At 42.4% G+C, this 101,473-nt stretch overlaps 1 protein-coding gene across 1 annotated transcript; it reads left to right on the top strand.

Moving 5' to 3' along the window:
* Window positions 1-5,433: 5,433 nt before the first annotated feature.
* Window positions 5,434-101,140, top strand: LOC127029048 (protein Hook homolog 3-like; the record flags this gene model as incomplete). Its single annotated transcript, XM_050914710.1, has 20 exons — window positions 5,434-5,490; window positions 15,002-15,087; window positions 26,083-26,155; window positions 40,444-40,494; window positions 42,497-42,629; window positions 48,725-48,792; window positions 53,431-53,493; window positions 54,507-54,590; window positions 55,830-55,993; window positions 70,745-70,885; window positions 71,885-72,086; window positions 74,362-74,472; window positions 87,406-87,493; window positions 88,142-88,211; window positions 90,510-90,650; window positions 92,206-92,293; window positions 97,253-97,258; window positions 98,000-98,034; window positions 98,911-98,993; window positions 101,040-101,140. Coding segments are annotated over exons 1-20 (1,845 nt in total), but the record flags the coding sequence as incomplete, so codon positions are not given.
* Window positions 101,141-101,473: the final 333 nt, after the last annotated feature.

Here is a 101,473-nt window from a genome sequence, read left to right as displayed (position 1 = left end):
ACTTGGAGGGGGAGGAGGAAGACCAGATGTCCCGATCCCAGTGCTCTGGCCTTTTGGTGAGCCAGCTCCACCACTGCACTCTTTGCATTTTCCTGCACTATATCCTGATCTTGCTGGGCAGTTCTCAGAACTTCTCTTGACAACCCATTACTATGTTCTAACACACTTGCTTTGTTTTCCAAATCATACTTCGCTTTGTCCAGTTTCCATACTTTTTCCACTAAAAGCCAGTATGCAAAGGTACAACCCTTCATTCAAGCAGCGTGTTTCTCCCTTCTCCCCTTATATGTGCTCAACCCTTTCTGTAATTGATCTCCCAATACCCTAGGATTCTCTGCCCTCACTTTCCCATAATCCCTGCAATAGGAGCATGCATTCAGGTCAAACATGCTAAGGGGACCCATTCTTTCTCCCATCTGGGGACTGGGGGTTTGTGGTGGGTTGACCCTGGCTGGATGCCAGGATATTCCATACCATATGAAGTCGTGCTCAGCAATAAAAGCTAAGAGAAAGGAAGAGGAAGGGGGGGCATTCGCTATTTACGTTTGTCTTCCAGAGCAACCGCTATGCATACTGAAGCCCTGCTTCCCGGGAAGTGGCTGGACATGGCCTGCTGATGGGAAGTAGAGAATAAAATCTTTTGTTTTCCTTTGCTTTTGCTTTATTAAACTGTCCTTATCTCAACCCATGAGCCTTTTGTTATATTTTCTCTCCCCTGTCCAGCTGAGGAGGGGGAGTGATAGAGAGGCTTTGGTGGGCACCTGGCATCCAGCCAGGGTCAACCCACCACACCCTCCATCAACAGGATGGGGAAAAAAATGCAATGAAAAGCTCGTGGGTTGAGATAAGGACAGGGAGATTACTTACCAATTGCCATCATGGACAAAACAGACTCAACTTGGGGAAATTAATTTAATTTATTGCCAATTAATAAGAGTAGGATAGTGAGAAATAAGAACAAATCTAAAAACACCTTCCCCCCACTCCTCCCTTCTTCCCAGGCTCAACTTCACTCCCAACTATTCTATCTCCTTCCCCCAAGCGGTGCAGGGGGATGGGGAATGGAGGTCATAATGCTTCATCTCTGCTGCTACTTCCTCCTCGTGCTCTTCCCCTGCTCCAGCGTGGGGTCCCTCCCATGGGATACAGTCCTCAACGAACTTCTCCAACATGGGTCCTTCCCACAGTCTGCAGTTCTTCAAGAACTGCTCCAGCATGGGTCCTTTCCACAGGGTACAGTTCTTCAGGAACAGACTGCTTCAGCGTGGGTCCCCCATAGGGTCACAGGTCCTACCAGGAGCCTGCTCCGGCATGGGCTCTCCACGGGGTCACAGCTTCCTTCGGGCACATCCACCTGTTCCAGTGTGGGGTCCTCCATGGGCTGCAGGGTGGATATCTGCTCCACTGTGGTCTTCCATGGGTTGCAGAGGGACAACCTGCGTCACTATGGTCTTCACCACAGACTGCAGGTGAATCTCTGCTCTGGCGCCTGGAGCACCTCCTCCTCCTTCTTTTTCACTCACTTTGGTGTCTGCATGGTTGCTTCTCTCACATTTTCTCACTCCTCTTTCCCAGCTGCTGCGCAGTGTTTTTTACCCTTTCTTAAATATGTTATCACAGAGGTGCCACCAGCGTTGCTGATTGGCTCAGCTTTGGCCAGCGGTGGGTCTGTCTTGGAGCCGGCTGGAACTGGCGCTGTTGGAAATGGGGGCAGCTTCTGGTGTCTTCTCACTGAAGCCACCCCTGCAGCCCACCTTGCTACCAAAACCTTGCCACATAAATCCAATACAGATATACACAGAAATATATATGCATATTTCATATTTATACACACTAAATATTGAGACTACAGATTAATCACCACTTGGGGGAAAAGGGGGGGTCAAAGCAAGTGTAATTGTCTGAATTTTATTAGAGAGCTTGCTGCAGAGGACTGCCCATTATTTTCACACAACAGTAATTCCTTAGATCATAGCCCAGTCATTTAAGGCCTTTTAAATCAGTCAGATGATACCTTAATCTGGGGATTTTAAACATATATCTTACCTGAGCATGAGAGCCTTATCAATTTGATGTGTTTTAAGTGCAGTCTGTTTATATGGAGTGTAATAAATCCATTTTATCAGGAGTATTAGCTAGTACAGACCCCCTCATTGCAGTTAGGCTGAGAGCATACTTTTGAGAAACCCAATTTATATCACTTACTTACACAGAAAAAACCCCCACCAATATTTGCATTTCAGTTACGCTTAGAGCAATAAGCAGCCATTTGGATAAATAGGAGCCATGTCATACGTTTTATCTGCCTGTTCTATACATTTTATATCCTTCAGCTGGAAAAATGGGCAAAGCTTTGAAGGAAGAACACGCACCCACAAACACCAGCTTTGGGGAAGATACAGACACTCCAGCCTCCCCCCAGCAGCTGGCACCAGGCACATGGGCTTCTGACAGGTGTTGCACAGGCAAGGGCAGGACTCAGGATGACCTAGCCCATCAAGAAGGAACTACCTTTGGGGTGCTCTCGAAGGGTAGAATTCCTGGGTATGTCACGGCTCGAGTCACTGCACTGCGTAGGTTGACCAAAGTCCCACCGTGACAGGCTGCAGCCTGGCAGTTCACACACACCCCTCCCCAGTTCTGTTGAGCAAGCTGACACCGCAGACTCACACAAACAGAGATAAGAAGTGAAAAATGCAAGTCTGTACAAGCTCAAGGATGACAATAGGTGATAACAACGAACAGAATAGTCAAAAAAGGGAAGGACCTTGAATATTCATTTGTAATTGGAACATGAGCTGAGCAGGAGCTCATCATCTAGAGTACTAGATTCACTCATCATCTAGAGTACTAGATTCACGCCTGATTGGTTTGAAAGGGCCGAGCATGGGGTGTAAGAAAGGAATAAAGAAAAAAGCTACATACTCTCTGTGTGGACTCGGACTCACTGTCAGCTGGCCTGCAGACTGACAACTCACCCATCAGCAGGGATGCCCCTGATGCCAACTGCCAGGGAAGATGCAATTTGACCCAGCGCAGTTCCCATTCCAGGGGAAACTAATACCAGAGGGGTGGCTCATAGGACATGGGCGAGAGTGATAATTCATGCACCCGTGTTATTTGAAATAAGGCCTTAAAGCACTGATCAATTGTAAATATCTATCTAGCTGCAGTAGAGAAGAACTAAATAAACTTTTTACTTTTTTTTACTTTTTCACTTGGCATACATTTCTTCTGAGTGATTGCATGGTTAGTCCTGGAATCAGAAAGAAATCTCGGACGCTCCTCTGTTGGGGCATCACAGCTTGTGACCCATGGCCCCACTCCAGCTGCTGGTGCCAAGACCCTCACTTGCTTCACTCACCCTGGCCCCCCAGGAGCTGCACCTGGGACACACACTGGTCTCGTTCCAGTGGCTGGAGTCGAGACCCTCACCTGCTCCAGTTGCCAGCACCATCACCCCCAGTCTGAATTCAATTGCTGGCCCTGAATGCACTTGCGCCAGTCCTCTCCCTCCAGTAGCTGGCATCCCAGACACACACTCCTAAGATCCAAGGACACACATACCTAAGACCCATGGCCCCTCAAATTACTGATGCTGAGACCCCCATCCACTCCAGTTGCTGGCCCTAAGACTCCCACTCACTCCAGCTGCTGACACCACAGGCCGTGGGGTGCCTACACCCCCGGTCTGACTCCAGTTGCTGGCACCAAATCCACTCACGCCCATCTCACCAGTAACTGACACTTAGTCCTTGCAGCATACATACACATGGGGTAGACAGAGAGATAGCTAAGAAAGGACTTAATAAGAAAATAGTACAGATTGCGGTGATCAGGCACAGGGCTCGTCAGACAAGTGCACTGACCAGCCATGGTTTACATGTGACTGGCCCTTTTATATCCCCTCCTCTCTATTTCCCCCCTTTGTTCCTCCCCTACCCCCTTCCCCTAAAAATTCCTTAATAAGTTTTGCATAGTCCCACAGGACCCCCTCAAATATCCCATCAGTCAGTGATTGAAGACTTCTTTTGGTCTTTGGCATTGTCTCTGTTATCCCTTGTCTATCAGGTTTGTGTTTCTGTGTGATCTTTATCGCTTCCCCCTTTACTTATTATCTGCTTTTGCATTGAAAAGGTCCTTGTTTGGATAACCTTAATAAAACAGATGCTCTCATGTTCCACATACCCTTACACACCCCCCCATTTTGAAAAGCAAACATGATCTAATGGTGGATAAGCAGGATCTTACTAAGAGAAAGTTAATGTCCTTTTTCAGATGAGAAAAAAAAAATCTCCTTTTAAAAGCTACTCCTTCCACGTGTCAAACTATATTACTTACTAGTAAGTGAATTTTTTTGGGTGCAGTATCCTCACAAAACCACATTATTGAAGTTGGAGATTACTGGAAGTTAGGTTATACCTCCTAACCCTATGAGCAACCTGTCAGAGACCCACTAAATCAGTTCCTACTTATGCATTCAGACTGTAGGACTACAGCAATGGAGAGATATAAGGCAAGTGAAGTCAACCTGTGGAGGACTTCTTCAGAGGACTTCTAGCCCTCTTAAGGAACTTACTTTTTAATCAACAAAAATTGCCATTGCAAACTCTATAAAAGAAAAAGTAACCATAGCATCATCTTTGCTAAGGCATGTGCTCCAATATCAGTTAAATATCACTAGTGACCTCCTAAGGTCTCTTATGCAGAATATATGCATGCAATAAGATAAGCTTCTCAGCTGAAATGCGCATACAGACACAAGCAGCGCACCTTTCGCACTTGTCAACACAAGGGTACCCAGGCCATCCTGGCACAGTGTGGCGAGTGCTCTGTGTGATCCACCTTTAGGGGCCTCCCTGAGGAGCCTAGACCCCTTTCATTTCCCCGCAGAGCTGAAGTCCACCAGCACTCAGACTGCCTGGGGACAGGATGTTGGTGCTCCGGGACACCAATCCCACAAGGGCCACCTCAGAGCAATGCGAGTGCCCCCAGAGTAGCAGGGCTTGCCCGGAACGGCAGACAAATCTACCCCCGAAACCGGAAAAAAAAAGAAACGGCGCATGCCCAAGGAAAGGATTTCCCAGTAAACGAAGAAAAAGACAGATTCACCCTCCGAACGAACGAGCGGACAATACCACATCCCGAGCCACCAACTCCCCTTTCCCTAAGTACCAAAAGGAGAGCGATAAGTAACCCTCTCTCTGTGGAGTACTGCAATAACTGAATTACTAGTTTTAGCCCCGCCCTCGTTAGCGTGACGTAGTAGCAGTGACGGAGGCGGAACCATCGGGCAGATTTTGGTAGGTCATAGTGACGTATCTGCACTGCAGTCTGGCTTGAGACGGGGTGAAAAGGCGACGAGTACCACTTTGGCTACTGATCTAGCCTATAACAGTTACCTTGGTGGCTGCAGGATCACTGTGCTCCACTATGTTCAACGTGGAAAGCCTACAACGGGCCGAGCTTGGGGAGAGCCTCCTTACATGGGTGAGTGCCTGGGCCCAGTAGGCCGCCTCGCCTGGAGCAAGGTAGTCTGGCGCGGTCCGTTGCGGTGCGCGTCTGTCCGTCCTCTCCGGTCTTCCTCTCCGCGGCTCTACGGGTGGCTCCGGGGTCTCTGTTCGTCACCGCAGTCCCTGCGTCCCAGGACACACCCTCGCTCTCGGATGGGTTTGAGTCCTTCTGGGGTCGGCGGAGCCCCGGTGGACCTGCCCCGCCTGACCAAAGCCCCGGGGCGGGATGGGGAGTCGTAACCTCCGTACGTAGAGGTCTCCATAGCCTTAACTCTGCTTCTGCCGGGAAAAACAAAGGAGCTTGCTCCCCGCGCGCGCCTGCACAGGAGTAAGCAGGTTTCAGTGCGTCGGAGAGTCTGGTGTGTGTTTCCTTCCTGGACTTGGTGGGTGGCCTGGTTTCGGCTGGGATAGAGTTAATTTTCTTCTTAGTAGCTGGTACAGTGCTGGCTGGGGTCAAACCACGATAGTGGGCAAGTTGTTATCCATTGCTTTGATTGTGTGTCCCTGGCCTCTCATGTCTTGTGCCTGTCCTGTTCGTGGCTGTGAAGTTCTTGTGCTGTGTTTCCTAACCGTTGTCTGCATTCGACCTGGATTGCATGCATCAGTAGTTTCATGGTGTGCTTTTACTCACAGAACAGCCAGAACTTACCAGACATTGAACCTGCGTTTGCAGCTACTCTGCATTTTGAGACATGGAACATACCTGTGTAACTGTAACATAATTGTGAAACTGCCATTTCATTAGTAGTTGACTTGCTGGTTTAGGTGTCTAGAATCATTGGCTTCCCAAACACACATTAAGAAAATTGCCAAGTAAATACCTACTATATGAAATTGTGGAACATTTCTGTTTATTCTCAACAATAACTCATTTGGCTTTTAGAAACTTAGCCTGTAAAAGGTGGGAGCTGGAGTAAGCTGTGAAGTTCATGAAAATTATTGGGGGTATGAAAACGATGATTTAGGTTTCTCTGTGAAAATCGAAGTGGATAAGGAAGGGACATCCAATATCTATTAAAAGGGAGTGGGTAGCTTGGAATGTACACAAGACTGAATTTTATGGGAAGAGATGTTTATATTATGTCCTAGCTGCACCAGGATCTCTCTTTCCTTTGCATTCCTGCTAATTCTTGTGTCTTAACCAAGGTTGTTATTTGTCCTCCCTTTTTGCTCTCTATGATTTTTTTCCCTCTCCTCCCCCGCAGATGTTGGAGAAGACATGAGAGTACTGCTGAGCTTCATGAGGAAGCATATGTATGTATGAACCCTGGGAAAGAAAAGCCAAGTGAGAGGCTTGTTTTAAGACTGGTACAAGGAAGGAAGGTTTACAAGGGGGTGATAGAAAGAGACCTGTTGCTATGTGTTGCTAGCATCCATGTGCTCCTGCTTTAGTTGTTTTAGGTATGCTTCCCCCCCCCAGTCCCAAATTGCTTCTTGGCTCTTTAACTTTTCAAATAACCTACAAATTAACTGTTGCTGTGCTTCCCATCATCTGCATGCAACCAATATCCTTGTGAGCTATTGTAATTATTTATTTTTCTCTTGTATCGTAGTGGTCTGTTAAGAGTGATCTGATCTGTTGATCCTACTTCTTATCCAATTTTAGATTTGATTAAAATATCTTTGTATTGTTAGAGTAAAGCTGCTATATGAAAGTCTGTGTCAATAATTCTTAAAGAGATTTTAGGACTAGAAATAGTCTGACAGTTATTTAAAATATGCTGTTCAAATTTGGTTTTAAACTAATTTAAATAAAATTTCAGAAATGCTAAAAAATATTTCATAACATTAAAGTATTTGCTAACTAGCTAGAGGACTAACAAAATGCATAGTTAGAGGCAAAGGCTTCTTTGGGGGAGAGGAGGCTTCTCTGTACAGCTAAATATTATATGAAACAATGCTCTATATGTATTCTAAAGGACTGTTGTCATGCTCAACTTCTGTGTGTGCTCAGGTCCAGTAGAAGTTGGGATAGTGCTGATAAAAAATGAAGTAAAATAAAATAACAGTTCTTGTTTGTGGAGGGGATGAGGACCAATATATCTAGATGACATCTGCTTGTGAACTGTTAGGAAAAAAAAAAAATTTTTTTTTTTTTTCCTTGCATGGCACTGAAAAGTATTGGAACCAACTAGTGATTGTCCCTGCCATGTTTCAAATTTGAAGATGAGGCAATCAGTTTGTTCAGTGATAAACTTTATTGTTACTTTTGAACTTTTTTTACAAATCTGAACCATTAAAAAAAATCAACTTGGGACAAGGAACAGGAAAGAATGGGAAAGTTTGAAATGTTAATTCTGCTCTATGGCATTGTCCATCTGTAGGAATTATGTACTTGGACATGTGATCATTCTTAAGCAATAGTAAGTATTTACACTCCTTGATCATGAAATTGCATCTGTGCAGATGGATCCTTGTCCATCTCTGTAGGAGTGGTCCATAGAGATGGACCAAGCAGTATCCCTGAAGTCTAGCATCCCATAGACCATTTATTTAAATATTCCAACTAATCTATGCCCTTTACATTTTTTTCCCCATTCTTTGCATGCTGACTTAGCTGCTTCTGGTTTTGGTTAGCAGAAATATTGGTAAATAATTCTTAAATGGCATTAGAATTAGTCAACACAGTTGTGTTTCTTAGGTGAATGTGTGGGGTTTTTTTGCTATTTTAGCCATTTCAATATTTTTGTGTGAATGTGGCTTTGAAAATGGCTCAGTTCAATTAAAAAAAAAAAAAAAAAAAAGGTGATTCAGAATTAGCTTTTGTTCTGGCCCTACCTGGATTTAAAAACTGTTTTGACTGAGCTGGTTTTACACTTGATTGGCTGGGATGCATCTCCCCTTAAATTGCAAGACATGAAACTTGCAAAAGAGACCTTGAGGTTTTTTTACTCTCAAGTGAAATGGGTAATACAAATAAATAAATAAAACTTTTCTTTGTCTGACTCTTCCCTCAAGTCCCATAATGATTCTTGGGAAATTGCTCATTTAGATGGCAAAAGAGCTGTTATAACTTAGAAAAGACAGGTCACCTGAGATCTATTGTGCTGGAAAAATTGTTTGTTCTTAAGAACTGGTTTAACCTCCTGGATTGCTTGTAAAAGCAATTCAAGTCCATAGTGAAGTACTTCAACTGGTTTGTCAATGTTTTGAGGAGATAAGGTCTGAGAGGTCTGAGAAGCTGTTCAACCTAAACTGTGTTGCTGGCATTGATGTAGGTGACCTGAAATTGCTCCTCTCTGACAACCTGTGCTTTTGATGGATGAGAATATCCCTCAAGTCTCATATATTGCATGCCTGAGATTACTATATTTGATATCTTTAAACCAGAGCAAGCCACTTTACCTATAAATGTTTTGGTTTTATTTTTTAATACTCCCCTCACTGTTTTGGGTTATGTTAAAGTTTATTATTTGGGTTCTGTTATAGTCTCAACCATTCTATGATTCTATTAACATCTTCATTAATAATCTGGATGATGGGGCAGAGTGTACCCTCAGCAAGTTTGCTGATGACACAAAACTGGGAGGAGTGGCTGATACTCCAGAGGGTCATGCTGTCATCTAGAGGGACCTTGACAGGCTGGAGAAATGGGCTGACATGAGCCTCATGAAGTTCAACAAGGGGAAGTACAAGGTCCTGCCCCTGGGGAGGAACAACCCCAGGCACCAGTACACGCTGGGGGCCGACCAGCTGGAAAGCAGCTTGGCAGAAAAGGACCTGGGGGTCCTGGTGGACACCAAGTTGAACATGAGCCAGCAATGTGCCCTTGCCACAAAGAGGGCAAACAGTATCCTGGGCTGCATTAGGAGGAGTGTTGCCAGCAGGTCGAGGGAGGTGATCCTTCCCCTCTACTCAGCACTGGTGAGGCCACACCTGGAGTATTGTGTCCAGTTGCAGGCTCCCCAGTACAAGAGAGACATGGACATACTGGAGACAGTCCAACGAAGGGCCACAAAGGTGATTAAGGGACTGGAGCATCTCTCTTATGAGGAAAGGCTGAGAGAGCTGGGACTGTTTAGGCTAGAGAAGAGAAGGCTCAGGGGGGGATCTCATCAATGTATATAAATACCTGAAGGGAGGGTGCAAAAAGAACAGAGCCAGGCTCTTTTCAGTGGTGCCCAGTGACAGGACAAGAGGCAATGGGCACAAACAGAAACACAGGAGGTTCCGTCTTAGAATCAGGAAACACTTTTTTACTGTGAGGATGACAGAGCACTGGAAGGGGTTGCCCAGTGGGGTTGTGGAGTCTCCCTCCTTGGAGATATTCAAAAGCCATCTGGACATGGTCCTGGGCAGCTGACCCTAGGTGGCCCTGCTTGAGCAAGGGAGTTGGACAAGATGACCTCCAGAAGTCCCTTCCAACCTCAACCATTCTATGATTCTATTATGGCATTGCTCAATTTCATTTATCTCTTGGATTTAGAGCATTGTTGTATATGTTCCTGAATAATTTTTTTTCAGGGTTTTAAACACCTGAGAGAGCTTTTTCAGCAGATTGCCATGATGGTTCTTGAGGCAGCCAGGGTAGCAGCAACTGGAGTGAAACTGAGCAAGGGACTGGAGCCCAACTACTAACATCAGAATTGATTGTTCTAAGCCTTAGCAGTGTTTGCAGCCCACTGTCATTGCAGAATTAGTATCCTACCAAACAAAATTTCCCAAAAACCTCTTCTGAGACTACTCAGTATAGGTACCCAAACAGTATTGCAACCAAAGCAGTCTAGAACAGTGTGGCTGTGGAGTAAACCTGCTGTGTTTTTAAAATTCTTTCAGCATATCTAATAGAGGTACACAGCATCTTTTCTGTTTCTGTTTAAAACTTATGACTGATCAAGGTACAGACAATGACGTTCTTTGCTGTGGGTGCTGCATCAGGAGTGTTTTGAACTCAATTATATCTTCTGGCCATGTCTGAAGACCTTGGAGAGTTTTCATACATGCATGTGGCAGTTGCACTGTAATATGCCCACATCTGAAATAAGGATGTCTGCAGGCTTTTCAATGTGTTGTTTTTAGCATGTGTTGTTTTTTAGTATTTTTATCAAACATAGAGCTAAGGTCTAATACTGGGGAAGGTTGCTCAGCACTTGCTATTTAACCAGCAGGATTCTTCAAAGAGGTCAATGCTGGCTGGTCTTCTGTAGCAGATTGCAATGGAGATGTCAGCAACTGTCCCTCCCCTGTCATGGTAACTGTTGTATGTTGCCTCCATTGAGTTGTACCTTACCTACTTTCCTTTTCTTCTTGTCTTGAAGGCCAAATAAAAATACTTTCTGCAGGTAGAGGAATTTAGATGCTTATTTCCTTGGTAGAGGTGTTAAAACTCTCTATGAAGTGGACATTTTGTAAATACTGTTCAAGGCCTCTCTTTTGGCTACTTCCATTTTGAAAGTATTTCTAGCTCTTTACATAGTATCAATCCTTACTACTCTATTTGACTTTCTCCCTTTTGGCTGAAAAACTTCCTCAGTGTGGTATTTGTGTCTTCTATGCAGTACCCATTCAAAATTAGAAGGATCTGCCTGTATTCATATGAGATCTAGAGGCCATCTGAGCAACTCCTGACAGAGACTTTGATCCTTCAAGGTTACTTGTGAATTTTTTTTGTAAGGTCCCTTTGTGAAGTAAGTCAAAGTAGCTGGAATTCACTAGTTAAGCTATGTTTTTCCTTTCCTCTTCAGTTATTTCCTTACTTTTTATGCTATAGTACTTTTGGTCTTTGTGTGTCTCCTGTGTAGCCTATACTTTAAGCGCCTGTTTTGGTTTCTTGTGAATGACAGGATTGCAGGAGACTAGCTAAGCCTCTTTGTTCTAGTCATTGATCACCAACCACAAAGTTGTAGGCTTTCATTTTTTCTTCTGAGGGTGATATCATATCTGCACCAAGGAGCTCATGGATATTATTTGTGCCATCTAACTAAGCTTCTGACTAGTACTGTATATTCTTTGTGGAGGTCTCATTGACTGTTGGGAGCTAAGACTGGGAACTGAATTTAGATATCTAAGTTGGACAGCAAGTGTGTATTCATACTGTTTATGTTTCTGGTGTATTAGAAGATCTGGGAAATTAAAGTCTGTATTTTGCATATTTCAGAGTTGCAGAGCATTTAATGGGGCATAGCCCTCTGTTCTAGGGTTACATAAGATAAAGCTTTGAGGGAGATTGCCACAGGCAAGAAGGTATTCTTAGCTTTATTATGGGGAAAAGTGTGAGAGAGAAGGAGCAGCAGAGAGAAACTGTTATGTACTGTGCTGCTTGGGAGGGGAGGAGGAGTCTGGAGTGAAGAAGTAAAGCTGGGCATGAGAAAGGGGGGAGGAAAGGTGGTGGTTTAATGTTTGTCTTTGTTTCTCATGACCTGAATCTATTTTAATTGGCATTAAATTAAATTAAGTTAATTTTCCCCAATTTGAGTCTGTTTTGCCTGTGACCCTAATTGGTAAGCAATCTCCTTGTCTTAACCCACGAGCTTTCTCATCCTAGTTTCTCCCTGTGTCCTGCTGAGGAGGGGGAGTGAGTGAGTGGCTGGGTGGGCATTTGGCCCTTAGCCAAGGTTAACCCACCACAATACCTTTGGGGGAAGAGTTCTTTATTCCATCTGTCAATAAAGATGGTGCTTTTCATCTAAGCTATACCTGCAAGAAGGTGGAGTTCTAGGCTTCAAATGACTTCTTTATTCTGCAGGGGCACAACTGTTATCTGTGTTCATCTATGCTTTTTAACATAATGTTTGAAATGTGTTTAAATCTGAACTAATAGTCTTCTAAGCTTTCTTCTCCAAACCCTATCCAAGAAGTTAAAGGACTTTGTTTTGCCTTATGCTGTCAGATAAAAACTATACACCTTTGCATGTCAAACATTGTTTAAATAGGGGTTAAATGGGGTGTACTTTTCTGGTGCTGTTCAGTTTTCCAGTAATCTGGCAGTCTTCATCTGTGATAACAATGGTTTTCTTCATGGGTTTGAATGCTATTCTGCCACATAAACCAATGTCTGCTTTTAGAGAATAGTTGCATTATTTTTGATAGATTGAACTTTGTGGATTGTTGCAGGGAAAAACTTTTCAACTCACATGATTTAAATCAAATGAGGATCAAAGTGTTTTATTGATTTATTAACAATACATGATTAAACAGCAATGATTGAACTATACATTCAGAATTCATATCAATAATACAACAGATAAACCACAATACTAAACACCTACAAAAAGTTAATAAATACCTACATATTTCTAAATATGCTTCTGTTGCTACTCCTAAACTAATCACACACGCACACACAGAGTTAACACACCCCCCCCCCCAAGGCAGTGTAGGGTAACAAGCACACCTCCCCTTCTGGTAGTGTGAGTTACCCTACTTGCACACCCCTCGTGGAACATGCAGGTGCTGCAGCTTTAGGTGTGCCCATGCTGCTCTCTACAATCTGCTAATGCACATGCCAGTGAGAAAGCCCCCCAAGAGGTCACCTTTGCACTCCTGAGGGGTGGACCCCTACTTGGTGCACCCTGTACTGCCAGCCCAGTAGCTGGATGCAGGCTACTCATGAGGGAGGAGGCTGCTTTGCTAGGCCTAGGTGGAGGTTGCGATGCCAGCAGGGCCACTTCTGGCAGCATCAAACCCAGTTTCTCTGTTGCCATTTCTTTTTCCACATTTGCAAAATTTTACTTTACTTTTACTTCTTTTCTACTTTTTTAAGCTGACTGACCCCCCTGCTTCCTGCCAAGTCTCTTTTGTAATTCCCTGGTTACTGTTTAATCCAGCTGATGGTCATCATCCTCTTCATTGTTATCAGTTTGGGGCAAATGCCCTCTCAGACAGTTGTGGGTGTCCCATTCACACCCACTGTTACACTCACATCCCTATCTTATCAGTGGTTGTTATAAGGCACCACAGGAAGAGGCCTTACAGACTGCCCCACAGTGGTATTATTCTTTGGGTTATGTTGTTATCTAGATTTCCTCAAGAGCCTTGTAGAAGACTAACACTGGTTGTGGGGTTTTTTTGAGAATGTGTTTATACGATTATATTATTTGACATATATAATATATTATTTTGACACTGGGCAAGTAGAGATATAGGGTTTTAGAATTTGATGCTCCAAAGGGTAAACTAGTGGTTCACCTCTTGTAAACTCTGTTCTCAATATTTTGTTCTATGATATGTTTCTGGTTTTAAAAGACAGTTTTTTTCTGTGGTATTTCTGAAATTCATTGCTGCTTGGTGAGATGTGTATGTATGTGTCCTAAAAAACCTGAATGTGCATAAACAAAGTTGTAGTATATTTGCAATTGACAATATTGCCAATGATCTTTTTTAAAGAGAATAAGAAAAGGAATTTGGACAAATTATTTCAAAGTATGATTAAGTAGATGAAAGCTCAGAAAGAAGTGTTGATTTAGGCTCAGGCTATTCAAAAATTGCCTATTGTATACTGTATTTTCATTTTATCATCACAATTGCTCTATTGTTTTTTTGTTATATAAATACCCTGAAGCCATGCTGACTACTCTTGATGACTTTTATGTCTTTAATGTGCCTGGAAATGGTTTCCAGGATTAGCTGCTCCATCACCTTCCCAGGGATGGAGGTGCGGCTGACCAGCCTGTAGTTTCCTGGGTCCTCCTTCCTGCCCTTCTTGAAGATAGGAGGGACATTTGCTTTCCTCCAGTCCTCAGGCACCTCTCCCAGTCACCATGATCAATCAAAGATTTTTGAGAGTGGCCTTGCAATGATATCTGCCAGCTCCCTCAGCCCTCGTGGGTGCATTCCATCAGGCCCCAGGTCATCATATATATATGATCCTTGACATTCCCTTTCCATGCTTCTGAATTAGCAGTGCTTGCATCTTGTATCTTAACCTTCATCTGCAGACCAGAAACTCTTCTGTATACAGCCCTTAATGTCTGTTAATGTAATAACTGAGTGCTTCAAAATATTTGGAAAACTAGCAGCATAAAGACCCGCTAGTACTCAAAGGATTATGCTCTTTTCCATCTCATATTATAGAGGAGTTAGGTTTGGAGTACGTCTCTCTGGAACATGTAGGAGCTCTGAGTGATCAGTGTTGTGTTGTTTTGGTTTGGGTTTTTTTTATTTTGTTTTGTTTTTAACCAGTTCTCTTATGTACATTACGTTGAGAAAGTGGGATTTTCAGAATGCTTAAATGGGAGAACACAAATCTCATTGACTTCCAACTTTTTTCAGTGTGTTAAAAAATGCTTTCAGAAATCCCTTTGTTAGAAATATGCTATAGCTGAGTGTAGTTGAGTTTGCAATGTTTTTGGTTGCAAAAATAAAGCTATTAAGCAATGTTTCCAGTTTGTTTTACTGATTGCCATTCAATCTAAAACTTTCTACCTCTCTACTCATACAATAAATGTGTACTTTTTTATTCTAAGTAACAACAGCAAATAAAATAAGCACCAAGAGGTTTTCAAAAGTAAAAGAAGAAAATAACTTCTTTTTTTCCCCTTCCTCTTCAGATCCAGACATTTAACATTGAAACACCATGCCAGACTGTGGAAGACTTAACGAATGGGGTTGTGATGGCTCAGGTGCTCCAAAAGATGTAAGAACAAATTTGTTTTGTGATTTTTGGTGCACAAGTTTATCACTAGTACATTTGTCTGAATTTGAGTATATTTTCTTATTTCAAATTTGGCCAGTGTTCAGTAAGTACTCAACTAAACTATGTTTAGCCAGTGCTTTTAATCTGGAATATGGGTACTACTTTTTTCTCCAACTTTCAGATAGTTATTTTAACAGCAGTTAATATAAGCCTAAAAAAAAAGTACTTGGACAAGGTGTTTATCTTGTGCTAATTTTATTGAAAAGTAAATTGGGTTAAAACTGAGCTTATATGTTCACAAAACTTAAATGTAATCTTAAACATTTGAAGCCAGTGCAAGGTAAGTTATTAGCTTGGGGCAGTGTTTGAAGTTATAGTACACTGTATCACATGTTAGAATTGCAGTAGATAGAAAAGATGAAGATGTTAAAATTGTCTGTATTACTGCTCACACTTTTGCTATCATTTTTATGAGTGTTAGAGGGGGGTGCAAATACTGAACAGGCATCAAAAATAACTCTGAAACTGGAGTTAGTCTTTCCAGGTCATGTCTTAGTTGTATTAGCAGGGCAGCATGGGGAATCTGGATCAAACAATAAAACTTCTGTGAGAAGGGAGCAAGGCAAAAAGCAGGATCACAGCCCTGGACTTCAGGAGAGCAGATTTTGACCTCTTCAGGGATCTGCTTGGAAGAATCTCATGGAATAAGACCCTGGAGAGAAGAGGGGTCTAGGAGAGCTCATTGATTTTTTTTTTTTTTTTTTTTTTTTTTTTTTCAAGAATCACCTCCTCCAAGCTCAAGAATGGTCCATCCCAACGAGCAGGGAATCAAGGAAAGGTGGCAGGAGGTCTGCATGGATGAACAAGGAGCTCCTGACTAAACTCAAGCATAAGAAGTGGTAGCAGGGAAAGGAGACCTAGGAGGAATACAGAGTCACTGTTTGAGTGTTCAGGGATGGGGTTATTAGGAAAGCCAAAGCCCACCCGGAGTTGAATCTGGCAAGGCACGTGAAGGGTAACAAGAAAGGATTCTACAAGTATGTGAACAGCAAAAGGGAGTCTAGGGAAAACATGGGCCCACTGCTGAATGGGGTAGGGGACTTGATGACAAATGGCATGGAAAAGGCCAAGGTACTCAATGCCGCCTTCACCTCAGTCTTTCCTGGCAAGACCATCCTTCAGGAATCATGGCTACTGAAACCAGAGGGAAAGTCTGGAGCAAAGAAGACTTGTCCTTAGTGGAGGAGGATTAGGTTAGAGAATATTTAAACAAGTTGAACGCACACAAGTCCATGGGACCTGATGGGATGCACCCATGAGTGCTAATGGAGCTGACCAATGTCATTGCGAGGCCACTCTCAATTGGTCTTTGAAAGGTCGTGGTGATTGGGAGAAGTTCCTGAGGACTGGAAGAAAGCAAATGTCACCCCTGCCTTCAAGAAGGGAGACCCAGGGAACTACAGGCCAATCAGCCTCACCTCGATCCCTGGGAAGGTGCTGGAGCAGCTAATCCTGGAAACCATTTCTGAACACAGACAAGGAGTGAAGAAGAGGGAGCCAGACTCTTCTCGGTGATGCTCACTGACAGGAGAGGAGGCAATGGGCACAAATTGAAATACAGAAATTGGAATACAGGAAATTCCATTTAAAGATTAGAAAATACCTTTTTACTGTGAGGGTGATTTGAACATTGGAACTGGTTGCCTAGAGAGCTTCCCTTGTAGCTGCCCCTGCTTTGAGCATGATTTTGAGGGGCCTCTTCCAATCTTAACTATTCTATGATTCTATAAGCTGAATGGCTTTGTTTTGATAATGTAATTTTAGTGGTATTCAAGGACATTACATTCTTAGATTAAAGGAAAGGGAAAATCACTATTATGCTGGATAATAATACATTTTGATTAAAACCAGCATGCCAGTATATAGTCTAGGATGTTTCTGTATTCTATCTGAATTTGAGAATGAAATGTTTTGAAATGCTTATGTTCAAGTGTATTAGCTGTCTAACCTTGACACTGTGCACAGTGTTTTGGCTTCTGGGGGACTATAGATAAGCACAGTAGTTAATATATTGTAGTTAATATAGTAGTTAATAAGTAGTTAATATATATCTAGAACTACCTGTTTTCAGAGAGGTTTTTTTAACCTTTCATTAGAAGAAGTTTCAGGTAAGAGAGAAACATATCTGTTGTGGGAAACCCAAATAAGTCCAATAGCTTAGTAGTGGAAAAAAGATGGTTTTTTTAATGGAAGTTCTGAAGAAACAGTTATTTTACTGAAAGAACAAATACAGTCATCTGGAGATTTCTCACATAACTTCTCCTGTGAAGAAAGTGAAGCATCAATTAATTATAAAAATAATAAATGCTGTCCTCTGTATACTTTGTTTTAAGGGAATCTTTGCAATTGCAAATAATGTCAGCAGTCCTGGCTGCTTTAGAGTAAGTGAAAAATCTTGTAAGTATTTTGTGTTGACATAAAAGAAGACAAAAGATAGAAATGGTAGTTATAATCCAACATTTAAAATAGCATATTCTTAAGTTTTCTGAAATGTGAATATCAGTGTTACAAGTCTAATAAGAAATTGGATGCTGTTTCTTTCTTCAAGATTGTAAAATTCTTCTTCTCTTACCTGCTAAAGTAGAAGAGAAGTTTATCACATAGATGGTAAGCAAGCTTAGTAAATTCTGTAAGAAGTCAAGTTTTTTATCAAAATTGTCTGTAAATTCTTTGTTGGAACACTTGGTAGAGAAAAACATGATTGTGGCATATTGAGTTTGGATGTTCATCAGTCATCAACTTGTGCAGTTTTCCTCATAGAGTGCAATTCCCATTTACTTTGTGGCATGTCAGCAATTGATAAGTGTCATTGTTCTTTTGTTAGCTTTTTTAAACTGACTAGTTCAAGGACTGGTCAGAATTGGGATCTAAAAAAAAAATACTATGCCTTGATTGTATACCAAAATAAAGCTTGACTAACAGACCTCAATAATCTTACTGATAGTATTTTTAACTTTTAACCTATTACTGGTGACTTGGGATGCTGTGCCCCCCCCCCCCCCCCCCAAGTAAGCAAGGAAATCTACTCTGAGATACTGTTTTCAACTGTGATTTCAAGTGATTTCTTAAAAACAAAAGTATGTACCATGTGAATATTGTGTTTCTGTAGCAGCACTTGAATTTTATTTTTCCCTTAGCAATTGTCACATTGATACTGAATGTTAGCTTGACTTTGTCAGTGTATCCAGAGAAGTTTAAGTAAAGATCAGCTAAGCAATTGCAAGTCTTCTGCTGTCTCATGCAATAATTTGAGCCTAACAAAATTACTCTTTGGCAATCTTAACTCATGTCAGCTCTAATTCAGATTTACCACTTTGCATGCTTGTGTAATGAAGATATTGATTCTCATACATGGATTTAACAATAACCTGGACTGTATTTCTATTGAGAAAAGCTTTGGAGCAAAGGAATCGCAGCAACAAGTTGATCTTAGAATTCTAAAACAATTACAAGGTATGCATGATTTCTAAGGAAAAATATGATTGCTTCTCTTTTTGTAGTAGTAGTGGATACCTCCAGTGGATCCTTGATGGGTATCAAGGGTAGCAAACACAATAGACAGCTGTGTCTCTGAATGTGAAAGGTGGGCACATAGATGTGGTCACTATGTTTGGTCTAAATAGTTGGTTTAAAAAACTGATAGGGAGCCAATAGACAAAGCCATTGTAGAGAATACAAAGAGAAAGCATTCATTGCTGTTAACAATTTGAAAAACAAATTTGAAACTAGTCAAGTTCTCCATTTTGCTACTTCAATTCAAACAGGTACTACAGAAAGGATACTTATTTAAGTAAGGTGGGAATGTTCAGACAAATAAAAGGAGTTAGAATAGAACAGAGGAGTCAGTCTTTTCTTCTGTATCAGCAGCACTGGTTCCCTCCCTGTCCCAAGAAGGAGCACTAAGTAGAAGAAAGTTGACACATAAGTAGAAATGCATAACAGCAAGGCAGGTGGGTGCTAGAAGTTATTCAGAAGTCATGCATTAAAGTTTAATAGTGAAGAATAAATTAGGCCTAAAAGCAATAGATTACTATAAATAAGGGAATGGAGCCTGGATCATAGGCATGTAGTCTGTGACTTACAGGTGTCATCTTCAATGAAGAACTGAGAGTTTTTTCACCTCACTCTTCCAACCCTTCAGCAAGTGCATCTTAAAGACAAATTTAGAATGGACACTGGAGTCAAAATCCACTTAAAAATTGTTTCTCTTATTCCATTGAGAAAGGCAAACTGCTACTTCTGTAAATGATGTTTCCTGAAGTTTTGGGGGAGAGGGGGTGTTTGTCACTCAGTACAGCTGCCTCCAGTTTAAGGTCCTCCACCAATGTGTGTTCATTGAGGCTGATAACATTAATTGCATTGGGGAGGGGAAGAGATTTCTGATGACTTTTCAGTGCATCAGGAATTCCATCATAATTGTACTGGGTCTGGCTGGGATGGAGTTAACTTTCTTCACAGCAGCCCATATGGTGCTGTGCTTTGGATTTGTGACTAAAACAGTGTTGATAACACACCAATGTTTTGGCTATTGCTGAACTGTGTTTGCACAGTGTCAAGGCTTTCCTTTTTTCCCACTCTGCCCCAGCCCAGCGAGTAGGCTGGGGGTGGGCAAAAGGTGGGGAGGGGACACAGCTGGGACAGCTGACCTGAATTGACCAAAGAGATATTCCATGCCATATAACATTATGCTCAGCAATAAAAAAATGGGGGTTTGGTCTTTCCAAAGTAGCTGTTGCTCAGAAACTGGCTGGGCATCGGTCTGTTTGTGGGAGGTGTGGTCCGAACAGTAATGGAGTCTTACAACACGTTATAAAACAAAGCTTTATTGAGGCAGTAAGAAAGAGGAGCAATGACATGCCCATATGGCGACTCACCCAATCACTGATAGCAAACACAGGATCATAAGCAATGCCATGGCTCCAGTGGATTGCCAGGGACACTTGCTGTCCAGGTCATCTGGCAGCAACAGCCAATTGTGCAAATGCCTTTTGAATGCAGGTAAGAGTCACGCCGCCCCTTGGCTCCACCAATGGCAGTGTGATTTGAGAGAATCATACCTTCCATGGAATGTGGGCAGCATCCTGCCTACACTGACGATGTTGGTCAAGGGGCAGGGGGTCAGCAGTCTGTCTATGCTGCCAATATTGGTCAAGGGGCAGGGTGTCAGGACGTGGCAGGTGACTCCTTTTGCATTGTTATTTCTTTTCTTTTTTTTTCTTATCCCCTCTTTCCTTCTCCTATTATACTGTCATTATCTTGACCCATGAGTTTTCTCATTTTTGTTCTTCCTTTACTCTCCCCTGTCCTGCTGGGAGAGGGGGGAGTGAGCAAGTGGCTGTGTGGGTGCTTGGCTAGCTGGGGTCAGCCTACTACAATAATAAATCCATTTTTATAAAAGTCAGTGTCCTGGTTTCGGCTGGGACAGAGTTAATTTTCTTTTTAGTAGCTGGTACAGTGCTGTGTTTTGGATTTAGTGTGAGAATGATGTTGATAACACTCCGATGTTTTAGTTGTTGCTAAGTAGCACTTATCTTCAGCCAAGGACTTTCCAGTTTCCCATGCTCTGCCAGCAAGCAGGTGTGCAAGAAGCTGGGAGGCAGCAGAGCCGGGGCAGCTGACTTGAACTAGCCAAAGGGGTATTCCATACCATGGAACGTCATGCCCAGTATATAAACAGGGGGGAGTTGGCCGAGCGGCGCGGATCGCGGCTCGGGAACTAACTGGGCATCGGTCAACGAGTGGTGAGCAATTGCATTGTGCACCACTTGCTTTGTATAGTTTAATTCTTTTAGTATTGATATTGTCATATTATTATTATTATCATTATCATTGTTTTTCATTCCTTTCTGTCCTATTAAACTGTCTTTATCTCAACTCACGAGTTTTTTTTCCTGATTCTCTCCCCCATCCCAGGGGTGGGGGGGCAGTGAGTGAGCGGCTGCGTGGTGCTTAGCTGCTGGCTGGGGTTAAACCACGACAGTCAGAAAAGCAGATTAATCTCTCCAGTGAGAATTCCAAAAAAGGGATGAGTTTAGTTATTAACAAACATGAATCAGGCAAAGCATTGGATAGAAGTCTGAGGATGTTGGGCTTGATAATTTCTTGCACTGATCCAGTGATCTGGGCATATTTCTGTAGAACACAGCTAGTATTACAAGAAAATTGTCAGTTGAGAAGTCTAAGCTTCCTATTCTTTCCATTTCTTTACTTCCACCATCATGGAAAGGGTCTACTAGGTGCTTATCAAGGCAGGTTATTGTAGAAACAAAGACAAAACTAGGACAGTAGTTTATGGTGAGGGGCAGTTTCAGAGGGATTCTTAGTTCAGAGAAAGAACCATAAGATTTGTTGGCAATGAAAGAAGTGGAAGAAAATCACTTGCTCGTCAGATGATAGAACAGCCATCCCTTGTGTTAACTGGCTAGGAAGGATCAGGAGCTCCTTTGATCTTGAAAGTATGTTGGTTTTGCTATTTTTTTTTTTTTTTTCTAGGATAAGATGTTATCCCAAGTGTATGAGGACCATCTGTATGAAACCATGTAGCAGAACTTCTCTGTAATAAAGCTACTGAAAGAGACTGTAGAAAAGGGTACTTAGAGGGAGTTACTGACACCTTCAGAAGCTTTTCACCAATGTAGAACATGATAAAATATGGTATAAACATGATGCAAGCAAGCAAGAGCATTTTTACCTACAAATACAGATGTCACTAAATAAAAATCCTGAAGGACACTTTTTTCTTTTTATCTTAAAATCATCATCTTTGAAATTCAGGTTAAAGTACTGTCCTGGTTTCGGCTGGGATAGAGTTAATTTTCTTCTTAGTAGCTGGTACAGTGCTGTGTTTTGGATTTAGTGTGAGAATACTGTTGATAACATGCTGATGTTTTAGTTGTTGCTAAGTAGCACTTATCTTAAGCCAAGGACTTTTCAGTTTCCCATGCTCTGCCAGCAAGCAGGTGTACAAGAAGCTGGGAGGGGGCATAGCCAAGGTAGCTGACCTGAACTAGCCAAAGGGGTATTCCATACCATAGAACGTGATACTCAGTATATAAACAGGGGGGAGTTGGCCGGGAGGGGCGGATCACTGCTGGGGCATTGGTCAGCGGGTGGTGAGCAATTGCATTGTGCATCACTTGTCTTTTTCTTGGGTGTTATTTCTTTTTTTTGTTATATTCCTTTTCATTACAATTATTATTATTATTATTATGTTAGTATTATATTATATTTTACTTTAGTTATTAAACTGTTCTTATCTCAACCCATGAGTTTTACTTTTTTTTTTTCCTCCTCCCCACCCCACTGGGAGGGGGGAGGGGGAAGCAGCTGCGTGGTGCTTAGTTACTGGCTGGGGTTAAACCACGACAAGTACTAATGAATTGGATTCTCCAGTGCTAAGTTTATTTTATCTGAAAATATCAGCCTTCATTTTGGAGCTGAAATATTTTTTTATTCCTAATGATGTAGACTTCACTTGAACCTGCAAATGTGAAGGCTACCATTCCCTCTGATTAAAACAGGGAAGAAATGCAGTAAAATTAATATGCCTGTATACCATCAAAACTGTTGATTCTTCTAGGGAATGCAATAATTTAAAAGTAAAGAGTAAAGATTGGAGACAAAGCAAAATGCTTATGGATTGGATATGAGTGGGCTGTCTGGCTAAAAATGTGCAGCTTGTGATGTTTCTAGCAGATAGAAGTGCCATAGATTATTACCTGGATAAGTTATCTTTTTCTTCATGGTGTGGTGTTTTTTTTTTTCTTTACTGTAATATTATTCATCGGTGTCAGTATTTCTTACCCATCTATTGGTATCAGTGGAAAAGAATAATTCTCTGTTATACAGTAGAGTACTAACTTTTCTCCTTTCTTCCATCTCTGGAGACTGTTTAGTATCTAAATATCTTTGGGTACTTTCTTTATCAACTCTACTGGACTTGGTAGATATACAAGATGGCATATATTTTCATTTGTGTCATCTACTTATCTTGCCCCGCTCAATCAATGACTAAGTGTTATTCAGTCTAGCATAGCTTGTGTGTGTTAATATGTGCAGAATATAAAAGCAGGAGACTCATATCCCCAGTGGAGGGATATATTTTGGGGATTTGGGGAGATTGGTTGGGTAACTTCCCTTTTTTTTGCCACGCATTACACTCAGTCCCTCCCAATCCCTTCAGCAAAGCAACAGGCAGCACAGGAAGTTGGGGTCAGTGCATACTGGTTTGTTTTTGCTGCTCATTTCTTCTTACTTACTCATTTCCTTTGCTCCAGAGTGAGTATTCTACAGGCCACAGTCCCTTTTGGGGTGTCCCTGCTCTGGTGTGACTTATCCATGGGCTGCAGTCCTCTCAGAAGTACCTCCTTCGGCATGGAGCACCTCCTTCCAAGAGTGCATCTCCAGCCATGTCCTCAACAATGTCCCCTTCCATGTGTCTCCTCTGTTTCGTTTCTCCAAATGCGTCTCTTCGTGTTTCTCCTCACATGTCCCCTTATGTGTGTCCTCCTGTGTCTCCTCTCATGTGTCCTTTTTGTGCCTCCTCACATCTACATCTTTCCTTTTGTGTCTCCTTTAGTGCATCCTCACATGCCATCTCCTGCCTCTAGTAGCTACTGCTCTTTCTTAAATATGTTTGAGCAGAGGTGCCATGTGCTCCTCTGACTGGTTGAAGTTTTGGCACAAGGTAGGTTGTTCACATCCGTTTCAGAGCTGGCTGGAACTAGCTGTGATTGGCACAGGGCAGTTCATGGCTTCTTCCCACACAGAGCACCCCTGCAGTCCCCTGCTACCCAAACCCTACCAATTATGCCCAATACACCATTTTTTAATGCTTCTATGCTAAGTTTTTGATCGTTGATTTGGTCCCTTGGTTTGATTATAAAGAAAAAGCATTGTTGTTGATGTTAATTCTCATGATCTGAACTTTAGAACTTTTGAGAAGAGAACAGAAATTTTGACAGTTGCATTAGGAACAATACTGAGGTGACTTCCCAACAGTGGAAGAAAGTATGATTGTTTTAGACTTGCTTGGTGATTACCCTCTTACAGCTCTCAGAGATTTGCTGGCATCGTACTTTCTCTAGATATTTCTAGCTATTATTTAATCTGGTATTGAGGTGCTGTAAAGAGAATTGTTGTTGGCACTTTTCTGACTATTGTTATGTGTGAATTACTTTGAATGGATTGTTTATCAGCTGTTAGTCCTTCTATCCTTCATGAAGACCAGATGGGCCACTCGCATTTAACTTAATTGCATTTCAAAGAGCCTTCCAAAAATGAATGTCCAGAGAGCTAAATAAAAGTGTAGGCAATCCATGACTTCTGTCAAGAAGAAAGTGAAGGTAGACTGATGATCTCTGTATCAGTCATTGCTGCTGTAGCTAAGAAAAGCTTTTTAATCGCTGTTGAAATATAGGACTCCAAGGGTGAACTGAATTGGTGCTGAACCCTAAATTTTGCATTTTTTCCTCAACTGATGCTTTCCTTGTTGAATATTGCATATGCGGTGTTAGCCATCCAGTTCCTCCAAGTAAATGTCTCCTTGTGGGCATTTCTGTGTTGTTTTCCATCTTGCTTTTCAGACTAGTTTTTTTTACAATGAAAATATAAGGCCAAGAATTGACATAATCATGGCATTGCAGCCTTGAAGCAGCTGAAAATGTTTGTGACCTACCATGGCCTTTAAGGATGATAAGATGAGGCCGCTAAGAAAGTCCTCTTGGTCTTCTTTGCCAGTGAAGCACAGATAATTATGTCCACTTGGTGTCTCTCTGGAGAATACAGCAGTAAATTTAATAGTGTTTGGCAGCAACATGTAATAGTTTAAGTCCAGAAATTAGGATTACTTTTTGTGAAACTGAAGTCTGGAGATTGACTACTACATTGACTCTCAAGAGCCTTACCCTTTCAAAAAATGCCATTCTTTTTTTGGACTGTAGTGACTATTTTTCATCTGAAATATGAGTCTTTCCTTATGTTGGCATATTGCTTTAATACCACTTATTTTTAATGCCTTATCTCTCTTTAGTTCTGATCATAACATTGTCCTAAATCTGTGTTGTAGAATGGAAAATATGACTTCAGTGAGCATTAGGAAATGTTACCCTTTTAGATAATCTTGTCTCTGAATTGGGGGGCAAGAGGGAGGGAGTGTTAGTTGTCATGAATAAGTAGTTCACGGAAGATGTGCAAGAGAGGAAGGAGGTTTATAGAAATAGCAGCATGCTATACAAGCAATAGGTGTTCTCTTTTTCTGTGTCTATCTCGATTGCTTCATCAGAGTGCAGAAGATGGAAAATCCTTTAAAGAAAAGTAATGGCAAATCTTTTTGTGAAGAATTGCCATGAAGAAATATTTGGAAAAACTGTGATGTTTGATAGAAAGTATAACAGATAAGTATGTTCTCAGTAGCAAATACTTAATTCCAGTGCTGCTTTTAACATTTTTGAGTGTATGAAGGCAGAATATTTTGTTCACTCTCAAGCTTTCCTGTTTGAGTGTTACAGCCAGCATCTAGCAATGATAATTCTTGATGTGTGGAAAAAAACCCTTAATTTTACTAATGTTTTCAAGTGTTGCAAACATGGTAGTTTCCCCTGAGAGTTTAAGCCCCAGCATTAGCCGATAATCTGTAACATTAAGAAAGGAACACTTTCAACTTGGAGACATGGAAGAAATTTGCAAGATGCTTTCCAAGTGTTGCAGTTTCCTCAAAAGTATTAACTACCCATAGGATGCAGATAAAGCTGGCATATGAGCAGGGTGTAAATACTTAGATAAATGAATAATAGCAGGATTCTGAACTTTTGTATACTGACCATATCTATATAGGTAGTCACTTAAATCTGCCTAAAATAGATGTTGATTCACTAAGGTATCAGTACTTGAAATTTGTGTTCTTAACAAATGTTCTAACTTTTTATGTATTTTCAGAGATCCAACTTACTTTGATGAAAACTGGTTAAACAGAATCAAAACAGAAGTAGGAGATAATTGGAGGCTAAAGGTATTTGGTTTGTTTTGCTTGCCTGCAAATCTGTTTATCAGTTCTTAGTACAATATTGTTTGTGCTTAAATAGTGATGTATTTTTAAATTACCACTTTGCTTTATAATAGAGTATATTGAATGTAAGATGATTTTAGTTGTTTGTTACATTATTATTATTATCCTGTACTTTAATGAAGAAAAAACAAACAAAAGTTGAGTTTGTAAATAAGTTTCAATAACTTAAGATGAAAAATAAATCTTAAAATAAATTGTATGTTTAAATTAACAGTTGAGCAACTGAGAAGTGTGAATAAAGGGATTTACTCTTTTTATTGCAAAGTGTGAAAATAATTACTCTTTCAAAAAAAGTTTGTGAGAAATGACTGCATAAAAATAGCAAAGTAATAAGTAATTGTCCTGGTTTCGGCTGGGATAGAGTTAATTTTCTTCTTAGTAGCTGGTACAGTGTGTTTTGGATTTAGTGTGAGAATAATGTTGATAACACACTGATGCTTTAGTTGTTGCTAAGTAGTGCTTATCTTAAGCCAAGGACTTTTCAGTTTCCCATCCTCTGCCAGCAAGCAGGTGTGCAAGAAGCAGGGAGGGAGCATAGCCAGGACAGCTGACCTGAACTAGCCAAAGGGATATTCCATACCATAGAATGTGATACTCAGTATATAAACAGGGGGGAGTTGGCCGGGAGGGGCGGATCGCGGCTCTGGCATCAGTCAGCAGGTGGTGAGCAATTGCATTGTGCATCACTTGTCTTTTCTTGGGTTTTATTTCTCTCTCTTTTTGTTATATTCCTTTTCATTACAATTATTGTTATTATTATTTTATTATTGTTATTATTATATTTTATTTTACTTTAGTTATTAAACTGTTCTTATCTCAACCCATGAGTTTTACTTTTTTTTCCTGATCCTCCTTCCCATCCCACTGGGAGGGGGGAGGGTGAGCGGCTGCTGGTGCTTTGTTGCTGGCTGGGGTTAAATCATGACAGTAATTTATTTGCATAAAAAAGCAAAATGATGTTTCTTTTTACTTTGACAGCTCTGCAAAATTATTGAGCTGTAGAGGAGAAAGTGGTGCTCTTCTGTTTTGTGTGTAATCAGCATGTATGTTAACAACACTGTATTTGCTAGATCATTTCTGCCACCTGGTATGCTAGTAATTTTTCTTGATTCTTTCTTATGCAAACCTTCAAGGCAGTAGAAGTTTAATTCAGTGTAATTCGGTGGTGTAATTCAGGAGCATTTGGGCTTAAAACCTGAAAGAATACAGTTAGCCATTTATATGTCAGTGTAGCTTTAGGTAAAAAGTAAATTCAAATGTACACTGACCACATTTGATGGGAAAATCAGGATATATGTGACTTCCTAAAATGCCATTTCCAACCTAGTTTCCTGGGGAAACAATACTGGCATGGTTTGTCTGTCAGTTCATGTGTCCCATAAATTCACCTTGTTCTGGTGTGCAAAAGCCTTTCTGAACCTGTTTCAGCCATGTTTGGCAAAGGGCTTAGAATTCTGAGATGTTTTAGTTCTTACAGGCTTATGAACATCAGTGGCTTAATAGAGAAGATGCACAAATAAGTGCCTTATGATGAAAAGGTAGGGAGGACTGCTGTTGTACATGTTTTGGTTTGGCCAACAGACCTGTCAGTATTGTGTGCACTGCCTGGCCAGTCACATGTAACTCTGGACTTAACGTATAGCATGTACTGTCTCTTGACTAATGGGGTTTCCAGCAGAAGTGAGGGAAACTGATGAGGCAGTATGGGTGGGCTGAGGGACAAGGGACATTCCTCCCCAAACCAGCTCTGTTGGTTCTGCTGCTCATAGAGCAGTTTATTTCAAGTAACTGATAGCTTGTTGAGGCATATTCTTGTTGCTAGATGGAGTCACTCTCTATCCAACACCATATGGTGTAATAGTCAACCATTTGTATGAGTTGTCAGTATTACAAACCAAATAAAGGATCCAGCAATCCAGCCTAGAATGGAAAATGGGTGACAAGACAGAATGTGCAGGGGTGGTTGTCCCACTTCTCTGATACCTTCCCTTTGACCAGTAATCTTGGCACCATTGACACAACTATTTAGAAAAATACCCAATTGTAAACTTTGATTGAATGTTCTTGTGTATGGAGAATTACAGAAGAATACATGGATACATGGCTCACTCCTCCCCCGCCCCTGCCCCTCCTGCATCGTAAGTTATCTTTCTATTCAGTTAGTTAGTTACTTGTTTTACTTGCTGATAACTGCAAGGACACTGTCTTATTAAAAGTATTGTTCAGTTACTATACTGTATTGGGTTTACATGGCAAGGTTTTGGTAGCGGGGGGGGCTGTAGGGGTGGCTTCTGTGAGAAGACACCAGAAGCTGTCCCCGTGTCAGACAGAGCCAGTTCCGGATGGCTCCAAGATGGACCTGCCGCTGGCCAAAGCTGAGCCAATCAGCAATAATGGTAGCACCTCTGTGATAACATATTTAAGAAAGGGTAAAAAATGCTGTGCAGCAGCAGCTGAGGGAGAGGAATGAGAATATGTGAGAGAAACAACCCTGCAGATACCAAGGTCAGTGAAGAGGGAGGGGGAGGAAGTGCTCCAGGTGCCAGAGCAGAGATTTCCCCTGCAGCCCATGGAGGACCATGCCAGAGCAGATATCCACCCTGCAGCCCATGGAGGACCCCACACCAGAGCAGGTAGATGTGCCCTGAAGGAAAATGCAGCCTGTGGAGAGCCCATGCAGGAGCAGGCTCCTGGCAGGACCTGTGGCTCATGGAGAGGAGCCCACGCAGGAACAGGTTTTCTGGCAGGACCTGTGGCCCCGTAGGGGACCCATGCTGGAGCAGTCTGTTCCTGAAGGACTGCACCCTGTGGAACGGACCCATGCTGGAGCAGTTCTTGAAGAACTGCATCCTGTGGGAAGGACCCACGTTGGAGAAGTTCGTGGAGGACTGTCTCCCATGGGAGGGACCCCACGCTGGAGCAGGGGAAGAGTGTGAGGAGGAAGTAGCAGCAGAGATGAAATGTTATGACCTGACTGCAACCCCCATTCCCCATCCCCCTGTGCTGCTTGGGCAGAGGAGGAGGTAGAGAAGTCAGGAGTGAAGTTTGAGCATGGGAAGAAGGGAGGAGTGGGGGGAAGGTGTGTTTAGATTTGTTCTTATTTCTTTCTCATTATCCTACTCTGTTACAATTAACTGGCAATAAATTAAATTAATTTCCCTGAGTCGAGTCTGTTTTGCCTGTGACGGTAATTGGTGAGTGATCTCCCTGTCCTTATCTTGACCCATGAGCTTTTCCATTGTATTTTCTCCCCCTGTCCTATTGAGGAGAGGGAGTGATAGAGCAGCTTGGTGAGTACCTGGCAGCCAGCTAGTTTCAAATAAATCTGTACAGTCACAGGTCATTATAATCTTGGTTTCAGAGCAGACTTTGGCTTCAGAGATTTGAGTAATGGATAGGATCGGATAGAATAAGGGAATTGTTAAAACTCTAGGGACTGGCAGAGTAGAAAGCATCCAGCCAGTTAGTATACTGTATATTAAAACCGATGCATTCTATTTAAATATTGTGTTCTAATACAGATACAGTTTGCTTCCTGGAAGATAGAATTTCAGGGGCAAAACTTATGTAATCACTAAGCTTAGCAGTTCTTTTTTTTTCCCCATTTGGGAATGAAAACCCTACTTTTCATTACTGGCTTAAATATAATTTTATGTTGTGGCTAACAAAAAGAAATCTATGAACATGGAGAGAACCCTTTCCTGATTAAGAACTAAATACTTCCTATAATAACTTTTTAACTGTTTGCAAACCAATATTTCCTACTGACACATTTTGAAAACAAAACAAAACAGCCTTCACTGAAACTAGGAAATAGCTCCAAAAAGTAACTTAATTGTCTTGCTAAAATTACACAAGAATGAAATTCCTTAAACAAAAATAGTTCAGTGGTCAAGGGATGCTGATATGTTAGAACAGAAATTTTAAGCAATTAATGACTTGTGATTGACATTTGTGCCTATCTCTGCTTAATTTTATCATGCTATGTTAGAGAGCAGCAGAAGTGGGTGCTCTGCAAGGGCAGGTGAGCTTGGAACCAAGGGTGACAGCAGGGCGGGCAGGAGCAGTGGCCTCACCGACAGGGCACAGTCCCACAGCAAGGAGAGCAGGGCAGGTCTGGTGACAGCAGCCAGGTTCAGCCAATAGTTCAGTGATGGCCAGGCAAGTCCATAGTGACAAGGCAGGTCTGAGGTCAAGCCAGGAAGTCAAGTCAGAGGGTCAAGTCCGGATTAGTGAGGGACATGACTGGCCACAGTATATCTACAGCATAGCTCAGGCCCAAGGGCGAGGCATCTGCTGTACCTGAGCAAAGTGGGGAGGCCTCTGATGAGTCTTCTCCCAGCTCTTTCTCACTCGACTCTTTCCCAGCGGTCTGATCCCAGGTTGCATAGTTGCACCATATCGGAGCTGGCCTTGAACACAGGCAGCCAAACCCCTAGGAAGGGAAGGGAAGGGAGGAGAGGTTGCAGAGACTGTGTGCTGCTCCGGCGTGGGTCCTCCATGGGCTGCAGTAAATATCTGCTCTGGCACCATGGAGCACCTCCTCCTCCATTTCTGACATTCAGGTTCCCTCTGTTGCTTATCACTCTTTTTGTTCCCTCCTTCTCTCTCTACCTGGAGTTTTCTGCCCTTTCTTAAATATGTTTTCACAAAGGTGCCACCATCTTTGTTGAGTGACTCAGCTTTGGCCTGCAGTGGGTCTGTTGTGGAGCCAGCTGTGTCCAGCACAGGGCAGGCCCTGATGTCCTTTCACAGAGGCCACCCCTGCAGCTTCCCCTGCTACCAAAACCTTGCCACATACACCCAATACAGACACCCTGTCTGGGCCCCTCTCAGGGCTGTCCCAGGAGAATGTCAGCCCCGTGCTCCAAGCATGGTATCCATCAAGATAAGTCAATGCTGGAGCACCTTTCAGACTGGGGGGTGGGGGGTGGGGGTGCTGCCTAGGGTATAGGACACATGGGATGCAGAGGAAGACCATTTTGGGATTGCACAGGACTTATTATGGGATGTTTAGGGGAGGAACCAAAGGCAGGAAAAGGGAGGGTTTTAAGTGATTTGGGGAGGAACAAGTGTGGGGAAAAAAGAGGGCTAAGGGGATAAAAAGGGCTGGTCGCATGTAAACGAGTGACTGGTCAGTACACTTGTCTGGCCATGCCCTGTACCTGATCAGCACAGTCTGTCTTATCTTCTTATTAAATTCCTTTCTAACTCTCCCTGAGTGAGGGGCTCTCTAGTCTGTGCGCATGTGTGTGTGTAAGGGTGTCTGAGTGCCAGCAACTGGAGTCACTCCACAGGTTGGAGGGCTTGTGTGCCTTGGTACCAGCGACTGGAGAAAGCTGAGTGAAAAAAATCAAGTGCCAGCCACTGGAGTGGGACATGGGGCCAGAGCACCTGTGTGTCTGTAGTGCCAGCAACTGGACCGAATGCTTCCGGGGTGTGAGTGAGTGTATGATCACTAGCGAATATCAAGGCAGACTAGCCAGTGACTAGATGAAGTGACCTGGGAGTCAGGGAGGGGGTGTGTCTTTGAGGGTGAGCCCATGGTAGGAGCTGACTATCAGAGGGACCAGGGGAGCCCCAGCCAGCTGCCGGAGAGACCGTAGGGTCTGGGGGTCTCTAAGGGTAAAACCCACTTGTGTATGTGTGTGTCTGTATGGGTGAGACTATGGGGGGTTGGCTACTAGGGAACCAAGAGAGTTCCAGACAGCTCTGTGCACGTGTGTGCGCATGTGTGTGTGAGTGAGATGATCTCTACCAGTAACTTGAGTGGGGCTGCAGCCTCAGGGGCTCATATGTCCACGTGCCAGCAACTGGGGAGACTGGGATCCAGGGGCAGCTACTGGGCAGACTGAATATCTGAGCCCTGCTGCTGGAGGGATCCACATTATACATATGTACATACATTCCCACTAATGGACCTCCATCCTGCTCAGCCAGAGAGGGGAACAGCATGAGGCCATTGGTGCTCTTTGTATTTGTGTGAGTGCTGAGTGTGTCTGTGTATATACGTATATATGTGGTGTATATGTGTGCTTTGTGTGCGCATGCCTACTGGGAATACATCTTCAGCCTTGCTGCTGATTGGATCTGGGGGCATGGAGCTGGGGCAGCCTTGCATCTCTTGGGCTGTTGAATCTGGCCTGATATTCACCTAACATCAAGAAGATAATTAGTAACTAACATAGTTATTTCTGTTTCTGTGTCTTTAACTTCTGAGGCACTCTGTGTCCCAACATAAGTATAATCTGGAAATGTGTTCAGAGCTACCTCCTTTAAAAATATATCTTGGTTTCCAATTAAACTCAAGTGCCTGTACCCGTCAATGCCAAGCAAAGATACAGGCATGTTCTTAGGACTTCTTTTCATGGAAGACAGTTGTGTGTGTGATCAGGGTGGGGTGGGCCCCAAAGCTAATAGGTTGGTGTCTTTCTTGGCCCCCTATATTTTAAGTGGAGAGACAAAGATTCCTGCAGAATGCAGTTCAGAGCAGAAACCCTAATGTAGGCCATTGGAATTGTGGAGACAGATGACTTGGGACCGGTCAGGAGCCAGTTGGGAGCTTATGGGTCAGGGCAGAACAACATGGGTGATGTTGTGATGGGTGTCTGCTACAGACTGCCTAATCAGGAAGAAGAAATAGATGAGGCCTTCTTCAGACAACTGGAAGAAGCCTCATGTTCACAAGCCCTGGTCCTCATGGGGGACTTTAACCACCCTGATATCTGCTGGAAGGGCAACTCAGCAGGGCACAAGAAATCTAGGAGATTTCTAGAGTGCACTGATGACAACTTCCTGACACAGGTGATTGAGGAGCTAACAAGGAAAAGTGCTCTGCTGGACTTCATACTTACAAGCAATGTAGAACTGGTTAGGGTTGTAAAAGTTGGAGGTAGACTTCACTGCAGTGACCATGAGATGTTGGAGTGAACTCCTAAGAGGATCCTAAGAGGAGGGAGCAGAGTAAAAAGCAGGACCACAAACCTGGACTTCAGGACAGCAGACTTTGGCTTCTTCAGGTATTTACTTGGAAGAATACCATGGTATCTGGGTTGTACCCATGAGTGCTGAGGGAGCTGGTTGATATCATTGTGAGGACGCTCAATTGTCTTTGAAAGGTTGTGGTGACTGGGAGAGGTTCCTGAGGACTGGAAGAGAGCAAATATCACCCCTATCTTCAAGAAGGGCAAGAAAGAGGACCCAGGGAACTACAGGCCAGTCAGCCTCACATTGATCCCTGGGAAGGTGATGGAGCAGCTAATCCTGGAAACCATTTCCAGGCACATGAAGGACAAGACGATGATCGGGAGTAGTCAGCATGGATTTATGAAGGAGAAATCATGCCTGACCAGCCTGATAGCCTTCTACAGTGAGGTGACTAGCTTGGTGAACGAGGGGAGAACAGTAAGTGTTGTTTTCCTTGACTTTAGTAAAGCCTTTGACATTGTCTCCCTTAACATCCTCATAGAGAAGTTGACAAAGTACAGGTTAGATAAATGGACAGTGAGGTGGACTGAGAATTGACTGAATGACCAGGCCCAGAGGGTTGTGATCAGTGGCACAAAGTGCAGTTGGAGGCAAGTCACTAGACGTGTACCCCGGGGGTCGATACTGGGGCCAATAGTGTTTAACCTCCTCATTAATGATCTGAATGATGGGGCAGAGTGTACCCTCAGCAAGTTTGCTGGTGACACAAAACTGTGAGGAGTGGCTGATACTCCAGAGGGTCGTGCTGTCATCCAGAGGGACCTGGACAGGCTGGAGAAATGGGCTGACAGGAACCTCATGAAGTTCAACAAGGGGAAGGGCAAAGTCCTGCCCCTGGGGAGGAACAACCCCAGGCACCAGTACACGCTGGGGGCCACTCAGCTGGAAAGCAGCTTGGCAGAAAAGGACCTGGGGGTCCTGGTGGATACCAGGTTGAACATGAGCCAGCAATGTGCCCTTGCAGCAAAGGCGGCCAACAGCATCCTGGGCTGCATTAGGAGGAGTGTTGCCAGCAGGTCAAGGGAGGCGAATCTTCCTCTCAGAAGTGGTGAGGCTGCATCTGGATTATTGTGTCTAGTTTGGGGCTCCCCAATACAAGAAGGATATGGAGCTACTGGAGTGAGTCCAGCACAGGGCCACAAAGATGATGAAGGGACTAGAGCAATCTCTCCTATGAGGAAAGGCTGAGAGAGCTGCGACTGTTCAGCCTGGAGAAGAGAAGGCTTGGGGGGGGAACACGATTTATAAATGTATATAAATACCTGATGGGAGGGAGCGAAGAAGAGGGAGCCAGACTCTTCTCGTGATGCCCACTGACAGGACAGGAGGCAATGTGCACAAATTAAAACAGGGATAGAGAGGGAGAGAAAGGAAGTGAAAATTCTCCCCAGCGACCAGCCAGGAAGAGAAGTGGCAGAGGTCCACATGTGAACATCCTTTAGAGTGCAGCAGGGGGGTCACAGTTGCATTGTGGAGGAGGGGAGATGGGACAACAACCCCCAACCATTTCCCCCTAGTACAATTATATATTTCATTGATGCCCATTCAAGTTTCCCATTGGTGGTCTTTGTTTGACACTATTGGCATTGATTGGAATTATATTGGCATTGATTGGAATATGCTTAATTAGTTGCAGATTTTACACACTAATTGGGTACTAAGCCTTGTACACATCTGTTACTGGGTAATATTTATCAGATATTAAAATGACTGTTATTTGTTTATTATCTATCATGTTTGTTCTAATATGGAGTCACCAGTCTAGAAGCTACCAGGTGGATGTGGGGGAGGGAATGGCAAACTAAACAGAGCAGGAAACTAAAACTGCAAAGCAGTGCAGTGAGAAGATAGAGGAGAAACATGGCCCATTGCTTTCTGTGGTGCTTTCTGCAGCAGCCTGAGGCAAATTACAAACTGGAAGGTTTTTAATGAATCAAGTTTGAAATTGATATTCCAATCAGTACAGTATTCTTTGCAATGATATGAAAATCAATTTATATAATTCTTAAATTTGCTGTAGACTTTGATTATGACAGTGCATGATCACTGAGAGGTCGTGGGGCCTGGACCATTTGGCAGTCATCTAGGAAATTTTTGAAGTTCTTAGACCAAAAATGGTGTGATACCATGATCAGCAATAAAAACTGGGGTAGAGGAAGAAGGGGGTGGTTTTTTTTTTTTTGTTCAGCGACTGGCTGGGCATCGGTCTGCTTGTGGGAGGTGGTGAGTGATTGCCTTTGCACCACTTGGGGTTTTTTTTCCCTCTTTCCTTCACCTATTAAACTGTCTTTATCTTGACCCATGAGTTTTCTTGCTTTTGCTCTTCCTATACTCTCCACTGTCCCTTTGAGGCAGGGCAGGGGAGAGTGAGCGAGCAGCTGTGTGGGTGCTTAGCTGCTGCCCCGGGTCAACCCACAACAGTCACTTAACTTGTTTATTTAGAACAAGTCCAACCAACAGCCCATAGACTGAATCTACCTTGTGAAAGAAACACTTTCACCCTGTCTGCAATTTTTCTCTATGGGATGAGAAAAGATGGTTGAACAGAAAATCTTGTCTGAATGGCCAGATACTCTTCTTGCTAGCTTACAGTGGAGAGACCCAAACTCTGTTGTCATGGAGAAGATAGGAGAGCAGCAGTAGCTGTTCCTATGGGTGGGAGCTCCCTCCCACCAGCAACAGAGGCCTCCTGCAACCTTCACACTTCATTGGAAGCAGTGGCAGCAGCCCAGTTCTGTAGATCAGGAAGAAGCAGTCTTCCCAGCTCAACCATTGCTACTGTCCATCTTTCTGAAGTAAGCAAGGAGGCCAAGTTTAGCACCTCCAGACAGCCAGCATAGATGTATGTTAGTCTGAAACCCAGCTTCTGGAGCTGCTGAAGGTAAAGAGGCATTGAACTCTACATGGCTGTGCCTGGGTATTTACAGCATTTAGGATCCTGTTCTCTCCTATGCAAATCATTTGAATGTTCATGCAATAACCCCCTACTTTTGTAATACTGCCTCAAAGCATTACTCTCCTTCTCTGCTGCTAGAGAACAAAACTGAAAGGAACTACTCTTGTAGCAATGCACAGCAATGAAGCTGGAAGAGAAACAACTTGTTTCTGTTATTACTTACCTAGCAAGATATCCTTTAACTACTCTAAAAAGTTTCTCTAACCCATATGTAGCTTTCCAAATGTTGAAATAGTTGTACCAACATTTGCAGAGGAAAAAATGAGCTCCTAAAGAGCTTGCAGACTTCTGAGATGTGAGTGGCCCTTAATGACTTCAAGTTACAGTGATACCAGGCACTCTGGCAAGGCTAAACACAGACTGCATTATCTTAAACCATAGTGATTTTCAGTCCTGTCCCTTCTCTTTCTTTCTAATAGTGTATGGCTGTTGTAATGCCATTATGCAAATGCATTTTAAAATCTATTCTTCATTTTGACAATTTTAATGTTTTTTCCCCATACAATAATGATATAACCCATTGTTACAAATATTTTTGTCTGTTAAAGCACATAAGAAGTTGCAATTGTATGAATTATTTGCAGGAAGAGAAACCCAACTTGAGGATGAAGAGTTTCTTTGTTTCTCCTTTTGAAACAAGACAAACTTGAGAGAGGTCAAGTGAATCTTGTCTATAAGCATAAAGGGTGCTGTTGTATGGAAATCCAAAGGGAAGGAGAACAAACATGAATCTTAGAATTTTTCAAACATTGAAAACCAGATGGGAACAGTCATTTATGTGCACATTCTAAGGCTTAGGCAGAATAAAAAATATGAGTTAACTTACTTGATTTCAGGAGTAACAATTTCCACTGCTAGACTGTCTGAAGGTTCATGGCTTCCCAGGGGCATCAGTGCTGTGTCAGGAAAAGAAAGAGATATAAAGTTTACCAGGAAGAACAGTAACTTTCTTTTAAAGGACTGGGAATAAACTTTGTTCTACAAGTTGATAGATTTAGAGTAATGCTCTTGAGTAATTGGGAAATAATACAAATGTCAGGCCTCTAGCAAGAAGGAAAGACAAGCACAACACAATTTGGAGAACAATCACTGTTCCTATTTTCACCCATTCTGAAGAAGTGATTTTATGGTGGATGGTTTACTGATTGGTTTATATAAGAATTAAAAAGCTGTGCAACATAACACATGGAAATAAATTGCAGCATATGAACAATCATGTAGGCATCAGGAAATTGTTACATAATATTCTTTGGAGATGAGAGAGATGTTGAGCATGACTATTCAGAAATCAAATTCCTAGGGTAGGGAGAAACATTTTCTAAAACCACCATATTTAGAAAGAGACTAAACATGAAAAATTTCAGTCAAACTGAAAGTTTCATGAGTTCATAAGCATTTGAAAACAAAGTAATACCAAAAGTGGTTTTTGAGTTTAGCTGAATTTTAGGTTTATTATCTGCTAAATAAAGACATATTCAGTATTCTCCAGAAGACCTCTGTGCACTTTAGAAAAGACATACTTAATCTCCTTTTTTGACTCTTACCTGCAGTGGTGAGTTGACCCTTCTGTGCTTGTACGCATTGGAGTTCTTCAATAGTTTCTTTTAAAGAATCTCTTTCTGCTCTTAATCTCTGAATAATAGGAACAACAATAATATTAGTCTTGACACTACAAATCCATCCTTAACACTAAGCAGATTGCCACAAGGCATAGCATCAACACTTAAAAAAGAATTTATATGCAACTCAAGAGACGATTTTCGTGTCAAGGCATTTCAACTTATTTCAGAATAGAATAAAGACCAACTACTTCCTGGAAACAGCAATTCTTTAAGAATGTTTGTTGCTGCATGTTACACTTGTTGGGATAAAGATATCAGAATATAAGCTTACAAAATCACAGAATCACAGAATCACAGAATGGTTGAGGTTGGAAGGGACCTCTGGAGGTCATCTGGTCCAATGCCCCTGCTCAAGCAGGGCCACCTAGAGATGGTTGCCCAGGACCATGTCCAGACGGCTTTTTAACATCTCCAAGTATGGAGATTACACAGCCTCTCTGGGCAACCTGTTCCAGTGCTCAGTCACTCTCACAATAAAAAAGTGTTTCCTGATGTTCAGACATAACCTCCTTTGTTACCATCCTCTTTTGGGATGAATAGCCTGTTGCATTCTTGAACTTTTCTTTGGAGAGAAACTGAGTTTAGCTTTCAGCAGCTCTCATTTTGGCTATGCTGGAGTTCATAATTTGTCCTTGAATATCAGTATAGTGCTTCCTAATTTATTTTCTGCTGTGTGTTCTCATATCTTTTTGGGAAGTTAGATAACTTAAAGAGGCTGTCCAATGTCAAAAGTCTATTATATATATTAATATATCTTGTTTTAAAGAAAGTAAAAATTTGGGCATTCGGTTTCATTTCCCCTCCCTCCTCCCTCTGATATAGTTTTGCATTTCATGTCGCAACTTGTATGATGTTGTCAGTAGTACGCATCTTGTGAAGTGTAATCACCTGTGGTGTAAAACTTTGTCATAGGACAGTATGCTATTTAGGTCTGAGATAAGATGAATTGAACTGGGACATGATTACTGTCGTGGTTCAACCCCAGCCGGCAACTAAGCACCATGCAGCCGCTCGCTCACTCCCCCCACCCAGTGGGATGGGGGAGAGAATCGAAAAAAAAATACCTCGTGGGTTGAGATAAAGACAGTTTAATAGGACAGAAAGGAAGGAAAAATAATGATAATGATAATAATGATAATAATATGACAATAATAATACTAAAAGAATTAGACTATACAAAACAAGTGATGCACAATGCAATTGCTCACCACTCGTTGACCGATGCCCAGTTAGTTCCCGAGCAGCGATCCGCCCCTCCCAGCCAACTCCCCCCAGTTTATATACTGGGCATGATGTCATATGGCATGGAATAGCTCTTTGGCCAGTTTGGGTCAGCTGTCCTGGCTGTGTCCCCTCCCAGCTTCTTGTGCCCCTCCAGCCTTCTTGCTGGCTGGCCATGAGAAGCTGAAAAATCCTTGACTTAGGATAAACACTGCTTAGCAACAACTAAAACATCAGTGTGTTATCAACATTATTCTCACACTAAATCCAAAACACAGCACTTTACCAGCTACTAAGAAGAGAGTTAACTCCGTCCCAGCCGAAACCAGGACAATTACCCAGGAAAATTCAACTTTCTAACCATTCTCTCCATCCCTCTTCAGGAAGTCTTTACAGAAGTTATTTATTTAAACTTCCTGTCAAATGAGATAACACATTGCTTCCATTGTTTAAATTCTTTGCTAAATACTTTATGACACTAATAGGCTGAGAATCTGTAGAAGTTATTTTCAACCAGAAGATTTGTTTATTCTAAATATAATCTATGAGATCCATACGGTATCTTCATAATTTTTAATACGTGCTCTATTTGATACTTGTTCTAAATGAATTTTCAGCAGAAAGTGAGCTGAAACCCTTCAGTACTAGAGAAATCTGGCATAAATACAAGCCTCTTGCTTATATGGAATTTAACTTTGTCGTTGGTTGTGCAAGTGTTACAGTAGTTATCTTTGCATGGGATTGAAGATGCTGCCAAGAAATGTGGAATTTTGTCTTGATTATTGTAAGGAAGGCATTTAATTGTAAAGAAGTCATAGATTGGCAATGAAAAAATGTAGGAACCAGGAGAAATAATTAATGAGAACATGAAAAAATAAATTTCTGTAGCTTAGAGAGGAAGGAGTATGATTGAGCAGTGAAATATGAGCTTATTAGGGGTTTTGGCTTGGAGGTGTATGTTTCTAGAGAGTAAGAAGATTCACCAGGATATTTCAAGAAAAGCAGAGAGGAAAAGAAAATTTTATTTTTTAAATATAAAAACATCTGAAGATAAACAGGTACTCTAGAGAAGACTTCTTTTAGAAATTCATAGTGTCTGATCTAAAACCCATCCAAGACAATGTGGTGTGTAATTTTCAGGGGAGGTGGTGGTCTTTTCATAGACTTAATTGGGTTCCATTGTTTCATGTGGACTTGTGATAACATCTAGAAATTTGATCACAAGGGACCACTGCATAACTTACTTTATGCTAATTTAAACTGTTCAGACAGAAATTCTCATGGGAACTTAAACAGATGTATATTGCGTGATTCTTGATGGTGGGGTGTGGGAGGGTTTTTTTGTGTGATTGTCTACTCTTCGACCATATAGTATTTGTGTAACTTATCGTCTATTTAGGTGTTCCCTGCATTTTTAACATATTTCCTTCCTCTTCCTGTCATAGGCAAGCAACTTGAAGAAAATTTTAAAAGGAATACTGGATTATAACCATGAGGTAAGAGCAGTCTTAAGTAATCTACGTTCACTTTTCTTTTGTTATTCTCTTCAATGTACAATATAGTCTGCTGATTTATTAGGTCTGGACTTTTTCAGTGTTGGGCACTCAAGGAGTCTTGTAGCCTGTTCTCATGTGATAGCCCTCTCAAAATTGATTGCCCACATTACCATACAATCATGTATGTTGGAAGGTACCTGCAGAGGTCATGTAATCCAACCTTCTGCTCAAAGCAGGGCCAACAAGAGCTGGTTGCTCAGGGCCTTGTCCAGTTGAGGTTTGAATACCTCCAAGGATGGAGATCCCACAGCCTCTCTGGGCTGGAGTTCCAGCATTTAACCACCCTCATGGGGAAAAAGGTTTTTCCTTATATCAAATCAGAATTTCCTCTGTTGCAACTTGTGTCTGTTGCCTCTCGTCCTATCACTGTGCATCCTTGAGAAGAGGCTGGCTCCATCTTCTCTACACCCTCCCATTAGGTAGTTTTAGATAGCAATAAAAGTCTCACCTGAGCCTTCTCTTCTCAAGGCTGAACAAACCCAGATCTCTCAGCTTTTCCTTGTACATCACATGCTCCAGCCCCCCGATCATCTTGGTGGCCCCCACTGGACTCATTACAGTATGTCCATATCTGTCTTTTACTGAGGAGCCCAGAACTAGACACAGGACTCCAGGTGTGGTCTCACAAATGCTGAATAGAGGGGAAGAATCACTTCCCATGATGCTGTATATTTCTCTTGCTCACCCTCTACATCTCTCTCGCCTTCTCTCTTCCCCTCTCACCATCTCGCTCACTCACCTTCTCGCTTGCTCACCTCCTGTCTCTCGCCTTCTCTCTGACTTGCTCGCCTTCTCAATTGCTCTCATTCTGCCACTTGCACACTTGCTCATCCCCTCTCTCTCACCTTCTCTCTCCCACCTATCCACCTCCTCTCTCTCACTTCCACGTGCCCGCTCTCTCTCACCACATAATCTCCCCCCCCCACTTGTCTGCACACTCTCTCTAGCCCACCTTCTCTCTCTCTCTCTTGCCTGCCTTCTCTTCCTAGCTCTCCCTCCCCTTCTCTCTTCCTCACTCCCTTTCTCTCTCTTGCCTTCCCTCTTGCCTTGTCTTAGTCTCCTTCTCAACCCCTCTCACCTTTTTGCCCTCTCTTGCCTTCTCTCCCGCCTTGTCTTAGTCTCCTTCTCAACCCCTCTCACCTTTTTGCCCTCTCTTGCCTTCTCTCCCTCACCTTCTCTCTCGCTCAGTCTCTCTTGCCCTCACCACGTCTCTCACTCTCACAGTTTCTCTTCCCCCCCTGCCTTGTGCAGGTGCCTTCTCTCTCTCACCCTCTCATGCTTTCTTTCTCTTCATTCTTTTTGTATTTACATTTGCTCTCTTTAATTGCATGTTGTACCACTAGGTCAGGTCCTTTTCTCATGGATGAGAAATTAGTTGTTTTGGCTCTGGACATGCTAAGTATCCTTAGATTAGACCTACAAAACTGTTAGACCAAGTGTTTTACAAACTGAGATTTGTTATCCATTCATGCTAGATGTTTTTTATTGAAGCAAAACATTTAATTTCTGACTTTGCAATGGTATGATTTAGAAATTCAGACTTACTTTATTCCAGATGGAAAGCTTTTAGGCATTAGATTTTTTTAAATGAAAAAAAATTAATAAAAATAATTAATTCATCGAGTGCCATTGATCAGCTTTTTTAGGCCTACCTATGTTACCTTTCCTTATCTGGAAGAACAAATCTTGTTCTTGATAAGTTTGAAACTAATACTTTGTTATTAGTTGAGACAGCTTTCCAAAATGTCAGTTGTGTCAAGTGATACAGATAGTTTTATATTTTGAAATATGTATATGAGCTGGTGCAATTTTTTTAGTTTGTTTTAAAGATGGATTTGAAAACTATGCCAAATTAGAGTAAGTGCTTCCTATTGCCTCTGAATCATCTTTGTATTTTGTAATGTATGTGTATGTATATATAGTGATGTACATATGTATGCAGATTCTAGGGCAACAGATTAACGACTTCACTCTTCCTGATGTTAACCTGATTGGAGAGCACTCTGATGCTGCAGAGCTTGGGAGAATGCTTCAGCTTATTTTGGGATGTGCTGTGAATTGTGAACAGAAGCAAGGTATTAAATTTTGAAAGTACGTTTTGCTTCCAGGGCAGTTAATGAAAATCTAACTTGCTTTTTAAATCACTGAGGGAAAATGATAGGTTGCTATGAGAGACAAATTTACTTTTTCTAAATCATAACACTTTTTTACAGACAATAAGTGCTGTTATATTATGAGCTTTACTAAGTTTGCAGGCTGGAAATGTGGAATTGGTTTTGCTTTCAACATGCATATTTTTAGTTTGGGTTCCCTGAGCTGAAAAGGGACTTCACAAATGAAAAGTCTTGTCCCCAACCTTTAACTATTCATGTGTGAGGTAGCTCTGTGAAGTGAAGAATCAACAAATGTGATTTACACATCCTTCACTGTGACCCTTGGGTTCAGGAATGTATCCCAATATCTTACTGCATGTCAGAGAGCCTTTGTTGTCACCAGGTGCCATCTACTGACAACTGAGACACTAGGGTTTCTGAGACTTCTGCACAGGGTTAGCACTGGAGTATGGGAGATTGTGCCCTTCTGCACCAGTAGCTGGAGGCCAGGCAGAATATCCCAAGGACATCTAAAGTGTCACTAGAGGCCTATATTTAAGCTACTGAATCCCACCTCAGCAGTTATTGGAAAACACTTCTATCTCCTCTGGCTTCTGTGGTGCCAGTTTTTTATCTGACCTACACAAGTAAAATGGGGACCCATTCTGTTTCTCTCCATATATGGCAGAGGATTTGCTGGACGGTTAAAGCATTTCTTAAGGTGTTCCAGGGCCCTTGTTGCATCCTTGGGTGTGTGATGTCTTATTGTTATCCAGTTCCCTTAAATTATGTTTAACTCAAGTCAGATTAAGGTAAAAATGCAAACAGTTATTCATAACGCTTAAAATTACAGAATCACATAATGGTTGAGGTTGGAAGGGACCTCTGGAGGTCATCTGGTCCAATGCCCCTGCTCAAGCAGGGCCACCTAGAGACGGTTGCCCAGGATCATGTCCATATGGCTTTTTAACATCTCCAAGTATGGAGATTACACAACCTCTCTGGGCAACCTGTTCCAGTGCTCAGTCATCCTCACAGTAAAAAAGTGTTTCCTGATTCTCAGACGGAATCTCCTGTGTTTCAGTTTGTGCCCATTGCCTCTTGTCCTGTCACTGGGCACCACTGAAAAGAGCCTGGCTTCATCTTGTTTTCACCTTCCCTTCAGGTATTTATATACATTGATGAGATCCCCCCCTGAGCCTTCTCTTCTCTGGAATAAACAGTCCCAGCTCTCTCAGCCTTTCCTCATAGGAGAGATGCTCCAGTCCCTTAATCATCTTTGTGGCCCTTCATTGGACTCTCTCCAGCATGTCCATGTCTCTCTTGTACTGGGGAGCCCAGAACTGGACACAGGACTCCAGCTGTGGCCTCACCAGTGCTGAATAAAGAGGAAGGATCACCTCCCTCGACCTGCTAGCAACACTCCTCCTAATGCAGCCCAGGATACCATTTACTCTTTTTGCTGCCACCAGGTGCCCACCAAGCCACTCTATCACTCCCCTCCTCAGCGAGACAGGGGGGAGAAAATAAGATTAAAAACTCGTGGGATGAGATAAAGGCAGTTTAATAAGAAAAGCAAAGGCCGCGCATGGAAGCAAAGGAAACAAACAAACAAAAAATTATTCTCTACTTCCCATCAGCAGGCAATGTCCAGCCACTTCCTGGGAAGTAGGGCCTCAGTACGTGTAGTGGTTGCTTCGGAAGACAAACACCTTAATAACGAATGCCCCCTCCTCCCTTTCCCTTAGCTTTTATTGCCGAACATGATGTCATGTGGTATGGAATATCTCTTTGGTCAGTTTGGGTCAGCTGTCCTGGCTATGTCCCCTCCCAACCTCTTGCCCACCCCTAGCCTACTGGCCTTTGTGGGGGGAGTTTGGAGAGACAGCCTTGATGCTGTGGGAGCACTGCTCAGCAGTAGCCAAAACATTGGTGTGTTATCAACACTGTTCTAGCTACAAATACAAAGCACAGCACTATGAGGGCTGCTATGGGGAAAGTTAACTCCATCCCAGCCAGACCCAATACAGGCACATTGCTGGCTCATGTTCAACCTGGTGTCCACCAGGACCCCCAGGTCCTTTTTTGCCAAGCTGCTTTCCAGCTGGTCGGCCCCCAGCGTGTACTGGTGCCTGGGGTCGTTCCTCCCCAGGGGCAGGACTTTGCCCTTCCCCTTGTTGAACTTCATGAGGTTCCTGTCAGCCCATTTCTCCAGCCTGTCCAGGTCCCTCTGGATGACAGCACGACCCTCTGGAGTATCAGCCACTCCTCCCACTTTTTTGTCACCAGCAAACTTGCTGAGGGTACACTCTGCCCCATCATCCAGATCATCAATGAAGATGTTGAACAGGACTGGACCCAGTATTGACCCCTGGGGTACACTGCTGGTCACTGGTGTCCAACTGCACTTTGTGCCACTGATCACCACCCTCTGGGCCCAGCCATTCAGCCAGTTTTCAGTCCACCTCACTGTCTGCTCATCCAGCCCATACAGCTTCTCTAAGAGGATCTTATGGGAGACAGTGCCAAAGGCCTTCCTGAAGTCCAGGTAAACAATATCCACTGCTCTCCCCTCATCCACCAGGCCAGTCATGTCATCACAGAAGTTTATCAAGTTGGTCAAGCATGACTTCCCCTTGGTGAAGCCATGCTGACTAATCCTGATGATTTTCTTGTCCTTCATGTGCCTGGAAATGGTTTCCAGGATTAGCTGCTCCATCACCTTCACAGGGATGGAGGTGAGGTTGACCGGCCTGTAGTTCCCTGGGTCCTCCTTCTTGCCCTTCTTGAAGATAGGAGGGACATTTGCTTTCCTCCAGTCCTCAGGCGCTTCTCCTAGTCGCCATGATTGATCAAAGATTATCAAGAGTGGTCTCGTAATGACATCAGCCAGGTCCCTCAGCCCTCTTGGGTGCATCCCATCAGGGCCCATGGACTTATGTATGTCCAGTTTGCTTAAGTAGTCCCTGACCTGAGCCTCTTCCACCAAGCGTACGTCTTCCTTGCTCCGGATTTTCCCCCTGGTCTCTGGGAAATGGGATTCCTGACGTCCGATCTTGCTGTTAAGGACTGAGGGAAAGAAGGCATTCAGTATCTCCACCTTTCCCATGTCCTTTGTCGCTAGGTCCCCTGCCCCATTCAACAGTGGGCCCACATTTTCCCTAGCCTTCCTTTTGCCACTTAGGTTCTTCGAGAAGCCCTTCTTGTTGCCTTTGACATCCCTTGCCAGATTCAATTCCATTTGGACTTTGGCTTTCCTAACCTCATCCCTGGATGCTCAGACAATGTCTCTGTATTCCTCCCAAGGTGCCTGTCTCTGCTTCCACCTTCTGTATATTTTGGTTTTGTGTTTGAGTTTTGTCAGGAGCTCCTTGTTCTTCCATACAGGCCTCCTGGAATTTTTGCCTGACTTCCTGCTCGTTGGGATGGAGCTCTTTTGAGCTTTTAGGAAGCTTCCTAAATTCCTAAAGATTCCTTCAGTATCAACCAACTTTCTTGGCCCCTGTTTCCCTCCAGATCCCAGGATAATGCCATGGGACTCTACCAAGCAGATCCCTGAAGAGGCCAAAGTCTGCTCTCCTGAAGTCTAGTCTTGTGATCTTGTTTTTTACTCTCCTCTCAGTGTCCTGAACTCCACCATCTCATGGTCACTGCAGCTAAGGCTGCCTTTGACCTTCACATCCCCCATGAGTCCCTCCTTGTTTTTGAGTATGAGGCATAGCAGAGCACCTCTCCTCATTGTTTCCTCTATCATTGGAGTCAGGAAGTTGTCATCGATGCTCTCCAGGAACTGCCTGGGTTGTTTATGCCCTGTTGTGTTGTCCCTCCAGCAGATATCGGGGTGGCTGAAGTCCCCCATGAGCACCAGGGCCTGCAAACGTGAGGCTGCTCCTAGCTGTCTGTAGAAGGCCTCATCCACTCGTTCTTCCTGGTCAGGTGGCCTATAGCAGACACCCACTACAGTGTCACCCTTACCCACCTTCTCTATAATCCTTACCCAGAAGCTCTCAGGTGGCTCCTCATCCATCCCCAGGCAGAGCTCCAAGCTGTTGTGTTGTCCCTCCAGCAGATATCAGGATAAGTTGCAAGAGTCTTCATAAAAGATGTAGGTGGATAAGTGAAAGAAAAAGCTGTGCTTACTGTATTTACACTAAGGTTCTATCAAAGACTGTCTCTCCCTAATACACCTCACTTCTGTTTCCTTTCTGGCAAAATGACAGCTCGGTTTTCAAGACTGTTATCTTCCTCTTGTATTGTGTATCTTAGCTTTTAAGCTAATTTCCCTTTTCCAGTTTTCTCAGGGTTCTAAATTACTTTAATCTCTCATCCTGAAACTACTTTTATTCTTCCCCTAAGCAGGAGAAAGTCTGGCCATCCTCTTATTTAGAATACAAGTGTTTTCCCTTCTGTAAGTACATAAATAACTATTAATTTAAGCCACCTCTCTTCCACTTGACTGTTTAGTTAAGGTGTCTGAAGTTGTCAGAGTCAAATACTCTCTGACCAAGTTCTTTTAGATATTCCACATGAGAAGGGTTTAATGTTTAATATAAAATTTACTTATTTCAAGATATTTGATGTTACATGGGATTTTGATTTAGCAGAGTGATACAGCAATATACTGAAATCACAATACAAGCATAATATAGCAATTGCAACATACAGTTGAATCACAATACAAATGTGATTCCCATTACCGATCTCTCTATGCTCACTGTCACAACACTGGGTGTCCCCAGTTGCCTGCAAGGAATACATGTGTTGAAGTTAGCTCAAGCCCGTTGCTCTCCTCAAAGTTAATTTTATTAGTTGTCCAGTTTTTCTACTTTATGTTGGGCTGAGGCACATATACACTTCCCCCCATGCTAGTCTGGCTAGCTCAGGAAGCCATTACTCTCTACTAATTATCTCAGGGAAGGCTGTTTATACAACCTGATGACCCACTGGTACAGCCCTATAGCTAAAACAAAGGCTACCCTCCAGTCCCCCTTGTGTTGAGATAAGTTCAGCTTTCTTTACAATAATTGGCGATCATTCCTTACATTCTTCCCTGAGCTCAGCATTCTTGCAGTGTTAGGTTTATGGTTGAACTTGATGATCTTAAAGGTCTTTTCCAACCTAAATGATTCTATGATTCTATGATTCCTCTGATCCTTCTTTCACTGTGAGGGTGTGTTGGTCGGTCACAGAAGTGTAAATTTCTCATTCTTTATTTTGGTAGCTGCTTGGCTAGTGAGGAATGTATCTTTCCCTGAACTTTACATATTCTGTCAGTCCAAACATTAAAAACATACGAGATACAGACATCTAAACAGTCTAGTTATATGTAGTTTGATTATTTACTGTCATGCCTCTTCTAAATTACTTTGAGGTAGCTGATTCCCAACATCTTCCTCTTAGAAAAATCATAACAATGATATGCATAGCATTTGGGAAAAAAAAAAGGTCATGATACCTGGCTGGGATGCATATGATATTGGACAAGTCACAAACTCTGACTCAGTCTAAACATCAAAATTTGACATTCTAACCACTCAATCCTCTTACAGCATGCTTCCAATACAGGTCACATCTATATATAGAAAAGGAAGAGAAAATGTGGAGAGGATTTATTGTATTCTTAGTTCTGTGCTTTCTCAAGATCTCATATGGAAATTCTGTGAAATCAGGGTGCTGTAGAAAGGCAGGACAAGGAGTCAAAGTAATGGAAAAAGACAACCCATCCTTGGATCCTGTTCTTCTATTGCCTGAATAATTCAGGAACAAAGGGAGAAAAGCACTTGGAGAGTAGACAGTTCTTTTGGGAGGTAATGGGAAAGAAAAAAATGGCCATCATAGGCAAAAAAACCCCAAACATGTTGCAGTGTTCCAGTGAGCCTTGATTTATGTCTGAATAGACTTTTTTTTCTATAATGTGTTCTTGAGTTTGCTGGCCTGAAACTTGAAAGGTAATTACAAATTTCAGTTTCATCTGTAGCACCTGCTCAGCTTGTAGGAAAGATACAACTACTGATCTCATGTTCTGTGTGACTTTCTCAAACTTAAATAGTAACACACCTGAATGCTCTTATTTTCAGAGTACATACAGACCATAATGATGATGGAAGAATCAGTTCAACATGTTGTCATGACAGCTATTCAGGAGGTATGTTAGAGTGTCCATAGTGTGTAGAAATTAAGCCTTTCAATATTGCAAAAAACCATACTTTTTTCCACTGTGATGAAAAAGAGGCACAGAGTTTGCAATTTCAGAAGAAACATTTTCCTCTTTTGAGTTAGAAAAACAAATAAAGCAAGCCTTCTTCATGTCAAAGAACTTTGGTTGCATGCCCCACTTCTCTAGAAGTTTAAATCTTCTCAACTGTGGTGGGTTGACCTTGGCTAGCCTCCAGATGCCCACTAAGCCACTCTATCACTCCCCCTCCTCAATAGGACAGGGGGAGAAAATACAATGGAAAAGCTCATGGGTCAAGATAAGGACAGGGAGATCACTCACCAATTACTGTCATGGGCAAAACAGACTCAACTTGGGGAAATGAATTTAATTTATTATCAATCAAAATCAGAGTAGGATAATGAGAAATAAAACCAAATCTTAAAAACACCTTCCCCCCACCCCTCCCTTCTTCCTAGGCTCAACTTCACTCCCGACTTCTCTACCTCCTCCTCCCCCCCTGAGCAACACAGGGGGATGGGCAATAGGGGGTTGCAGTCAGGTCATAACATTTCATCTCTGCTGCTCCTTCCTCCTCACACTCTTCCCCTGCTCCAGCGTGGGGTCCTACCCACACGATACAGTCCTTCACGAACTTCTCCAACTTGGGTCCTTCCCACAGGATGCAGTTCTTCAAGAACTGCTCCAGCATGGGTTCTTTCCACGGGGTGCAGTCCTTCAGGAATGGACTGCTCCAGCGTGGGTCTCCTACGGGGTCACAAGTCCTGCCAGAAAACCTGTTCCTGCGTGGGCTCCTCTCCACAGACCGCAGTTCCTGCCAGGAGCCTGCTCCTGTGTGGGTTCTCCATCGGGTCACAGCTTCCTTCAGGGCACCTCCACCTGCTTCCGTGTGAGGTCCTCCATGGGCTGCAGGGTGAATATCTGCTCCACTGTGAACCTCCATGGGCTGCAGGGGGATAACCTGCCCCACCATGGTCTTCACCACAGGCTGCAGGGGAATCTCTGCTTTGGTGCCTGGAGCATCTCCTCCCCCTCCTCCTTCACTGACCTTTGTGTCTGCATAGTTGTTTCTCTCACATATTCTCACTCCTCTCCCTCAGCTGCTGCTGCGCATCATTTTTTACCCTTTCTTAAATGTGTTATCATCAAGGTGCTACCATCATTGCTGATTGGCTCAGCTTTGGCCAGCGTCGGGTCTGTCTTGGAGCTGGCTGGAACTGGCTCTGTCCGACATGGGGACAGCTTCTGGTGTCTTCTCACGGAAACCACCCCTACAGCCCCCCCGCTACCAAAACCTTGCCACGTAAACCCAATACATTGACTTAAAGAATGTTTTGATAATGGGCTCCCCTTCCTTTACCTTTCCTACTATGTAACTCCTGAAGTGTATTGTACTGCTTTTATATAAGTAACCAAATACTGTAGAATTTTTTCATAAAATCATAGAATCATAGAATATCTCAAGTTGGAAGGGACCCATAAGGATCATCAAGTCCAACTCCCTGCTCCTTGCAGGGCTACCTAAAACTAAATCATATGACTAAGAGCGTCATCCAGACACTCCTTGAACTCCGACAGGCTTGGTGCCATGACCGCTTCCCTGGGGAGCCTGTTCCAGTGACTGACCACCCTCTCAGTGAAGAACCTTTTCCTAATGTCCAGTCTGAACTTCCCCTGACGCAGCTTCATTCCATTTCCTCGTGTCCTATCACTGGTCACCAGAGAGAGGAGATCAGCACCTCCCCCTCCGCTGCCCCCCTTGAGGAAGTTGTAGACTGCCATGAGGTCACCCCTCAGCCTTCTCTTCTCCAAGCTGAACAAACCAAGTGACCTCAGCCGCTCCTCATAAGTCTTGCCCTCGAGACCTTTCACCATCTTGGTTGCCCTCTTCTGGACACACTCTAATAGTTTGATGTCCTTCTTATACTGAGGCACCCAAAACTGCACACAGTACTCAAGGTGGGGCCGCACCAGGGCAGCATAGAGTGGGACAATCACCTCCCTCGACCGGCTAGCTATGCTGTGCTTAATGCACCCCAGGATACGGTTGGCCCTTTTTGGCTGCCAGGGCACACTGCTGACTCATATTCAACTTACCATCAACCCAAACCCCCAGATGTCTTTCTGCGGGGCTGCTCTCCAGCCTCTTCTCCCCCAATTTGTATGTATAACCAGGATTACCCCATCCCAGGTGGAGAATCTTGCACTTGCTCTTGTTAAATTTCATACAGGTGGTGACTGCCCAGCTCTCTAGTCTATCCAGGTCTCTCTGTAAGGCCTCTCTACCCTTGAGGGAGCCCACAGCTCCTCCTAGTTTAGTATTGTCAGCAAACTTACTTAATGTACATTCAACTCCTGCATCCAGATCATTTATAAAAAACATTAAAGAACACTGGCCCTAAAATTGAGCCCTGGGGCACTCCACTGGTGACTGGCCACCAGCCTGATGTAACCCTATTTACTATAACTCTTTGAGCCCGACCCATCAGCCAATTGTTCACCCAACATATTATGGACTTGTCTAGCTGTATGCTGGACATTTTGTCCAGAAGGATACTGTGAGAGACAGTATCAAAAACTTTTAAAAATTTCTATCTAATAATTGGAAAAAAATATCTGAACAACTAAATGTTTTAACTGGACAAATGAAAAGAAATAGAGAAACATGCAGCAAAATATTCTTTTGTCAGTTATTAGCAAGATTAATAGACTATTTAAGGTATTCCTGATAATACACTGTAGCATGTTAAGAATTGCGCTGCAATGTATTTTGTAAAAATGTTGTTTTAAGGATAGTAATAGGAAACCTGATTTATTTTTAAGACTATGGTGATGGGAAAGACCATTCTTCTGCTGTGCTTAGCAGTTGTTAGCCTGGAGAGTTGCTGTATGCAGTAAAGGTTTTCTTGATCTTCTTTAACCGCTAAATTACACTAACAATGCAGATGGAAGCATAAAAGAAGAAAACTACAGAATAATGTTAGTGACCACTCTGTTGCTATGAGTAACTTCTCATGTGCTCAGTCAGGCTTCATGATGGAGATTTACTGCAGGAGAATAGTTAAAAGGAATAGTTTCCTGTACTTTCTGACAAGAAAGTGTGGCAAGTGTCCAGAAGAAAATAACAATGCTTCTGAATATGAGCAAGAAATGATGAATTCCATGTTGAACACTAGTGCAATTTCACTATTTCTGTTACATCTCTAGAAGATGTCACTAAAGAGATGTCACTTGAGCCTGAGGGCTCTGTTACCTGTTATCTCTTTGACTCATGCTGCATTCTAACAATCTTGAATCCTATTGGATGACTATGGAATCATTTCAAGGACTAAAATTGCAGATCGAGAGTTCTTAAAATTAAGATTTAAAAAAAATCCCCAAACTTCCTGCTAGATCAGCTTCTTTTTTCTATCTCTTTAAGTCAGTGCTGTCAGGAACAGGCAAGTGCCAGATTTCCTGCCTAAGTTTTGAGATATTTTACTATTTTACTTTTGTTTTGTGGTTTTTTTTTTTCAGGGAGCAAAAACATTTCTTTTTGAGTTATTTGCAACATATCTGTTATATATATATATTTAAAATTTCTTATGGTACTGCTTTCAACCTTAACTTCACCTTAACTGGTGTCAGGGTTACTTGGCTATCCATTCCAAGGAGACGATGTTTTGTAAATATTATGTCTACAGCTGCCCTTGGTGTGTTATCAGGGGAGCTACTAAAACTGACTAGCAGTCAGAGCTCAGCCTCTTTGAGCTATTGCTTGCTAGAACCTTCAAATCTTATGTCTTTGTCTCTTTTTTTGAGCCTGCCCTGACAATTTGTTTACTGGGGGTGGGGGGTTCTTTGGTCTTAAAATATTTGTAATATTTAAATTTATTTCTAGCCATTTATCTGTTGTAGTTGATCAGTGGGTGAGGTTCCTAAAAGAAAACTTTTTTTCCCCCAATAAGCATGTCAGTCAATCTGGGGCTTTCTAAGAAAGTAATGACTTGACAATCATTTTTTCCTCACTAAAACCATTACAAACCATTCTTCTAGTCAGATAGATTAGTCAGATTACAAAGAATTGAAATGCTTGTTTCAAAAATACTCATTCTAGAGTATAAATTTTTAATCTGCAAATTCCAGACAAATTGGGAGCAGTAAGCTTGGTCCTCTTTAATTTCTTTATAATTAGTTGAGATACAGATGTTTCAAAACCAAAAATAAGAATGTGGGCTCTCAAAATGGGAAAAGATGAAAACAAATGCCAGAGAACAATTTGAGACCTATCTTGCCTGCCACATAATAGCTGCCACCAGTCTAATGCTGCTTCAATACAGTGCTCTGCAAAGGATAGTGTAGCTTTCATGATAGATAATGAATGTGCTTTTTCAGAAGAGAGAATGAATATGTAAGGTAATGTTTTTCATATTTTAGATAAGTCCTGAATATGTCTTTCTGTAATTGTTTTTTAATGTACCTCATATAAAAATGAAGTAAAAAATGTTACTGTTGTCAGAAAAAAAAGCTTTCCTAAAGGTTAAGATGAACCTAATTTTTCATTGAAACTTACCTTTAATATGCAAATAAATCTTATGTTTTTTCTAATCCAATGTAATCTAATTGCAGTTGATGAGTAAAGAGTCTCCAGTCTGTTTTGGAAATGATGCTTCCATTGACCTTGAACGTCAGGTATCTGAGATGTTTCTTTTCCTTTAATCACAGGAAATCAGTGCCTAATCATTATGGTTTATTGTTAAGCAGTCTACCTTTTCTATTGTGGGAGAGTTTTGTGGAAAATTTGAATAATGGATACAAAATAAAACTTGACTGTTTTTTACAGTTATATGTGTAGAAGTACATAAATTCTGGTAGATGGAATTAATTTTTATGTCAGCTGTCCCTTGTAAACTTAAAAAATGAAAGATTATGATCCTGTCTGTGAAAAGTAGAAGGCCCATCTAAAATTTATTATGCATAATAAAATATATACATATGCATTAAGTATGTGCATATTTTATCAGACCAATTTTCTTGTAGGTATTTCTTTATTTCCCTGACTACATTCATACAGAAACTTGGAAGATATAAGTCTTTTAATTATTATATAGACCCTTAAAGAGATGTAACTAAATGTTTCCATACTGCTTATAAGATTCAGTGTCTTTTCAGATGGGTAGGTTTCTCCATCATAATGTTGATTGTTTCCCATGTTGTACAGTAAGAGTAGTTCCCAGTGACTAGACAGGTTTTACCTTAACTGTTTATTCCTTGTACTCTACCTCCCAATCTTTTGTGTATTTGAAAAGTAGATTAAAAACTGAAATAATGTATTCTTTGCATCCATAAAGAAAAGTGGTATTGATGCTTTTTTTTTCAGTGTACAGAGGCAATAGATTCTTCAGAGCTAAGCTGTTTGGTTTTGGGGGGGCCTCAGTTTACAGAATAAATGTGATAACTTCAATGTTTTGTTTCAAGACCAAATATCACCTTCAGCTATATTTACCTTTGTTAGACAAATTAAACAATGATTACAGTTGCTACTTTGTTTCATTGTAGAAGCAGAATTGCTTTTCTTTTTTCCCCAAACTTCAATATTACATAAATGTAAAAAAAGACTTTATAATCATATAATTCATGATTTTGCTATATCATTTATAGAGATATATGATTATGAAACTAAAAATGATTGTTGTTTATGATAGTTGAAGAAAACTACAGAAGAATTAAATGAAGCCCTAGCAACAAAAGAAGAAATTGCCCAGAGATGTCATGAGTTAGATATGCAGGTAGGTCATCTTCAAATCAAGAAAAAAGTATGTTAATTCTTGGACAGCTGAAGAAAGGGATTATTGTGGAAATCTACCTTTTATATTTAAAAATAAATTCCTCAATTACTGTATTTCTTTACCCATGTTAGCAGAGCAAAAAGTGCATGCCCACTTGTATTGATTCAATTATGCCAGCATTAAGGTGATTGGTACTGACAAAGCTTTTTTGCATTCAGGCAAGAAATGAGCTGCATTGCTCAACTCATGAGTTACAGAAATCCTAGGAGGAGTTTTGCTGGTATAATGATTTCAGTAAAAAGTTACAACCAAATCAAAGTTACTCTAGACTATCACCTATGCATAAACTAAGTTTTACTGTAAGCTGAGCATATCTGATCTGGAAGGCATCAACAGACTAAACCTGGAACCCAGAAGAGCCATTTAAATAAATTCCTATTTTGGTGTATAATTTGGCTTTTAGCCAAGCAGTAATGACCAGAATTAATGAAGCCTTGTGCCTTATTGATTTGTGTTTGATGGTTGGTTGATTTTGTTGTGTTGGATGCAAGTTCTGATCAAAAATTTCCTTTCTCTTGGGATATTTATATTCTTTCTTTTCCCCTCCTACCTGCATTTTGATTGTATAGCGTCTAATAATATGAGCTTATGCTTCAGATGTTCTTTGAGTCACAGCACTTTGGCTTCTCTGCCCCACTGCCTGTTTTCACAAAGCTGGCAGAAATTTAATCATCTTTGGGACCTCTGTTCCTTTTTCAAGTCCGTTTGCAATTGGCCATTGGATTAAAAAATTTCTTGGAGAGACATGGCCATGAGAGACTTGAATATTCTGTGTGATTGTATAAACATTGTTTCCTTTGGAAAAACATGTTAAAAAACCTTACTATGGGGTGCTAGTGTGTGTGTGGGGTGGTGGTGCTTGAAAAGTAGGCAGACTTTAATACAGTGACATAATCTTCTTTGATAACTAAGATATTTTTCTTTAGATATTTCTGAGAAATAAAGGTAAGAACGCTGTTTTCTTTATGGTAAATCCTGTCCCTAATGCTGTAGTACATTGGTTACATCACATATCAAATGAAAAAGTATTAAAGTTACAATGTGTTCCTGTGAAATACAGTTTTGTGAACTTCGATGTTTCCAGTTATGAGTTGTGTTAATGTTTTGCTGTGTGCGCCAAAAAATTGCTCTTTATAGCTGACAGCTCCATTATTCCAGTCTGTTCTTTTATTACAACAGGTTGCAGCACTTCAAGAGGAGAAGAGCATTTTACTTGCTGAGAACCAGATTCTGATGGAACGTTTGAATCAATCTGATTCTATAGAAGATCCCAACAGCCCTGCAGGTCGTAGGCACTTGCAGCTGCAGACCCAATTAGAGCACCTCCAAGAGGAAACATTCAGGTAAAAAAGCCACAAGTGGATAAACTGAAGTTGGCAGCCAGTATGACTTGTATGCTTTTGGTTCTACTGGCATTTATGCTAAATTATTATAATGGGTGGCATAATAACCATAGTAGTGAAGTTTCTGTTATGATCTACCTGTTTATAAGCTCAGACTTTGAAAAATGTGGATTTTTAAAAAAAAATACTGAAATGCTGCATCCACTCCCCTTCCCCTCCCCTGGAAGTTGTAGCAATTCCTAGCTGAAAGTTTGATATGGAGTGTACTACAGAAAGCATTTTTAATAGCAAAGTATTTCCTTTTATAAGTTTGAAAAGAAATTATTTGCTGTCTGAAAGATAAAACCAGTCCTTAATGTAAGGGTACGTGGAAGAAGAGTGTCTGTTCCTTTAAGGTTATCTGGTCAATGACCTTTTCACTGCAAAAAAGGGATAATAAGAAAAGGAGGAAACCATAAACAAGAACATACAGGGACACAAACCTAACCGAGAAATGATAAGGGAGGCAGTGACGAGAACCAAACCTGGTCAGTCACACCAAACAATAAGGATATGTGAGAGTGTGAGAATGCTTATTCTAGCAAAGTTATCTGATTGAGAAACTCCTAAATTGGGATGATAAGAAAAGGAGAAGACAAAAACCCAAACATACAGCAACACAGACCTGACAAAACAAACATGGAGACAATGACAAGAAGCAAAGCACGCCAGTCATACTAATTGATGGGCTATCAAGAAACTATAGGTGCCATTTCCAGGAAGACCAACCAGGACTTTGCAATTGATAAGACTGTAAACCAGGGGAGATCCTGGACACTGGACTGGGAGGGGTGAAGGAATCGATAGAACTATACAAATCGATGAAGGAATGTGCAGGGGGAAGGAACAAAGAGGGGTTTAGATAGAAAGGGGTATAAAATGGGGCTGGTCAGTATGCCCTGTGCCTGATCACTGCAGTCTGTTGTTCTTAGTAAATCTTTTCTTAACTATCTCTCTGTGTAATCTCACTCTCTATCCCATGTGTATGTGTGCTGCAAGGACTAACTGCCAGCTATTGGTGAGACTGGTGTGAGTGGCTTTGGGGCCAGCAACTGGAGTCAGACTGGGGCTGTAGGCACCCCACAGCCTGTGGTGTCAGCTACTGGAGCGAGTGAGGGTCCTAGAGTCAGTAGTTGGAGGGGCCATAGCTCTCTGGATCTAGGGAGGGTTCTACAGACTTTGTGCTTGGAGCATGAGCTACTGGGGGGACCAGCATGAGTGGATTTGGTGCCAGCTACTCAAGTCAGACTGAGGGTGTAGGTGCCCCCGGTCAATGGTGTCAGCAACTGGAGCAAGTGAGAGTCTCAGTGCCAGCTACTGTAGCGGGAGGGGATCTCATCTGTCAGCCACTGGGGTGGGAACAATGTGTGTCCCAAAAAACAGCTACTGGAAGGGACCAGCGCAATTGTGGGTATGTGTATGCACGTGTGTGAGGACTGCAAGGACTAGGTGCCAGCTACTGGGGAGACAAACATGGATGGATTTGCGGTCAGCTACTGGAGTCAGACCAGGGGTGTAGGTGCCCTGGGCCTGTGGTGCCAGCAACTGGACCAAGTGGGAGTCTCAGTGCCAGCTACTGGAGCAGGTGGGGGTCTCGGCCACCAGCCACTGGGTCTGGAACGATGTGTGTCCCAAAAACCAGCTACTGGGAGGGACCGGTGTGAGTGAGGCGAGTGAGGGGTTTGGTGCCGGTGACTGGAATGGGACTGCAGGTCATAGCCCACATGCCTGGTGCCGGCTGCTGGGGAGGGGCTGAGTGTCTGTATCTTCCCCAAACCTGATGTGTGTGGGAGTATGCGTGTGTATTTACTAGCAAACTTCAAGGTGGACTAGCTGGCAAATAGGAGACCCTGGGTCTTGGCAGGGGTATCAGGCGGGTGGAGGGTCCATGAATGTGCATGTGCTTGTGAATCTAGACAGTGTTGTGTGTGTGCCTTCACTAGTGACCTATCTCTACCAGCCAAAGAGGAGGAAGGGGACTTGGCTGCCTATAGTTATGTTTTATGAGTCCTATATGTAGGTGCTGTTGAAGGCAATGCCTTGTCTGTGGCAGTCTGTGTAGCTGGCTGTGTCAGTGTTCTGTGTGTTGGTGTGTGTCTCTGGGATACATGCTCAGCTTCACTACTGGTTAAACCTGCAAATGGGAAAGTGGCAGCTGCGTCCCTCAGCCTGGACAGAGGCCCCAGGTCCCCCAGCGCACCCGACTGGGCTACAGTGGCCAGGCAGGAGGAAATCCTGGGCTGGAGCTGCTGGAGGTGGTGGCCACCCTTTACATCACTTAATACTCAAGTGACCTCTACTCCCCCTCTGTATTTCCTCTAACACATGGAAATATTTTTCCACGTTTAACTCTAAGCACTCCCTATTCACCATCACTTTCAGCCTGCATTAGTCAACGCTGATGCTGAGAGAAGTGGGTCCCTTTCACCATCACCTTCTCATTCTTGTTCCTCTATTTTCCTTCTCCTTTGATTGAAACTAGAGTGTCTCCTGTGGTGGGTCAACCTTGGCCGGCTGCCAGATGCCCACCCAGCTGCTTTCTCACTCCCTCTCTTCAACAGGACAAAGGGAGAAAATAAGATGAAAAAGCTCATGGATTGAAATAAAGACAGGGAGATCACTCATCACTTACCATCATGAGCAAAATAGATTTAACTTGGGGAAAATTAATTTAATGTTGCCAATTAAAATAGATTTGGATGGTGAGAAACAAAACCAAAAATTAAAACACCTTCCCCCCACACCCACTTTTTCCCAGGCTCAACTTCACTCCTTCATTCCTGACTCCTCTTACCTCCCCCCACACCCTGAGTGGTGCAAGGGGGATGGGGAATGCAGGGTTGCAGTCAGTCCATAACAGTTCCTATCTGCCGCTCCTTCCTCCTCACACTCTTCCCCTGCTCCAGCGTGGGTCCTTCCTATGGGCTGCAGTCCTTCATGAACTGCTCCAGCGTGGGTTCTCCACAGGCCACAGTTCTTGTCAGGAGAAACTACTCCAGTATGGACTCTCCACAGGCTGCAGTTCCTTCAGGAAATACCCACCTGCTTCCAGCATGGGGCCCTCCACGGGCTGCAGTGTGGATATCTGCTTTCACCATGGTGTCTCCCACGGGCTACAGGGGAATATCTGCTCCAGTGCCTGGAGCACCTCCTCCCTCTCCTTCTCTTACCTTGGTGTTCACACTGTTGTTTCTCACACTTTCCCCCTCACTCCTCTCTGCCTCTGTGGCATTTTGCCCTTTCTTAAATATGTTTTCACAAAGGCATCACCATCTTCTGTAATTGGTTCAGCTTTGGCCTGCAGTGGGTCTGTTGATGGAGCCGGCTGGAACTGGCTTTGTCTGGCACAGGGCAGCCCCTTACCTCTTCTCACAGAGGCCACCCCTGACCCCCCTCAATGCTACCAAAACCTTGCCATGTACACCCAATACATCTCCCTACACTTTTGGTTTTTCTTCTTTCTGCCCTCTTTTCCTACACCCTTCTGTAATTCTGATGTCAACTTTCCTGTAACCTTTTATTACCTTTTGTGCATGTTTTCCCATCCTTCTACTTTCTCTTGCCAAGCTTCCTTCCTCTCTCTTAGTTCTTCTCACTTTGTGTTCACATATGACCCCCTCCCTTTTGTTTCCTGAAAAAGTCTGTGTTTCTCCATCTTTCACTCCAGCTAATGCATGTTTTCCTTGTCTCTATATAGCTACACTGTAAAGAAATAGTATATTCATGTTTCTCTAAATTGCCCTTATAACTCATCTTAGGATATTTTTCTTAATTATCTGGAACGATTCCTACCACAATCTGATTGTCACTTCCTGTTTATACTAAACAGGTTTTCTCTCTCTCCTCTCCCCCACCCTCCTGCTTTAATTTCTGCACTGCCTGTAACGGTGGTCGTTCCACCTTCCTCTATGTTCTTTACATCAAGGTTTTGGAGACTTTTTGAAACCTTTCTCATCTGTCCACTGGATCTCTGTCTTTCAGTGCTCCTTTATCTCCTTTCTCTGCATTCTCCCTGTGTGATTTCTAATGACAACTTGTCTGTCTTTTTATTCTTCCAGCTCTAGTAGACCAAACAGGTCTACTAGGTACAGCTTTGTTGATATGCAGTGTGGTGCAGCAGCTGTTTTCTCAACCTTCTGTGTCCTTTGACTGTTCCAGTCTATCATTGAAACCTTTGTAATTTTTGGCTTAAGGCTCCCATTGACCATCTTGTCTCCATTCTCCTTGAATTAACTGCTTGAATTAACTGGACTCCTTGAATTAACTGCTGCTATACCTCTTTCTTGACTGCATCCCCTTTTATGGGTATCTTTATTAATTTTTTATTTTAATTTTGGATCAAATTCACAATGGCACTTCGCACTCTGTGCTACCAAGTTGTCTTCTCCACTCATTCACCATGTTTTGTCAAAGTTTCTCTTGATTATTCCCTTCGCTCACTGCCAACTTCATGCAACTTTTCCTACATATATTGATGAGTTTGTCATACCAGAGACTTTGTTCTGTGCTCTTCACATGCTAGTCAAAATACTTGGTTCTTCAGAGGCACTGAACAGGCATAGCATCTAAAAATAAAAATTAAGTGAGAGCTACAGCATTCAGAACATCTGAAGATCAGGTCTGGCTGCCAACATTGATGACAGTATAAGGGAGTTGGACAGCTGGACAAAATCTTGGGACAAACCCTAGGATAAAGTTTTCATGTTCAAACTTTCTGTGCCCTAAAAGGGGAGGGGGAGGGAAGTGAAAACTTCTGCAAGAACTTCTGATGTTATCATAGAGAAATCTCAGGTTTTTTTCTTTACAGCACAATTGACACACACATCTCCTTGTGATATTTCAAATTAGAAACATTGTAATTGAATTGGAAGCATCAGAAAAGTGATCTGCTTCTATGTTTTTGAATAAGCAAGGCATTTGAGAGCAAAACTCCATTCTGTGTGGTGTTGTGCATTGGACTGTTGTTTCCTTTTCACTGTGCATCAGAAGGCTTTGTTTCTGGTGTTTCTAGAGAGGATGATGATCATGAAGAAAGGTAATAATGGCTCAAGATGAGAATCATAGAATATCCTGAGTTAGAAGGGACTCACGAGGATCATTGAGTCCAACTCCTGACTCCACCCAGGGCAACCTAAATGTTAAACCATATATCTAACAGCGATGTCCAAACACTTCTTGAACACCGACAGGCTTGGGGCCATGACCACTTTCCTGGGGAGCTTGTTCCAGTGCTTGACCACCATCTCAGTGAAGAACTTTTTCCTAATATCTAATCTGAACTTCCCCTGATGCAGCTTCATTCCATTCCCTCATGTCCTATCACTGGACACCAGAGAGAAGAGATCAGCACCTCCCTCTCCGCTCCCCCTCACAAGGAAGTTGTAGACAGCAATGAGATCACCCCTCGGTCTCTTCTTCTCTAAGCTGAACAAACCTAGTATCCTCATCCACTCCTCATAAGTCATGCCCTCTAATCCTTTCACCATCTTTGGTGCCCTCCTTTGGACGCATTGTAATATTTTTATATCCTTATATTGTGGAGCCCAAAACTGCACACAGTATTCAAGGTGAGGCCGCACCAATGCTGAGTATAGTGGGACAATCACCTCCCTCGACCAGTTAGCTATACTGTGCTTAATACACCCCAGGATACGGTTGGCCCTTTCGGCTGCCAAGGCACATTGTTGACTCATATTGAGCTTGCCATCAACCAAAACCCCAAGATCCCTTTCTGCAGGGCTGCACTCCAGCCTCTTGTTCTCCAATCTATACATACATCCAGGATTACACTGTCCCAGGTGCAGAATCTGGCATTTGTCCTTGTTAAATTTCATATGGTTGGTGATTGCCCAGCACTCTATCAAGATCTCTCTGTAAGGCCTCTCTGCCCTCGAGGCAATCAACGGCTCCTCCTAATTTAGTATCATTGGCAAACTTACTTAATGTACATTCAACTCCTGCACCCAGATCATTTATAAAAACATTAAAGAGCACTGGCCCTAAAATTGAGCCCTGGGGAACCCCACTGGTGACTGGTCACCAGTCTGATGTAACCCCATTTACTATAACTCTTTGAGCTTGACCTGTCAGCCAATTGTTCACCCATCATGTTGTGTACATGTCTAGCTGTATGCTGGACATTTTGTCCAGAAGGATACTGTGAGAGATAATATCAAAAGCTTTGCTAAAATACATAAAAAAAACCCCACATCCACTGCCTTTCCTTCGTCCACTAGGCGGGTAACCTTGTCATAAAAGGATATTAAGTTAGTAAGGCATGACTTTCCCTTCATGAACCCATGTTTGCTCTGACCAATGCCTGCATTGTCTCTCAAGTGTTTTTCAATAACTCCCAGAATAATCTTCTCCATAATTTTACCAAGCACTGAAGTGAGACTGACAGGCCTATAATTACCAGGGTCGTCTTTCTTGCCCTTCTTGAAAACTGGAATAACATTTGTTGACTGGGACCTCTCCAGATTCCCAAGACCGTTGATAAATAACTGAGAGAGATCTCGCAATAACATCGGCCAACTCTTTCAGTACCCTGGGATGAATCCCATCGGGCCCATAGACTTATGTGCATTCAGTTGCAGCAGCAAATCCCGTACAAGTTCAAAGTCAACTGGGAGCTTCACTCCCCGGGTCGCAGTCCTCCAACTCAGGGCTCCGGGGGTCCCAGGGCCCATCATCGGTGTTAAAGACAGAGGCGAAGAAGGCATTAAACGTCTCTGCTTTGTCTACGTCCCTATTTGTGAGGTGACCAACTTCATCAAGTAACGGACCAATATTTTCTTCAGTCCTCCTTTTGCTGTTAGCATACTTAAAAAAGCCTTTTTTTGTTATCCACCACAGTACTGGCCAGCTTCAACTCCCATTGAGCTTTGGCCATCCGAATTTTCTCCCCACAGTGGCAAACAGCATCTCTGTAGTCCTCCTGTGTAGCCTGACCTTGCTTCCAAAGTCCATACACTTTCTTTTTCCTCCTAAGTTCCAGAAGGAGATCCCTACTCATCCAAGGCAGCCTTCTGCCCCACTTGCTTGACTTCCAACACATTGGAATTGCCTGCTCCTGTGCTTTTAAAAGATGGCTCTTAAAAAGTGACCAGCATTTATGGACCCCAGTACCCTCGAAAGCAGATTCCCAGGGGACCTTACTAACTAGTTCCTTGAGCAGCCTAAAGTCTGCTCTCCCAAAATCCAGGGTAGTAGCTCTGCTGACAGTTTTTCTCATATCACCAAAGATTTTAAACTCAACCATTTCATGATCACTGTGGCCAAGACAGCCACCAATCATCACATCACCCACGAGACCATCTCTATTTACAAACAACAGATCTAGGAGGGCACCTTTCCTAGTTGTCCTGGTTTCGGCTAGGACAGAGTTAATTTTCTTCCTAGTAGCTGGTATAGTGCTGTGTTTTGGATTTAGTAGGAAAAGAATGCTGATAACACACTGATGTTTTTAGTTGTTGCTAAGTAGTGTTTATACTAAGTCAAGGATTTTTCAGCTTCTCATGCCCAGCCAGCAAGAAGGCTGGAGGGGCACAAGAAGCTGGGAGGGGACACCGCCAGGACAGCTGACCCAAACTGGCCAAAGAGCTATTCCATACCATATGACATCATGCCCAGTATATAAACTGGGGGGAGTTAACTGGGAGGGGGGATCGCGGCTCGGGAACTAACTGGGCATCAGTCGGCAAGTGGTGAGCAATTGCATTGTGCACCACTTGCTTTGTATAGTTTAATTCTTTTACTATTACTATTGTCATATTATTATTATCATTATCATTGTTTTTCATTCCTTTCTGTCCTATTAAACTGTCTTTATCTCAACTCACGAGGGTTTTTTTTTTCCTGATTCTCTCCCCCATCCCAGGGGTGGGGGGGCAGTGAGCGAGTGGCTGCGTGGTGCTTAGCTGCCGGCTGGGGTTAAACCACGACAGTCCTTTTTGGCGCCCAACGTGGGGCAGGACGGGTTGAGATAATGACAAATCTGACTGGAATGTGTTAGAACAAATTTGTTATAAACATACATTATATTAGTTCAATAGTTGCTGGTCACAATGTTGATGTATTTGCTCTCAAAGTTGGTGCGCTTGTTCTTAAAGGTGTGTTATGTAATACCTTACTTGCAGTATATGCTCCCTGTTGTGCTGTTTATCACCCGTGGGAATTGGGCCAGAGTTATCATGTTGTTCTACTTTGTAACACTGGCTTATGATACAATAGAATTGCTGGTCGTGAAACTAATCTGGTATTTGTACTCAGCATTGCCGTCACCTCCGTACTTCGGGAGCCGTCTATCAGAAACTATTAATAATTACACCTTGTACCTTTTCTCATCGGAGAGCCAAGCCACAGGGGAGACACATTTCTTCACCTTCCCCTTCTCCTCCAGGCAAATTACAGTAGCTCTTGAGAACTTTGAATATCCTTGGGATGTTCAAACCAGCATGTTCCTATTGCTATATCTCCTGAATGTGTTCCAGGTCTTGTTTAAGGTTAAACAACTGTTTAAGAATACCTTTCGGAAATCTGCCCCGAGGCTTAATAGCCATGGGTGGCATGGCATGTGGGAGAAAATGGGTAGGTATCTAGAGAACTTCTCACCTCCAATGGTTTGGAACTTCACTCCCGAACAACTACAGGACCCTGATGAAGTGATAGACTATCTGAAAGGAAAATGCTGTGGCGATTCCAAAGAGGCACAACTTATCGCACTGTGCTGGGCCCTGGCTAGTATCTACCAAACACTGCTCGATACTGTGCAGCACCCTCGGGGGAAGGGAGGGAAAACAGACCGACAGGCACTGCGGCTACTCCAACCCCTGCAACAGACACAGCGGCTACTGCAACCCCAGCGACAGGCAAGGCGGCTACTCCAGCCCCCACAACAGACACGGTGGCTACTCCAACCCCCACAACAGACACGGTGGCTACTCCGACCCCTGCGACAGGCACTGTGGCTACTCCAACCCCCACAACAGACACGGTGGCTACTCCGACCCCTGCGACAGGCGCTGCGGCTGAACCAGAGAACCAACCTGTGCCAGTATCAGTCGCCCCTATACAGAAGAAGAAATATACAAAAAAATCAGTTCGTTTAACGAAGGATGAAGATGAACCAGGGTCATCACGAGAACAGGAGGAAGAGGCAGAACCAGAAGTAATCACCCGATCTCTATCCCTGAATGAGCTGCGGGATATGCGAAAAGATTTCAGCCATCGTCCAGGTGAACACATTATCACCTGGCTGCTCCGATGCTGGGACAATGGGGCTAGTAGCCTGGAATTAGAGGGTAGGGAAGCCAAGCAGCTGGGATCACTTGCTAGAGAAGGGGGCATTGACAAGGCGATTGGAAAAGGGACACAAGCCCTCAGCCTCTGGAGGCGACTCCTGTCAAGCGTGAAGGAAAGGTATCCCTTCAAGGAAGATGTTATATGTCAACCAGGCAAGTGGACCACCATGGAAAGAGGTATCCAGTACCTGAGGGAATTAGCTGTGCTAGAGATGATTTATTATGACCCAGACGGTGCACAATTACCCAGAGATCCAGACGAAGTTCAATGCACACGACCCATGTGGCGGAAGTTTGTACGGAGCACACCATCATCATATGCCAACCCATTGGCAGTACTAACTTGGAAAGACGAAGAGGCACCGACAGTGGATGAAATGGCTCGCCAACTCTGGCAATATGAAGAAAATCTCTCTTCATCCCTACGAGCCTGTGTCTCGGCTGTGGAAAAACTGTCTGAAAAGTCCGAAAAACTGATCGAACTGATCAAAAAGTCCTACTCCCCACCTGTACAGACCAATATCTCAGCTATTAGGAGTGAGCATTCCTCTGATCAAGAGAGAGAATATAGAAGGTATACACCACGGGGTACCCTGTGGTTTTACCTGCGTGACCACGTAGAGGACATGAGGAAGTGGGATAGAAAACCTACCTCGGTCCTAGATGCACGGGTACATGAATTGAAAGGAAAAACAACCCGAAAAGGGGATTCTTCCACGAAAGATGCCGCTCCGGTTTCCAGACAGAGTAGAAGGGCTTCTGACCCTCTTGAAGGGACCTCTAAGTCATTTTTACAAGAAGTGAGTAACAAATACTCTGACCAGGATTAGAGGGGCCCTGCCTCCAGCCAGGTGGAGGAAAGGGACAACCGGGTTTATTGGACTGTGTGGATTCGATGGCCTGGCACATCACACCCACAGGAGTATAAGGCTCTAGTGGACACCGGTGCACAGTGTACTCTAATGCCATCAAGTTATGAAGGGGCAGAACCCATCTGTATCTCTGGGGTGACAGGGGGATCTCAACAGCTAACTGTATTGGAGGCTGAAGTGAGCCTAACTGGGAATGAGTGGCAAAAACCCCCCATTGTGACTGGCCCAGAGGCCCCATGCATCCTTGGCATAGACTATCTCAGGAGAGGGTATTTTAAAGACCCAAAGGGGTATCAGTGGGCTTTTGGTATAGCTGCCTTGGAGACAGAGGGAATTGAACAGTTGTCCACCTTACCTGGTCTCTCTGAGGACCCTTCGGTTGTGGGGCTGCTGAGGGTCGAAGAACAACAGGTGTCGATCGCTACCACAAGGGTGCACCGGCAGCAATATCGCACCAACCGAGACTCCCTGATTCCCATCCATATGCTGATTGGTCGACTGGAGAGCCAAGGAGTGATCAGCAGGACTCGCTCACCCTTTAACAGCCCCATTTGGCCAGTGCGAAAGTCTAATGGAGAATGGAGACTAACAGTAGACTATCGTGGCCTGAATGAAGTCACGCCGCCGCTGAGTGCTGCTGTGCCAGACATGCTAGAACTTCAATATGAACTGGAGTCAAAGGCAGCTAAGTGGTATGCCACAAGTGATATCGCTAATGCATTTTTCTCAATCCCTTTGGCAACAGAGTGCCGGCCACAGTTTGCTTTCACTTGGAGGGGCGTCCAGTACACCTGGGATCGACTGCCCCAGGGGTGGAAACACAGCCCCACCATTTGCCATGGACTAATCCAAAATGCACTGGAACAGGGTGAAGCTCCAGAACACCTGCAAGACATTGATGACATCATCGTATGGGGCAACACAGCAGAAGAAGTCTTTGAGAAAGGGGAGAAAATAATCCAAGTCCTTCTGAAGGCTGGTTTTGCCATAAAACAGAGTAAGGTGAAGGGACCCACACAGGAGATTCAGTTTTTAGGAATAAAATGGCAAGATGGACGTCGTCACATCCCAATGGATGTGATCAACAAAATAGCAGCTATGTCTCCACCGACTAGTAAACAGGAAACGCAAGCTTTCTTAGATGTTGTAGGTTTTTGGAGAATGCATATTCCAAATTATAGTCTGATTGTAAGCCCTCTCTATCAAGTGATCCGGAAGAGGAACAATTTTAAATGGGGCCCTGAGCAACAACAAGCCTTTGAACAGATTAAACGGGAGATAGTTCATGCAGTAGCCCTTGGGCCAGTCCGGGCAGGACCAGATGTTAAAAATGTGCTCTACACCACAGCCGGGGAGAATGGCCCTACCTGGAGCCTCTGGCAGAAAGCACCAGGGGAGACCCAATGTCGACCTCTAGGGTTTTGGAGTCAGGGATATCGAGGATCTGAGGCCCGCTATACTCCAACTGAAAAGGAGATATTAGCAGCATATGAAGGAGTTTGAGCTGCTTCAGAAGTGGTTGGTACTGAAACACAGCTCCTGTTGGCACCCCAACTGCCAGTGCTAGGCTGGATGTTCAAAGGGAAGGTCCCTTCTACACATCATGCAACTGATGCTACATGGAGTAAGTGGGTTGCACTGATCACACAACGAAGTCGAATAGGAAACCCCAGTCGCCCAGGAATTCTGGAAGTGATCACAGACTGGCCAGAAGGCAAAGGTTTTGGAATATCACCAGAGGAGGAGGTAACGCGTGCTGAAGAGGCCCCATTGTATAATAAACTGCCAGAAAATGAGAGGCAATATGCCCTGTTCACTGATGGGTCCTGTCGCATTGTAGGAAAGCATCGGAGGTGGAAGGCGGCTGTATGGAGTCCTATATGACAAGTTGCAGAAACTGCAGAAGGAGAAGGTGAATCGAGTCAGTTTGCAGAGGTGAAAGCCATCCAGCTGGCTTTAGACATTGCTGAACGAGGAAAATGGCCAATACTTTATCCCTATACTGACTCATGGATGGTGGCAAATGCTCTGTGGGGGTGGTTGCAGCAATGGAAGCAGAGTAACTGGCAACGCAGAGGTAAACCCATCTGGGCTGCCCCATTGTGGCAAGATATTGCTGCCCAGCTAGAGAACCTGGTTGTGAAAGTACGTCATGTAGGTGCCCACGTACCCAAGAGCTGGGCCACTGAAGAACATCAAAACAATCAACAGGTAGACAAGGCTGCTAGGATTGAAGTGGCTCAGGTGGATCTGGACTGGCAGCATAAGGGTGAATTATTTTTAGCTCGGTGGGCCCATGACACCTCAGGCCATCAGGGAAGAGATGCAACATATAGATGGGCTCGTGATCGAGGGGTGGATTTGACCATGGACACTATTGCACAGGTTATCCATGAATGTGAAACATGCGCTGCAATTAAGCAAGCCAAGCGGTTAAAGCCTCTTTGGTATGGAGGACGATGGCTGAAATACAAATATGGGGAGGCCTGGCAGATTGACTATATCACACTCCCACAAACCCGCCAAGGCAAGCACCATGTGCTTACAATGGTGGAAGCAACCACCGGATGGCTGGAAACATATCCCGTGCCCCATGCCACCGCCCGGAACACTCTCCTGGGCCTTGAGAAGCAAATCTTATGGCGACACGGCACCCCAGAAAGAATTGAGTCAGACAATGGGACTCATTTCCGGAACAACCTCATAGACACCTGGGCCAAAGAGCATGGCATTGAGTGGGTGTATCACATCCCCTATCATGCACCAGCCTCTGGGAAAATCGAGCGATACAATGGACTGTTAAAGACTACATTGAGAGCAATGGGTGGTGGGACCTTTAAACATTGGGATACACATCTAGCAAAGGCCACCTGGTTAGTCAACACTAGAGGATCTACCGATCGGGCTGGCCCTGCCCAATCAGAACTTTTATGTACTGTAGAAGGGGATAAAGTCCCTGTAGTGCACATAAAAAATATGCTAGGGAAAACAGTCTGGGTTACTCCTGCCTCAGGCAAAGGCAAACCCATTCGTGGGATTGCTTTTGCTCAAGGACCTGGGTGCACTTGGTGGGTGATGTGGAAGGACGGGGAAGTCCGATGTGTGCCTCAAGGGGATTTGATTTTAGGTGAGAACAGCCAGTGAATTAAATTGTATTATGTTAATTGCTATATAACCCTGCCACTGTATGTTATCATTACTATAGTTGTTATATGCTATATCAACAGTATTACAGTAAGAATTATCTAAATTAATAATGAACTTTGACAAAACTGAGCAAAGCACAGTAGTGATGGAACCAGGACTGACTGCAGCATGCAACAATCCAACACTACACACCATCCTCCTGCTGCGCCCAATGTCATCTGCCCGCTGCACTGCACCAAAGCCGGATCCTGTTCTGCCGACTGAGTGGACTTCACACCATCTCTCCTGCCCAGACAGACTGTTATGATAGATGGAGTCCAAAGTCATGGACTGAATGAACTCAACGAACATTTTAAATGGACATTTTAAAGGCTTATACATTAAGGGAATGATATCTGTGTGTATATGTATTAAAAGACAGCAAAAGTGGTGGTGATTAATTGAAAATGCATTGGAAAGTGTGGGACCTGGACATGATGTAGATGGTATAGAATAAGGGGTGGATACTGTCCTGGTTTCGGCTAGGACAGAGTTAATTTTCTTCCTAGTAGCTGGTATAGTGCTGTGTTTTGGGTTTAGTAGGAAAAGAATGTTGATAACACACTGATGTTTTTAGTTGTTGCTAAGTAGTGTTTATACTAAGTCAAGGATTTCTCAGCTTCTCGTGCCCAGCCAGCAAGAAGGCTGGAGGGGCACAAGAAGCTGGGAGGGGACACCGCCAGGACAGCTGACCCAAACTGGCCAAAGAGCTATTCCATACCATATGACATCATGCCCAGTATATAAACTGGGGGAGCTGGCTGGGAGGGGGGATCGCTGCTCAGGAACTAACTGGGCATCGGTCAGCGAGTGGTGAGCAATTGCATTGTGCACCACTTGCTTTGTATAGTTTAATTCTTTTACTATTACTATTGTCATATTATTATTATCATTATCATTGTTTTTCATTCCTTTCTGTCCTATTAAACTGTCTTTATCTCAACTCACGAGGTTTTTTTTTTCCTGATTCTCTCCCCCATCCCAGGGGTGGGGGGGGCAGTGAGCGAGTGGCTGCGTGGTGCTTAGCTGCCGGCTGGGGTTAAACCACGACACTAGTCGTCTCCCTTAGTACCTGTATCAAAAAGTTATCTTCAACATGCTTCAGGAATTTCCTGGACCTGTTCGTGTCTGCTGTATGATAGTCCCAGTTAAGTTCAAGTCACCCATAAGGACAAGGGCAACTGATCTAGAGATTTCCATTAATTCCTTATAGAATAATACATCGGTGTCATCATCCTGGCTGGGTGATCTATAGTAGACTCCCACAACAACATCCACTTTATTAGCTTTTTCCCCTAATCCTTACCCAGAGGCTCTCAACCATGTTGTCCTGTTTTACTTCAATTGTACAGGTTAGAAGCTGCTAAAGATGACTATCGCATACATTGTGAAGAACTAGAAAAGGAAATTGCAGAACTGAGACAACAGACTGAAGAGCTTAGTACATTAGCAGAAGAGGCTCAGTCTTTGAAGGATGAAATAGATGTACTCAGGTAAACTACATTCCATTAGCTTTGGTTTGTTTTTTCTTTTTTAGAATATATAAATAGTTTTAATCCACAGTAAAATTCATATAATTAAATTTAGTCTTCATTAGCTTTTGGTGTAATAGTTTTAAGGATGGATATGTATTAAAACACTTCTTAAGCAATTAAGTAAAAGCCACTCTGTGGCCATCAAAATGATGGTTCTAACTTGTGTGTCAAGCAGTCTGAAATCAGATTACTAAGTACCAAAAAGTTCAGTTCAGCTGAATTCATTCTAGTTTCACACTGTTGAGTATGCCTGTGGGGATTAATTTGTTATTGTTAGCTTACAGGTTTTGGGTGTTTGAAATTTTTGTGAAAACTTTCAAATTAGAGGATATTTTCCTAATGTTTGTTTTCAGTCAAGCTGTGAATTATTTAGGAGTTGGTTACAATTTAAAGTAATGATCCAATATTGAGAAAACTCTGTTTGAATGTATTATAAACTGAGCCCTGTCTTGCATTTTTGTTAAAAAGGATTCAGACTCCAAAACTATTATGGTAATCCTGTATGACTGCTTGGGAAATGGATATAATAGCTGTTAGCATAAATTTGCCATTTCCTTTTTCAGAACACATTTATCCTTGGTTATCTTAAAAAAAAAAAAAGTGAAGGGCAGAAAATAGTATTTTTACTCTGGTAAAGAAGTGGCTTTTGAGGATGAATTTAGAGTTGGAAGGCAATAGGTTGGAATTGTAGGAGTGTTAACAATTTATTTTTTAATTAATATTGGAAGCAAATAAGGAAATTATAGGAAGAATTATGCCATTCAAAAGCACTTCTGATAACAGCACTTTGTGTTAACTAATGGGGGGGAGCAGACAACTTGAAAACCAAGACATTTAGTAGTGTGTGACGATGTTTGTGTTCTTTTGCTCCCTTGATGTCTGGGAATGTTTTCTACATTGATTTTTAGTCTTCCAAGTACAGATTTGATACAAATGTTCAATCTCTTGTCTTCCCAGGCATTCTTCTGATAAAGTGGCCAAGTTAGAAAGCCAAGTAGAGTCATACAAAAAGAAACTGGAAGACCTGGGTGATTTGCGGCGGCAAGTGAAACTATTAGAAGAGAAGAATACGATGTACATGCAAAACACTGTGAGCCTGGAGGAAGAACTAAGGAAAGCCAATGCAGCACGTAGCCAGCTGGAGACATACAAGAGACAGGTGAGAACATCATCAGTGCAATAATTCTCTGCATTTCTCAACATTTCTTCTTTGCAACATGGCTTATACCTCAAAGTAAAAAACAAACAAAAACAGCTCCTTGTGTTTGCTTCTTTTGTAAATACTTCTTTCTTCCTCCCTCCCTACATTGCTTATTGGTCATTATGTCAAGTTTGTGTTACTTTTGTCAATGAACAGTCTTACCTCTCAAAAAGTAACAGGTTTATCAAATTATTCCTAATTCAAGTTCAGTAGTGGGGCTAGAATTAGAGCTTCTTTCTCAGAAAAAGCATTCACTCTTCACTTGAAAATTTCCAGCAGTGGGGAATCCACCATAGTCTTGGTAAGTTATTCTAGTGTTTAAGTAAGATTTTTTTCTTTAAGTTTCTAACCTGAATTTGTCCATCTGTGGCTAGAAAGTATACATCCTCCTTCCTCTATATCATCCTTGTTGCATATATGCATCAAGAAAAGTACCTTGTGTATCACCAGAGTCCTCAGGAGTGGAGAACATCTGTTTATTTTCCTGTTCCACTGAGAGGGATGTGACTATTTCTATAAAGGTGGAGGACATGTGCATATCTCCTTTTTGCATCTACAGTACATTGACCTGCCATCATTCTGAGATCCTTTTTGCAGGGCCAGCTTGAGCTCAATTTATGTGAACAGTGCCTTGTCTTTATTCTGACTTCCCTTAACCTTGAATGGTCACACTACAGGTGTCCCTACATGTCAATCCACAGCAGAATTAAAAAAGATATAAAAACAGGCACCAAGAGCATTGCAAGCCCTAGAGTGATGTGCATCCCTCAAACTTGAAAGCTATTTCCCTGCATTTGGCCATCTTGATAAGTAGGGCAATTAGCTTGCACCTCCCTGGGCTGATTGTTATTATAGTCCAATTGATTCCACCAGAAAAAAAACAGAACTTGGATAAGAAAAAGGCTGAAGTAACATACAATCAAAGGGAAAAGGAAATATAGGAGGAGACACTCTTTCACACACCATTAATATCTCATTTGCTCATAAAAGGAATAATTCCTCCAAATAACAGAGCACCCATTACAGTTGTGTTATCCCTGATGTTTGCATCTGATCATGCTTATTTCAATGATGATGCAGATTTTGAAAGGGGAAACTTTGTTCTTTATGTCTAAGCTGTGCATCTGCAAAGAATATTTCTTCTTCTCCCTCATTCCCAACGTTTTATGGATGAGATTTTACAACTGAGGAGCTGATGTGTTGTATGGAACTTTACTGCTGGCTGAGACTGGAATAAAGCCCAGGCCTCTAATCTGGCAGACCTGAGTTTCTTTCACTTTAACCACACTGTCTCAGAACAAACACACAGTCTGTCTGCCTTCAGTGTCTATAAAGTTGGGCTCCTCTTGAATACACCTTTGAGACCAAAACATGAATGAAGAAAGCATAAATATGAAATGTCACAAATTAGTTTCCAGGAGTCCTAACTCTGTGTCCTGCTATAAGAATTAATTATATATCTTCAGCTGAGTCTTCATTCAGCTTATGTGTTTGCCAGTCAGTCTTTACTCCGTTTACTGCTTTCACACTCTGTGTTATGTTATTAATATTCTGGGATTGAGTCTACACTAGTAAAGGCTGAGAACTTTGCTAAATTGTCTTGTGCTCACTGATCTTTTCTGCTAAGCTTTTATACTTCTTTTTTAGTTTTAAAAACTCTTTGCTAACTTACAGCTTGAAAAATATCCACGAGATTTTGTTAGGAACATATTGCCCCTTGAAATAAAGAAAACTGATAATGAGCCTGCAGCTGAATTTTCATGTTTGTGTATTAATAAACAATAACAAATGTCTAAGCACAAGAAAATTTACCTAATTGCATGAACTGGTGCCTAACTTCTGAGTGAGGTTTGTAGAAAAAGAGATGACAAGGTTTCTTGAGAATTTTTTCTTTTCCTTGGCTTCTCTGAAAGTAGGAGGATTATTCTACTATTCCTAAACTCTTTGGTTCATAGGATTATACAGCTTTTCCTGTAAATCTCACTTGTATGTAAATTTTTAAAGATACTTTACATCTTTTTGTTGTTTCTTTTATTTGTGCTAAGGCCTGGTATTTGAATTCTTTTGGTTATACTGAAACGTATAACAATTGATGAAAAAGAATTTTAGACTGTCCTGTAGGTAAATATTTCACTTATTTGCCTCATGGCGCATGGTCATTAACTACTTTCTTTCATATGTTTTCTTTTAATGTTAATAATTGCAGACAAATTACTGCTTCTTGCTCTCACAGGCAGTGGAATTACAAAACAGATTATCTGAAGAATCCAAGAAAGCTGATAAACTAGATTATGAATGCAAACGGTTGAAAGAAAAAGTAGACAGCCTCCAAAAAGAAAAAGATGTAAGTTTCATTATATTATTTTTCTAGTAGTAGTGAAAGCAACCATTTTTCCTTTATTACACAGAGCTATGGTTATCAAAAAAAGCTTTTACGGTGAGCTTTTTGAATTCATAAGTTTTATTTTCCACTTAAAATTTTCTAATGTTTGTGTACAAATACATTTTTAAACTTAATGTTTATATTGCATGGGATAAAGTGACTATTAAAATATATGGAACAGATTTTCAAGAGGAAAAGCCCTCACATGTAGTGTCTGAAGTTGTTTCTTGACCATTCTCCATGAAAAGGATAATAAATGCCAAAGAGAATTGTAATGTATTCTGAAAAACTATTTAAAGTAGGTTTTTTGTGGTATCTCCCTAGAACTAAACTCAGAAGTGGGTTTTTTTCCAAAGTAATGTTCCTTGAGGTAGCATCTACATGTTTCTCTTTGTGAAATCAAGGCCTCTGTAGCAAGAAATTTAGGAATCTTGTAGAAGGATGTGTCCTCTATTGTGATTTCCCCTTTCTCTTGTGATCACTAATCACTGATTTAGTTTCTGGTGTCATCATGGATATGCAGTATAGATAACAGTTTATTATCTTCCTCTCTAAGCCACCAACAGACTGAGGTTGATTGCTCTTGCCCTCTCTTGCCAAGAATGATCCTCCATGTTTCTCTGGCATACTCTAGTTTCTTTGCCAGTTGGTTTCTGTTTGTAGATATTTTGGGGGGAGTCTGTATATTGGCACTTTAAAGTACCACATGGAACATGGCCAACACTTTCAGTTAGCAATTGCTCAGGCTTATTTGAAGTGTAAGTCTGTCTTTCCTTCAAGCAAAATCTTTGTAGACGCTTTCCTGAAGATATCCTATTTCCTCTCTAATCTTAATAAATTTCTAGGTCTTGCACTTGAGCTGAAAATTCTCAGTTATATTCTGCTCATAGGTCTTAGATTTCTGTACATTGCCAAATTTACTAAATAATATTGATACCTGTCCTTGTCATCACTTTCTTCTGCTCCTCACTCTCAAATTGGAATGGCTCACAGTAGTCTTGTTCATTTCTTGCTTTTCTTTTCTTTCCTGTTTTTTACTGGGTTGTGTTGTATTTTCTCCCCCCCCCCATCCCAGATTTCAGGGGAAGTTTGTATTTTTGGCTTACCTGTTGTTTGGTGGAAATACTTTCATCTTGTATGAAGGACCTGCATTTCAAGTCATTGCAGATATGGTTTTCTGTTTTGCCACCTGGCAAGAAGTGTTGTTTTTTAATGCATTCTTTTGAGTAAATAGGTGCCTGTAAAAACTATATCATAGCTAAAGTGGTCTCTCAGTGTTTCAATTAGTGATTCTTAACCTATTATTCTTTCTCAATTCTATTTCTTGATTGTCACATCTTAATGTGGCATCAATGACATAGATACTGGGATTGAGTGCACCCTCAGAAGGTTTGCAGATGACACCAAACTCAGTGGTGCAGTTGATTCCCTAGAGGGAAGGGATGCCATCCAGAGGGACCTTGACAGGCTTGAGGAGTAGGCCCATGGGAACCTCATGAAGTTCAACAAGGCCAAGTACAAGGTCCCGCACATGGGTCAGGGCAATCCCCAATATCAATACAGGCTGGGGGATGAAGGGATTGAGAGCAGCCCTGCAGAGAAGGACTTGGGGATATACTGGTGGATGAAAAACTGAATATGAGCTGGCAATGTGCACTTGCAGCCCAGAAAGCCAATCGCATCCTGGGCTGCATCAAAAGAAGCGTAGCCAGCAGGTTGAGGGAGGTGATTCTGCCCCTCTGCTCTGGTGAGACCCTACCTGGAGTACTGCATCCAGCTCTGGGGTCCCCAGTACAAGAAAGACATGGACCTGTTGGAGCAGGTCCAGAGGAGGGCCATGAAAATGATCAGAGGGCTGGACCACCTTTCCTATGAGGAAAGGCTGAGAGAGTTGGGTTGTTCCAGCCTGGAGAAGAGAAGGCTTTGGGGAGACCTTATTGCAGCCTTTCAATATATAAAGGGGGCTTATAAGAAAGATGGAGAGAGACTTTTTACCAAGACCTGTAGTGACAGGACAAGGGGCAATGGTTTTAAACTGAAAGAGAGTAGATTTAGATTGGACATAAGGAAGAAATTTTTTTATGATGAGGGTGGTGAGACACTGGAACAGGTTGCCCAGAGAGGTGGTAGATGCCCCATCCCTGGAAGTGTTCAAGGTCAGGTTGGAGGGGGCTTTTGAGCAACCTGATCTAGTGAAAGATGTCCCTGCCCATGGCAGGGTGGTTGGACTAGATGATCTTTAAAGGTCCCTTCCAACCCAAACCATTCTATGCTTCTATGACTAAAATTGCCCATCACAGATAATAAGTTACATTGTGATATCTTGTCAATTATACTTTAGAGTTAGCTGTTGAAGTAATTTTTGTCCTTGTGTCTGTTCTGTCAGAGTATGATAGTATGTGATTGATATCTTTAATAATAATCTGTCTTGGAATTTTCTATATATGTTGTGTTGGCTGATAGATACCCATGCAATTTGATGAGTTAACTTTTTCTTCAGTATCTGCCACAAGCACTTCTACCACTGATTGCAGCCCTAGGGCTTTTTCTGTTCCTCAAAGTACTTCTTTTCTGTACCTGTAACTCTTCTCTTTCTGCTACCTGACATTTCAAGTTCTCAGCTGCCTGTTTCTCTTGTGATCTTTCAGATTTAAAATATTCTTGCTTTCCAGTAATCAACTTCAAGGTATTTTCTGGCTGTCAGTATCCAACTCTGCAGTGTTCCCTGCTGAATGGCTCTTTTTACTGCAATGGTAAAACCAATCCAAGCTTTATAATCTAAGGGTTTTGTGAAATGGCTGTTCATACAATCAGCATGCCCACTATATTCAGGTTGAACCAACAGTTAAACCAGAATTAACCATGCAAGGTTCAGACAACACAAGCCCCTGATGCACCTCACCAAAGTGCTGTTTGCCAAAGGGATCACAAGTCCTGAATCCATTCGGGTGGACTTGTGTCTGGTGTGAGCAGGTACCAGCCAACACAACTCTGTACCTACACAGAGCTAAGGGCTGTCCTAGAACTCTTAGTGACATGGGACACATCCCAGTTCTAGAGCAGACTACTGCTTTGATTTTTACATAGTCACCCTCTTCTCTTATGTTAGAGTCTTGGGATCCTTTTGGGCTACTAACCTGGTGCTACCTGTAGCTTTTTTTCCTTTGCCTTACTGGCAAATGGGAGCATACAGGCCTGACACTACAAAAGAGTCAACGTATCTACACTCCAGGATGGTCCAGTACTGTTCTTCAGTTGTCTTTGGACTGAGCCTGAAACAACTAGTTTCCTTCCATGTCTGAAATGCTCAGATGATGGCAAAGTCAGTGACACAGATCAGGAGGAGGAAGCGGAACTGCTGTCTAACCTCCCACTGTTGGAAAAGCGACAGTGTCAAGTTACTGTAGTTCATCTGTTCTGTTGATTCTGTATATCCCCCAGCTACCTTACATTTCCCTCCTCTTGTCTACTGAATCTTACTTTCCTTGGTAAGGGAAAAGTAGCCTATGGTATTTTAGCTCACTTGCTTTTCCCTTGGAGCCAACTATGTGTGAGGGGAAAAGGAAGACAGATGAGTGGTCCCAGTGTATGCTGTTTGCTATCTGGTACCTGAAGTTTGTGTCATGAATATCTTCATTTGTGACAAGAACAGAACACAAAATCAACAAAATGGGGCTTAAGCAGGGTCACCTCCAGCACTTGTATGTAAGCAGAGAAGTGCCTACAATGCACCATTGTGGAGAAATCCCTCAACCACTTTCTAGGACGTCAACATGCTGGGATGCCTCTCTGAAGTGCCTGTACACTAATGCACACAGCATCAGGAATAAACATGAGGAGTTAGAGATCTGTGTGCAGTTGCATGGCTACAATCTTGTTGGGATCATGGAGACATGGTGGGATGGCTCCCATGACTGGAGTGTTGCAATGGAGGGATACAGGCTCTTCAGGAACGACAGGCAGGGAAGAGAGAGCAGCTGGAGTGCTTGGAGCTCTGCCTGGGGATGGATGAGGAGCCACCTGAGAGCTTCTGGGTAAGGATTATAGAGAAGGTGGGTAAGGGTGACACTGTAGTGGGTGTCTGCTATAGGCCACCTGACCAGGAAGAACGAGTGGATGAGGCCTTCTACAGACAGCTAGGAGCAGCCTCACGTTTGCAGGCCCTGGTGCTCATGGGGGACTTCAGCCACCCCGATATCTGCTGGAGGGACAACACAACAGGGCATAAACAACCCAGGCAGTTCCTGGAGAGCATCGATGACAACTTCCTGACTCCAATGATAGAGGAAACAATGAGGAGAGGTGCTCTGCTATGCCTCATACTCAAAAACAAGGAGGGACTCATGGGGGATGTGAAGGTCAAAGGCAGCCTTAGCTGCAGTGACCATGAGATGGTGGAGTTCAGGACACTGAGAGGAGAGTAAAAAACAAGATCACAAGACTAGACTTCAGGAGAGCAGACTTTGGCCTCTTCAGGGATCTGCTTGGTAGAGTCCCATGGCATTATCCTGGGATCTGGAGGGAAACAGGGGCCAAGAAAGTTGGTTGATACTGAAGGAATCTTTAGGAATTTAGGAAGCTTCCTAAAAGCTCAAAAGAGCTCCATCCCAACGAGCAGGAAGTCAGGCAAAAATTCCAGGAGGCCTGTATGGAAGAACAAGGAGCTCCTGACAAAACTCAAACACAAAACCAAAATATACAGAAGGTGGAAGCAGAGACAGGCACCTTGGGAGGAATACAGAGACATTGTCTGAGCATCCAGGGATGAGGTTAGGAAAGCCAAAGTCCAAATGGAATTGAATCTGGCAAGGGATGTCAAAGGCAACAAGAAGGGCTTCTCGAAGAACCTAAGTGGCAAAAGGAAGGCTAGGGAAAATGTGGGCCCACTGTTGAATGGGGCAGGGGACCTAGCGACAAAGGACATGGGAAAGGTGGAGATACTGAATGCCTTCTTTCCCTCAGTCCTTAACAGCAAGATCGGACGTCAGGAATCCCATTTCCCAGAGACCAGGGGGAAAATCCGGAGCAAGGAAGACGTACGCTTGGTGGAAGAGGCTCAGGTCAGGGACTACTTAAGCAAACTGGACATACATAAGTCCATGGGCCCTGATGGGATGCACCCAAGAGGGCTGAGGGACCTGGCTGATGTCATTACGAGACCACTCTTGATAATCTTTGATCAATCATGGCGACTAGGAGAAGCGCCTGAGGACTGGAGGAAAGCAAATGTCCCTCCTATCTTCAAGAAGGGCAAGAAGGAGGACCCAGGGAACTACAGGCCGGTCAACCTCACCTCCATCCCTGTGAAGGTGATGGAGCAGCTAATCCTGGAAACCATTTCCAGGCACATGAAGGACAAGAAAATCATCAGGATTAGTCAGCATGGCTTCACCAAGGGGAAGTCATGCTTGACCAACTTGATAAACTTCTGTGATGACATGACTGGCCTGGTGGATGAGGGGAGAGCAGTGGATATTGTTTACCTGGACTTCAGGAAGGCCTTTGGCACTGTCTCCCATAAGATCCTCTTAGAGAAGCTGTATGGGCTGGATGAGCAGACAGTGAGGTGGACTGAAAACTGGCTGAATGGCTGGGCCCAGAGGGTGGTGATCAGTGGCACAAAGTGCAGTTGGACACCAGTGACCAGCAGTGTACCCCAGGGGTCAATACTGGGTCCAGTCCTGTTCAACATCTTCATTGATGATCTGGATGATGGGGCAGAGTGTACCCTCAGCAAGTTTGCTGGTGACAAAAAAGTGGGAGGAGTGGCTGATACTCCAGAGGGTCGTGCTGTCATCCAGAGGGACCTGGACAGGCTGGAGAAATGGGCTGACAGGAACCTCATGAAGTTCAACAAGGGGAAGGGCAAAGTCCTGCCCCTGGGGAGGAACGACCCCAGGCACCAGTACACGCTGGGGGCCGACCAGCTGGAAAGCAGCTTGGCAAAAAAGGACCTGGGGGTCCTGGTGGACACCAGGTTGAACATGAGCCAGCAATGTGCCTGTATTGGGTCTGGCTGGGATGGAGTTAACTTTCCCCATAGCAGCCCTCATAGTGCTGTGCTTTGTATTTGTAGCTAGAACAGTGTTGATAACACACCAATGTTTTGGCTACTGCTGAGCAGTGCTCCCACAGCATCAAGGCTGTCTCTCCAAACTCCCCCCACAAAGGCCAGTAGGCTAGGGGTGGGCAAGAGGTTGGGAGGGGACATAGCCAGGACAGCTGACCCAAACTGACCAAAGAGATATTCCATACCACATGACATCATGTTCGGCAATAAAAGCTAAGGGAAAGGGAGGAGGGGGCATTCGTTATTAAGGTGTTTGTCTTCCGAAGCAACCACTACACGTACTGAGGCCCTACTTCCCAGGAAGTGGCTGGACATTGCCTGCTGATGGGAAGTAGAGAATAATTTTTTGTTTGTTTGTTTCCTTTGCTTCCATGCGCGGCCTTTGCTTTTTCTTATTAAACTGCCTTTATCTCATCCCACGAGTTTTTAATCTTATTTTCTCCCCCCTGTCTCGCTGAGGAGGGGAGTGATAGAGTGGCTTGGTGGGCACCTGGTGGCAGCAAAAAGAGTAAATGGTATCCTGGGCTGCATTAGGAGGAGTGTTGCTAGCAGGTCGAGGGAGGTGATCCTTCCTCTTTATTCAGCACTGGTGAGGCCACAGCTGGAGTCCTGTGTCCAGTTCTGGGCTCCCCAGTACAAGAGAGACATGGACATGCTGGAGAGAGTCCAATGAAGGGCCACAAAGATGATTAAGGGACTGGAGCATCTCTCCTATGAGGAAAGGCTGAGAGAGCTGGGACTGTTTATTCCAGAGAAGAGAAGGCTCAGGGGGGGATCTCATCAATGTATATAAATACCTGAAGGGAAGGTGAAAACAAGATGAAGCCAGGCTCTTTTCAGTGGTGCCCAGTGACAGGACAAGAGGCAATGGGCACAAACTGAAACACAGGAGATTCCGTCTGAGAATCAGGAAACACTTTTTTACTGTGAGGATGACTGAGCACTGGAACAGGTTGCCCAGAGAGGTTGTGTAATCTCCATACTTGGAGATGTTAAAAAGCCATATGGACATGATCCTGGGCAACCGTCTCTAGGTGGCCCTGCTTGAGCAGGGGCATTGGACCAGATGACCTCCAGAGGTCCCTTCCAACCTCAACCATTATGTGATTCTGTAATTTTAAGCGTTATGAATAACTGTTTGCATTTTTACCTTAATCTGACTTGAGTTAAACATAATTTAAGGGAACTGGATAACAATAAGACATCACACACCCAAGGATGCAACAAGGGCCCTGGAACACCTTAAGAAATGCTTTAACCGTCCAGCAAATCCTCTGCCATATATGGAGAGAAACAGAATGGGTCCCCATTTTACTTGTGTAGGTCAGATAAAAAACTGGCACCACAGAAGCCAGAGGAGATAGAAGTGTTTTCCAATAACTGCTGAGGTGGGATTCAGTAGCTTAAATATAGGCCTCTAGTGACACTTTAGATGTCCTTGGGATATTCTGCCTGGCCTCCAGCTACTGGTGCAGAAGGGCACAATCTCCCATACTCCAGTGCTAACCCTGTGCAGAAGTCTCAGAAACCCTAGTGTCTCAGTTGTCAGTAGATGGCACCTGGTGACAACAAAGGCTCTCTGACATGCAGTAAGATATTGGGATACATTCCTGAACCCAAGGGTCACAGTGAAGGATGTGTAAATCACATTTGTTGATTCTTCACTTCACAGAGCTACCTCACACATGAATAGTTAAAGGTTGGGGACAAGACTTTTCATTTGTGAAGTCCCTTTTCAGCTCAGGGAACCCAAACTAAAAATATGCATGTTGAAAGCAAAACCAATTCCACATTTCCAGCCTGCAAACTTAGTAAAGCTCATAATATAACAGCACTTATTGTCTGTAAAAAAGTGTTATGATTTAGAAAAAGTAAATTTGTCTCTCATAGCAACCTATCATTTTCCCTCAGTGATTTAAAAAGCAAGTTAGATTTTCATTAACTGCCCTGGAAGCAAAACGTACTTTCAAAATTTAATACCTTGCTTCTGTTCACAATTCACAGCACATCCCAAAATAAGCTGAAGCATTCTCCCAAGCTCTGCAGCATCAGAGTGCTCTCCAATCAGGTTAACATCAGGAAGAGTGAAGTCGTTAATCTGTTGCCCTAGAATCTGCATACATATGTACATCACTATATATACATACACATACATTACAAAATACAAAGATGATTCAGAGGCAATAGGAAGCACTTACTCTAATTTGGCATAGTTTTCAAATCCATCTTTAAAACAAACTAAAAAAATTGCACCAGCTCATATACATATTTCAAAATATAAAACTATCTGTATCACTTGACACAACTGACATTTTGGAAAGCTGTCTCAACTAATAACAAAGTATTAGTTTCAAACTTATCAAGAACAAGATTTGTTCTTCCAGATAAGGAAAGGTAACATAGGTAGGCCTAAAAAAGCTGATCAATGGCACTCGATGAATTAATTATTTTTATTAATTTTTTTTTCATTTAAAAAAATCTAATGCCTAAAAGCTTTCCATCTGGAATAAAGTAAGTCTGAATTTCTAAATCATACCATTGCAAAGTCAGAAATTAAATGTTTTGCTTCAATAAAAAACATCTAGCATGAATGGATAACAAATCTCAGTTTGTAAAACACTTGGTCTAACAGTTTTGTAGGTCTAATCTAAGGATACTTAGCATGTCCAGAGCCAAAACAACTAATTTCTCATCCATGAGAAAAGGACCTGACCTAGTGGTACAACATGCAATTAAAGAGAGCAAATGTAAATACAAAAAGAATGAAGAGAAAGAAAGCATGAGAGGGTGAGAGAGAGAAGGCACCTGCACAAGGCAGGGGGGGAAGAGAAACTGTGAGAGTGAGAGACGTGGTGAGGGCAAGAGAGACTGAGCGAGAGAGAAGGTGAGGGAGAGAAGGCAAGAGAGGGCAAAAAGGTGAGAGGGGTTGAGAAGGAGACTAAGACAAGGCGGGAGAGAAGGCAAGAGAGGGCAAAAAGGTGAGAGGGGTTGAGAAGGAGACTAAGACAAGGCAAGAGGGAAGGCAAGAGAGAGAAAGGGAGTGAGGAAGAGAGAAGGGGAGGGAGAGCTAGGAAGAGAAGGCAGGCAAGAGAGAGAGAGAGAAGGTGGGCTAGAGAGAGTGTGCAGACAAGTGGGGGGGGGAGATTATGTGGTGAGAGAGAGCGGGCACGTGGAAGTGAGAGAGAGGAGGTGGATAGGTGGGAGAGAGAAGGTGAGAGAGAGGGGATGAGCAAGTGTGCAAGTGGCAGAATGAGAGCAATTGAGAAGGCGAGCAAGTCAGAGAGAAGGCGAGAGACAGGAGGTGAGCAAGCGAGAAGGTGAGTGAGCGAGATGGTGAGAGGGGAAGAGAGAAGGCGAGAGAGATGTAGAGGGTGAGCAAGAGAAATATACAGCATCATGGGAAGTGATTCTTCCCCTCTATTCAGCATTTGTGAGACCACACCTGGAGTCCTGTGTCTAGTTCTGGGCTCCTCAGTAAAAGACAGATATGGACATACTGTAATGAGTCCAGTGGGGGCCACCAAGATGATCGGGGGGCTGGAGCATGTGATGTACAAGGAAAAGCTGAGAGATCTGGGTTTGTTCAGCCTTGAGAAGAGAAGGCTCAGGTGAGACTTTTATTGCTATCTAAAACTACCTAATGGGAGGGTGTAGAGAAGATGGAGCCAGCCTCTTCTCAAGGATGCACAGTGATAGGACGAGAGGCAACAGACACAAGTTGCAACAGAGGAAATTCTGATTTGATATAAGGAAAAACCTTTTTCCCCATGAGGGTGGTTAAATGCTGGAACTCCAGCCCAGAGAGGCTGTGGGATCTCCATCCTTGGAGGTATTCAAACCTCAACTGGACAAGGCCCTGAGCAACCAGCTCTTGTTGGCCCTGCTTTGAGCAGAAGGTTGGATTACATGACCTCTGCAGGTACCTTCCAACATACATGATTGTATGGTAATGTGGGCAATCAATTTTGAGAGGGCTATCACATGAGAACAGGCTACAAGACTCCTTGAGTGCCCAACACTGAAAAAGTCCAGACCTAATAAATCAGCAGACTATATTGTACATTGAAGAGAATAACAAAAGAAAAGTGAACGTAGATTACTTAAGACTGCTCTTACCTCATGGTTATAATCCAGTATTCCTTTTAAAATTTTCTTCAAGTTGCTTGCCTATGACAGGAAGAGGAAGGAAATATGTTAAAAATGCAGGGAACACCTAAATAGACGATAAGTTACACAAATACTATATGGTCGAAGAGTAGACAATCACACAAAAAAACCCTCCCACACCCCACCATCAAGAATCACGCAATATACATCTGTTTAAGTTCCCATGAGAATTTCTGTCTGAACAGTTTAAATTAGCATAAAGTAAGTTATGCAGTGGTCCCTTGTGATCAAATTTCTAGATGTTATCACAAGTCCACATGAAACAATGGAACCCAATTAAGTCTATGAAAAGACCACCACCTCCCCTGAAAATTACACACCACATTGTCTTGGATGGGTTTTAGATCAGACACTATGAATTTCTAAAAGAAGTCTTCTCTAGAGTACCTGTTTATCTTCAGATGTTTTTATATTTAAAAAATAAAATTTTCTTTTCCTCTCTGCTTTTCTTGAAATATCCTGGTGAATCTTCTTACTCTCTAGAAACATACACCTCCAAGCCAAAACCCCTAATAAGCTCATATTTCACTGCTCAATCATACTCCTTCCTCTCTAAGCTACAGAAATTTATTTTTTCATGTTCTCATTAATTATTTCTCCTGGTTCCTACATTTTTTCATTGCCAATCTATGACTTCTTTACAATTAAATGCCTTCCTTACAATAATCAAGACAAAATTCCACATTTCTTGGCAGCATCTTCAATCCCATGCAAAGATAACTACTGTAACACTTGCACAACCAACGACAAAGTTAAATTCCATATAAGCAAGAGGCTTGTATTTATGCCAGATTTCTCTAGTACTGAAGGGTTTCAGCTCACTTTCTGCTGAAAATTCATTTAGAACAAGTATCAAATAGAGCACGTATTAAAAATTATGAAGATACCGTATGGATCTCATAGATTATATTTAGAATAAACAAATCTTCTGGTTGAAAATAACTTCTACAGATTCTCAGCCTATTAGTGTCATAAAGTATTTAGCAAAGAATTTAAACAATGGAAGCAATGTGTTATCTCATTTGACAGGAAGTTTAAATAAATAACTTCTGTAAAGACTTCCTGAAGAGGGATGGAGAGAATGGTTAGAAAGTTGAATTTTCCTGGGTAATTGTCCTGGTTTCGGCTGGGACGGAGTTAACTCTCTTCTTAGTAGCTGGTAAAGTGCTGTGTTTTGGATTTAGTGTGAGAATAATGTTGATAACACACTGATGTTTTAGTTGTTGCTAAGCAGTGTTTATCCTAAGTCAAGGATTTTTCAGCTTCTCATGGCCAGCCAGCAAGAAGGCTGGAGGGGCACAAGAAGCTGGGAGGGGACACAGCCAGGACAGCTGACCCAAACTGGCCAAAGAGCTATTCCATGCCATATGACATCATGCCCAGTATATAAACTGGGGGGAGTTGGCTGGGAGGGGCGGATCGCTGCTCGGGAACTAACTGGGCATCGGTCAACGAGTGGTGAGCAATTGCATTGTGCATCACTTGTTTTGTATAGTCTAATTCTTTTAGTATTATTATTGTCATATTATTATCATTATTATCATTATCATTATTTTTCCTTCCTTTCTGTCCTATTAAACTGTCTTTATCTCAACCCACGAGGTATTTTTTTTTTCGATTCTCTCCCCATCCCACTGGGTGGGGGGAGTGAGCGAGCGGCTGCATGGTGCTTAGTTGCCGGCTGGGGTTGAACCACGACAGTAATCATGTCCCAGTTCAATTCATCTTATCTCAGACCTAAATAGCATACTGTCCTATGACAAAGTTTTACACCACAGGTGATTACACTTCACAAGATGCGTACTACTGACAACATCATACAAGTTGCGACATGAAATGCAAAACTATATCAGAGGGAGGAGGGAGGGGAAATGAAACCGAATGCCCAAATTTTTTACTTTCTTTAAAACAAGATATATTAATATATATAATAGACTTTTGACATTGGACAGCCTCTTTAAGTTATCTAACTTCCCAAAAAGATATGAGAACACACAGCAGAAAATAAATTAGGAAGCACTATACTGATATTCAAGGACAAATTATGAACTCCAGCATAGCCAAAATGAGAGCTGCTGAAAGCTAAACTCAGTTTCTCTCCAAAGAAAAGTTCAAGAATGCAACAGGCTATTCATCCCAAAAGAGGATGGTAACAAAGGAGGTTATGTCTGAACATCAGGAAACACTTTTTTATTGTGAGAGTGACTGAGCACTGGAACAGGTTGCCCAGAGAGGCTGTGTAATCTCCATACTTGGAGATGTTAAAAAGCCGTCTGGACATGGTCCTGGGCAACCATCTCTAGGTGGCCCTGCTTGAGCAGGGGCATTGGACCAGATGACCTCCAGAGGTCCCTTCCAACCTCAACCATTCTGTGATTCTGTGATTCTGTGATTTTGTAAGCTTATATTCTGATATCTTTATCCCAACAAGTGTAACATGCAGCAACAAACATTCTTAAAGAATTGCTGTTTCCAGGAAGTAGTTGGTCTTTATTCTATTCTGAAATAAGTTGAAATGCCTTGACACGAAAATCGTCTCTTGAGTTGCATATAAATTCTTTTTTAAGTGTTGATGCTATGCCTTGTGGCAATCTGCTTAGTGTTAAGGATGGATTTGTAGTGTCAAGACTAATATTATTGTTGTTCCTATTATTCAGAGATTAAGAGCAGAAAGAGATTCTTTAAAAGAAACTATTGAAGAACTCCAATGCGTACAAGCACAGAAGGGTCAACTCACCACTGCAGGTAAGAGTCAAAAAAGGAGATTAAGTATGTCTTTTCTAAAGTGCACAGAGGTCTTCTGGAGAATACTGAATATGTCTTTATTTAGCAGATAATAAACCTAAAATTCAGCTAAACTCAAAAACCACTTTTGGTATTACTTTGTTTTCAAATGCTTATGAACTCATGAAACTTTCAGTTTGACTGAAATTTTTCATGTTTAGTCTCTTTCTAAATATGGTGGTTTTAGAAAATGTTTCTCCCTACCCTAGGAATTTGATTTCTGAATAGTCATGCTCAACATCTCTCTCATCTCCAAAGAATATTATGTAACAATTTCCTGATGCCTACATGATTGTTCATATGCTGCAATTTATTTCCATGTGTTATGTTGCACAGCTTTTTAATTCTTATATAAACCAATCAGTAAACCATCCACCATAAAATCACTTCTTCAGAATGGGTGAAAATAGGAACAGTGATTGTTCTCCAAATTGTGTTGTGCTTGTCTTTCCTTCTTGCTAGAGGCCTGACATTTGTATTATTTCCCAATTACTCAAGAGCATTACTCTAAATCTATCAACTTGTAGAACAAAGTTTATTCCCAGTCCTTTAAAAGAAAGTTACTGTTCTTCCTGGTAAACTTTATATCTCTTTCTTTTCCTGACACAGCACTGATGCCCCTGGGAAGCCATGAACCTTCAGACAGTCTAGCAGTGGAAATTGTTACTCCTGAAATCAAGTAAGTTAACTCATATTTTTATTCTGCCTAAGCCTTAGAATGTGCACATAAATGACTGTTCCCATCTGGTTTTCAATGTTTGAAAAATTCTAAGATTCATGTTTGTTCTCCTTCCCTTTGGATTTCCATACAACAGCACCCTTTATGCTTATAGACAAGATTCACTTGACCTCTCTCAAGTTTGTCTTGTTTCAAAAGGAGAAACAAAGAAACTCTTCATCCTCAAGTTGGGTTTCTCTTCCTGCAAATAATTCATACAATTGCAACTTCTTATGTGCTTTAACAGACAAAAATATTTGTAACAATGGGTTATATCATTATTGTATGGGGAAAAAACATTAAAATTGTCAAAATGAAGAATAGATTTTAAAATGCATTTGCATAATGGCATTACAACAGCCATACACTATTAGAAAGAAAGAGAAGGGACAGGACTGAAAATCACTATGGTTTAAGATAATGCAGTCTGTGTTTAGCCTTGCCAGAGTGCCTGGTATCACTGTAACTTGAAGTCATTAAGGGCCACTCACATCTCAGAAGTCTGCAAGCTCTTTAGGAGCTCATTTTTTCCTCTGCAAATGTTGGTACAACTATTTCAACATTTGGAAAGCTACATATGGGTTAGAGAAACTTTTTAGAGTAGTTAAAGGATATCTTGCTAGGTAAGTAATAACAGAAACAAGTTGTTTCTCTTCCAGCTTCATTGCTGTGCATTGCTACAAGAGTAGTTCCTTTCAGTTTTGTTCTCTAGCAGCAGAGAAGGAGAGTAATGCTTTGAGGCAGTATTACAAAAGTAGGGGGTTATTGCATGAACATTCAAATGATTTGCATAGGAGAGAACAGGATCCTAAATGCTGTAAATACCCAGGCACAGCCATGTAGAGTTCAATGCCTCTTTACCTTCAGCAGCTCCAGAAGCTGGGTTTCAGACTAACATACATCTATGCTGGCTGTCTGGAGGTGCTAAACTTGGCCTCCTTGCTTACTTCAGAAAGATGGACAGTAGCAATGGTTGAGCTGGGAAGACTGCTTCTTCCTGATCTACAGAACTGGGCTGCTGCCACTGCTTCCAATGAAGTGTGAAGGTTGCAGGAGGCCTCTGTTGCTGGTGGGAGGGAGCTCCCACCCATAGGAACAGCTACTGCTGCTCTCCTATCTTCTCCATGACAACAGAGTTTGGGTCTCTCCACTGTAAGCTAGCAAGAAGAGTATCTGGCCATTCAGACAAGATTTTCTGTTCAACCATCTTTTCTCATCCCATAGAGAAAAATTGCAGACAGGGTGAAAGTGTTTCTTTCACAAGGTAGATTCAGTCTATGGGCTGTTGGTTGGACTTGTTCTAAATAAACAAGTTAAGTGACTGTTGTGGGTTGACCCGGGGCAGCAGCTAAGCACCCACACAGCTGCTCGCTCACTCTCCCCTGCCCTGCCTCAAAGGGACAGTGGAGAGTATAGGAAGAGCAAAAGCAAGAAAACTCATGGGTCAAGATAAAGACAGTTTAATAGGTGAAGGAAAGAGGGAAAAAAACCCCAAGTGGTGCAAAGGCAATCACTCACCACCTCCCACAAGCAGACCGATGCCCAGCCAGTCGCTGAACAAAAAAAAAAAAACACCCCCTTCTTCCTCTACCCCAGTTTTTATTGCTGATCATGACGTTATATGGTATGGAATATCCCTTTGTCCAATTCAGGTCAACTGTCCCAGCTGTGTCCTCTTCCAGCCTCTTGCCCATCCCCAGCTTACTCGCTGGGCTGGAGCAGAGTGGGAAAAAAAGAAAACCTTGACTCTGTGCAAGCACTGTCCAGCAATAGCCAAAATATTAGTGTGTTATCAACACTGTTTTAGCCACAAATCCAAAACACAGCACCATATGGGCTTGTATGAAGAAAGTTAACTCCATCCCAGCCAGACTCAATACAGTGACATTCATGGGGGCTGCGGGGGGGAAGACCAAGAGGAGGGAAGTGACTTGCCCAGGTTCATGCAGTAGTTTATTGATAGCTAAGTTTACAACCTATATCCTTTGATACCCTGATATCCAGCTCTGCTTACTACCCATCAATCTGTCTGACCTTGTTCTCAGATCTAATCTAGGCCCTCAGGCAATGTTCTCTTCTGTGTTTTGTACAATTGCAGCTTCTTTAATCAAGTTTGAATTTGGAGATCGAGTCAATTGTAGTTTCATCCATTTCTAAAACTGGTAAAGATCTTTATGTTATCTTTACACATCCTGTGGTAAACTGTTTTATTCTTTATAGAGAATGGCAAGCTTCTTCTAGTAGATTTTATTTGTTTAGGGAGAAACTCATTCGCCTTCAGCATGAGAACAAGATGTTAAAGCTGAACCAAGAAGGTTCTGACAATGAAAAGATCACCTTGTTGCAGAGCTTGCTTGATGGTACAAATTTACGGAAGAATGAATTGGAGACAGAGAACAGGTAAGGAAGTATTGTTCTCTGTTCCAGTGACTTTCCTAACAATGCCGTACACTTCTGTCTTAGCAGACTGTTGTCAGGGCCAAGTTCCTTATGTAAAAAATGTGGTTAGCCCTATCAAAAAGTATCTCAACCAGCCTGTGAGTCTACTCAGCCATTCAATGCTGTTCCAGTATCTGGAGCCTGCAGTGTGGGCTGAAGAATTCTGTAATAGATTGCAATTGGAATGATGCAAAGGCTCACAAAAGGAACCATGTATTACTTCAGCTTCTCCTGTAAAGCAAGTGTAACAAAAAGAATCCCTTATCTTCCCTACTACCCATTCATTCCCTGTACATTTTCCATCTTCCCTTCTGTTTCCTATTTTGTTCTTTAAAAGTATGTTCACAGGTGTTGGAGCTGCTGTCAAGATGATCTAGATTTTGTAAAACTGAGTATTTTATGAAAGTTTAGGGTGATAAAAACTTTTTCATTATTTTATGTACTGAATTTTCTCTTACTGTAGTATGCAGTAGGTTTTAGCTGTCTTGCTTCATCCACAGAATACTGTGATCAGTGAGGACGAAGTCAGCAGAAAGAATCTTAGACCAGTCACAGCCAGTTCCAGCTGGCTCTGCAGCAGACCTACCACAGGCCAAAGCTGAGCCAATCAGCAAAGTTGGTGGTACCTCTGTGAAAACATATTTAAGAAAGGGCAAGAATGCCGGACTTGCAGAGGAAGAGAGAAAAAAAAGTGAGAAACAGCAGTGCAAACACCAAGGTCAGAGAAGGAGGAGATGCTCCAGGCATCGGAGCAGAGATTCACCTGCAGCCCATGGAGGACCTCATGCTGGAGCAGTTGGATATTTCCTGAAGGAATTGCAGCCTGTGGAAGGACTCACACTGGAGCAGGGAAAAAGCGTCAGGAGGAAGGAGCGGCAGAGAGGAACTGTTATGGACTGACTGCAACCCTGCATTCCCCATGTCTCCTGTGCCGCAAGTCCTTTGGGGAATATCCACCTTCTCCGGCATGGGGTCCTCCATGGGCTACAGTGTGGATATCTGCTCTGGCACGGTCCTCTCCACAGGCTGCAGGGAATACCTGGTCCACTGTGGTCCTTTCCACTAGCTGCAGGGGAATATCTGCTCCGACACCTGGAGCACCTCCTCTCCCTCCTTCTCTGACCTTGGTGTCTGCAGGATTGTTTCTCACACTTTTTTCCTCACTCCTCACTCCCAGGCAGTGTTTTGTTCTTTCTTAAATATGTTTTCTCAGAGGTGCCACCAGCTTCTCTGATTGGCTCAGCTTTGGCCAGTGGTGGGTCCGTTGCAGAGCCAGCTGGAACCGGCTGTGTCCAGCATAGGACAGCCCCTGGCTTCTTCTCACAGATGCCACCCCTGCAGCCCCCCTCCCCCCACTACTAAAACCTTGTCACATAAACCCAATGCAATTTTGAATAAAGAAATAGTGTTGTATCTCTTGCATAGATGTCCTGATAACGCTGGACACTAAACATCTTGGATTTCATCATGTTGTAATTCATTGTTTCTGAAAAATAAAGTTTTATCTATTTCCTAGGCTGGTAAATCAGAGACTGCTAGAAGTACAGTCCCAGGTTGAAGAACTACAGAAGTCTTTGCAGGAGCAAGGTTCAAAAGCTGAAGATGTAAGTAGAAATGTATGTAAAACTTGTGTTCAAGTAATTGCTATTATCCTACCTTTCAGCTTTACATAATATCTCCTGCTTGTTACATCATGAAGAAATAATGCAGATGGAGATTCCTGGTAACTTTCCATATGTGCTGTTATGGCCTTACATTTAAACTGTATTTTTTGCAATGAGAAATGTAAAATGAAATGTTTGTCTAGAATAAATAAAAACCTTCTTTGTAGAAAAGGAATTAAATAAATTTTTTTCCCTTCAATGTGTCCATTACAGTAGTAAACTCAGCATTATTTAAAAATCTGTAATTAGAATAGAGACATTTATAGGAAATTAAGGATACATTGATTTTCCATTTCTTAGTAAAATATCCCAAGGTATTTTTGTTCAACTGTTCATGGTAGTAAATACTTTTCTTGTCAGTGGAAACCCAGTAATTGCTGATATAAATGTGTACCTCTAATGAAAGATGTCATGCAAATCAAAACTAAAAAAGTCAAATGAGCAGTCCTTTGACACAATGCAATATTTTCTATTTCTGTATACCTAGATACTGTATATTTTAATATTTTAAATAAAGACATTGTCACAGGGTTAGTGTGGGAACACAAATTCTAATCTTCTACTGAAAATTTTATTTGCCACCTCCCTTATTTGAGAGTAGAAGCTATAGAACTGTCCTGAAAGCAGTGATTTTTTATTTAGAAAAATGCTCTTAAGAAATAACTTATAATTCATTTTAAAATGGGTCTATACTATTATGTCATTCCATGATATACTTTGCTGTCTTGGTTACAGGTCAAAACCAAATTTTTCAGGGTGATTAAAATCAGTACTCCTTGCATGTTTTGTGGTAAACAGACTCAACAGAATCTTTGATCTTTGGCATCCTTAACAGGAGCACCATTTAATAGTGTCCAGTTGAGTGGAACCCTTATTACTAACACTATCACTATCATTTTGATGTAGGAAGTCTCAAAAAGCCCAACCCAATTGATATTGATTCTGTTATGCATGTACAAAAGGCTGAGAAATCTTAGGGCTTCCTCAGCAGTGCAACAGCCTAAGTAATTCAGTCAGCTAAGTCTCCACCTTTCTCATGCTCTCATAAACATTCCTGCCTTGTTAGCCCAGTGAGATCAGAGCATTGATATTTTGGTACTGGCATGAAGAATAACACAACTTTATTGACATGCTGTTAGTCTCTCGGAATAAGGATCTTTGTTGCTCTCAGCTCCACTCTGGCAAGAAGAGTTGTGGGAGCTGAAGGCAAATTATGGTCCCACTGAAAAACAAGAGGAAAACCTCTGTTTACTTCAGTGGAGTCAGGATTTCACCCTGTCTTGTCAAGGAATGCATTTAAATACGCTTGAAATTAAGGATTAGTGAATACAGACAGAGGAGTTTTTAGCAGTTCCATTTGACAAGTTTGATTGTAATATTGCTAAATTTAACATTCTCCTGAAAACTTCTGATGATATTTCTTAAAACGCACCTAGCCTATTATATTTATGTACCAGAAAATGAAACTTCACTTTTACAGTTTAGGAACCCAGAGAAAGCATTTATTGATAAGACAGGTCATTTTTTTTCTCATGAGTTTTGTTATTTTCAGCAGTTGACATACAAAGCTTCGTTTTGTGATTTACTTTTTGAGCAATGTGTTTATGAAAGCTATTCTCAGATGTGGAGAGTATTGTAAATAATCTCAGTCTAATCAAATATACCTTTATTTATTGTAATTTTAAATCTGGCCCTGTTTGAGGCTTTGGTTTAGACAGTGATTTAAGATATGTCTACAGTGCACTTAAAGGACTGACTACAGCCCATGTAGGTATAATCTGAGCTGGTTTGGGTTCTGCTAGTAGCCAGCACAGGTTTTCACATGGAACTGTACAGCCTGATGCACCAGCTGCATTCCTAGCTTCAGTATAAATTTGACCACACCAGCAGTGATATATAGGCACTACCCCCATGGACCTATCTTGTTGAGTTCTGAATATTTGCCTATATGTACTCTTAAATGAGCAGAAAAGGAAATGTAGAATCACAAAATACTTTAAGTTGGAAGGTACCTTTAGGAGTCTGGATGTCTGGTCCATCTTCCTACTCAAAGCAGGGGCCAACCTGTTAAATCTGTTAGGGGAAATCAGGCCAGATCCATCAGCCCAAGAGAGATGAGGCTGCCACAGCTCCATGTCTCCAGGTCCAACCAATAGCGAGGCTGAAGATATATTACCAGTAAGCACACGCACACAGAGCACACATATATACCACATATACACATATATACATGGCTGGCCACACAGATCACAGACAGACACACAGAGCACTCACATGAACACAGAGCACCAGTGGCCTCATCCTGCTCCCCTCTCTGGCTGAGCAGGATAGAGGTCCACTAGTGCAAATATATGTATATATGTATAATGTGGATGCCTTCAGCAGCAGGGCTTAGACACTCAGTCTGCCCAGTAGCTGGCCCCTGGATTCCAGTCTTCCCAGTTGCTGACACCCAGACATAAGAGCCCTTGAGGCTGCAGGCCCACTCCAGTTGCTGGTGCAATGGCCAGGACTCCTCTGGTGCCCCGATAGCCAGTCTCGCCCTTAGAGACACACACACATTCCTGGCTCCCAGGTCACTTCACCTACATGCTGGCTAGTCCAGCTTGATATTCACTAGCAATCACACACTCACTCACTCACACAACTACCATACTTGCTCCAGTTGCTGACACTATGGGCGCACAGGTGCTCTGGCCCCTGGTCCCACTCCGGTGCTGGCACTTGATTTCACTCACTCTGGTCTCTAGTTGCTGGCACCCAGGCACATGAGCCCCTGTGACCTGTGGTCTAACTCCAGTCACTGGCACTCAGATCCCCATACACACACATGCACACAGAATAGAGTTCCTCACCCAGGGAAAGAGTTAGAAATAGAATTTAATAAGATAACACAGACTGCGGTGATCAGATACAGGGCGTGGCCAGACAAGCGTACTGACCAGTCACTGTTTACATGCAACTGGCCCATTTTATCTCCGTACCCTCTATTTTCCCACACTTGTTCCTCCCCAAGTCACCTAAACCCCTTCCTTTTCCTGCCTTTGGTTCCTCCCCTAAACATCCCATAATAAGTCCTGTGCAATCCCAAAATGTTTTTCCCCATAATGTGTCCCATACCCCTAGGCAGCAACCCCCCTCAGTCCGAAAGGTGCTCCAGTATTGACTCATCTTGATGGATTCCACACCTGGACCATGGGGCTGATGCTCTCCTGGGACAGCCCTGGGAGATACCAACAGGGTATCCCTTCCTCTGAGTGTGTAATTTGTTATTATATTTCTTAGAAAAACTGGAAAAGGAAAAAAGCAAATGGCCAAAACCCGCAGGTCCATAGCTACTGTAAAGTTCTGTAGCTCTGTTTGAACTCAGTGGAGTCACTGAGTTATGTTACCTCCTTGGTCACTTGGGTTATTTTACCTCCTACCCTCTTTATTCATAGTGTAAAAGACAATCCAACTTTGAACTAATCAAACAGCACAACCCAGGAATGTGATTAAAAATGATATTTTGAAGTGTTTAAACTCCAGCTAAAATTTTTTTTTGGATTGCATACAAATTGTCTGTATTGGCTTTGTGTTTAAACTTTTCTTGAAAGAACATGGAAAGGAAGAGCAATGAAGTAATTTTGTTGATGATTTTATTTTATATTGTGATAGCACTTTGGAGTATCAGTCACAGACTAGGACTCCACTATAACGGATACTGGACAAATGCAAACCAAAAAGGCAGTCTCTGAGTTAAATATCCAGTATTTAATGTCTTGTATTTAAACCATGTGAAAATAACACCAATTCAGAATCTCTCCACCAAAATACATGTATCGCTACATGTTGATTGCAGCCCAACAGACTACATATTGTCTGCTGCTTTGCTACTGTTGTGGTTTAACCCAGGTATGCAGCTAAGCACCACACAGCTGCTCACTCACTCCCCCCTGATGGGATGGGGGAGAAAATTGGAAGGTTAAGTGAGAAAAACTCATGGGTTGAGATAAAGACAGTTTAATAGGTAAAGCAAAAGCTGCATGTATAAGCAAAGCAAAATAAGGAGTTCATTCACTACTTCCCATGGGCAGGCAGGTGTTCAGCCATCTCCAGGAAAGTAGGGCTCCATCATGCGTAACAGTTACTTGGGAAGACAAAACGCCATCACTCCGAACGTCCCCCCTTCCTTCTTCTTTCCCCCAGCTTTATATGCTGAGCATGACGTCATATGGTCTGGAATATCCCTTTGGTCAGTTGGGGTCAGCTGTCCCAGCTGTGTCCCCTCCCAACTTCTTGTGCACTCCCAGCCTACTTGCTGGCAGGGCAGTGTGAGAAGCAGAAAAGGCCTTGACTCTGTGTAAGCACTGCTCAGCAATAGCTAAAACATCCCTGTGTTATCAACACTGTTTTCAGCACAAATCCAAAACATAGCCCCTTACCAGCTACTATGAAGAAAATTAACTCTATCCCAGCCAAAACCAGTACAGCTACTAATGTGACTTTAATGTTAAAATTACTTTTCATAACAGCAACTGCTTTCCTTTGAAATTCTGGTTTGAGTATGATGTTTGCATATGTGTGAAAGTGGAAAATTACTTTTCATAACAGCAACTGCTTTCCTTTGAAATTCTGGTTTGAGTATGATGTTTGCATATGTGTGAAAGTAGAAAAGCATTCATATACTTGAACACAGTATGGATAATTTTTACTAGCTTTCCTAAACTCTCCAGAAAATGTGACAGGATGAAACTGTTAATGAGAACAGAGAAGTAAGAAAAATGTGCATGTCTGGAAAAAATGCATAGCTTTAAGCTTTTCTGTTCATGAGTTACTAAATAGTTTCTTCTGTTGGTTGCTGTTTTTGCTCTATGCTAATATGTCATCTCTGTTTCCTGGCATGGGTTTCTGCTCAAGGCTATTGTGAGTATGGCTTTCTGTTTACTTAACACTACTTTTACTTTATAGGCATTTATGGTTTTGATTTTAAAAGATGCTCACTGTATATAAAGTGAGTTTATGATTAAACTAAAATTTACTTTGAAGCTCCCCACCACCACCACCCCTGCCAAGAGCTTATTCAAATGTGACTCAGCCAGAAATCAGAACACCATAAGGTGTATTATATTTACATATTTGTAGGCAAAGAAAGATGTGAAAACAGAGAAAAGCAGAGCAATTGAGGATAAAATTTCTGCTGTGCTCTGGTCAGTGGCACTCTACTCCATCTAATTTTTGTGGGGACAGAATTTTACCTCGAGTCTTTACGTGAAATTGCTTTGATGCATTGGACAGCTCTTCAAGCAAATTTTCCACTATCTAATTTTAAATAAATTTGTTGAGTCTAATCTACAAAAGTACTGAATCACAAAGCAATGAAAACAACTGAAATACAATTTTGTCATTAATGGGATCTCTCCTATATTGATCCAATTCCAAGAAAATATTTGTGAAGTTATAAGGCATTCTGATTTTGGGAAAGTCCACAGATATCAAGGAAAGGACAACTACTACAGAAAACTGCTATACAATTATGACCTAAAAATGGGTGAAATTAAATGGCTGTGTTCTGGTTATAATTGTGAAATTATATATTTTAATATAACTGAAATTATACTAAGCACCATAACGTATTAAAATAACTGACACAACTTTCTATTTTAGTCGCTGCTTCTGCAAAAGAAACTTGAAGAGCATCTGTAAGTAATAAAGCTTTCCATATTTTGCTTGCCATATGAAATGATCTGCTTTCCATATGCTTAGCAGGTGCTTAGCCATTAACAGCAGTGGGAAGGCAGTAGTGCATTTGGAAGATATATAAAGAAGAGAAATGCAGATAGCTCAGGAATATGTAGGGAATCTCTTATTGAGGCATTATTTTCATTTCTTATAGAAAGCCTTTGCCAAATTAAAAGGAGTTATGAAAGAGCCACCATTTTCTGGTGGTTAGAAAACTTTTCTTAAAATTGTGTAAAGCTTAAGTTAAGAGGAATAATTTAATTTTGTTCTGAGGAAAACATTTTAATATAAACAATATTTACATTTTTACATTTTAGTATACATTATGGACTGAAAGATAACATTTTAGTGAGTGTGATCTTTCTGTTATACTATTTCTGCACTGCTCTTAATTTTACACTTTTTTTAAACTGCAAGTTTTACTTAAAGAATTGTTCGCTTGTTAACTGGCTTACTAGAAAGTATAGTCTCTCTATAACTTTGGGGGGGGTAAGCCATTCTTCCCAAATCTTATCACAGCTATTGATATTATACACTTCAAACATGCTTTGTACAATTTATTGTAAATTCTAAAGTAAGTATATAATTCTGGGCTGAGAATGGAGCTGTCTGGTTTTGTAACTCTGCATATATGGTAATGCTTTTTAGTATATTTTATAAACATTCGCATAGACATTGACCCACTTGTCATTTGTCCTCATGCCTCACAGCCAAGTCAACTATACTCCCAGAAATATACCATACTCTGAGGGTTTGGGGTTTTTTTATCACTTAATGTTCATTCAAGAGGATAAGAGTATCGGAAAAATAATATGTGCTTTTATGGTTTGTAACAGTGAGAAGCTCCATGAAGCTAACAATGAGATACAGAAGAAACGAGCTATTATTGAGGATTTGGAACCAAGATGTAATAATAGTTGTGAGTTTTCTGATATGCACTCCATTTCTTTTAAATGTAAAATGTTTTGCATGCAGGGAATGATCTTTAATTAATATTTCATTTAATATCTATAAAAGCTGTAAGAAAAACAAAAGTGGCAGTGGTATGTGTGGTGTTAATTACTCTGAAAGCTATAATGACCAAAAACATGCTACTAATTCTTGAGATGTAGCGGATCACATTTTAGAGCCCACCGTGGCAAAGAATGATAGAATCATAGAATCGTTTAGGTTGGAAAAGACCCTTAAGATCATCCAGTCCAACTGTTAACCTAGCACTGCCAAGTCCACCACTAAACCATGTCCCTAAGCACCACATCTACATGTCTTTTAAATACCTCCAGGGATATCCAATCTAAACCTCCCCTGGTGCAACTTGAGGCCGTTTCCTCTCGTCCTATCGCTTGTTACTTGGGAAAAGAGACTGACACCCACCTTGCTACAACCTCCTTTCAGGTAGTTGTAGAGAGCGATAAGGTCTCCCCTCAGCCTCCTTTTCTCCAGACTAAACAACCCCAGTTCCCTCAGCTGCTCCTCATAGGACTTGTTCTCTAGACCCTTCACCAGCTTCGTTGCTCTTCTCTGGACACTCTCCAGCACCTCAATGTCTTTCTTGTAGTGAGGGGCCCAAAACTGAACACAGTATTTGAGGTGCGGTCTCACCAGTGCTGAGTACAAAGGGACAATCACTTCCCTAGTCCTGCTGGCCACACTATTTCTGATACAAGCCAGGATGCTATTGACCACCTGGGCACACTGCCGGCTCATATTCAGCTGGCTGTCGACCAACACCCCCAGGTTCTTTTCTGCTGGGCAGCTTTCCAGCTACCTAATGATTATGTAATCATTAGGTAAATTTTAGATCCAAGAAATTTTCATTAGTTTCCAGTTAAAACCACAGAACAATATTACATGTTACAAAATTCCACATTTTAGAAAATGATAAGACAACTGGAGATGAAGTTCAGGAGCTGAGTAGTTGATGAGTATGTAATCCTTCCATACTTAACATGCCTCAGTTGCAGGGGGCAGGGCAGAAAGGGACCTGGTTTTCTGAGTCCCTAACCTCTAAAATTTAGAGCATATTCAGACTTCTCTGATTGGCTTACTTGAATTGCAAGTTGTTTGTGAAAAACCTTGGGCTGAGCTTCTATCTTGATATGACAAAAATGGTTAAAGTAGTTATACTTCTTCCTTTCTTTCCATGAATAGGATAAATGGTGTGTGGGTTGTTTCTTTGGATTCTTTTAACTGGACTGAATTATGGCCAAGAAGTTTGTGCCAGAATTATACAAAATTTTGAAAAACAGATTCTATAGTCTTGATGAATACCTGCAATTGGTTCTGTAACAGATCAGCAGAAGAAATCTTACTCAATCATCATCTTAGTGTTTTCCTTATGCTTAGAGAGAAAAATGTAAATAAGACAAACATAAATGAAAATTGAAAAATGAGGTTACAAAACAGATAGATTAAGAGTTGTTAAATATTTATCAGTCTGAGAACCAGACACCAATGTTATATACTATTTGATCGATGGTGACAAATTTGATCTTTCTCTGAGATGCAAGTAGGATGTATAGCTTGCACAAGTAGTAGTGGCTTGGCAAATTCTTAAATCAACACAGGAAATTGGCTGTACAGTGGAACTGTCCTGTTGGTCTGCATCACTTCTTGAGGATGATGTGAAGAAAACATAATTGGAGTGTTTTCATGTCACAGTTTTGAAGAATTTTGTTCATTACTACCTTTGGGCAGATATGAGCAAGAATCTTGCTTGTCACTTAGGACTGTTAAACTTCTGTTCATTTGACCTACAATATACCGTTTTTCACATGCATTTTTCATATGTGTTTCTGAGGTTTTGAATTAAACTTATTGTGTCCACTGCATCAATAAGCATTTTTCATTCCTTATGTAAGCTTTTCTTAATTGAAATAAAGTCCTAGCTGTGGGTTTAATGTCTGTTTAAATGCACGTAAATAAATTTAATGTAATTATTTTATCCTCTAATCCTGACATAAAGCACTCAAAATTGAAGAATTACAAGAAGCTTTGCGGAAAAAAGATGAAGAAATGAAGCAAATGGAAGAACGATACAAAAAGTATTTGGAAAAGGCCAAAAGTGTAAGTGTCTGGGTTCCAAGTTAACAATCCTTCCCTAACAGGCTGTACCACATTTTCACTCTGTAGAAATAAAACTAAATTAAGTATCTATACTTGTGACTACTATCTAACCAAAACCCTTTGTACTACTTCTGTACACATGTACCCCACTGATACAGATTTATATTAGTTACCCAGACAAAGCTCCTTAAGAGTCACAAGTGCCAGTGGATAACACAGAGATGGTGTTAACCCCTTCCTGATGTTATGATAACCTGTTTCTTGGTGGAAGTTCTTCCAGGCTCATCAGTGAGTGATGCAGTTTGGCTGAAGTCATGTCCATGCTAGGACTCA

Source organism: Gymnogyps californianus, unplaced genomic scaffold (genome assembly GCF_018139145.2).
Source record: "Gymnogyps californianus isolate 813 unplaced genomic scaffold, ASM1813914v2 HiC_scaffold_65, whole genome shotgun sequence".
NCBI lineage: Eukaryota > Metazoa > Chordata > Aves > Accipitriformes > Cathartidae > Gymnogyps > Gymnogyps californianus.
Note: the sequence above shows the minus strand (reverse complement) of the source record. Positions and strands in the feature narration are given on the sequence as shown.